Source organism: Nannospalax galili, unplaced genomic scaffold, assembly GCF_000622305.1.
Source record: "Nannospalax galili isolate Female #2095 unplaced genomic scaffold, S.galili_v1.0 scaffold160, whole genome shotgun sequence".
Classification (NCBI taxonomy): domain Eukaryota; kingdom Metazoa; phylum Chordata; class Mammalia; order Rodentia; family Spalacidae; genus Nannospalax; species Nannospalax galili.
The window spans coordinates 3337064-3476081 of record NW_008346900.1 but is presented as its reverse complement, the minus strand read 5'-3'; the positions used below and the strand labels follow the sequence as shown (position 1 = coordinate 3476081).

The following is a 139018-nucleotide window of genomic DNA, read 5'->3' as shown; positions in this document are numbered from 1 at the left end:
TTTTTGGAGACAGGGTCACTGGCCTGGAACTTACTATGTAAACCAGGGTAGCCTGGATCTCAGAGAGATCCACCTGCCTCTGCCTGCTAATTGCTTGGATTAAAGGCATGTGCCACCTTTCCCAGCTGAGTTGGATATTTTTACTAGATTATTTTACTGCTGAATACTTTCATTTAAAACTGTCTGGATAAAATTGGAAAGGAGAGAACCTGAGGCCTCTGACTTCGAGCTAAGACCAATCTTGAGCCTACAAAAGAAGACCCTTTAAATTTTTATTTATTTTTTTGGTTATATGTGTATGTGTGTACTTATATCTGTGTATGTGCATTTGAGTGCAGTGCCTATGGAGGCCAGAAGAGGGCATTGGGTTCCCTGGAGCTTGAGTTACAGGCACTTGTAAGCCACTTGATGTGAGTGCTAGAAACTGCTCGGGACCTCTATAAGAACAGTATGTGCTCTTAACTGCTAAGCCATCTCTCAAGCCCCAAAGAAGGCCCTTGAAGCCTCATATGTTTTGATTCCTTCACAGGCAGATTTTCAAGGTACAGGTTTAAATTGTGGAGATTATTTCTCCTGATAAAGAATCCTAGAGAAGGAAGGCAAAAGGTTACTGGTTCTCAAGTAAAAAATGTTCCAGACCAGGGGCTATGTCCATTTATTTAGCTTCAAAAGAGCTTCATATTTAGAACTTGTAAACCTTTGCTTTTCTACTTTTCATATCCCTATTTAGTTGTACTTTTTAATGTGTATGTTTTTGCCTGCGTGTATATAAGTGCACACGTATGCAGTGTCCAAAGAGACCAGAAGAGGGTGTCTGATCCTCTGGAACTGGGTTATAGGCGTTTGTGAGCCACCATGTGGGTTCTGAGAACAGAACCCAAGGTGCTCTGTAAGAGCAGCAAATGCTCTTAACTGATGAGCCATCTCTCTACATTAACAGGCTTTCCTTTGTTCTTTCAGTTTAGTGTTGTTGTTGTGTTATACCATAAGCAGTTCTTACCATGAATTAGTAGTATGAAATACTGAAAAATATTTTCTTTTTTTTACAGATGAGCATGGTGCTCTAGATTTCTGGCATGGGGTTGTATCTGTAGGTGTTACTGAAGAAGCAAACATGCAGTGTTTGTATCCTATTGGGATGCTGCTCCAGTTGTCAGTATACAAGAGTTCATAAGATGCACACTAGAGAATGGAAGTCATTGCCCAGGATAACATAAACAACTCTGAATAAATAATAGAAGAGATCCGTTCTTTAGAATGCTAATGAATGTTTAACACACTATTGGCAGTTACAAACCATAGGATACATATGCAGATTAAAGTTTATGTAAAACTGATGTCTTCTCAGGAGTAGATTAGAATATGCTTTTGATTTTATTTATTTGGGCTACTGATGTCACAGCAATGATGATATATCCTTTGTACAGTAACAACTGATAGTAACTTGTCCTGTTACAGCTGATTTTATGTCACTCACTTAAAGTGCTGCCTGTCAGGTTCTTCTCTATACATTGTTTTTCTCTTCATCATAACATGATTAAATACTCATGTTTGATACAGAAACCTGTTGCTTAAATTTCTCTTTGTTTACAATTTGCTTTGGAGAGTGAAGGATCTCACTTTTTGACTGGAGATACTGACTTTATTACTTGACTTCTGAAATAGGCAGACCATTACCACTGTAGATGCTCATTTTATTCTACCTCTGTATCACAAACACATATTTTATTACTTCCTTGCATTTTCCACAAAAAAACCAAGAAATATATTTCTGAGTGTGTTAAAATTAGACATTATGCTTTAAAACAAATGATAAATGAAAAGAAAAAATGGGAAAAATAGAAAACTACAGCCCTTAATTTTTGTCCTTAAATGTGTGTCAAAATAGTAGCATTATTTTTATTTTATTGTTTTTATTTTATATGTATGAGTGTATTGCCTGCATGTATGTAAGTATACTCATGTAGTACACTGCCCACAGAGGTCAGTAGAGAGTATAGGATTCCCCTGGAACTGGAATTATGGACAACTGTTAGCTGTCATATGGGTGCTGGGAATTGAACCCAGGTCCTCTGCCAGAGCAGCCAGTGTTCTTATTTTTAAATCCTCAACATCATCATTTCCAAATATATTCATCAGTTTTACACAATTGGACAGATTTCTTACTTTGATTAACATGGAAGATTTCTTCTTTTGTTGTTCTCTCTTTTTCTCCCTGTTTAGGCAAAATCCAGACTCTTGTATAGATTATACAAAAACCTGTACCCCTGAACTACATCCCCACCTAAGGTCTATTCTGAATATATAATTACCATTTATATGTATGTATAAAATACAAATGTTATTTGATCAATTTTGCTTTGCTACCTTCATATAAAAGCTGCTTTGAATGGTATTTTAGCATTCATACTTTATTTTGGCCCTTATGTTCCCATATGTGAATTCAAGGTCAGGTAGATTTGGATAGAACCTGGGTTCTACCATTTACGGGATATTTGACAACGTTTTGTAATGCAAAAGGAAAAATAATACTTCTCTGTAGTTTATTCAAGGATGTTATGCACTAACATGAAAGTGTCACAGTAGCATCTGGTACATTTTAAATCACCAAAAAAGATTGTTGTTGCTATTATAAGAAAATGTACAAGTTCCTTACAACAATTTCAGTTCAAGTTCATTGATGAATTCTTCCCTTGGTATTCTCCCTCATTGCTGTTCAAGAATATCCATCAGACATTGATAGTGAGCTTGCTACATACTCAGAAACCAAGTCCCCAGCTGAGAATTCCTGAACTAAAAACAGCACTTTAATCAGTCCTCCAAGTTGTGGCTCTACACAGGATTGTTTTGAGAGGAACCCTTCTAACTCACCATGACTTTCTCATCTGAGAAATATACACAGATAATCTTATGTGATGTACAAATAACACTGAAAATGCTTATTCTTGCATTAATTTTTAATTTTGTATTTTATCTCATAAAAGTGTAGTGTGTACATTAGTTTTGTGAATCTTATGTCATCTTTACTCAGATAATTCTTTAGCAAATGATAGCTATGTTTTAAAATATCTGAACTAAATAATTAAGTTCACTCACTTGTACCAGAACCTATTTTCCTAATTCTCATTTCATGTTGGGGTACACTAACAACTTTGTCAATAACTATATGGTCAATATGCTATTTATTTATTTATTACTTTTTTTTTTCAGGATATGTTGACATTTGGGGACGTAGCCATTGATTTCTCTCCAGAGGAGTGGGAATACCTGAACCCTGCTCAGCAGAATTTATATTGGGATGTGATGATAGAGAACTACAGAAACTTTGTCTCTTTGGGTGAGGATAACATCTCTACAGATCTTCTAATGCACTGCCAACATACAGTTTCTTTCCTTTGAAGAAAATCTCTTGGGAGCTTTGCATGAATGAGTATGATTTGTATGATTCCTACTTTAGAGGACCAAATTGGGGAATTGTTGGCATAGAGAAGAAAGTGTTCCTGTTTCTTCTTGTCTTTATCCCCCTCCTCTTTCTTTAGGTAATATACACCCTAAATTTAGATAAATGGTAATTATAGGAATCCCATGTCCTAAAATATTGTGGCCTACATCTTGAAGTCCAGTTTCTACCCCCTTAGCTATTTTTGTAGCTATTGTTGTTTTGTTTGATTAGTTTGGGAGGTTGTTTGTTGGTGTTGTTGCTTTTGGTTGTTTTGTGTGTTTGTTTGTTTGTGATAGGATCTTACTATGTAACTCTGGGTGGCCTAGAATTCACTATACCAGGCTGGCCTCTAACTTGCAGAGATCTGCCTACCTCTGCTTCCTTAGTACTAGGACTAAAGGTGTGTGCCACCATGTCCAGCCTTGTTTTGTTTTGTTGAATTTTGAGACAGGGTCCCAGGCTCTACCTCCAAAGTGCTGGGAATACAATGTACCATCATTCCAAGCTTCTGATTCAGTTTTGATTTTATACTAGAAGTGGAGCTCAGAATTTGTAAATTGAAAATGCATTCTCAGGGCTGGAGACATGACACAATGGTTAAGAGCACTGGCTGCTCTTGGAGAGGACCCAGGTTCAGTTCCTAGCACCCATATGGTATCTAACAACCATCTATAAGTTCAGTTTTGGGGATTCAATACCCTCTTCTGACCTCTGCAGACATTGAATGACACAGGTGCACTTACATACATGCAGGCAGGACACTCATACACATAAAATAAAAATAAAAAATAAAATATTTTGGAGGGTGGAGAGATGGCTTAGTGGTTAAGGGCACTGACTGCTCTTGCAGAGGGTCTAGGCTCTTCCCAGCCCCCACATGGCAGCTAACAACCATCCATAACTCCAGTTCCAGAGGATCTGACACCTCATCTGACCTCTGCAGGCACTGCACAACATGGGTGCACTTACACACAAACAGGCAATATACTCATACACATAAAAATATAAATAAATAAATAAATAAATAAATAAACAAACAAATAAAAAGCTGGGCATGGTGGCACACGCCTTTAGTCCTAGCACTCTGGAGGCAGAGGCAGGCGGATCTCTGGGTTCAAGGCCAACCTGGTCTACATAGTGAGTTCCAGGCCAGCTGGGGCTACAGGGAGACCCTGTCTCAAAAAGACCAAAAAAAATTTTTTTGCATTTTCTCTTGTTGAAGGTTTTCACTTAAACTGTACTTCATATCAAATGGTTGTTTTTGTCTTAAAGTATATTTTGCATAATTTAACTATGGCTACCTGCCATAAAACATTTTTAATTTTGTAACAGAATATGGAATTATTCCAGAATAGGGAATACATCAATTATATGTTATTTCTTGAAATATCTCCCAACAGACAGATGAGAATGCATTTTCTTTCTTTTTAAAAATATTTCATTTTTAAATTTTATTTTATGAGTGTATTGCCTGAATTTGAAAAAAATATAACAATCACCATTGTTAGATAAAAGCCGGGCAGGGAATAGCCACAGGAAACACAGGAGGACTCCGGCAAAGCAAAGTTTATTTCTTAGGATTGCTGGTGGCTGGCAGTTCAGTTGGGGAGAGAAAGCAACTAGCTGCCTGCTGACTGCTGAGGAAGTTCTTATAGGGGGTTGGGGACTGTGGAAGGTGGCAAAAATAATCTTTACAGTTTCAGGGGAAGCAGCTTTGTACTGAGACAGCTCTTACATCAGTGGGTCTGGGGTACAGGGGCCTGTTTATCTTCTAAAATTATCTGGGGAATAGCTTTGTGCTGAGACAGCTCTAAATGCAGCTGCCTGGCCAGTTCCTGTTTTGCAAGGGGGCCCTCATGACCTGTCTTGTGAGGCTTTATTGCACTGGGGATCATCTGCAGACCTGGACTCTAACAACCATAACCTTTTGTTAATGGTTATGTTAAATAAAATTGTTATGTCAATAACAACATTGAGGGGAGATGTGAAGAAAAAGGATTTTTATATGGTCTTGAAATTGTCAGTTTAATGTAAAAATTTTTCAATTATATGCTGTTTATGAGAGATTCTTTTTAACTTTTTGTTACATTTTTGTGCATGTGTGTGTGTGCACATGCACTTAGCAGTCAGTGGACAGCTCTTGGGAATTGGTATCTCCTGACACCTTGTGGGATCCAGGGATGGAACTCAGGTCATCAGGTCTGTGTGCAAACTACTTTATCCCCTTTGCCATCTTACTGGCCCAGGAAACAACATTTTCTATTGCTACTGTCAGGATTCTCTGTCTGTGACTTGCAAGGCTTTAGTTATAATATGTCTCATTTTGCCTGACTTTCACTTTGCTGTTGATAATTGGGTTTCTTGGATTTTAGTGTCTGTTTCCTTCATCATGTTTCTGGGTTTTCTGCCATTATTTCGTATTGAATTGATCACCTGTACAATTACTGCTTATTTTCACTTACAGTGTTTATTTTTGGTTTATATTATTTTCATTTCATTTCTCATTTCATTCAGGGTTTTTTTTTTTTGTATTTGCATTTAGCTCATTGAGCATCTTTTAAAATGGTTGTTTTTCATTATTTAGGCAATTCATAAATCTTGGTTTCCTGATGATCAGTCTCTAGTGCTCTTTGTTCTCTTATATAATGATTCCTTACCTCTTTGTATGCTGTTATCTTTCATTGAGATTTGTCCATTTGAAAACCAGTAGGCAGTAGCTTCCTATAAGGAAACTTAAGGATAATAGAATAGAAAAACCTCAAAGCATTGAAAATAGAATGGCTGGGGGCTGGAAAGATGGCTCAGCAGTTAAGAGCACCAACTGCTCTTGCAGAGGCCCTGTGTTTGGTTCCCAGCACCCACATGGCAGCTAACAACCGTCCATAACTCCAGTTCTAGGGGATCTGATGCCCTCTTCTGTCATGTAAGGGCATTACATGACAACAGGTGCACTAGCATACATGCAGGCAATACACTCATACACATAAAAATTTTTTAAATATTTTATCATTTTTATGTATATGCGTGTATTGCCTGCATGTAGGTGAGTGCACCCATGTTGTGCAATGCCTGCGGAGGACAGAAGAGGCTGTCAGATCCCCTGGAACTGGAATTACGGACAGTTGTTAGCTGCCATGTGGGTGCTGGGATTCGAACCCAGGTCTCCTGCAAGAACAGTGTTCTTAACTGCTGAGCCACCTCTCCAACCCCAAAATTTTTTGAAATAAAAAATATATATTTTTAAAAAATAGAATGGCTGTGTAGAGTCCAGCAGTCCCACTACTAAATATAGACAAAGGACATCAAATCAGTCTGTTGCAATCTCTGTTCATTTCAGCATTATTTGCAATAGCCAAGATATGGATGGAATCAATTTCAATGTCCATGAATGAATAAATGAATATTAGTCAAAGACTACAAACTTTTAGTAGCATAGGCACAAGAAGGTCAAGAGTTCTGTATAACAGTACATATATTTAATGTATTTTGAGATGTGCTAGTAGAATGGATACAGTATGTTTTAAGCACAAAAATATTCATTATATGAAATGATAAGTGTTAAGTAGCTAGATTTAGTTGTTTCACCATATATATGTGTATGTATGTGTGTGTATACACATACACTCTAAAACATGCTGCATATGGTAAAAAGATACAATTCATTTTTCAGTGAAATCAGTAAATGTTTTTAAACAATGTTTTAAACCTCAGAAACATTCATTTGTCCCCTATCTGTGGGTTACCTTCATCCAACTAAGACTGACATCCTTCAGCTAAATTGTTGGGAGTCTCTCAAATCTGTTCTCCAGTCATCCGAAATATACCTGTTATCTCCTGCTTTCTGTGTTGGGATAGTTTTAGCCAGCCCCTAAGAAAGCTAGAAATGTGTACATGTGCCTTTCTCTTTTGTTTTTCTCCTGAGGAAGAGAGAAGGTCAAGCTCTGGTTGTCAAAAGTAACAAACTTTCCTTCCTCTACTATAGAACTGTCCTTAACTTTGTGCTCACCTGGGACACTGTGAACTTTTCATTAGTCTTGGAAGTTCTCAAAGTCAATTTAGTCAGTATGTTGTTTTAAAGTTCATATACCACTCAAGTAATGAGGGCCTTGACTTTCGACTCTTCTGATGTTATTCCAGACTTGGTGTATTTTTATATATTATATTTATAAGCCATATTCATCAGAGTCTACTGAGTGGGATAATTTATGCTTTGGTTTCTTTCAGCCATGTCTCCTCACTATACCCAAGGCTTTTCACCAGAACAGAACATAAAATATTCATTCCAAAAAGTGATCAGTGGAAAACCTGGAAACTGTGGCCTTGACAGTTTACACTTAAGGGAAGAATGGGAAAGTGTGGGTGAAAATGAAAGTCAAAAAGCCTGTCATGATGGACATAACCAATGTGTGATCACTAATAATAATGAAAATGTCACTGCCAGTAGAGATCAAGAACAGAAAACATCTGAGAAAACTTATGTCAGGCCAGTTCAGTTTGATAGGCCGTATGTTTACAGAAGTCAATATCCACAGCAGTTTTTGAAACATACCTTCCCTATAAAAGGGAATTTGGGAAATCTGAAAACAGACCCAGTCCATGCTTCATTTAATAATTTGAACAATTTCAAATGTGCCACTGGGATAATCTTTCACTCAAACGTTTCTATAGACAAGAGATTTAAAAACAAAGAACAAAAGTCTACATGTGATCAATTAACAAGTTCTCTTAAGAAGAGCTTGTTAGTCTGCAGTCAATACACAGGTCTTTCCTGTGCCCAGATAAACAGCTGTAATAAATGTGGGATATTTGGTATGCATCCATTATTATTTGATCAAAATCCAGATATAAATACTTGGAAAATCCAATATGCATGTAAAGAAAGTAGGAATACCTTTATTAAAGGATCTACCTCAAATAATTTCAGGAATATTTATATTGGAGAAAATACTTATCAGTGTAACAAAACTCATAACAATCTTGACAATGATTCAAATCATAGTAAACATCAGTATACTAATTTTCCAAAGAACCTCTGCAAATATGAAATCTTTCATCAACAATTAAAAATTACTGCTCATCAATGGACCCATTCTCAGAATAAGCCTTGCAAGAATGTAGGTTGTGACACAGCCGTATTTACTCAAAACTCAAACCCTCTTAAACATAGAGTTCATCATGGAGAGAAACCCTACAAATGCAATGAATGTGGCAAAGTCTTTAACTACTGTTCAGCCTTTACCAGGCACCAGAGAATTCACACAGGAGAGAAACCCTACAGATGTAAAGAATGTGGCAAAGCCTTTAGCCGTGGATCAACCCTTATTGAACATCAGAGAATTCATGCTGGAGGGAAGCCATATAGATGTAAAGAATGTGCTAAGTCCTTTACCTACTGGACAAGCCTTAGACAACATCACAGAATTCACACAGGAGAGAAACCCTACAGATGTAAAGAATGTGACAAAGCCTTTGACTATTGTTCAACCTTTACTAGACACCAGAGAATTCATACAGGAGAGAAACCCTACAGATGCAAAGAATGTGACAAAGCCTTTAACCATTTTTCACACTTTACTCAACACCAGAGAGTTCATACTGGAGAAAAACCCTACAAATGTAAAGAATGTGACAAAGCCTTTACCCACTGGTCAGGCCTTAAACAACATCACAGAATTCATAGTGGCGAGAAGCCCTACAGATGTGAAGAATGTGGGAAGACCTTTAACCATTGTTCAAGCCTTAGAAAACACCAGAGAACTCACACAGGAGAAAAACCCTACAAATGTGAAGAATGTGGCAAGGCCTTTAAATATTGTTCATCCTTTAATAAGCACCAGAGAAGTCATACAGAAGTCAAACCCTACAAATGTAGAGAATGTTGCAAAGCCTTTAATGACAGTTCACAGCTTGCTCAACACTTGAAAGTTCATACTGGAGAAAAACCCTACAAATGTAATGAATGTGGCAAAGCCTTTAGACATTGCTCGACCTTTACAAGTCACCAGAGAATTCATACTGGAGAGAAACCCTACAAGTGTAACAAATGTGATAAAGCCTTTAAGTATTATTCATCCTTTACTAAACACCACAAAATTCACACAGGAGAAAAACCATACAAATGTGAACAATGTAGTAAAGCTTTTAGCCATTGCTCACTTCTTACTCAACACCAAAGAATTCATACTGGAGAGAAACCCTACAAATGTGAAAAATGTGGCAAAGCCTTTAGGCATTGTTCATCATTTACTAGACACCAGAGAATTCACACTGGAGAGAAACCCTACAAATGTAAAGAATGTGAAAAGTCCTTTAGCCAGTGTTCAATCCTTAGAAAACATTACAGAATTCACACTGGAGGAAAATCCTATAAATGTTAGGAATGTTGCAAAAGCTTTAACCAGTGCTCAAATTTTACAAAACATTACAAAATTTATACTGCAAAGAAACCCTGCAAATGTTAGGAATGTGCCAAAACCTTTTAATAAAAGTGAAAACCTTTTTGACATCAGGAAATTCATACTGGAGAGAAACATTGTAGATACAGTAACTGTTAAAAGACCTTTGTCTTAAATGTATGCATGAGAGAATAGCAAAATATAATTACAGGAGAAAAACTCTTTGCAGATGTAAGGAGTGTAGAAAGCCTTTCATGAGACTTTAAACCTAAAATATTTGCTCTTGGAATATAGAAAATAGGGAAATGAGGTTTTGGTTTTGTTGGGTTTTGTTTTTTGTTTTTTTTAACAGGACTAGCTATAGCCTCACCTGCTAGATAAGCACTCTACCTTTGACCTACATCCCTAGCCCAGCAAGACTCATTGCTTAAAATTTGCTAGATATCATTAGTTTATATAGAAATGAGTCCTCATGGACATCAGAGGATTGTGCAGACAGTTCCCTTCCAAAAATGGTATCATTTCATTACATATCTGAAGTTTCTCAATAGCCTTGGTTTTAGACACCAGAGAAAACACCACATTCACATAGATCATTATATCTAAGGAACAAAACTTACTCCCAAGAATTTGTAATCTGTATTATTACAGAAACCAAACAGAGGATTTTGAAATGCTTTATTCAGATTATGTACATTTTCATTAAGTAAAAGTGAATATTCCTAATGAGCTGTTGCTGTTGTGTTTTGAGTGAATTGTCACACTAAACCTTTCCATCATTACTCAAGGTTCTATGTAATAGATATTTGTGATACACATAGACAAGTAGTGGAATGTCCTGTCTAGTAACTGTTTTCCCAATGTTATACTTTTAAATATTTGGAGACAACTATTATTGTCAGTTATTATTCATTTCTTTTTATAGTTACTGGATCATGATGGTCATAGGAAAGATATTACAAGAGTATAATAAGAAGCCCTAGATTTCTGGATCTTGAATTACCATCTGTAAAGTTTTACTCTATAATTGTTTTCACAGATCATCCCATTGCCCACAAAATACACAAACTTTTGCTTTTATTTACATTAGCTGAAATACACACTCTACTGGTAAGCCTTAGGATCAAAAAGAGAATGATAGATGCATTATGTAGGTATATGCCTATCTTTACAAAAGGGATTATTAAAAGATAAATTTAAAATAATTGATAGCTTGTTAACAAACTGGAAATCTTACATATCTGAGAAATGTTTATTTTGTGAGCACTGAGCTCATTTATTCCAAAGAGCCTTGTCATTGTTTTAAAATCCCCCAATGCCAGTACAGGTGAGGCAGGGACTGAACTGGAGAGAGGCTCTAGTTCTCCCTACAGAGGAAGGTTCTGTTCTAATTAGACCATCATTCCACGGATGATCCTGTGAGCCAACAGATACCCTAGGCTCAGCAGTGTGAGCACTCACAGGGAACTAGTTCTGACCCCACACTGTTGCACTTCCTCATTCTTGCCTGCTCACCATGTGCACCAAGCAGTAATTTGGCCATCTTATAAAACAATGTTCTATCTTCAGAAATCATTCCCACACTGCCATAGTTCCCATAGCTACCCTTCAAAAATCTGCAAGAGGGTTCCTGTTGGATCACTGCTGTTGGATGAGCTTGTCCTCCAAGTGGCAACCAATGGACAGATCGATGCCTTCTTTTCTAGCTTCCCACCCACTTGCTTAATTCACCTCAAACTAATTGGACTATAACACCCTCTGTAGGAGGGGAGGGGCAGAGGGAGTCAGTCACCCCTCCCACCCAATCAGTCAGCCTTAACTGCATGAGGGGGAGGGACTAAGGGTAGGGACAGGGGAAGTCAGATAGTGGGGATGAGCTTCACCATCTTGGAATGCCAGCAGCAGGTCAGGAAGCTGCTGCCAGGATATAGGGAAAAAAGCCCAAGGGTGCCCGCACCTTTGTAAGTACCCCCTCACCACCACCCTGTGCTCTGTTAGCAAGTCCAATAAATCCTTTTGTTCCCTAAACGGTAGTTTGGAGGCAAATTGTCTTGGTTTGTCGTTAAGGACGGTGGGAGGAGGTGGCCACGCCAGGAGCCTGGAAGCTGAGCACATAATTCCCAGCAGTAAATTTAACTTAGAACTGCCTTAAGACTGAACTGCACAACCAGTACCAGTCTAAGCTTCTGACCACAGGATCATAATCTACACTTATATGCAGGAATATAAGCCAGATTCTAACCCTCCATTAAGTTAGTATTTTTTCCTAATCTGGAAGAAGTTGTACAAAAGGAAATTAAAATGAAGCAAGGTTTGAAACAAACCCTTCCCTCTAGAAGGAGCATAGCCTTGTTGACACCTCCATTCCAGACCCCTGAACCTCAGAGCAGAGAGATGAGAAACCTATGGTTCTAAACACCCAGTTTTTGGTACTTTGTTTGGGCAACTCTAGGAAGAGAGACACATTCTGGTCCACCCATCACTCCCTCAAGACCATCCCACAAGATAATGGAAATATTAGTATGCTTCACAGGCTACAGCTGCTGAAGCATGACCACCTCTAGCTCTTGATTGTCTTGACAGCTCTGGTTTCAGTTCTTTTCTTCCTAGGAACAGTGGAAAGATGAAGGCAGGGAGTAGCAAGAGGTAAGACTTCTTATAGTCTTTCAGTGAGCCTCCATCCTGATGATCCTGAAGCCAAAAAAGTTTGGAGGCAGACAAGCTACTTGCTAACAGTTCCACCACTCTCCCCACACCTGATCATTCAAAGTTTGGAAAGTCAAGACGCCCCTTTCAGTCTCAGTAGGGAAGGCACCTCAGGAAGGCACAGAAAAAAGACACTCTTCCTGATCATGATCACTTACCAGTGCTGGCCCTTTAAGGGCATGAGGATAGAGGGTAGACCAGGATGCCTGTCACACCCTTTTCTCCAGAAAGGGGCGAGAAAGGGGAGGCCTGTGTTAGGATCCTGATTGTGGAGGCCTCACCCTACAGGGCTAGAGCAGAGAGGGTAAGGAGCAGCCTGTTGGCTCCATCCATGTGGCTTATGACCAATGCATAATTGTCCCCCTGTTAGAAGTTTCATGCCCAGTCAAAAATCTGTCCCAGAGCCTTAGTTCATTTTCCCCTAAATAGACATGATGCATCTGGCTGATTCAGGGTTTAGGAACTGAGTCTGTTGCCTTCCCAGAATAAGAGAAAAGTAAACACATCCCTTGGTAGATATTGGGCCCTACTAGACACGGGAAAGGCCAAAGCTCTGTGGCTTAGGGCTCTGGGTATTTCCTGGGAGGGCTGAGGAGTGGCACTCCCTACAGAAGCACAAGATATAATCATCACTGCTGCACCTTCAGAGTCTGGAGGAGCTGGCTTGATGTAGCACACAGGAGCTCAGTCCTCCTGAGACAGGCAAGCAGATGGCTGTCTCCCCAACTCTATACACCCTTCTGGCATCATATGCTCTGAGCTTGGGACCCTGGAAAGCCAAGGCCTATGCCTACCTCCTTTAGGCTGGAGAATTGCCAGGAGCATGACAGGCTATAGGGTAGAGTGTTAACACCTTCCTGGATTGGTTGTGGTTTGGCTCTGTGGACCCCTATCTAGGTCTGCAGCAGAGCAGAAGGCAAATGGATGGCTCAGGCAACATGCCTAGGACTCCCTCTGGGAGCAGCAGTTTCCTGCATGACCCAGCCTTTTCATCCAGAAGGCTCTAATATCCACTCTTAGATCCAAGCAGTGCTTATGCCCATAGCATTTGATTTTGCTTCCACATATGAAGGTCCTGACTTCGGCACAAGACCTTGAGTCTCTCCAGGCCCCTCAGTGCCCCAGCCCAATCCAAGCCCACAGGCACACAGCAGCAAGAACCAGGTACCAAGGACAAAGTAACATATGAAAGATGGTGACAGGTGCCAAAGACAACAAAACCATGACAGCATTCTGCCCAGAGCCATCCATTAGTGATGGATGTAGGTAAACCACACCCCCACCCAAGCATTACTACACCCTAAACCAGAGGTACAGTCAGGACCCTCTGTGGGGCAACAGGAGGCCTGAACCTCTGAAAGGAGGCTGTCTCTCAGTGGGACTAGGAGCCTCCACCAAATGTCTCCTATATCCCACACCCTCAATCACTGCTGGGCCCTAGAGAGCTGGCCCCTAATACCAGCCCAGACCCAGCATCTGGGTAACCCATACATCATGGTTTAGGTGCATGCAACAGGGCTGACACAGCCCAGAATAACACATGACAACCCTTTCCTACTTAGCTTTGACCTCAGCAGCTTGGGCTCTTGACACTTACATCCATGTCCTTGAGACTAGAAGTAGACTTTCAAAAAACAAAGTGCCCAGTTTTAAGCTTCAAATCATATTTTTAGCAACCTTCAAAACCCAGCTCCCTTATCAAGAAAGACAGGATTAGGTGAGACACTGAGAAAGGGCATGCTGAGTTGGTCCTGACCCTAGAGAGCAGTCTAGTGCCAAAGCAGGGAAAGCCAAAGGCCACTCGGGAGCTCCACCACAACTACCAAGGGATCATAATCTGTGAGAGACTGCGTAGATGACAAATGTGACCCACTAGGTTACTCTTATCTGCAGGGCTCCACTCATGGCCATGACACCAGATAGCTACCCAGGGTACCAGAAGAGGCCTGAAACTCTACAGTGGCCACTAGAGAAGTAGCCCAGGACCCAAGGGCCAGAGACCTTTCCCCATAGCCACAACACTGTTTTGGAGAAGGAAGAGAGAGGAAAGTGTAAGGCAGATGGACAAACAGCCCCCAATTGGCATCTTGATGTGACCAGTTTCCTCAGCGACATATCAGAGCCAACTGAGTCAGAAGAATGTTTACAATTTTCCCGTCAAGAATGGACCAAGAGACCCAGGAACAAAAGAAATCAGCAACAGAAAATACAGCAAATGTTTGCCCATTAGAGATGCACAGTATAAATTTAACCCCACTATATATACAAAGGAGGCTTATAACATGGACAAAGGCTCCCATGCTTGTCATGCCCCAGACCCTGCACAAGGCAAACTTCTGGGCCATATCTGCTCCCTTCAGTGCCATACCTGCCCTCTACAGTGCCACACCTGCCCCTACCACTCTGAAGTTCCCCTATACACACCTGAAGTCCCCATTTTACACACTGTAGAGGAAATGGAAGAATGCTGTGGAAAGGGGCAGATTCTGGTAGAAGATTTTCTTCACCCTGAGGTCAAGAAGGGACAGTCAGGATCTGGAAGACCCAGGTAAGAGTTCCTCCCAATAACACTCCAGAAAGCCTGACGTCCTTTGAGCTCCCTTCTACCCAAAAGGTACCAGCCCACCTCATCCAGTTGCTGCCCTCCTCATTGCATCTAAACCTGCCTTCAAAGGGCTAGGCACAGAAACACATGCCTATCATTTAGATACTCAGGAGGCTGAGGCAGGAAGGTAACTTAAGCCCAACCTCATTAAAGATCAGATTGCAACACCCATCAAAAAAATAAAATCTCTGGGGGAGGAGGCCTAAATATAATCAAAACATATTGTCTGAAATTCCCAAAAATTCAATTAAAAATTTTTAATAAATAAAACCTCTTGGCCAGGCATGATGACACAGGCAGATCTCTGTGAGTTCAAGGCCAGTCTACCTAGCAAGTTCTAGGCCAGCCAGGGCCTATATACAGTGAAACTGTGAAACTCTGACTCTGTGTGTGCTGTACCCTACAAGATAAAGGTGCAGAAAATAATTTTCTTTTCTTTGTCTTTTTGAGACAGGGTCTTCTTGTAGCCCCAGCTGTCCTAGAACTCACTATGTAGACCAGGCTGGCCTTGAACTCACAAAGATCCGCCTGCCTCTGCCTCCCAAGTGCTGGGATTAAAGGTGTGCACCACCACGCCCAGCTAAAAAAGAACTTTCTAAATTGGACATTAGTTGCTCAGGAATTAAGGGCAGGGTCAGAGAGCAACAGAACCTGGAGGAAGATCACCACAGCCACCACTTTCCAGATAAGAACTGACACAGACCCTATGGACAACCCTGCCATGGATGGAGAGAACTTGTCCAGCTCAGACTCAGGCTGACCCATGAGAAGATGGCTTGAGAGCAGGAAGTAGAGTGGCTGCCAGCTCAGCACACCCCCTTTATGGCCAGAGACAGAAGGCAGGCCTACCAGAGTTAGAAATAACCAGTTGCAACATAGTCATTCTATGAAAGAAGATCCTTGCTTTTCCTCTGCACAGAATGCCTCTGTGTCTGCACTGGGGACGGTAGGATCACTACCCTCCTACTGATGAGAAAATTGAGAAAGGGACTTACCCAGCATATGACTCTTGGTACCTCTGTTCTGGGAAAACTCACACACCATCTGTGAGCTTATTGAAAGTAATGTGTAACTCCTAAAGATTCACTTCACAAATGAGGTGAATCCTTACACATTACAGGCATCTCTCTCCTGGAGTTCCATGAGCACAGTATGGGACATATCACTGAGAGGAGGTCTTCCTTCCTTAACAGACAGATCTTTAGTCAGTACCTAGGGCATATGTAGACAACTGAGTGCTCAGTGATCCTGGAAGAGGGGATGGGCTAGAACCAAGGAAGTCTGACTACAACCCAGACACACCAGGCTACAGGTATATGAGAACCAGGTTTTAGAAGGTACAGCCTTGCTGGAAGAAGCACATCACTGGGGGTGGTCTTTGAAGTTCTTAAGCCTTGCCAGATTTCCACCTCCTCTCTGCTACCTGTGCCTGCTTGAAGATATGATCGCTTGGCTTTCTGCTCTGCTGCTATGCCTCCCCCTCTAACTTTCTGAATCATAAGTCAAATAAACTCTTCCTTCCGTAAGTTGCCTTGGTCATGGTGTTTTATCACAGCAACAGAAAAGCAATTAATACAGGTGTCTGCCTCAATCACTCTCCACCTTTTTTTAAATTACATTTTCTGTGTTTTGTGTATGTACATAGCATACATGTGGATGTCAAAGGACAACTTGTGGCAGTCAGTTCTCTCTTCCCACCAAGTGGGTTCTGGGGACTAAACTCAAGTTGTCAGGCTTAATGGCAAATGCCTTTACCCACTGAGCCATCTTACCATACCTTCATATTTTGTTTTTGAGACAGGGTCTCTCATTGAACCTAGAGCTCATCAATTCTGCCCAGCTTGCTTGCCAATGAGCTCCAGAGATCCACCTGTGTATACCCATCCCTCCCCCCACAATACTAGGATTACCACTCCCCTGCCAGGCTTTTTATGTGGGTGCTAGACATCTGAATTTGGCTCTTCATGCTTAGATAGCAGATACTCTTCCAAGTGAGCCATCTCTCCATGCCTCCTCTCCTTTTTGTTTTTCTTTTTATATTTTATTATTTTTATTTTATGTGTATAAGTGTATTGCCTGCATGTAGGTAAGTTAAGTGCACCCATGTCGTGAGGAGTTCAGAAGAGGGTGTCAGATCTCCTGGAACTGGAGTTAGAATGATTGTTAGCTGCCATGTGGGTGCTGGGAATCGAACTGTTAACCCCTGAGCTATTTCTCCAGACCCATGCACTTTATTCTACAGACAGTTGTTAGCTGCCATGTGGGTGCTGGGATTCGAACCCAGGTCTTCTGTAAGAACAACCAGTGTTCTTAACTGCTGAGCCATCTCTCCAGCCCCTCCTTTCTGTTTTTAACACTGGAGATTTTACTTAGGGCCTCATACATGCTAGGAAAGTATTCTAATGCTGAATGGCAGTTCTGGCCCTTGAATAAAGAAAACACACTTTAAAGATTCAATGTCTAGGTTTTGTTTATAGGCATCATGGACCAATTCCAGTTTCACTTTGACCTAAATGGTGCCTTGGGAGAAATGCAAGACTCCAGCAGGCTTGGGAGTACAAAAACCTCCCACTACACAGAGAGAGATGATGTTAGATTATGGGCCTACTATATTAAGACACTGGTCACTCTACAAGACCACATCTACAGCCTAGAAAAATCAAGCCATGCCCTGCCACAGCTCTCTGAGACAGAGTTAAGAAGCCATGCTGTGCTGTCCTGTGACCTCACAGCCCCTCCCCCCACAAAGCTTCAAGAGATATTTATGGCTCTATCCAGGACCTGGTTCTTTGACATTTACATTGAACTAAATCATACACTGTAAAATTTCCCACCAGTCCCTAAAAACATAAAAACAGAGTATTCCTTTGTTTGGGGAATTTCTCTAAAAGCCTGGCTCACCACCACCACCATCATGCTACCCATGGTGGCTCTTTCACTTTAAGCTATCTTTTATAATCTTTCCATAATGTCTATAATGCTCTCTCACTTCACAGCCTAATCATGGCCCCCATGATCCTGAAGCGCTCTCTCTCTCTCTCTCTCTCTCTCTCTCTCTCTCTCTCGTCTCCCCTCTCCTAATAAAGTTCCTTTTAAAGGATAATCTCCTATTAGCTCCCTTCCTGGACCTGATGATCTCATTTCTAACAATGATAATGATGGAAGCATGCAGAAGGCAGTAAGGAGAGAAACAGTAATGCCATAAGTTCTCAGAGACAAGGCTGACCACACAACCAGAAGGACAAGACTAAACTTTGGATGATTATCTGCCTTGATTTGATTCTCTATAGAATGCATTAGTTGGAAATGGCTAGGGAAGGCATTGACTTAGTTACATCTGTCTTCCCAGATTGCCTGTTCTATGAATAAAATTCAGCTTAAATATTTCTGCCTGACTAGTGGCATCTATAGCAACAAGCAGAACTTACTATCATATCTGAGTTACATGATGATTAGGAGGCCTCAGAGTAAGACTAATGAGATAGATTTCAGGAACTGAACAAACATCAGGCTGGGTGTTACATTACATAAGAGAAAAGCCTGCTACACAAACAGCTACAGAACAATTATTGGGGAGGAGGTGGAATGAACCTTATGAAACAAATATAAAAAAAGAAAATGAGCCGGGCGTGGTGGCACACACCTTTAATCCCAGCACTTGGGAGGCAGAGGCAGGCAGATCTTTGTGAGTTCCAGACCAGCCTGGTCTACATAGGGAGTTCCAGGACAGCTGGGCTACAGGGAGACCCTGTCTCAAAAAAAAAAAAAAAAAAAAAAAAAGATGAATAGAAATTTATTTTATGATTGAGCCAAAGTCCTTCAAGTTAGTCCACAAACTTAAGTTTTCAAATAAAATCAGTGTAGCATTCTATCCTTCTGAGGCGTCTGACTAAAACATACACAGGGAAAATACCCTAAGACTGGAGCTCTGTGCACAAGCCAAAAACTGCAGGGGCAAGAGTGAGACTGGACACACCCTCTCTAGCCCCTCCAGGAGCCCTGCCAACAATTCCTTCCAGGCCTCTGGATGTCAGAGTCGTAAAACAACAGACCACTGTGGTTCTGGGCCACTTGATTTGGTTATCACTTCTAGCTGTCTGAGAATGCTGGCCCACTGAGAAAATGAGAACAAAGAAAGGCAAGAGGCTACTTCTCTGGAGTTGGTCACAGAGCCTCTACTTTGTTGATCTTGTATTGATATCAGGCTAAGTTACTCCGTATTATATAACACAATGGTTTTTCAGACTGTGCCTTGCCCTGAATGATTACATTTCACAAGCATTTTTACACTCCATTTTGAGGATGGTAGATAACTTAGAACCTGAGTGGACATATGAACAGCACCATCTGTCCAGCACCACCCATGCAGCACAGGCTGATAAATGACTTACTCTTGGATGTAGAAAGGGTGCCATCCTACAAATTTATCAGGGTAAATGGAGACTGTAGGGGCACATGGGTATATTCAGATTAGTTCAGGGAATTGAGGCTGAAGACCTTACAGAACACACCAAACAGAAAATGGCATAACCCTCACCTAGACCCCCAAAAGAGGTGGACAATCAAGCACTGCAATGGAGATGGCTCCACTGACCTGTCAGCTCACCACCAGTATGTTCATCAAGGGCCAATAGGCAGAGAACTCCCAAATGCTCAGGGCCTTCAGCTTGGCTAACTCCACTATTGCCACGACCTACTCAATTGCTGTTTGTTCATCATCCTACTCAACTGTCTGGACCTGCCATCCATCTGTTATACCTGTTCCTTCATCTAGACCTACTCCTGCCCTTTCACCTCTGCAGCTAGATTCAACTCTGCAGCTTTGCTCTTCAATCTGTGACCTACAGTGGCCTGACTCAAGACAGCAACAGTTTCTCCATATTCTTCCCTTCAACTTGATTTGGTTCATTATCTTATTAATACAAACGCTATCTACATCTCTATCAGCCTACTTCTGAAGCCTGTTGTGTCATCTTAACTCTTTACAGTCATTCTGTAACCTGCAGATACATATATATCTAGCATATATATCAGACACACATAATATCTAGAGATATTTGCTATTTGATGTGTAATGTGTGATCTGGGAGTTAATGTTTAATTACGATTGGAATAAAAGAAACTGTGTTCACTTAGCCAAGATTACTAAGGAAATTGAGAATACTTGGTAATTAATTGTTGCCACAGAAACCACCATACCTTGTGAATTTGTTACTATTCTATAAATTCTAACACCATGGAAAGAAACATAATTAATCTATGTTTCTGACATAGGGCACCCAGGAGCCCAGAAAGCCAGGGGCTAGACAAACCCTACTCTTCACATCACCTCCAACCTTGAACCCCAACCCCAACCCCTTGATCCTGATACTACTGGTTCTTGACCTATCTTAAGTGAGCAAAAAGACCTCTCTGCCCTACTGTAGTTGCTTTTGGGTTTTTTTAAAATATTATTTTTATATGTGTGTGTTGCCTGCATGTAGGTAAATGCACCCATGTCATGCAAAGCTCGTGAAGGACAGAAGAGGCTGTCAGATCACCTGGAACTGGATTTATGGACAGTTGTTAGCTGCCATGTGGGTGCTGGGATTCGAACCCGGGTCTTCTGCAAGAACAGCCAGTGTTCTTAACCGCTGAGCCATCTCTCCAGCCCTCTTTTGATTTTTTAAATCTCAGGCTGATTTACCCCAGGCTGATCTAGAACTCACAATCCATGTGTCTTTGCCACCTGAGTACTAAGACTATAGTTGTGTGCCACCTGCCCAGATGATGCTCCCTAGCTGTTCAGTTTTCATGACATCATTCATTATATTACAAGTTCATATTACAAGTTCAAACCCTTCGATTCATTTGGTTCACCAATTCCTTATGTTCCGTTTTCAATTAAATCTCTGAAATCAAATTTCATTTTCAATTCTGGCATACAGATTTAAGTATTTATACAAATATGACTTTATATAAGAACCATACTTATTGAATCAAATAAATACTATACATATTTTAAGACATTTGCTATCCTTTAGCATTCTTGAAATATGAAAAATGTGTCAAAATATCAAACATAGATGCTCTTCAAAGTTCTTTCCAATCTGTCTATTCCAATTCACATTTATTGGTTATGAACAGTAGGTGGCCTTTCCTCCATCTTCTGCAAGTATTACAGAATTAAACAATAAAAATATCTAGTGAAAAAAAATATATGTTAACAAGGAAAAAAATATATTGTTAAAAGTTTTAAAAAGAATGTAATCAAGAATCCCACACTGGACATAAAAACAATTATGAGAATAATGTCTTAACTACTTTTTTATTGATTGATTCATTTGTGTTCATCCATGTGACACATCTCATTAGAATCAATATTTCTAATTTCTTGGATTTCCACTTGTAAGTTCCACACTGGCAAATGTATTTTTGCGTACACCTTTGATCACTACAAGAGAACTTACGTTTAAAATGCCAACTACTCGAAACATAAACAGTTGCCAAGAATGTTGTTTACAATATAGATTCTGAAGACAAACATTTGACTATATTAAGATTTACTAGTATGAAAACAGAACATAGTATATTACAATGAATTCTGGCAGCAAAGTACTTACAGAAAATTTTCAATTTTCTATTGGTTTTATAATATAAAGACCAATCTATTTCTCACATATATTACAACTATATTTAACTGAATTCTGGTTTTAAAATCACAAAACAGATAGCATGTAAATACAAAATACTAAGAAAAGTTTAACATATAAAGAAAAAACATGTATGCATTGCAATCATTTTTTTTTATCCAGCATAAAGGTAAATGTGGCTGTTCCAAAACACGCCCATATTCAATAACAGGGAAAAATTCAGTAAAGCCATCTAATATACAGACTTCACAGATATCATTTATTTAATATTATATTCAAAATTTTCTGTGAAACATAGAAGTCTAGCTAACAGAGTTAATGTTGACAGGGATCTGCAAACTATAAAACATTAGCAAGTCAGGTTAGAGCATGCATTTCTCTCTGAAAGAAAAGAAGCCGGACTTTAAGTTAAAAGGCAGATTAAAAACAACTATGAACTTTCTTTAACACAGTTTATATTTACCAATGTAGGGCAATATATGTTCTCCCAGCTACACATGCAGACTACATTGTGTGGTTAAAAAAAAAAAATGATTCGCCTAATTTTTTTTTCAAAAGCAGAAAAGATCCAAAATAACCATTTAAGATGTAGAAATCATAGGCCTATCAAGCCCCTCCCTGCAAGTCACAAGAGGCTAAGGTTAAAGTAAATCATAAAAATCACAGCACTTAATCCAACATTAACACTTTAATTTGGGGTTATTACTAACAATTTACACTTTTCTTTGGGTAAAAAAAATATTTTTTAAAAGGGGCCAACTTTTGGAATCAGCAGTATAACTTCAAGTCCTGCCATCTGACAGCCAGAAAGGTTTTTTTGTTTGTTTTGCTTTTTGTTGTTTTTTTCATAAACCTACAACTTGATAGAACGTTCTCAACACCAAAGGCCTGGAGAAGATGGATTTCACAAATCACTGAGTTAAACTGTTTTAATGCAATGGAGCTAGTAAAATACATTTGCTCTTAAGAAAATTTACAAAACTAACAAATTTTTTTCTCCAGAATTATAAAAGATAAAAATCTATGAATCATTATTCTAATGTGATCACAGAAAGATAGCAAACTGAAGTCAAGAAGCACAGGCTGTTTGCAACATTCTCTAGTCTGATATGCCCTGCAGTCTCGCCACTACTCTGAGAACTCACATATCAACACCTAAGAAACCTATTCTGTCTTTGCAGTTGGTCATGAATGATTCATGAATCATCCCTAAGGTTAGAGAAAAGCTTATCACACATAGATTTAAAAAAAAAAAAAAAAAGGAAAGAAAACTCTTTTTTTTTCTAGAATATTTTGTAAGATTTTACTTGATGATGGTTCCTATAAAGTAACAGAAGATATGGGGTGGGGAACAAATTGCTTGGAAGTCTTTGGAAATTTCAGAAAGACATCTGGCAGTTTATCCTTTTATTCCTCCTCATTTTTTCCTTTTAAAAATTACAGTTGATAGTTCATGTAAGATGTGATTAGTTTGATTAAAATAAGGGCAGCTTTCCTCACCTAGAAAACTACAAATGTCAGTGGAACTCAGTGACAGCATGTAAAAGGTCCATACCATAAAATTCAAGCTCAGTGATGGTATGCCACATCTAGAGAGAAGATGTCACACCTTTACAGTCAGTCTTGCCCCTTGCTTCACAAAGGATCAGTTCAGTTCCAGCCCCTTGTGTAAATTTGCCTGGGAAAGGGAAGATGTCATGCTCCTCGCTCCTCCCACTGGATCATGTTTCAGCAGAGCCAACAAGACGCTCCCCACCTGAGGAAAACACTTCTATGCACTGTCTTGTTGGATTGTGCTTAAATAAATCACACCATTGCATCAAAGTTTTGGAGGATAGTCAGTAACCAAGAAAGGGAAAAGACGTGAGAAACCAGGCCAAGAGCTCCCTCTGGGCATCCTGGCACCCCTTTCCCACGGCTTACTTTTCCCTGTAATACAGCAGGTAGTACTTCAGCGGGTCCGGAAGAGGAAGGCGTAACACTCTCTGGCGAAGGAAATTTACGGGGGGCTCAGGCTTGACCTCCCGCGGGGTCCTCTCTGCCACTTGCCGCTCCTCCTCTCCATCCTCACAGCTGGTGTCATCAGAGGGGTTGGAAATTCGACTGGCGAAGACTTCCTTGTCCAAAAAGACAATGGTCTCCATTCGACGGCGGCGGACTCGTCTTCTTTTAAACATAGGCGTGCTCTTCAGGCCGCTTCCACCTCCGTCTCCTCCTCCTCCGCCTCCTCTGGCCACTTCCTGGCGCATGGCCCTCTTGATGCTGCCACGGATGGCAAGACGTGCCAGGTCCTGTAGGCTGCGCACGGCTGGCGGCGCTGCGGACAGGGGCAGAGCCTGTGGGCGTGGGTGGGGCCAACCCCCGCACCTAACTGACCGGAAGGACTTTAAGGAAGGGGAGCATTCTAGACAAATATAAACCAGTGGTCTACTCTGCACCATGTCACTGGCTAAATTTAAATTTTTAGGGTTTATTCTTGCAGCCTCTATTTAAAACTGTTCACTGATGGTAATAATATACACCCAACAATAATACAGTAAATATACATCTTTAACATCCTTTTACCTATTTTAATATTAACAGCAATTTATAAATTGAATATTTGTTCCCTTTTTTCTATAAAAGTCAAGTGCAAATCTAAAAACATTTTAAGAAAAACAAAAATTCCCAGGCACACCAAAGAAAAAGAATATTTGGAAACTAAATTAAAGCTCACAATTCAACGGAGACAATACAACAATCTATAAGAACTTTTCTTACTTTGTGCTTTGCTATGTGGCTTCTCACTTCTGTTCTCATCAACTTCATGAGTCTAGGAAAATCTGGCCTGGCAGGATAAAAACTACAAATACCCTATCTGACTGATCACCTTAGGAATGCTGACCAAATCTCATAAATATTTATCACCCAACCCTCAAAATGAACATGTCAAGAGGCAATACATGCTCAGGGTTTCTATACAGGCCTGACAAGCCCTCACACAGAAACACTAATTTTTAACCGGACACTCAAAAGGTCTTACAAATGCTCTCTCGAGTCCTTGTCTTCAAAATCCAACCATAGCTCCAGATAGTGTGTTCCCTTATCAAGGGCCACTTTGGGGGGGGGGGGGGGCAGGGCTTTTTGAAACAGGGTTTCCCTGTAGCCTCAGCTGGCCTGGCACTTGCTATATGTAGCCCAGGTTGATCTCAATCTCACAGAGACCTGTCTGCCTCTGCTTCCCAAGTGCTGGGATTAAAATCAAGAGTCACATTTGCTTAAAGAACAAAATTTCCCTACAGGGGTTTTCAGAGCAGGTATCTAACAAATTCACCCACCAAGGTTTTACATCGGATATTGATGTGCTGCATCTTCATTAACATCAGCAGCACCCCACAGTCACACAATGAATTTAAAACTCAATCTATATACCAGTTTCTCCCACTCTGACCACACCAGGGAATGTGTGTCCCTAACTTTGCTCTGGTTCTGCTAATACCTTTCTCCTCTTCTCTCTTAAGGGAATTCCTTCTTGCCCTGAAAACCAAGCATATCATCCCCTATCAAACAAACCTTCTCTGGTTCCTCTAACTCCTCTGTGTGTTTCACTGTTGCTTGTTACCAAATTTCAGGACCTTTGTCTATATCATATGACATGAACTAGGCAAAGTGGGTTAAATGACTATCCACAAACTGAAGAATATTTCTAGAAGGAATTCTTCAAAATGTATTTGCATTTCAGTGCTGGAACTATCTATAATAATTTCTTTCTCTCTTTCATTTACATTTTGCAAATGTTTTAAGTGACCAGAGAATATGATGAACAGTCTTCATTTAAATCACTCCATTGGAATCTCTATTTCTTCTATGTGAGTTACTTAAAATGTAAAACATCAGGATGAATGTCACCCCTGTGTGAACTCCATACTGGGTCTGTACCCTGAAGATGTAAACACAAACCCTCAGAATGTGTGAGGCCACACAGTTTCCAAGATACACAGTACAACAGGCTCTTCGCCCATATCTGCCCATACCAGCAGTAGCCAGGTGCTGAAAACAGATGAACAGACGCCCTGTGCTCAAATGCTCAAGTGCCCCTATACTCTCCCAGTAGGCAAGGCAAATTGCCAAAGATTCCCATGTGGCAAAATAAGCTCCCTTTTTTGTATGAATCTACATTCTCTCTCTCTCTCCTCTCTCTCTCTCTCTCTCTCTCTCTCTCTCTCTCTCTCTCTCTCTCTCTCTCTCCCTCTCCCCCCCCCCCCCCCCCCCCTTGAAACAGGGTCTTCCCTTAGCTCCCAGACAACCTGAAACCTGCTACGTAGACAAGGCTAGCCTCAACCTCAGATCTTCCTGCCTCTGCCTCCCAAGTGCTGGGATTAAATGTATGAATCTGATACTTTTCAAAAGCATGACTAGCAATAGCTCTTTGTAGATTTTAAAAGGCTAAAATAATCTAAGATGGGCAACATACAGATAATTTTTATTTTTCTATTTTTATTTTTTAAATAATTTATTATTTTTATTTTATGTGTATGAGTGTTATGCCTGCATGTATGTAAGTGCACCCATGTCATGCAATGCCCCCAGAGGACAGAAGAGGCTGTCGGATCCCCTGGAACTGGAGTTACAGACAGTTGTTAGCTACCATGTGGGTTCTGGGATTCAAACCTGGGTCTTCTGCAAGAACAGTCAGTGTTCTTAACTGCTAAGCCATCTCTCCAGCCCCCATACATCTCTCCAGCCCCCATACAGATAATTGTTAAATGTCTAAAATCTCATATAATCTCATATAATTTGAAGGCTGCAGTAGGGATTAAACACTCTTTTTTTTTTGGTCTTTTTTTTGAGACAGGGTCTCCCTGTAGCCCTAGCTGGCCTGGATTCTCTATGGAGAATTCACAGAGATCCGCCTGCCTCTGCCTCCTGAGTGCTGTGATTAAAGGCGTGGGCCACCACACCCAGCTTAAACACTCTTTAATATAAAAAGCTTTCTTGTACATTTTGTTTCCATTCACATTTTAATCAGAATAAAAGATCTAAAAAATAGATAAGACACTTGTACTCACGTAGCTGGACAAGTCTGGACTGTCCTGACTCTGAACGGCAGGGCTGGACCAGAGGGGCAAAGGAAACAGCCAGAATCTTTTTTGTTTCCCAAGCACAAGGGCCTGTGCGTGTTATCTTGGTCAACTATCTCAAAGACAAAAGGAAAATATCCAAAGGATTTGGCTATTAGCTTATAAGTATAAGATATAATCATTTTTATATATCAAACCTAAAAAAACCAGTTGCACTAAAATGAAATAGCCTGATAAAAAGTCACCTAAAGTGATGTGACATACTTATGAATATTCTTGCAAATGCTTAGAACATACCCAAGCTCCTACCTTCTGTTGACAAAAAATATAAATGATAAAGACACTAAGTACTACAAAGGCAACAATGAGATCTGAAAGAGAGGTATTCATACCAAACAACTTTTTGGGCCCTTCAAAACCAATCAGTGGTTGGGGGTAACCTGGGGGGACCTGTCCTCAGCAAAAATAACTGAAGATGCACAAGAGCCACATCATTGCAACCACATGGAAGCCTGAATTCAACATGCTCCGTCTAGGCGTATAGCTGCAGTAGTACCTGAGGCACATGACATCTGTACCTGCAACAGCCAGGGAACAGGAGAGGCCCAAATGCCAGACACTACTGCAGTATCACTATGATTTTCTTTAATGCAAATGTGTCACTCTGGATACCTAGGTAATTCTCCTTGCTCTCCCTGACAGCACTTCAGGAGTACAGTAGCATATGCTGGCTGATACACAACAGTGTAAGTCATCAAAGCACTTTATATTATAGGGTTAGCTCCAGAAAATCCAATTAGACAGCACAGCTCCATGTGTTCAAGTGACTAGGACAGTCTACAAACGGCCCAAATAGGTCATAGAACTGCTAAGATTATATGCTCGTCTTCTAAAATCATCTAAGCCAGAAAATCATCTAAAATTAAGACTCTAAAAGGATTAAGTAGCCCACTTACTAGGTAAATTTCAAAAAAGTAATCATCATGCTCCTAGATAACAGCAATTTTTTTTTTTTGAGTCTTTTTGAGACAGGGTCTCCCTGTAGCCCCAGCTGTCCGGGAACTCACTATGTAGACCAGGCTGGCCTTGAACTCACAGAGATCCACCTGCCTCTGCCTCTTCAGTATATCCCACCAGCATGCCCCACCGCAACCGGCAAGAATTTTTTTTTTTTTTAAATTATATGTGCATATGTGTGTCTGTATGTGGATATATGTATATGTAAGTACAGGTACCCCTAGAGTCCAGAAGAGACCATCGAATCACCTGGAGCTGGAGTTACAGGTAGTTGTGAGTCTCCTAACATAGGTGTTAGGAAAGGAAGTTTGGTCCTTTGCAAGAGCAGTACGTACTCTTAACCCCTGAGCCATCTCTCCAGAAATACTTTTTAAATGTAAGTTTCTAGCTATAATGAATATCAAATATTTAAATATAACCCACAAGTGATATATGAGACTTTAAATAAAAATATAAATCCCTATTTCGTTCTAGATAAGCAGATGGAAATAGCATGGGGATGTCTATGATCCTCAAATTAATCAGAATTAAATGATCCCAATCAAAAATCCAATGCAATATACAACACAGCAGATTTCTAATGCCATGTGTACAAATAAATATTTAAGGGGCTGGAGAGATGGCTCAGAAGTTAAGAGCACTGGCTGCTCTTGCAGAGGGCTCATGTTCAATTCCCAAAACCCATATGGTGCCTAATAACCGTCTCTAACTCCAGTTCCAGGGGATCTGAGCTGCTCTTCTGACTTCTGTGGACACTGCATGACACAAGTGCACTTACACACATGCAGGCAATACACTCATACACATAAAATAGAAATAATATTTTTTTAAAAAAAGAAATATTTAAAACCATGTCTAAGAGTGTAGAATGAAATGGAAGAATCCAAATTCATCACACACTGCAGTAAAAGAAAACAGCAGAACCATGGGAGTGGCAACGGAAGCACATGGACCAGCTTCTCTCAGGTTGCTGGTGGCATTGCTCTGAAAGGACAGTTTGAAAATTGTAGCCTTTGGCCAAATACTTTTACCTTTGAGAGTATCCTTGGAGGAGATTGTGAACATAAAGATTAAGAGAAAAAACAGTCACAAGAAGATACACACAGGCTCTTCCTAGAAGTTTATAGCAGGAGGAAAAAAAAGCTGAAAAGAACCAAAATATTCACACATTCTTAAAAACAGAAGATTTTTATAAATAGACAATATAAGGAGAAAAAGAACTTCCAGATATAGTGAAAATCACATGCTTAACAAAACTTACAAGAAAACTATAAACAGATGAAACATGTTTGTACACAGTCTAAAATATAAACTAAAAAAGCAAAACAAAACATGATCACCTATAGGTGAAGGAACAGAGTAGGCAGACATGCATACACAGGAATTCATAGTGTTTCATATTCTAGACTTGGGAGCTTTGTAAATATTTCAAAAAGTTAAAAACCTAGAATGGGGGCTAGAGAGATGGCTCGGCGGTTAAGAATGCTGGTTGTTCTTGCAGAAGACCCAGGTTTGAATCCCAGCACCCACATGGTAGCTAACAACTGTCCTAACTCCAGTTCCAGGGGATCCAACAGCCTCTTCTGTCCTCTGCGGGCATTGCACAACACGGGTACACTTACCTACATGTAGGCAAAACACGCATACACATAAAATAAAAATAATAAAATATAAAAAAAACCCTAAAATGACAATCCCTAGAAGCTGAAAAAAAAAAAAGTAAATGAATGTGATGAATGTGTATCAGGTTGGTGGCATAACTTTACTGCGATGTATTATTTCAAATTTTAAAATTGGATTATATGTGCCTAGTGAAAGAGAAGAGGGGGAAGGACAAAAAGAAGTAAAGTCTTGGGTGAGGGTATAAATCTGTGGTAGAGCATTTGTCTACAATGTGGAATGCTCTGGGTTCAAGCCCAAGCACCACAAACGGATACAAATTCTACAAAGAAGTAAAATTTTAACTAGTTTCAGAAATCAGACTGCCAGTGGTACCAGTGATGCTGTATGCTGCAAACAGTAAAAAGAGGAGAAACACTGCAACCAACACTACAGAAGTGAGAAAGCACTCTGATCCCAATTTGGGGTTTTTAAGTTGCTAGGCAGAAGTTAAGGTGAATTTTAGCTCAAAACAAAGCAAAACTGCCCCATGTATCTGTGTACATCCTTACTCTAAAAGTCCACTAAAAACATAAAACCAGGGTCAATAAGCACCCTGGGGCCCCAAGTGTGGTCTCCAGATACCAATTCACCCTAAAGTGAAATAGAGATCCTCAGAAAAATGGTTATTAACAAATAATAGGGGCAAAAACTTAGAAAGTTAAATCTGAAACACCTTTGTTTTTCAACTAGCAGCAAAGTGATCACAGACCACTGAAGCTGTATGAAAGCCCAAGAGCCAACCTGAAATAGTTCTGGCCAAAGATGGGACAACCCAAGCTTCCCTAACAATCATGCTATGATTAAAATATATTTTTTAAATCTTTGAATTCACAATTATACTTTTAAAAAAAAGTGATGCCTCATTCATCACCACCCTTTGGCAAAAAAACAAATTACTGAGAAAAAAAGCAAAGATTAAAAATCAAAATATATTCAACCCTCCTGTGTAATGTATACTTCAGGGGTACCTAATCAGTAGTAAGGAGTTTCCTCTTTTATAGACATTAACCAGCACCTAAACACAGAAGAAATGAAGGAATTCTAATTAATATTCTACTGTCACTAATGAAATGATGGATCAGGTCACAATCATTTCACAAAGATGAAGAAAGAGAAAACAAGTGTGGTATGCCTAGATGTGCACGTAGAGCTGGCTAAAGCTGGCCTTTGTATCCAAGGTTTCTATGTGCACAGTTCCAAACAACGGTATGCCAAAAATATTCAGAAAGTAAATTGTGGATTATTGAACATGTACATATTTTCTGTTTGTCATTATTCCTTAAGCAATAAAATAAACAATCTTTTACATAGCACTGAAACTGTATCATGTGTTATAAGTAATCTAGAGGTGATTTGAAGTACAAAAGAGGATACGTGTAGGTTATATGCAACTAGCATATTACATGAATTCACAAAAGGAATTGAAACATCTGCATATTCCATCTTGGGTAGAAGGAGTGGTCTTGGAACCAATCCCTGTATATATCAAGGGCAAATGTATAGTTTAACACATGTTAAGTACTCTTGTGTGTTCCTCCATCAAAATATATAAAACTTTATCAAGTCTCTAGATCTAATTATCAATAGGTAGAAAATACAGAGTACAGAAAAATATGTAATCTAATACCACAAAGAGATATAAACTACAAAAGTTAGACTGTAGGAAAGTTTATGAGACAAATGATGTAGTGCCTTGAGAAAAATCAGTCTAAGAGGGGCTGAGAAGATGGATCAGTGGGTTAAATGCTTGTCATACAAGCATGAGGAACAGAACTCCAATCCCCAGCACTCATTTAAATGGTAGGCAGGTAGGGTGGCCTACCTGTAATCCCAGCTCTTGGGAGAGAGACGGGATCCCCAAAGTAAGCTGGTTAGCTAAACTAGTCAAATCGGTGAGCTCTGGGTTCAAGAGACCCTGCCTTGATACACAAGGTAGAGAGCAATTGAGGACAACACCAGATATCAATCTTGCCTCCATGCACACTGGCATACATATGTGCACTCACACATGCAAACACATGTAAACACCCATATACACATGCACACACACACACACACAAAATACAAAACTAAGAGATATATCAACCTAAGGCAATAATGAGTCTTAAAAAGGACTCGCTTTCAAATAAACTATTAAAGAAATTTTTGAGACAGTAAGATAATATGAATATAAATTAAATAGTTGAAGATATTATTAGTATTCATTTTTAGGGTAATAATGATTTTGTAGTATATTTCAAACAAGACCTTTATCTTTTACAAATACCTACTGAAATACACACATGGATGAAAGTACTTTAAACTAGAGATGTTCACTAATACCTTATAGAATACTAACAGTAAAACACCACACCATACCCTAAAACTTGCTAATCCAGAGCCAGTTAATAAACTTGATCTATGCTTCACCAGGTTTCTTGTAAACTCCAAAATGAGGTAGATTAAAAATTAAATGACTTAAAATTATATTCATGAGCTCTTTTAAGTTGAAGCACTTAAGTTGTTAGTCTATACAAGAACCTTTTTGAAAAGAGAGGAATGTTAAGATAGTTCAGTGGGTAAAAGCACTTGCCATGCAAGCATGAGATCCTGAGTTCAGATCTCCAGAACCCACATAAAGCTGGACAGAATAGCATCTGTAATCTCATGGTTCCCATGGTTAGATGGGAGGGGGTGGTGGAGGGGTGAAGATAGGGGAATTTCCAGAAGCTTACAGGCCTGCATCAACGAACAAGAGACCCTGTCTCCAACAAGGTGAAAGATGAGGACAACAACACAGGAGGTTGCCCTCTGACACACCTGCCATGAAAAATGTGCAACCCCCCCCCACACACACACAGATTTTTTTTTAAGGGAGGAATGTGAATTAAAATCACTAGAAAAATCATATAATAATAATCTTTAAGTTAGGGAATAACAGTAGCTTTCCTATTTTTTTCTTTTTTTATATTTCTTATTAATTTCCATTTTATTCCTTTCTCAACCCACAATATAAGTTCTTAGTCAAATTTAATCCATTTTAATAGCTAAATTTCTTAGTCACCTATAACAGAACACAAAATGAATAAAAAGCTCAGTAAATGGTTACCAGATGAGTTGATTAATACATATTCCTCTTTATAGCAATTTCATGTTTGAAATGCCATTATAAATGACTGTTGCTCATAAAATAAGTGTCTACTTCTTCCTATAAGTTCCTTTTTCAGTATAGATTTTTCAATATATATTTTATGCATTTCATACAATACATCTTAGTTATATTAGACGCCCCCATCTGCACACCTCATAGCCCCCCACCAGATTTGATGCATTCTGTCATATATGTTAGACTATAGACTCAAGTTTGTGTCCTCAGATGTCCCTCAGTGTGAGTTTATCCACACTCAGTGAACAGTAGCTTTCTTAATGTTCACATTTTTTGCACAGTCTAAATTATATCTTAGTTTTTGAGCAAAATAAATACTAACATTTAAAAATTATACAAAACTGGGGCTGGAGAGATGGCTCAGTGGTTAAGAACACTGGTTGTTTTTGCAGAAGACCTGGATTCGAATCCCAGCATCCACATGGCAACAAAAATTGTCAGTAACTCTAGTCCCAGGGGATCCAACAGCCTCTTCTGACCAATGCGGGCATTGCATGACAAGGGTACACTTACCTACATGCAGGCAATACATGCATACACATAAAATAATAAATAAAACTTTAAAAAGTTCTATTAAAAAATTATACAAAACTTCAGAAAAAGCACAAGCTCCTCATTTTCATCATTTCAATTTTTCCTAGTTCTTCACTACGAACAGAAATTTTTCCTAGTAATCAATGCATGTCTGACTAATCTACTATTTTATTATGATCTATTTTCCCCAATGAAACACAATATATAAACCATACACAATTATGCATGAGCAAACAGTAAACTCGGACAAGATTCCCTCCAAGTAGGAATTCCTATAAAATACTTGCCATCAAGGTATTTAGCAAGTATACTAACAAGACAGAATTACTCTACTAATTTTGCATATAATAATTCTGACAGTAGAACAATTAGAATAACAATTAGAATTAAAAATAAGAGCTGGGATAAAGAGGAGGAAGAGAAGGGAAGGAACAAGGAAAAGGAGAAAAAAACGAGGAAAAGGAAAAAGGAGAAGAAAGCAAAACAGGTGTGAATGAGAAGAAAGTAAGAGAAGGGTTGCAGGTAGTACCTAGGGTCTGGGTGACCTGGGCAGTATACCTGTCCCCAGTTCATAAAATGGCAGAAGTATTGCAATAATAAACCTGTAAACTGCCTGGAACAAGCTGAGCATGGTGGTGCACGCCTTTAGTCCCAGCACTCGGGAAGCAGAGGCAAAAGGATCTCTGTGAGTTCAAGGCCAGCCTGGTCTACACAGTGAGTTCCAGGGCAGCTGGGGCTACAGGGAGACCCTGTCTCAAAAAGACAAAAAAAAAAAAAAAAAACTACCTGGAACAGACTCTGGTGGACAGGATATACAAACGTCAACTGTAAAGGGAACCTGACCTTCTCTTCCAGAGGCATGACAAGGATCCCTCCAACTTTGAGAAGATTCTTCATATATTCTTCATGTTCTTTCTGTACACCAGCCCCACAGTACACACGGTCATACTGACAACAATCTGGAGAAATCTCCAGGCAATTGCCAGTTACAAAGGAAGGTTCACAGAAATCAAACCTGCCAAAGTGAAAAAAAAAAAAAAGTATTTTCTGTAACTAGACTTATCATATTGCACCAGATACATAAAACAAATTTATCCTTAACCACAGGTTATGTTTATTTACAAAAATCTCAAAACAATGTAACACTTTACAGTCCGAGAAGCTGGAAGCTACACTTCCAAAAAAGAATTATACTATATAAATACAAGCTTAGAAATTACAAATAGAACAGAATGGAATCAAATGTTACAAGCATGATCCAAATATAAAGCAATGGCCAGCCTCAGTTCTCTCCACCATATAGGATCAAACTCAGGTCTGTCATGTTGGGTGGCAAGAGCCATCTCGCCAGCCCCAACATATTTTGAAAAGTACTTTTTTTTGTTGTTTTTGAGATAGGGTCTCATTATGACGATCAGGCTGGTCTGATCTGCCTGCCTCTGCCCACCAAACCAAAATGTGAAAATTACATTTTATTCTCTGAAATTTTCATTCCTTATAAGAATTTTAATGACTTCTTTTAAATGGCAAGAACTACTTATTTAAACTGTCTAGAGACAAACATAAAAATTTTATTTTAAAAACAATTAGGGGGCCAGAGAGATAGCTCAGCGGCTAAGAACACTGTTCTTGCAGAAGACCCGGGTTCAAATCCCAGCACCCACATGGCAGCTAATAACTGTCCATAACTCCAGTTCCAGGGGATCCGATAGCCTCTTCTGTCCTCTGCCAGCACTGCACGACACGGGTGCACTTACCTACATGCAGGCATAACACTCATACACATAAAATAAAAATAATAAAATATAAAAACAATTAGTTGATAAAAGTCTATATTGAGAGGCCATCACACTTTAAATCCCAGCACTCAGGAGGCAGAGGCAGGCAGATCTTTGTGAGATCCAGGCCAGCCTGGTCTACATGTGAGTTCCAGGTCAGTTGGAGCTGTGGGAGACCCTGTCTCAAAAAAAAAAAAAAGGTGTATATTAGAATGTGAAAATGTTTCAACATCAGGTATCTTCCTCTATCATTCTCTATCTTGCTTTTTGAGGCAGGGTCTTCCACTGAACCTAAAGATCAACAGATCAACAACTCAGCTGGATTGGCTGTCCAGGTAAGGATCCTCCTGTCTCTGTTTTCCAGCACTGACATCACAGGCAACACACTGATATGCCCAGGTTTTTACATGGGTTCTAGGGATTTGAACTCAAGTACCATAGTCATAAAATATAAAGCCCTTAAAACCACAGGATATTAAAACAGTAATTAGAGTAGGCACACATATAACCTGGCATCATCCAACCACAATTTAGCCATGTTTACTGGCATATACATACTAATAAATTGGTTTTTTTCTAAATTAGATTATAATCTACACCCTTTGTTTTGTCCATGAGTGGCATCTGCCCATACTTGTCAAAACTGTCACTCGTTCTGATAAAGACATCCAGCTTCTGCTTTGCATACTCGGTCACATCTGAGTGAAGTTCCACCCCATGGTTCACACCAAAAGGACCTAGACGGGTTGAGAATAACAAAGCTCTTAGAATGAAGGCAAGAACTCTTACCCATTTGTTTTCTGTACTTTATTAATTTACATTAGTATGTATAATTACAGAGACACAAAGTTTTGTGGTCTCAGCACATTCTCAGCTATAAACAACCCAAGAGAGTGTTTCAATGTGTAGTACAGTCTCCACTCATAACACAGTATTTGTTTTGATGCCTGAGCTTCTCAAGACACTCTCAAACATTAAAAGAATCATTTGAAATGGAAGGGGGGAAAAAAGCAAAAACTCTGGCTTTTACTGACAAATGTGAAACCTGTGTTTGAAAATGAAAATGGCATAGGCCTCACCTGTGTTCCACAGCCCTTTCTTTACCACTGGTGGTGGTATACAGAACCACAGATCTCTCTAGGCTTACTCAAGTCATCTTTTCCTAGGCATTAAGGCTCTTTCCTTCTTTTTCTTTCTTTCTTGTCTTCTTTCTTTCCGTGTGCATGTGTGTGTGTGTGTGTGTGTGTGTGTGTGTGTGTGTGTGTGTGCAGATGGGCACATCCATGCATATGCATGTAGAGGCCAGAGGTCAACATCAGGCATTTTCTTCTATCACTCGATCTTATTTTTTGAGACAACATCTCCCGCTGAACATGAAGATCACCAATTCAGCTAGACTGGCTGGGCAAGTGCTAAGGATCCTTCTGTCTCTGCTTACCAGCACTGACATTACAGGCACACACTGAAGTGTCCAGCTTTGTACATGGGTTCTGGGGGTTTGAACTCTGGTCCCCATGCTTGCGCAGCAAGCATTTACCCACTGAGCCATCACCCCAACCTCTTTGGGCTTTTTCAATAACATTACTAATCTAGGTAGTTTTATAATCTATTTCCAAAAAAAACAAAACAAAACAGAAACAAAAACAAAAACAAAAAACACTGCCTTAGCCAGGGCTCTTCCAGTTTTTCAGGTACAATCAAGGGAATCACAAGAAGGATAAGTAATCCAGGCCTGTGTTCTCATCTCAAAGCATGGAATTCCACAAGTCTCCATCAAAGACAAGAGTAAAAATCACTTTACTTGGGGCCAGAGAGATGACTCAGTGCTTAAAAGTACTGGTTGAAGAAGACCTGGGTTCAGTTCCCAGCACCCACAGAGCAGCTAACAACCATCTTTAACTCTGGTTCCAGGGGATCTAACAACCTCTTCTGGCGTCAACCACCATTGCATGCCAAAGGTACACTTACATACATGCAGGCAAAACACTCATACACATAAAAATAAATGAATCAAAAGTTTTTGGATTTTTTTTTTTTTTTGGTCTTTTTGAGACAGGGTCTCCCTGTAGCCCCAGCTATCCTAGAACTCACTATGTAGACCAGGATAGCCTTGAACTCACAGAGATCCTCCTGCCTCTGCCTCCCCAGTGCTGGGATTAAAGGCATGTGCCACCATGCCCGGAGAATCAAAAATTTTTAATTAAAAAAAAAAACTTTACTTGAAAAGAAAAGCAAGTGCATCTGAAAAGTTTTTGCCCCACTACAGCATTTTACACAAAGCAGGAATTCAATAACTCTCAGCTGTTTCATAACACTGATATTAATATTAAGAAATTATCAGAGTAATATATCCATTCTCACAACTTAGGAAAATGGCTTAAATGGCTCCAAATAATGTAACCTAGGAAACCTCTTCCATCCCTGAAAATGCCTTAAAAATGCATACTTACTACTAGCAAACAGCAAAACAAAAATCTCTACAAAGAACTTCAATTATTAAATGACTTTAATGACAGTGGAAATAAGGACAAGAATGATGAGATTAAATCAAGAAATCAAATGAGGGGGGCTGGAGAGATGGCCCAGTGGTTAAGAGCACCGACTGCTCTCACAGAGGACCTGGGTTTGATTCCCAGCACCCATATGGCAGCTAATAACTGTCCAAAACTCCAGGTCCAGGGGATCTAATACCTTCTGATCTACTCAGGCACTGCACGACATGGATGCACTTATACACATGCAGGCAATACACTCATATGTGTAAAAAATAAATATTTTTTTAAATCACGTGAGGTTAACATTCACTTCTGCTAGTCTCCCATGTCCACATGAGATTGTAGCAGTATTGGTGCGAAGGGACAGAGGAGACCCCCAACACCAATTCAGGGCCCAGATACATTATTATCCAGCTACCCACCCCCAGAAGCTAAGTTTCAGGCAACTGATAGGAGGCCCATGGTCTTTACTATATTTTCTGTCCAAGGAAATACCACATGTACTACAGCAGAGGAGCTTCAGGCTCTGCACCCACACTCACCTAGAATGAGGCCCACCATAGAGCTGAGATAGCCAGTACCACTGCCTAGGTTCAGAAATGAAAGCCCAGGCTGCAGATCCAATGCCTCCATCACCTCTGAGTAGATGCACGGGGCTGACAGATGAATGTTTCCATGCTTCCATGCCAAGTCTTTGTATGCATTTTCTTTAAATTCTTCAAGATAATAATCTGCTCGATCAATAGCTCGGAAAGCCTGTTCTACCAGGTCGGTCCGGATGTACTGGGCTTCCTTCAAATTATCAATCAGCTCATCGTTGTCCTCACCAGCACTCACAGCACCACCCATGATCAAGATTACAATCAAGAAAGACTATAATTAAAAATTTAAAAACGATTTACTTTAAAGGGAAGAGCAAAATAATGAAAGCTCTAAACACAAGCTATTCCCAAATTCTGAATTCTGAATATAATATAGATGGAGTATTTTTGTTAACAACTACTCCACCCTCCAAAGATGCCAAACTTTGAAAAAAAAAAATGCAGGGCCAGCAAGATGGCTCAGTTGGTAAAGAACATGTCACATAAGCCTGATGACCTGAGTTCAATCCCCAGAACCCATGTAAAGGTGAGAAGAGAACCAATGCCACAAGGTTGTTTTCTGACTTCAACATGTGTGCCTTGGCACGCAGGGGCCTACACATGTACCATAAGTTTTTGTTAATATTTTATTTATTGTTTTTATTTTATGTGTATGAGTGTATTGCCTGCATGCACGTAGGTTACACCTGTGTCCTGCAGTGCCCGTAGAGGTGAGAAAAGGGTGTCAGATTCCCTGGAACTGGAGTTACAGGCAGCTGTTAGCTGCCATGTGGGTGCTGGGATGTGAACCCAGGTCTTGCAGGTTTCCTGCAAGAACAGACAGTACTCTTCATCTCTCCAGTCCAATAATACATTTTTTTAATTAGGAAAAAAAAGTTCCACTAGAAATTCAAGCCAACAACGTTATTTGATGTTTCCTTGAAATCCAATTTTTAAAAATCTTTTACATTTATTGTCTTATCTGTGGAAGATGGAACATGAGTATGGGCATACATGTGCAACGGAATGCAAATGGAGATCAGAAGACAACTTGCAGAAGTGGTTCTCTCCTTTCACCATGAATTTAGATCTTCAGACTTGGTGGCAGGCACCTTTCTGAAACTCAAATTTAAATGGTATCCTAATTATCTGTGTAATAGCATAGGGTATGAATGTTGTCTGTGTGTATAAATTTCACTTCTCCTATTCAAGCCTTCAAGGTCTCCCTCCCTCCCCTAAAATTCCAGTCATTTTATATCCCCTCACAGTGTTTTTTAAAACACTAATGAAAATGTATACTGTTATCTTTAAGAGACACGAAAGCAGAAAGTATAAAAAGCTGTTTTTCTTTGTTCAGGGCCTTTTTTAATATTTTATTTTACTATTTTTAATTTATTTAATGAGTTTATTGCCTGCATGCATGTAAGTGTACCCACAGTCAGAAGACGTCACAAGAGGGTGTAAGATCCCCTCAAACTGGAGTTATGGAAGGTCGTTAGCCACCACTGTAGGTGCTGGGAATCAAACCCAGTTCCTCTACAAGAGCAGCTGGTGCTCTTAACTACTTAGCCATCTCTCCAGCCCCTTAGGACCTTTCTTTAGAGAAATATCTCTCACTGGATCACTGTACTGGTACAATAAATTGCTTCCTGTTTTAGCCTTTGGGATCTCATTCTCTAGGCCTACAATACCTGGAGTTCCACTTCTCAACATACACACAAATTAGCCCACACCAAGCAACCCATCTACCTGCTGACTTGGGTACTCTGATATTTAAAATTTAGGTAAAAATACCAACAAAACTCTCTTCCCAAATAGAACACAATGTGATAAACTCCTCATGGTAACAAACACAAATCAATTTCAAAGCTAAAGTTTAGCAGTAGGACGGGTTATACCAGTACTTTGCAGGCCTACTTCCCTACCACAGCTTCCCCAGGTCCCTCAAAAATGTACTTACCTTCTCCAAAACTGTCTTAGAGAAAAAAGCAGCCCTTTTGATCCCAACTTCTAAAATATAATATGTACCTAATCTGGTGCACAGGTAACATTCTTTCCCCTAGAGAGGTCTTGGTCTTCTTGAAACCAGAAAAATATTCCTCCCAATTTTATACTGACCTCAAGTAACTTCTCCAAACTAACAGCTTTATTTCACATAAGATGGTGATGCTGATATAAACTGTTAGGGAAAAGACCACTGAACCACAGGAAGACTAGTAGACTTTCTGAATCAAGAAGTCTCAGGATTTCAAGGTCATCTTCAGTAAGTTGAAGCCAACCAGGTCTATATGAGATCCTGTCTCAAACAACAACAAAAAAGCTGTTACAGTAGCTCTTCCCTCACAGTCTTCTTCCTGGCACACTAGGGACAGATCCTATATAGCCCATGTACATAAGTAGTAACAGCAATGGGAAAAAGTTTCCAGGAATGAAAATCAACCACTACTTCTGCATCTTAAGAGGTAAATAAAACTATATATTGATAAGCATTATTTCCCATTTTATGATTTTAGCATTCAATCTTCATAATCAAGTCAATATTAGATTCTTTCAAGTCATGGTTCAATTATTACAAATTTACTTCCTTTTGAAATAGATGCAGAGTCCTTGTTATGATGACAGTCCCCACCTGTAACTAGCTCTTAGTACTAATAAAGTTGCTTTTAATCTTGGATAAGCTACTTAAATCTAAGGCTACTCTCCTGGTCTAGCATAGTCATCTTAAAATTTGGGTCAAAGGTTGAAAAAGGTCATGTATTTGGATGCTTACAGATCAATACAGGAAAAGACCTTAAAAATCATACATCCTACTGAATCAAGAAAGCCATCTTCTTCACCCTGAATATAATGCTCCATCATTCTATCTCAATTCCATTTAAAGGTCTTTAGCTTTTAAATATACCACATATCATATACTGGATGTTTCATATCACATTAGGTTTTGAATTATCAAATACTGATTTTTTTCTCATTTGAAAGCTTATTTCATATTAAAAGAACAACTTTTTAGTAAACCTTTCTTATAGTTGCCACCTGCCAGTCACAACTATACTGAACATCAAGAGGTGAGGCAAGTTAGCCTGAGTTGCTAAACTACTCTAGTCACAGCTAGCAAGAGGAAGGTCTGCGGTGAAACCCTGTACTTTTTGGGCAAAGGCTTGTTTTTTGTATACTGCATGGATAGAGCTTTTAAAAACTCACAAGGGGGCAACAGTATTTGTTAATTTCTCATTACTCTTTTGATAACCAAGTATACTGTACATTATAGTGGTAAATTATTATGTGCTGTATAAGTTTGTTGAAAGTGGACTCTGGGAGCAAGGAGGACCTCCTGTCCCAGATTCCAGCATGTTTGTTTCAAGTGTTCTCCAAAATACCTTTTCCTAGGCAAGGTGGGCCCCCACCTTTGTGACAGGGAGGGAAGAGAACAGCAAAACAGCCAAAGAACAAAACATTGTGTCACTGAAAACAACTAGATGGTAAAACATTTCCATCAGACTATAGTTCACCCGATGGGTATAAAAATGCCTGCCACTGCCAGAGGTTCAGTCATGGGAAGCTCATCCATAGACAGAGAAAGATCACTCAGGAACTCCAGATGACTGCCTCAACTTCTTCAGTCGATTTCTACTAGATAATTTTAAGTGCCAATTTGATAACGGCATCTATCTGCTACTTGCTATTTGTTCTTTTACTTGGAAGCCTTATCTGGGGCTCTCAAATCAGGAACTCCAATGGCTACCTCAAACGGGTCTTTCCTATCGATTTCTGCTGATGTTACCTTTTGTTTGCTCTCTCAGTTAGGCTATTCCTCTCGTCTCTGCCAGATGCTCTGGGTGCTCAATTTGATGATGTTTTGTTACCTATCACTACTCACTAGTTCTTTTACTTTTGCTTACTATATATTTAATAAATTCACTCATTCAAAAATGAACGTATGGCTATCATAAATCATCCTGCACACCATAAAGACCACCAAGGTAACCCTATCTACTACTGGTGGGGTATAGGTAAATACAGGTGGGGTCTAGTACTTGATATTAGCATTGTTTAGCAATCTAATGTTCCCTTACATGAAAAAAATCACCTCTTCTGCTGGCATGGACATGATTAGTCACCATGTCATAAAAAGCCCTACAAAACACTTGAAAACACACTCACCAAACAAAATCCCACTGTTGTACCAGAATACAATAGAGTTGACTTCAACTTCTCAAAGTGAAGAAGTACTTTTAGGAGGCTGTCCTTTACTACATTACTACTTGCTGTAATACTTTAACTACAGTCCCTACTCAGAAGTAACCAGCACAGCTAACAGCACAAGAGGGCACAGGAAGACACATTGAGCAGAAGTAGCATAGAAGGCCTCAAAGTGGACAGTGTCAACACAAACCAAGCTGGACGAATGGGGCCTTGGTTCTGCTATGCTATGTTTGGAAGACTACACAAGAAGGCCCACAGTCAAATATGAATATCACTTCTTTGAGGATATCTTGCTGGGGAAAGAGATCTCAAACCATCATCCTGCCAGAAGAATGATGGAAACAACTGAGGCTTCTCACCTCGAGAAGCAGACTCTTAAAAAGGCTGTCACAGAATGAAAGCCTGGCTAGTAGAATATGTTGACTGGAGACAATTCCTACAGAAAAGCTTTGTGACTACCAGAACGGCAAAAAATTAACCAGGTTTTTCCTCACAACACTCCCAGGCAGGTCTCAGTGGAGGATAAAGGCATGGGCCAATGCAAATGCCAAACCCTACCACCGCAGAGGGCTCTTCAATTTCCCCTACATGCCAACAGTGCTGAGCCTCTCAACTCCCTCCTAGAAAGACAATCTACCAAGCGCTCCCTCACTGAGAACAGAGACTGCCAGTGCAGAGGGGCAGATACTCAGATGACATATTTGAGGGGAGAGACAGAGTCCTAAGAACAAAACAAAGGAAGGAGGCCCAGGCAAGTCTTCCCAGATACTTTCCCCAGCCCTCTGGAAAATTTTCTCCTCTGCCGAACACTGCCTTTTTCCAAACACCGCCAAGGTAGAATTTGTTTCAAAACTTGTGTTTGACTTGCCCTTGGGGTTACTGCAAACGTTTGCTACTTAATCTGAAACAGGTTATAGATCTAGAGTTAGCAGATCCCAGAGTGACCAACAGGCAGCCGCGGAGTAGGAATGGAGGTGGGAGAGGGGGCTGGATGGGAGGTACTAGAGGAAAATGTGGAGGGCGCAGGGGAGGGAGGTGGGGAAGATGTGGTGGACAGGCACCGGGGAATGGGGGGTAAAGCACTAGGGCACGGGAACTCTCGGGGAAAACCTGAGGAACAGGGACGCTGGGGGAAGGGTGACCAGAGATGAAGGGCTACGGAGGGGAGGGCGGCGGGGCGGCGGCGGCTCTACCTCCGCGCTCAGCGGCCCTCCGGCTTGGGCCACGACAGCAGTTCCTCGGACGCCTATGTCGCGTCGCGCGGACCCCGGCGCCGTAAACATCCGCTGATTCCTCTGAGCCTGCGCGCGCTACATCCGAACTGAGCATGTGCAGCTGGGGGAGCTCTTAAAGGGGCGATGACGTTTCCAGTGAGCGGTCCCGGTCCACAACACTGGCTTGTGTCCTTTGGTGGGTTCCTGCGTTGGTGGCCACGCCGTATACTCGGGGGTGCCCCCTGCCTCGTGATACTAGGGGGTGCGGGTGTGTCGGTGGGAGAACGGTCCCCTGTTTGCGGGGGGGCCTCGGCTTCTGGCCATAGCTAGACAGCGCCGCCGACCAAGTGCAGCTCTGGGATGGCAGACCGAACAGGACTGAGGAAGCAGGGTTAGGGTTGGGTGCCCACCTCTACCGGACAGCCGCACTAATGGCTGCAGATCCTGTGGCTGTCGGAGCACCAGGCCCAGGGGACGGCCATCTGCACGCTTGCTCCGGGCAGTCCTTACTCTCTTCTGGCCTCTGCAGAGGAAACAGACCGAATGGACTACTGTCTCAACATCCATCCGAGCTACCTGTCAAGATTGGTCTGAGATTTGCTCTTCAGATTTTGTATTATCTTGATTGCGCACTCCTCCACACACCTTGAAGAAAGTAGCGTCAACATGGAAGGAGCCTGAGTCTCTGAGTCAGCGTCTGTAAGAGAGTCACTCACCCTGCAGTGGAAAATGATTATACTATTTTTAAAATTTACGTAGAAAGGCAAAAGACCCAGAATGGACATAGTAGTGATGGAAAAGAATAAAATCAGAAGACTGTCAGCAGCAACTGGCTTCCTGTCTTACTAATAAAATTATGGTAATAAGTATGAGAAAAAATAAGATAAATTAATAGAAAAGAGAACAAAGTCAAGAGGAGACCCAATAGAGCCAAAGGATAGTCCTTTCAACAAAAGATTTTGGAATAATTACATATTCGCATGCAAAAATAATAGAGACACATCTCATATTTTATACAAAAACCTTCTAGAGGTTAACATAAAAGAGAATCTAGCCCACCCAGGGTTTAGTGATAATGTTTTAGATAAATCCCATGAAAGAAAAAATGGGTACATTAGATTTCGGTTTGTTTTGTTGTTGTTGTTTTGTTTTGTTTTTAAATAGCTCAGTGGTTAAAAGCACTACCACTCTCACAGAGGATCTGAGTTGGGTTCTCAGCACCCCACATCAGGGGCTCACAGCTGCCTGTACCTCCAGTCCTTCCAGGGGAATCTGATGCCTCTGGTTTCCACAAGCACCTGCACTCACATGCACATACCCATACATACATATATATATATGTATGTACTTGATTAAAATAAATCTTTGAAATAGGACACCATTTCTTTGTGAAAGATACTGGTATGAAAAAAAGGATACTGTTATGAGGGAAAAAGAAACTACAGATATTGATATTGATACAGAATATTAATAAAGACAATATTCTCAAAACACATCTAATAAAGAATTTTTAAAGAATCCTTAAAACTCTATAAGAAGACACAACTAAAATGGGCAAAAGCTCTAAACAAATATCTCAGCAAAGGAAATATACAGGTGGCAAATGAGCTCAACATCATGTATCATTAGGGAACTGCAGATTTTAAAAACAGAGATACCAATACACATCTGGTAGAATAGCCAAAATTTATAATGCTAGCAACACCAAATACTGGTGAGGATGTAGAACAACAGCACATCTCTTTCATTGTCAGTGGGAATGAAAAATGATAAAACTACTTTCGAAGATAATTTGACAGTTTGTTACTGAGCTAAACAGTTTTATCATAAGAACCAGCATTTGAACCCAGATGTGATGGCACACACCTATAATTTTAGCACTTGGAAGGTTGAGGTCTTCCTTGGCTACATAGCAAGTTCTAGACTACAAGGGATAAGGCTCTGTCAAAAAAAAAAAAAACAAAAAAACCTCAGCATTCAAGCTCATAAATATTTACCACTAGCACAAAAACCAGCACATAAGTATTATAACAACTTCATTCATAATTATAAAAATGGGAAGCAACCAAGAGAGTCAACAGATGAATAACTGGTGTATCCACATAACTGGTGTATCCACATAATCAGTGCTTGTTTAAGTGAGCTACTGAGCCATGAAAAGACACGGAGGAACCTTAAATGCTTATTGCTATTTTTTATTTTTTAACTTGGTATGGAGGTATGGGACTGTGGTATGTGCATGTGCTTGCATATATGCACATGTATGTGAACATGTGTGTACATGCATGTGGAAGCCAGAGGTCACTGTTGAGTGTCTTTTATCACACTCTGCCTTGTGGGGTTTTTTGTTGTTGTTGTTGTTGTTGTTGTTGTTGTTTTTTGAAATAGCATCTCTCTTTGAACCCAGAACTTACCCACCAAGTCCCCAGGATCCTCCTGTCTTCACCTCCCAGCACTGTACCATGGCCAAAGTTTTATGTGGGTGCTGAGAATTCAAATTCAGATCCTCTTCCTTGCATAGCAGTCACTTTACCAACCTGAGCTCTCGCTCCAGTCCCTAAACATTTATTGCTAAATGAAAGAAACCAGTATGAAAAGGCTACATGTTGTATAATTCCAATGACATGACATTGTAGAAAAGTAAAAATTGTAGAAACAGTAAAAATCTCAGTGATTGCCAGGGACAAGGTAGAGCATGAAAGATTTTTAGGTCATTGAATGATTATGTACGATACTGTAAGAGTGGAAACATGTCATTAACATTTGTCAAAAACCAAAAGTTGGGTATGTAGCTCAATGGTAGGGCAAGGGCCTAGCAACTTAAGCAAGGCCCTAGCATCACAAAAACAAACAAACAAAATCACAGAATATTTAGCACCAAGCGGGAACCCTAAGATAAACTATAGACCTTAATTCATAGTAATGTATCAATGTTGATACACCAGTTTTAACAGTGTATACTAATGTAAGCCATTAAGAACAAGAGAAGCAGCAGTTGTAACAGCATGCACAAAACCTGCATAAGCTCAAGCCAGACAAACTCCCAGCATGAAGAGCTCAGAAGGTGGGCACAATGTCCCAACCCTGACTGAAGAGCTACTGTCAATTAGTAGCTGCTGGGAGAGGGGGATTCTGTTTTCTTTCAGAGTATGGCCCCTGGTAGGTCAACCACACTGTAGTGGATGGCCAGGCACCCAAGGGTATGTGGACAGTACAAATTGCACTGCATAGAATTTAAAAAAAAAAAAAAAGGATACAATGTTGGGTGAATAGGGAAGCAGGGCTGTGGGACCTGAGAAAAATTAGGAGATAAGAACAGGAGGTCTGTGCAGGAGGTGAGGGTCCATTGGACTCTACTCTCTGCTGAAATTATAAACATAAAACTCTTGAAATTAAAGTTTATTGCATTTAAAATTTTATTTTGGGGGGGTGCTCTTTTTGAAACAGGGCCTCCCTATAGGTCCAGCTGGCCTGGAACTTGCTATGTAGACCAGGCTGGCCTTGAACTCACATAGATCTGACTGCCTCTGCCTCCCAAGTTCTGGGATTAAAGGCCTGTACCATCACACCTGGCTTATTGCATTTTTTTAAATTAATTTTTTCCCAGATATTTAAAAGCTAAAAGAACTCAGTGGCAAACGTATACAATGTAAAATAATGAAGACTTTTTCAGATGGAAAGCCAATGATATTAGATGGAAATACAGATCTACACAAATGAATCACAGGCACAGGAACTGCAGGGTTAAATGATCTTGCATCTCTGCCCTAGCAAAGACACCACTTCTTGCTTTATTTATCGCTGTGTTATAGTTGTTTTTATAATGGTCAAGTGTTGCTTTAGCAATTACAATAATGGTAAATGATTTTGATCTTACAGAAGTCTCACAGCCAACAACCCTGCTCTTGAGGTGCTCTCTGTCTAAACACCAGAGAGTAGCTATGTGGCTTTGCCTGCTCAGTACTTGGTGATAGTTGGGGAGGCTGTTTAAATGCTGGCTGTAGGAAACCCAATAGGTGATGTGCTTCACACTACCCAAAGTCTCCCTCCTCCCTTTTGCAGAACAAGTTCTTCCATGGAAGACACCCTACACTCAGCCCCTTCCATCATCCTGCAGTGGAGGTAGGCAGCAGAAACCTAAGGAACGATCTTACACTTGAGCGCGCTGGGGGTGGGGGGTGGGGCGGCAGTGCTAGGCAGCTGGATCCAAATGACAAGATGCAAAATCTGCCACAAGGTGTCACCTACTACATACCTGAATTGGGAAAAGGAATCAAAATGGGACATTTTAAAGGAAGACATTTTTCCTCATTTTAGGCCTTTTACAATGAAATTAAGAGTCTTCAGACAAGTATCAAGGCCTCTCTTCTATTCATACTACATTCCCACACCATGAAGACGCTAATCCAGAAATACATGTATGGAATGGTTGGGAAAGGAGGTCCTCAAAATATTTTCTCATCTTAAACCTCTTTTTAAAAAATTAGTCTTACATGGGCCCTTCTTACATAGTTTGCAAGAATTATTTTTGTATCACCTTAACTGGGCCTTTATAAGAAGAATATGTCCTTATCTGAAACCCTGCTGATACAGGGTCCTTACAGAGGTCATCTACAAAGACTCCTGGGATAGAACTACTCTGAGGAGGGACACCTTTAGGAGGTGGGACCCAGGGTCTCAGTGACACTGCTGCCAATGTCAGGAGCTCAGAATCCCTTACCCCTGAACCAGCCCTTCGGCCACTGTCCACTCTTCACTGTTTCTTATAAACTATGAGAAGGAAACTAAAGAAGAGGTCTTGGAAGTAAAAGCTGTGCTGGAAACTGCTACCTCTGGCTTGGGTAGCAGCCTGCCTAAAGCTGAGGAGGCAGCAGTAACAGATGAGTCCACACACTGGATGACTATGGGTATCAACCAAACCTGTGAGTACAAACAGGAGTACTTTTTGTTCCCATATGGCAGCTAGGGTCACAGCTATTAGGAGGCCACAAACAACAGGATGGACTCCATGTGAACATGGTAGCTAGCACAGATGAGAAATACTGAAAAAAGAGAGACAAGTTTGGGGCTACCCTTAGAGTGACAGAGGTGGTAAGTGACTAGGGGTCACTAAATTTATGTAGTAGGCAGGGGTGCCAGGCACAGAGAAAAATATCCAGCTGTGGGTCTCAAGAAGTCAGCTCCAAACTGACTCTACAGGCAGCTCAGTGCTAGAATCTGCATGATGAATCACTATATGTGGACTCCCTACACTGTTTCAGCACCCACCCAGACATGCCCAATGACTCAAAGCTGTCAATGAAGCCCACTAACATCCATTTCCCTCCATTTACTCAGTACTATGTGCTGTTTGCCAACAAGGGCAGATCTGTTCTAGACCCAGGAGACAATGGCATCAGCCTGGCTACTCCTTTAGCATCTAAAGGATGTTTAGATGGTGGACAGTTCTCCTGAGGCTGGAGAAAGCCAGTTCCTCCACTAACCTGGGCACCATGGCAACCCCTTCCCCTCTGACCCTTTCTGCACCCACTGGGTCATATTACTATGTAGATATTCAGTTGATTCACATCTCTCCTTCTCCTGGGGAAATGCTTGGCAGGGACCACCATCACATGGTGTCTAAAGCACCAGGCCTGGAGTGAAGGGGCTACAGGCAAACCCTGTCAACACAACAAGCCTCTATACAACCCAGAAAAGTTTCCTGTGCCTCAGTTCCCCCATCTCTAGATGGAGTAATCCTATTGCCTATATCACAGATAGTTAAGAGGTAGAAAGAGCCTGTGTGGGTAAAATAACTCAGATCAGACCATCATCCATATTTCTTTACATCCTCTTCAGAGCTGAGGTTTGGTGCCTAAGGGGGTCAAGGATTCCCAAGTAGTAAACCTGGGGATCATAAGTGGAAATCTGCAGCATTTCTTCTTGATCTTTACAACTCTCCTCCCCATCTTCAGTCCTAGACATTATCATATTTGTCTTCTGCTATTTGGACTTCCATAAAAAGTACTATGACAGGGGCTGGAGAGATGGCTCAGCAGTTAACACTGGCTGTTCTTGCAGAAGACCCAAGTTCGAATCCCAGCACCCACATGGCAGCTAACAACTTTCCTTAACTCCAGTTCCAGGGGATCCAACAGCCTCTTCTGTCCTCCACGGGCATTGCACAACATGGGTGCACTTACCTACATGTAGGCAATGCGCACATACACATGAAATAAAAATAATAAATAAAATATTTTTTAAAAGGTACTATGACAGAGTTAAAGATAAGGAAAGTATGAAAGAAATAGGCAAGAGTATGTCTGACTCCCAGCACTCAGGAGGCAGAGGCAGGCGGATCACTGGGAGAATAAGGTCAGTCTGGTCCACATAGTGAGTTCCAGGCCAGCTGTGGCTACAGGGAGACCCTGTCTCAAAAAGACAAAAAAAAAAGTGTATCTGATTTGTCAGAAGGTGCTCCTGAATCAGAGATGAGTGGGTCCCATGAGTGACAGACACTAAATTGGTAGGTGCTGGGGTTGTAGTGGCATTGTCCTGCTCAAACTTTTCTCCCTGGACTCCCATTAGGAAAGCAAAGCCACTCAAGCCCCACTTCTACTGACACTACAAGGCCTCTCATCTTGGCAGTAGTGTGAGTGTTCTGGGGTGAGTTCACAGTGAGTGAAGCTGTACTACCTGCTCAAGCTTCATGGATTTCAGGTGTATCCTTTGAGATTTGTACTGGCTGGTGAGGCTACCAGGCTACCACTGGCATAGCCAACCCTCAGAAGCCCAAACCAGCCCAAATAGACACCTTAACCAACTGTCACACCAGTTATAGATAGGGGTTGCCTGGGAGTTCAGGAGACTTTGTGTTCCATGAGGTGGGCAGGGTATAGCACATGCCCTTGTACACATATTCATGCATTGCCTTCCAAATGACCCGAGTAACCATCCATTCTTCCTCCACTCTGCACACTTGCCCTCTTTAGGGCTGCTCCACAGTTGGTGCATCCAGATGGCAACATCATCAGGTAGGTGTTTCAAGGAGGCACAGTGGTAGTCCATTTTGGCAGCTCTTGTATCACCATGGAATCTTTAGCTTAGCGATGAGGACTGATACCTTGCTGAATCCAGGGAGGTCCAGGCTGGGAGCAGCCATTGAGATGCTCGCTATTTGTCTTACGCATATGGAGTATCCAAATGGAGCCCTAGAAGGTGCCAGAGCTAAGAAAGGTAGACTTGGGAGATGGAGTTCTCCACTCAGTGCAGACATCAGCCTCAGAGATGAGGAGGAGGCCCCAAATGTGGTCTAGGAAAGGCCCCAAGGAGCACCAAAGGGCAACTAGTGTTTTGGGGGTAGAGCAGAAACCAGAAAGAAAAGCAATCAGGCTTCAGATAAGTCAGCATTAACACAGGTCTAAATCCTGCAGGCACTGAGAGGAAATCAATTGAGGCAGGGACTACAGGAGTAGCCAAGAAGGGCAGCCTGGAGTATAGTTGTCAAATCAGCAGCCCCTGGTTGGCCCAAGGCACCCACAGTCATGGATCAGGAACTCTGTGGGCTCTGATTTCTTAACCTGACTTACTCTGAAACTCTATTAATGAAATCCACACTCCACCTCCTTTTGGGCATAGCAAAGGGAACAGGACAGAAATTGAAACTCTTTAGGGTTGTCCTTTGTCTTCATTACAAAGCCCGCAACAGCTGACATTTAGGAGCCCCTCCACACCTAACCTGTAGCAGCCTCCAGTGGGCCACTCCTAACTAATTAAAGGGTAAGTCCCACCTGAGCTTGAGACGCCACTCAGTTGTGCCGATGCTGACTAGGTACTGAGATGCTTCCTCCCTGAATAGGGAGGCAGTCTCTCCTGGTGACTTTGAACTCAAGCATTAGGTTAAAAAAAAAAAAAAAACAGATGTTTATATGTACCTGCCTTCACTCTCTCTCAAAATTCATCTAAAAAGACAGGTTTTAAGGCATAAATTTTCAGGAATGGGGAGATGAAAGAAGAGACAACAACGTAATTCAGAGGCCAGAAAACTCGTAAAGTAGGAAACAAATGGTTCAGGAAACCCAAAATGCTGAATTCTCAGAACCAACACAATCTATCATTCAAAATCCCCAAGAACTGGCAGCACCAGGTTTTTCTGGGAATGGGCAAGAATTCATACAAAGATGAAGGTGGAAAATATTTTCAGAAGCTGCAGACCCCCAGGTCCCTGACAGGAGAAAGCTCCCAGCCCTCTGGAAAAACTAGAGCTTTGTTTTCCTGAAAAAAAATCAGAGGAGGTTTGTAAGCTGGGACAGAAGGCCTTGCTGTGGGAAGAGGTCCTATACCAAAATAAATTCTGGAAGGCATCTGCTGTGACTTCAAGACAATTCCACTCCCAGTACCTAATAGGCTGGCAGTCTGGCCAGTCCCAAGAGACAGCATCTTCTTAGATGTGAGATCCTCTCATGCCACTGTCAACTGTGGGGTTGTACAATTTTCTAACACCCTGGAAACAGTCATGGTCCATCCTTCCTGAGCCTGGAAGAATTACTGTGCTCTGCTCTGTAGAGCCATGTACAGGTCCAGGACTGCTGCGTTCGGTTAATTTACCCTCAGGATACTATGATAACCAAAGCCTGAATGCATTGATCTGAAAGACTCTGAGAATTTGGGACCCAAATTCTGGGTTTCCAGTACCTCCCAGAATCCTGGAACTGAAAGAAGAAAGGATGGAAAACTTCAAAAGGTACTATAGGATCAAAGCAGTCGCTAAACACTTGAGACTCTTTAAAGAGCAAGGGCCCTCTTTCCCAGGATTTCCCTTTCCAGGAGTTCCCAACTCTCCACATGATACCAGGAGCCAGATCCCAAACATGGCCTCTCTTTGAAGTCTTAGGAAACCATTTTAAAGAGGGCCAAAGGGAGATTTGATTACACTGTCAGAGCCCCCACCTGCTGATGTCATGGCTAGCCCGGGGCTAGGGCAAGCTGCTGAGGGTTAGGGGTACACTTGAAGCCTGTCTGAGGCTGGATTCTTTCTTCAGTACCCACCAGTCCCCTCCTTCCAAAGTCTTCTATACCCCATATCCACACACTCCCTGCAGCTGTGACAGTGACTTCCAGGACCCTCCTCCCACCTACATCATGTTCTCAGTTCTGTGGACCACCTGGAAGCTCCACAAAAAACAGAGGCAAATAGATGTGTCATCAGACCACAGCAAAGCTCAATAAGGATGAGCTCCTGCCCTTCACAAACTGCATTCACACGCTTTGGTGATTCTTGGCATCACAGTTTTTTGGAATTATCTAGAAGCTCTTTGAATAAGTCCCATGCCATGCTGTATATGATTAGGAAGAGGCTCTGGTTTAGGGGCCTGGTGAGCAGTTACTCCAGCATGCAGTAACTGGCGAGCAGTTATTCCAGCATGCAGTTTTTCAAAGTCAGAATGGACCAGAGGCTTAACAACTATTCAAAAACAAAAAGAGAAAAAGACTGTGAGCAGAGGTGGGCCAGGACTAAAGAGCTGAGCCCCAGGCTACCAGCATCATGTGATGACAGATGTGTTCCTTTTTCCCAGTGGCATCTCATTCCTCCACAGTCCTGGCCTTAGCTACTTACCTCTGCAAGCAACAATAGTGGGGCTGTAGCAGCACCCTCCCCTCCTTGCCACCATCAAGGGCCATCACAGCCCTCACCTCTTTGACCAGCTCTCATGGTCTGCATTATTAAGATGTTTTCATCAGGGACTCCCTTGCCCACACCCTGTCCCATGCCTCAGCACCTATGCCAATGTGAAGGATTACTAGCCCCGACCACTAAGCCACTATTCTCAGTAGGGCCTTAGCAATGAAAACCCCAGAGCTCTTCCTCACAGTTATGCGGATTCTGCCTGGCCTGCTAATATATGCCCCCAGTGTCCTGGACCTTGTCTTGGAACAGAGGCTGGAAACATAATCCAGAGTTTCTAAAGATCTGTCAGGGAACATGGGTTCTATCTGCATATAAGAGGCTTCAATCTGCCTCCAGGCAACAGTCTTAGGAAGGTCAGGTTGAATGTGACTTGCCTTATTGCAAATCTGAATTTGAGAAGGCTAGAACTCTACCTGACACAAAAGTGTGATGATGGAAATGTGCTTCTGAAGGGCAAAAAAGCCAATGCACATGAGCTAAGACAAATAAAAGGAATCCATTGCCTCATAGACTGGGAAGTTCAAGAATAGACTGCCTTCAGGCATGGCTGGAACCAATAGCTCTGAGGTCATCAGTGAGTTCCCTCTTTCTCCCTCTTCTACCTTCTCAGCTCTGCCTCCCTCCAGAATGTCTGAGCTTTCATCCATTCATGACTAGGAAAGATGGTACCGTAGCACAGATCCACTGTATATCTCCAGTCTAACAAACAGTCTAGCAGGAAAACTGTTTCTCCCTGAACCTAGGAGAAAACTCCTAGGAAGAACCCTGATTTGGACATGCCCAGTTCATGGAAAAAGGCAGGGTGCAGTGACATGGACCTTAAAGAACCATACTTAAGGGAAGGCAGTTCCAGCAGAAGTATGGGCTGAGCCAACTTGAGGGACCCACATTGGTACCAGGGTAAGACTAGAATGGAAGATCACCTCTTGCCCTGACCACACAGCACTCTCAGGAGCATAAGGAGCAAAGAAGCCTCCCCACAGAACATAGCACCTACTCACAGTCAGACTTTTATTAAGAAATCATCCTCCAAACACACCATGAAGTGCTGTAGGTCCAACGTGTTTCCTGAGGAAGGAGGGTCACAGTATTGGGGTATCAAGGTCCTGGGCAGCTCAGCCAGTGAATCCAAGCAGCCGCTCAGAACTGACCATGGCCAGCACTCCCTCACAGCAACATGACTCAGCCATAAGAACCTCCACAAACGCAACACAAGAAACACACCAGAGCACACACATCTGCTCTACACTTAAATAATAATAAATACAGAATTTCATTTGCTGTTATCGGCCTGAGAAAAGGAACCCAAAAGGAAAAAAGAAAACCAGAATACCTTTCTCTCTGCTGGACCAATGAGGGGGAACCCAAATTATCAAAATTCCTCAGTTACAAAATACTTTTTTTAAAAAAATTCCATTATTAAAATAATAAATAACAAAATATATAAAAAATAACTCAGTTGCATCAAAATTATAACTAGAAGTTATATCAAGATTTTCTGGCCTATCTTATAGTCAAATACTTGTTTTTGCTTTGATTTCACTTATTTCACTCTTATGGTGCCCTAGTGTGTGGTCTACTTGCAAAAGTATAAAATCAATAAATAAAAATAAATAGCAAGCATTAACATAAAAGGGTGTGAATATAAATACTTACATCCTGACAAAATTAAATAATTTACAGAATATTTAAACTAGCTACTTTCAGTGTCTTCCAGGAAGTGCAATTTCTCTACTTTTAAATACTAATTTGGAATTGCAGTCACAATGGACTTAGACTCTATTTACACAGTAGGAACATCGTGTTTTTAACACATTAAATTAAAATTTACCTTCTTCACATCTTGAATGGATTTAAAAAGAAGTGAAAACTTGGTGGTCTCCCATTAGGAATTTACCCCTTATCTCACTGTCCCCACCTTGGTCACCTTGGATACAGAGGTAAAACCCACCCAGGGAAAGGTAACAATGATGGGTTAGGGACCTGGGTGGAGGTGCAGGAATGAAAGGCCTGGCCCCGTGGTCCTAGGCTTAGAGCCAAGACCAGGAGTCTAAAAACTATAGCCTGGAAGGAGCAAGTCTGCAATGGCCTCTGAATGCCTGCTGCACAGGCTATGGGCTGATTTTTCAGGGCCTCCAGGTTTACAAAAAAAATTTTAATTCCTTCAGCTGACTGGCTATGATGCTTGTCAACTGTGTAGACTGCCATCTGGAAGGTCTATTCCTAGATTCACCTTTGGAGCAGAATGTTGTGCACCTTTAACACAAAGCTGAATTAAATGAAAACAGAAAATGTACTTGCCACATGGGCTTCAGTGAGCAGAGTCAGAAGCCCAGGTGTGCTTCCAACTGAGACTAAAACCCACCCAGCCCACGGCTGCCTTGCCAGCCTTGACAGACAATGGAATACTGTGGCTGCAAACTCCAAAACTTCCCTGAGAACCTTGTCCATGAGCTTCAACTGGAGACTTTGAGCTGCTCTTCAGATTTCTTTCAAAAAAAATAATAAATCACTTTGTAATACTTCAGTATCCCCAGGCACTCACATGGGGAAGTCTTTGCACCTGGGCCTGATGGGGACATCATAGGAGACACTGATTTCCAGGCTCCCCTTTGGGTAAGCTGCCTGAGGCTGTACCCAGGCTGCCAACTAGAAGTAGCTATGAGTCAGAGGATCCCCACTGTGAGGAGCAGAGCAGGGGAACCTCTGCCCAGTGCAGCCTAGACCTGAATGCCCCTCACAGCTTGCTTGATGGTTTCCAGAAGTCCCTTGTTCTCCGGATTCTGGTAGCAGTCCTGATTGGAGTACATGTCAGTGAGGGTGCTCACATAGGCGTCAAAATTCTGTTCACATATTGGCTCCTAGAGGACAAAACCAGGTTAGCAGGCCCTGTCCACAGTAGGCCCCGTGTACCAGAAACCTGTGGGGAAGCCTCAATCCCAGGCCAACAGGGCATCAATGGCAGCCATCCCTGCTAAAAACCCATAAGTGTTTCTATCTATAAAAATCCCAGCGACAGGCTTACCATTACTGGGACCCCATTCTACTCCAGCTCATAAGCTCCCCAGGAGTATTAGAGTCATGGCCAATAGCTGTTCTGCCAGAGCACAGAGAACCCCACCAAGGGTATAGGACCATTCCTATAGGACCTTTTCATTAGGACTCATGAGCAGAGTAGTGAGGGACCCCCACCCTCCCTGCCGTCTGAAGAGTTACTAGGGCAGCTGCCAGCTCAGCTGTGGTACCCACTGGGCCACTGATGCCTACCATGTGTGGAAGGCGGATGTTGGCAAGACTTTGGATGAGGGCCTGGCTCAGCCCAGACAATTCCAGAAACAGGGCTTCATTCTGTTCCTCAATAAGCTTGTTCTCCTCCTCGATGTTCTTCAGGTTCTTCTCCATGGAAGAAATCTGTGTCAGAGACATGGAAAATGCTGCCTGCCCTTGTCCTGTCCTGCTGGTCGAGCACTGGCCATACCTCACAACATTGTGGGACAGGACAGAGACCATAGGTGGGGAAGAAGGCTGGTAGAGCCCTAGTTCTTGACAGAGGTAAGGACCTTTGGAAGTAGCCTGTACCCAGGGGAACTAGGAGCTGGTGTTCCAAGTACCCAATGCTATGTGTGACTATGGTTGTCTGTGCCTTGTCCACCCTAGAGATGGAGCAAAGGGATAGACTCTAAGGCTGGGTTCAATCTCTGTTCACACCTGCTATATTATTATTTCTCTAAGTTTCCTGTTCCTTTCTGTAGGATGGGAATGACTGCACTCATTTTGTGGGTGTCAGACTTCCTCTGCTTCTGAGTTTTTTCCCTCCCACAAAAGATCAACAAGCTGCCTGCCTAGGTTCCAGGCCATTTTCCCCAAACCAAGCACAGGCAAGCCTCTTCATCTTCCACACCCTAGCAATGAACCTGCACAGGGTTATGCTGTTCCAGAGGTTCCTGGTGTTAAAGGACAGTCCCATACCCAGCTGTATCCCTCCAAGAAGCCCGAGTAAAAGGCTGAACTCATGAGAGGATAATGTATAACAAGAGGTAAAAACCAGTAGTGACAAACGTAGCTTTAAAGGACTACATGGGAGTAGAAATCTGAATTCCTTTTCCTTCAGCCCTTCCACAGCTAGCGTGGAACTCACTCAGAGAGATAGCAAGGTCTTCCAAAGCAATACTAGTAAAAGGAAGCAATCAATGTTTTAAGATGGACTTAGTTTTGCATTTTAGAGATAGTGTCATTTCTCTGTGTTCTCCAGACTACTCTTAAATGTTGTCCTTCTGTCTCAGCCTCCTTGGTGGCTAAGTAACTGAGTACCACCATATCTGGCTCTTAAATGATGGGTTAAGAGTGTACTGCTCTTGTAGAGGACCTGAATTCGATTTCCAGCACCCATGTCAGAGGGCTCACAGGCACTTGCACTCACATGCACACAGCCACATACACACACACACACACATAATAAAAAATAATAAACCTAAAGGACTGTAAAAGTGAATCAGTAGCTCTTGCAGAGGGCCCAAGTTCGATTTCTAGTGCCCATATGAGACGGCTCACAACCTCCTGTAACTCCCATGACACCACCTCTTCTCTGAACCCCATTGAGCAGCCAGAGGATGAGAGAGCACTCCTGTTGGCAAACAACAGCCATGCTCACTGGCATTCACACTAAAGACTTTCCTCCAAGAGTCCTGAACAAGGGAGTGGAAAGAGACTGATCTAACCCACATTCTACTGAGGGATGGGCAAGGCCCCCACTGGTCTGTGGCTGTGCTGGTCCAAGCAGGCAGAAGGAAGATGAACTGCCCATGCAAAGAAGACTAGAAACACAAATTGGACAACCAGTACTAACAGGGTCAGAACACTGGCAGACTGCTCTCAGCAATGGGACTAATCCAAGAGGATGACTAATACTACCTAGACCATGATCCTAAGAGTAAGACTCTTAGGCAGTGCAGCAGGTAAACAGCTAAACAGCATACTGTGTGCTGTGTGCTGTGTACTGAGCTCTCCATTAGCTCAGCACCAATAGTGTTGATGGAAGCAGCAGTCCGAAGGCTAGCTCTGGGTGGAAGGGAAGAGCCAGGCAGAGCAGTGCCACCCACCTGGGACTGCAGCTGCACCATGGCAGCCTCCATCTCCGAATTGGACTCGTTCAGGTCTCGTATCTCCTGATTCAGCTGCTTGATCTCCTCGTCATTCTCCAGCACTGCCAGAAAGAAAACAGTTGTGGCTCTGACAGCCTATGTTGGAGGCAGAAGGGGAGAACCTTGTGTGGTAGAGACCCTCTTGCCAAGCCCTGAGCTCCTTTGGACATGGATGCTAGGAAATCTTGGAAACTGTGAGAATAAGATTGTGCTTGTCTCCTGGCCTTGGCCCTTGTGGGAGGAATAGGTCTCTTCAGAGGCATTAACTGCTATGACCAAAGGGAGGTATGTTCAAGATGGGAGGGGGCCACATTATCCACAAACCCATGGAAATGCCTTCTGGTGTTTCCATCAGGCTCTGATGCATATGGTCACCAAGTCTCAGGTCAGAGTCAGCATGACCATCAAGAGAAGCCAGGCCGAAGCATTAAGAGCTTCAGTGGTAAGGTTAGTGGGTCAGTTGGCTCAGGAAAAAAAAGTTGTTACTACTATGGCTCATGCCCAGAGGGGCTCAGCTTCCCCATCCTCTTCCAATAGCACAGAAAAGATGACAAGAAGGGACATCCCAGAAGGGTAGCCTCACCATCACTTGTCTTGAACTTTGGACTGAGAACCTCATCCCCTGAGAGTTTTCCCTTCTTCCCAGCAAAGGTTGCTCTAGGACAGCCAGACAAACTGGAAGTAGAAGTTACACATCACTGACCAGTTCAGAGACACAGTCCATGGACAGGTCCAGGATTTCACACCAGGACCAAACCAAGCACATTCCATCTTACCCAGAAGACCCTGCAGTCCTCCCTATGGTGGAACTGCTCCCCTTCAGCTGCCTGTCTTGCATTGGGGAGCAAGGCTGCGGTCCAGGCAAAGGGCTGAAGAAGGTACCCCCTCAAAATTCACCCTGTTTGGCACAGCTGTGACTGGTCACAGGTCCTGGAGGGACCAGGGCATTGTTGCTCCCAGGTGGTGTTCCTCTGGGGGTCTGAGTCCTGCATGCCCCACCTGCTGGCACTTTGTAGTACTGATCTCCCAGAGGGGTCCTCAGAGCCAATCCCACCTGAGAGATCCTTCAGGATATGGTTGTGCCAGCAGTCACAGGTGATTTCTTGGATATAGCTATTCAAGCAGAAAAATTGCATAAAAACAATGTGGATTATTACACAATACTTCAAGTTTGTGCAGTAACTTCATCCACATTATAAATAATCAAGATGGAGGCAAAGTGAGATGTACTTCAGAAGCTCAGAGTTTGGCCACCTGGCCCAGGCCCCTGCAGCCTCCTCTCTGGACTTTTTGGCCTCTCCCTTATCTGCATCCTGTGGCCATCCCAGAGGCCCCATTTTTTCTGTGTTCTAAGCCAGCCTTCGCTCTCAGAGGCAATTGGCCAGATCCTGGCTCACAACTTTCTGCCTTCTCTCCTTTGTATCTCTGCGACCTTACTTAATGGTAAGTCAGGCTCTCCCTAGCTCCTGCTATGAAAGGGCTCATCTTCCAGACAGCTCAGGATGAGCTTCTAGCTTTTTCTCAAGCCCTCTTTGCCCTCTACTCCGCTGTTTTCCCCTAAGCCCAGATCACCACCATTCACCATATTTAGTCACTCTTTTTTTTTGCACAGTATGTATCCCCACCTTCTCTGTCCAAAACACACCCAAAAGAGCAAAGACTGGTTGTCCTTTTGTTTTCTGCTCTATCTCTAGCCTTTGATGCTAAGTGGACTCTCAATAAATGTTTTTGTTAAATGGATGTATTAATTCATCTTGTAGGTGTAAGAAGAAGAAAGGTGGGAAGACAGAAAAGAGAGGAGAGAGGAGAGGGGAGGAAGAGAGGAGAAGGGGGTAGACATTGACTTTAGATCCAGACAAAGGATACTGGACAAGATCAGGCAATTTCCTTATGCCCCTTGACCATAGTTGTGGGCTGCCCAGAACAAAGAGGAAGTGGAGCTGATGAAGCAAGGCTCCCTCAGCCCTGGGGAAGGTATTGGAGACAGGTGACAGCATGAGCTCTGCTCAGGCAGGAAGGGATCTAGTTACCAGATTCCTTGCAAAGCAGGCAAGAGCCTCTCCCCAGAATTCAAAAACAATCCCAATGGGAGAGGCAGGGCATGAAGTATGGGAAACAAACTTTTCCAGAGAGGTCAGCAGCCTAAAAGAAAATGTGAGCATAGACAGGGTCTGCTCACGTATGGCCTCCGTGTCCAGCATAGCACTGCTCATAGGGACAGTGAATACCAGAGCATGGAGAAGTACTTATGAGAGCAAATACATACTGCAAACAAACAGACACCATCTGGCACCAACAGCCTCCATAGCTTCTCCCATTCTGCTGCCTACTTGGGCCTTGCTTTTCCTTGTAGAACTGCTAGTCCCACTGAATACTAGATTTTCCCCTACCCCCAGGGGTTATATCCCAGCCCAAAGCCAGATCCCTGCATGCTGACATGCGGATCAGGTACCTCCGGTGGGTGAGGAAGCTGCCGTTGGCATGGCCAGAGCCGTCGCAGCCCGGGGTCGGGCAAGTAGGGCCCTCATTCTTCAGTGACTTCCAGGAGAAAGATGAACCATTGAGAGCACCCTCTTTCTGCCTCCGGGCGGCCAGCGGGCAGCCAGAAGCACTCCTGTGAGAGGCGTATTTGCCGCTGATGTGGCCGAGCCCCACGCAGCCTGGAACTGGACACCTGGACACAGAAAGGCTGAGGTGACCACAGGGGCCCTGGGTGGGAGGATCTGGGAATCCTGCCAAGCCAGGTTCTAGAGACCTAGTTTCATGCATAAAGCGCTCTCGAGTAAGGCAAGAAGCCAGCCAAGTCTCATACCTAGCCTTCTAGATGGGGCTGCTGTCGCTCTCCCTTCTGGCCCTCTAGCCCTGCATAGCAGGGCCTACAAATCAGATGCATGGCAAGAGTACCTTGAGCCATGCAGCTCAGGGGCAGCAGGGCCTGTCAACCTACCGCTTCAAAGATGAAGCCTATCATGGGATGGTACCCAGGGATCTCTAGAGAACATAGTGCTCAAACAAGAAAGTCTTGTGCTAATATCCCATAATCATTCTGCCAGAGGCTGGCCAAGAGCAGTGCTTCCTTTGTTCTAGGCATTTGAGGACAGGAATAAAAGCCCCTATGGAATAACATAGATGAGGACTGACAGGTGTCCCAGGCACAGTGTGTGAAGGATGTGCCTGAGTCAGTGAAATCTGGGGGAACCCACACCTGACCCAGATCAAGATCCTCAACTGGTAAATTTCCAGTCCGTCGTCTCTCCAATAAATGAAACTCAACCAAGTTAGCATATCTCACATTTTCACTGTCTGCTAAGCACGTGGAAAACGCATAGAACCCAAGGACATCACTGCCCCACTTTTAGAGGCTTGTGGGGGTACAGAGGTGCCAGGGCAAGACATACTCAAAAGGACAGCGCCAACAGCAGAGTCTCCTGCTGCAGGACAGGATGAGGGCACAGGACACACTACCAACAGGAGGGCAACAAGGTGACACCCCATCTCATTCCAGGTAGCCCTTCGAGATACCTTCCCAGTCACCTCTGCCAGAGCCCCGCTTCCTCAACTGAACAACACCTCTCCCACCTCTCCTTCCATTCTTGTCCCTCCAACCCATGTAGGCCTCAAACAGCATAGACTATCCACAGGGCTAACACAAGGTATTCTTGGCCTGTAGTCCAGAGCAAGGGAACATCAAAAGCCTCCCATGGAAGCATTGGATAGCTCACATTCAGTGTCTGGCCCCTCAAATCTCGATGTCTACTACTCTAAGACCCAGTAACTTGGGCCAAACAGTCAACCTAAGATGAGGAGCTGGTCTTAGAAGAGGTCTCTGCTGAGTGTCCAGCATCACAAGTTCAAATGGCTAGCTAAGAGGGGCTCTTCAGTCACTATAGACAGCAAGTCTGAATTCTTCTTACCCACTTACAAAGCTCCAAACCTCCTTGCAAGGAAGAACTGATGCTGTTCACTAGAATCTCATCTGTGAGTAGTATTTAAGAATGATTCCTTTCTCTTAACACTGGTGTCAAATATTCAAAATCATCAAAATATCACATTAAGACATGCATATGGCATGAGCTGGCAGGCTTCCATGCTCCTTGGGTGAGCCTGTGTTTCCTAGAGAACATGGTGGGCACAGCAGCCATGTGTGTAGTAACATGAGAAATGAGGCCAGGACAGAAGGGAACAGAGGTATATTTCACACATCAGATGCAGGATGGCTGGGGCAACATGGACCTCGAGGAGTGATAAGTAGACAGGGGAAGCATCAGCACCTGGCTTCTACAATGGAACTTCTGTTGACTCCTATGACCACAAAGTATTGACATGACTTTGTTTCAAACAGTGCTTAGATGAGACTTCAAAAATGGGAATTCTTAGCCGGGCAGGGTGGCACATGCCTTTAATCCCAACACTCAGGAGGCAGAAGCAGGCAGATCTCTGTCAGATTGAGGCAACCTAGTCTGCATATTGAGTTCCAGGTCAGCTGGGGCTACAGGAACATGCCATCTCAAAAAAAAAGCGGGGGGGGGGAATTCTTCTACCACAACCCTTGCAAAAACAGCTTACATCTGATAAAAAACCTTATACCTCAGCAGGACCTGGTCTACATTTGTTTGAAGATGATAGTCAATTATAAATATGATTAAGTTTATTGCTGACAGGAGGTCCTATAAAATAAAAATACTAGGACCAAGTGTGGTGGCACACACATTTAATCCTAGCACTCAGGAGGCAGAGGCAAGCAGATTTCTGTGAATTTGAGATTAGTCTGTTCTTATAGCAAGTTTTAAACCAGTCAGGAGTATATAGTAAGACCCTATCTCAAAAAAATATTTTTAATTAAAAAAAATAGAAATACAAGCAGGCACTCCTCCTCTTGCCATGAAGCCCTTAGGATCTCTGTCCATCCTGCAAGTGCTAGATATTTTCTAAAGGTTACAGTCTCCTCCTGGTTGCAGAACTTCAGGGTTTTTTTTTTAAAGGAAAAGTTGATGGCACATTAGAAAGAGAAAAACCATTTTCCTTGTTAATTTGAAAAATAATAATCTTGATCTTAACCATTGGAAAATATAGCACAATTCACTTCTAATATCACAGATAGCAGGATCCTTGCTGTTGTTCTAGATGAAGGAATCACATCTTTATGATCCCAGGCAAATTCCTGGATCCTCAGAAAGAAAAATGCTTTTTGTTCACACCAAGATTTAACCACCACATATTTTACATGGTCAATTTAAAGCTCATTACAGTCTTCGTTATAAAAATTAAATAAATTTCAGGCTGGAGAGATGTCTCAGTGGTTAAGAGCACTGGTTGTTCTTGCAAAGGATCCAAGTTAGGTTCATAGCACCCACATGGCAGTTAAGAATTGCCTATAATTCCAGTTCCAGGGTTCTGATGTTCTCTTCTGGCCTTACATACATGCAGGAACTTATATACATGCAGGTAAAACACTAATACACAAAAAATAAATAAAATCCTAAAAATTTTTTAAATTAAATAAATTTTATTAGACAAAGCAACAGGTGAGGCCAAGTCCTTCTGAAGGCTGTGATGCTGGTTAGGCCCCTCTTCTGTAGCTAAGGAGATGTTGGGCACAGTTGGAGCAAACTCTGAGGAAAAGCAGGAATCTCGGGCAAAGTTATCGCTCTACCAGGTGAGTGTCTGACTACTGACTGTCCAGCAAGTAACACAGTCAGGGAAGGCCTGCTTCTGGAGGACCCAACAAGCAGCCTAAATTCTGATCAACAACAAGGCCAGAGCCATTATTTCCATTGCTCACCTGTTGGGGACCTGCTCCATTTTGCCAGGAGTTAGCCCTGAAACTCCCAGATCCTGGGTAAATTGGCCAGTGGGTCACCCCTATTTGAGCCTGTGACACAATATAGCTTCCACCTGCAAGTGAGTGTGCAGACTAGCTCTCTGCAGGAAGAATAACCTTCTTGAATTTCCCACTGAGTATGTTACGCATGGTCAAAATTTGCCTATAAGCTCCTAGAAGACACATCAGCCCCCACCTTGCCCCAGGAGAATGGAGGTAGTAAGCAGCCTTTTTGCTTCAGGGATTTGGGTCACTTAAGACCCACCAAGGATGTGGGAACTTTCCAGAACCCTTGGCAAGATAGAGGAATGGTGTGTTTCTATGAGCTCTTTTTCATTTCCCATGAAGCTCTAGGCCACTCACTGGTTGTAGAAAAGGGTAAAAGAAATCACTTTCTATGATGTTTGGTAGTCAAACCCAATTTTCCCAAGAAGAACTGAAAAGGATTTATAGGAAACTAGCCTTGAAGTACAACCATGATAGGAATACAAATGGAGAAGAAAAGTTTAAACAGATTTATGAAGCTTAAAAGATTCTCTGATTCCTAATTGAGAAAATTCTGACAAAGGAGTAGAACAGGCAATCAAAGTAGGTGAAGCAGGTGGTGGTCTTGGCCTCCCCCCATAGACATCTTCAATATATTTTGAGGAAGAAAAGGAAAGATACAGAGAGAGAGGAGAGGCACAAATGTTATGTCTCTTCTCTCAGTAGCTTTAGAAGATATATAATGGTGCAACAAGAAAGTGGTTCTACATTTGTGGATTTGTGACAAAGATGAAGTCCAAGGTGGTAAAAAGGAGCAGCAGAGTGCTATTTCAACAACTGCTGAGATACTGAAATGCAAATAAAGATTCATCAGATAGGACAGGGAGTGGTTCAATAACCTGTCTGTGTACATAGAGCGCCAGTGCTGTAGAGAACAGATAAATCCTAAAAATAGATGTAAAAGCTACAATGGGAGTAAGATAGTTTGAGAAAAGATTTTAGAAGTCCATATTGACATAGGCATGAAAGATAGAAAATAGCATTCTGCGGTTAAAAAAAAAGAGCAAAAACCAAAGCTGAGTATTATCATTGTCTTAAATTGGAAGAGTCAAGCTGTTTTTACTTAAGAAGAAGACTTCTTCATGTGTATGGACATACAGCTACTTGAAGTATTGCGTGGTTTCCAAAAGTTGGTATCTCCTCTTGACAACCAAACCAGTCACCCAGGTTCACCTCTCACCAACCAGGTTTACCTCTCACCCAGGTCCAGTTGTCAAGCACAGAGGTATCAAATGTGTGCTATATCAAAGGCATGCCAATGTATTGTCAGTCATAAGAAAAGATTGACTAATCTTCAAGTTTAAGGTAAACATTCCTGAAAATGGCTTTATCTCTCCTGATAAACTCTCTTTGTTGGAAAAACGCCTTCCTGAGCGGAAGGAAGTAGAAAAGACTGATGAAATGGATCAGGCACAACCGGTGAACTTTGAACTAAAATAGGAAAGATGGCACCATTACAATAGAGAAGCATATTAGGATGATGAACTACTTGCTATTGTTTTTAGCATTCAATTATAATAGTGCTTTAAAAGTTTTGTGAAGAATAAACCCAAATATAAAAGCCCTGAGTTTGACCTGTATGTGTGATTTCAGCATACAAGGTGAAGTTTAATACCTATAAAAATTACTTTTAAGAAAAAGTCCCCCTAGAATCTGTTAGGCCATACCTTGGAATTGATTCAGCTGTGTACATGGACAAACTTAGACTGAAATACTAAGTATATGTGTTGGCTTCACTGTATGATCCTTCATTACTAAGCTATGGAATTTATACTTAACTGGTAATCAGAAAAAGAAAACAATTTGTAGAGGAGAGAAAAAGAAAATCAGAGATACCCTCTTTTCTCTCCACAGAAGATCCAGTTCCCAGCTTTAGCTCTTCTGGGCTTTCCTAATCCATTGTCTCTAGACAGATATGCTGGTGGTTGGACAAACAATATTCAAAGGTACATCTTCCTAATGAACCCACCTTCCAGATGCCACACCTGAACCTTCCCTCTGACAAAATGCAGACTGCCTAGGCTATGGGTGTCTTGAAGCCACCTCAGGACAATAGGGCACTTAGTTTTCAAAGCCTCCACCGAATTATCTCTGACCTGAATGCAGAGGATGGTTGGCACACATGCCCTGGTTTCAATACCCAGGTATCAATGTGCGCAGTTCCATCACATCTATAAAAATGAATATTGTCATTGATTAGTTTAGATGACCAGTTGTGAGGAAAAGTCTAGAATGAGCTGTTTTAGTTTGGTTTGGTTTTAGTTTTGAAGCAGATTCCCAGTATATAGTCCAAGCAGGCCTCAAACTCAATGATCCTTCTGCCTCCAACCTCCCAACTTCTAGGATCAAGGGTTTATTCTCACAAGGCAGTCTTGTTTGTTTGTTCATTTAGTTATAACATACAAAAAAAATCTCAATTTTGCAAAAATAAAGGAGCCAGCATGGCCCAACATACTTCATCAGCTCAGGGTCTTCCTTGTCATCCTTGGTGGGCGCCACCTTGAGTCCACTCTTCTTAGCACGTGGGCAGCCTGATAAACTGATTTTAAAAGAGAAAAACATGCCGCCTCAGTCCCAAAACAGTGATTTTGCTCACTAGCTGCCTCATGCTACTCCCTCAAGTTCTCCGGTCCCCTACAGGGTTGAGATGTAGGGAAGAAAGATCAATCAGTCATCTGATTCAATTAAACTTTCATATGGAGCAGAATTGGCTGACACAGAGCCTTCAAACAGGCAACAGAAGAGTCAGGAGTGGGAAGCATCCCTAGGAGCCTCCAATCTGACCCTCTGTTTTTTGCTCTGACTGTAGAGTCATCTAGTCTGGAAGTACCAACAATTCAGAAGAGATGGAAATGAGCTCTGCTTGTTTGCAACATTAATGTCTTATTCAGGACTTTAGAACTTTGACTAAGACAGAGACCCTCACAGCTACCCCGGCCCCTCCTTACCTCCGGTGGGAAGCATAGTTCCCTGTTATGTGGCCAGAGCCATCACAGCCAGGTGTGGGGCACCTGCAGAAAAACACAGAATGAGGCCAGAGCCCATGAAGACATTTGCCCCTCTGGACTCAGCCCTCAAGTGAGCCTACCACCGTCCTAAGCCTGAGATCCCTCAGACAACCACATACCTTAAACACCTCTTTGCAAAGGAGCATCACATACCCTAGCCTACCACTGCCAGCAACAGATGTTCAATAGAATAATATCAGGAACTCAGTACTGATCCCAGTCACCCCCAAGGAGTCCAGGAAGCTAAGATGAGAGCAGCCACTCATTTCAGTGCAATCCTGTGGAAAGCAGCAAGAACTTGGTATTGGCACTGAGGAGCTGGTTATTCAGAGTACTGCTCCATGGTACCCTGGCCCTGGGAGGACTCTGACTTCCTGGGAGAGCTGACCTTTGGGATACAGTACTTCTTATATGAAGGACAAAATCTGAGATTCTGGCACCCAGGGGGCTCTCAAGGGATGGCACAGCTCTTTATTACATACATTCTTTCTGGCCTCTCAGATCTTTCTTTGGGTGTTTTCCTAGGCTCTTTGGGTCCTTCACAGTGTCATACACTGGATGCTTCTCTGGCTATCAGTCAGTTGGCCCACCAAACCCTTCTCCAGTCTTCATGAAGCCATGTAGTATGCATGGGTACTACATCACTGCCAGGGTGGCCCTGTTGTCCAGAAGTCCAAGTACAGGGAACTGAAGACGATAGCTCATCTCTTCTCTCAGTGGACAGAAGCTTTGTAGTAGATTCAGGACACCTGCTCCTTGTCTTCATGTCAGAGAAGCATCCAACAGAGCTCAGGTTCAGTGCAGAGGGTGGTGGTCACTCAGTGTCAGAGTAAAAGTCCCCTAGCAACCCTAAGCTTCTGAGCTGTGAGTAGCACCAGGGTGAGGTAAACACACACCCAACAGCACAACTGAGTTTGGGGAGGGTCTGTGGCTTCCATAAAACCATCAGGTGCCTGGCACACAGGGGGACTGTCCTTCATCCTTTGGCTTGATTTGATGGCTTTCCTGAGAGTTATGCTGAAGAGAGGACTGTACTCCTTATGGAGGTAGCCACAGGATTAGAGCTGCCACTACCCTTCTATCATCTGCTTTTAGGTACCTTGTCTGGATAGGATGAAGAAGTTATGCCTAAGGAATGTCCCTGCCTTGGTGGCACCTCAGTTCTCTTCTGTGACCCATCTCTGTGCTGCAAGGGCACTTCCCACTTTGTGTATAGCCTATAATGCCTCCAAAGTATGGTGCAGCATCCATACTTCCATGATAGTTAGATGAGAAACTCAAGGTAGCCCTCGACCACACATAGAAAGGAGGGAAAATAACCTGTGGGAGTCACATAAAAACAGAGAACATGTCTGAGCATGTCTGCATTTGGCATTTATAGGGAGGCCCCAAAAAGAACCCCATCTGCCACGCTTTGGTCAGCCTGATGCCCACTCAGACATAACAAGGATCCAAGGAACACTGGTGCATCAGAGAATGTGGAAAAGAGGCCATGGTCATCCCATACTCACACTGGAATCTGAAGGGACAAGGAGATGGGCCCAGAAAGAGCTCTGGGCCAAGAAGAGCTTTGGAGGCAGTAGGACACCTCAGCCACCTCCATGCAGGGAGACTTTCTTCTGCTGTACCTATAGAACTTCTGTGTTAAAGTTTTTCACAGGCTTAGAGGACTGACCTTCCCAGGAGCTGTCTCCTGACTGGCTTGACCAAATTTCTTCCCCCTGGTTCTGAACATCTGTTTTTGGGCCACAGAGTGGTCACATTCTAAATTCTAGAGTTATTTAGGCCCTTGATCTAGAAAACCATGGAAGCAGAATTGGGTAAGAAAATGGGGGCGGGGAGGGGGGCAAGAAAGATGGAAGAAAAGAAAGGAGGGTCCCTGAGGCCATAGGACTGAGTGTTTCACTTTGGGTTTGGGGACTAGACCACAGTGGTGGTGAGTGATAAGTGAGTGTGTGAACCCGCAAGGTATGCACCTGATATTCACTACCAAAAGGAAATGGAGTTGGTTAGAGTGGAGCACAGACACAGCTGTCAGAGTGGGTACTGGAAACCAATGGATTTCTGTCCTGGCTTAAACTATCTTATGTTCCTTTTATTGTCAGCATTCCAGCTCCTTGTCCTAGATTCACCAGTACCCAGCACCTTTCTGGCCCCCAAATAGATCCAGAGGCCTTGGACTGGATTTAGGGTCTTTGCTACAAAGGACCATGGGAGGACCAGCCCTGCTGTAAGGAACTGAGAGACAAGGGTGGCATGTCCCTCTTCCAAGGTCTCCACTCAGCCCTAGTTCCCTGAACAAGGTACCCTTGGCTCCAGGTCATAGAGGCTATAATATGACAGGTCAACAGAAAGTATGATAGCCAAAGACAACAGTGGCCCCAACTCCAGCTCCAAGAGGACAGATGCCTAGAAACCTCTGGGTGCTTGCTCCTCACCTCTGCAGGACTGTCAGCAAGCTGACAGTTTCAAGTGCCCACAGGGCCTGCCCTGCCCATGTGTTAAGGCAGAGAGTCACAGAAGCAGAAGAGGGACCAGCAAAAAGAAGGAAAGAGCATTGATTCAGACTGGGAGGACACCAGGAAGAGGCAGAACAGCCAAGGTGCAGGAAGAGGAAAGCAAGGAGCTTTCTCTTGCATGACCAGTGACAGTTCACTCAGCAAGAATCCCACAGCCTACAGCTGCTAAGCCACAGCCAATTTCAGGCTTTCCCCAATATCTAGAGGCGTGGGCAAAGCAGGTCCAGGCAATCCTGTCAGAGTCCTTGGGAATGGCTAGGGAAAGCACTGGGGCAGTGCAGAAGCTCTGGTCCACCAAAGGGAGACAGACAGTGCTCAGAGGTCAGATTGTTCAAAGCAGGAGTCACAGGTGCAAGGGCAACAGCCTAGCCAAGCAGAGTCAGCCCTTCATCAGCCCTGTACCTCTGCCCCATCCCAGGAAAGCAAAGCCAGCCTGGAATGGTGCCTTGGAGAAGGCTGACTTGGTAGGAGCTTCAAAAGGGAGGAAAGCAAAGCGAGGGAGCTGCCCAAGAGACAGGCAGTCAGGGAGCGCAAACATACTTGAGGTCAGCAGAGTGGGCAGCCATGAGGTTTCTGAGGCTCTTGTCAGCAAGAGGGCAACCAGAGAGGCTGAAAGAGAAGAGATGGGATATGGGGTGAGCCATAGAGGGGGAGCAGAGGAGATGAGGAGGAAGACCCACACACACACACAAAGCACTGGAGCCAGGCCAGAGGAGCAGGGCACGAACCTGCGATGGGAGGCATAGTTCCCGGTGATATGGCCACTGCCGTCACAGCCAGGAGTGGGACAGCTGGACAAAGGAAAAAGAGTGTCAGAACAGAGAGCCATGAACACCTGCAGGTCTTCCCCCAGGACAAGTTGGCTGAGGGTAGGTGACCATCCTCAGATCACAACCCTCACCTCTCAGACTGGAAATTTCTCCCATACAACTTAACTCAAAAAGGAAAAGGAGCTTGAAGTTAGGATGCCTCTGAAGCATGAGTTCTATGTGAAATGGGGCATTCCTCTCTCTAGCTCCAAAGCAGCACAGCCTTCTCTGAGAATGAGAACACAGACCCAGTCACGTCGGGAAGGCCAAAGTAGGAGGATACTAGTGGGTGCAGTGTAGGAAGAAGAGAGGCCCTCTCCCTTTCCTAGAATGAGCTCTGAGCACAGGTAATGATTGGCTCACCAGTAGAGAGGGTGCTAGGCTCAGCTGTTCATAGTCCTTTAGGGGACAGGTTGGCAGTAGAGGTTGATGGAAGACTATCTTGTCTGTTCCAGCCCCATAAGGAACAGTTCATGGAGCAACCTGGGATCCAGTAGCTGCCAGAGTTGAGGGCTGGTCTCTGTAACCCTCTCTGCCCATGGCTGTTAGTTCTTATCCTGCTCTGTCCTAGATTGTGGGCTGGGCCATAGGAACTTCCAAGTGCTTAATGGCTTTTAGAGTATCATATTCACATTCATCTCACTGTAGAGTTAACAGAAAACCTGTCACTATGGGCTGCATGGCTCTAAATGGTTGCCAAGGTTTGGGACCAGGCCTGCTTTCCCCAGATTCCTGGGAGGCTGGCCTGCCAAGGCAGCACTTACGTGAGTAGCTCCTTCTTTATGTCCTTGGAGAGAAACTTCAGCTTAAAGTTGGTCAGGGTGACTTCTCCCGGGTACTTCCGTTCCTCAAAGTTCTCTTCTGACACCTCCTGGTCATCTGCTTCAGAGGAAGCAAAAGAATGTGCTGCTGGCTCTGACTGCAAAAAACCAGCAGGGATATGTTTTAACAACTGGCAAGGAAGCCAGATGCCCAACCTAGTGGGCGAGAGAAAAGGACCCCTCAGCAGTATCCACAAGGTGTTTCCTGGAGTCTCTTGTCTTAATGAGAATGAAAGAAGGCCTAGCTACTCCAAGACAGAAGACCACACCATGAAGGCCAGGACCAAGTTCCTGATACTCTCCACGGCCTTAGCCCACCTTCACCAAGTTGCCACAGAATGGACACCTGAGAGCTGTGCTCTCTGGGGTGCAGTTGTTAGCAGGCAGTAACTAATGTTGCTAAGGTACCTCAAAACTGAGCTGGAAAGCATACTAATAGCTTATCATAACCATTATATGCTTGAGACTTCCCTGACCCACCATACGATGCTTGACCATGTCAGACACTTCACAAACACCAATAATTAAGCCCTGGGCCTGGAGGTGTTTGCTCACTACCCTTAGCTTCAGGATCAGCACAGCTCTTCCACTGAAGGCCAGGAGTCCTGCAAAGTTAGAATAACAACATCCAGCAGGACAAGTACACCAGAATTCACATTCCAGAGATATACCAATTTGTCATGGGTCTCAACAAACTGTTCAGATTCTGAACCTAAAAGGATATAACTCTGAGACAAGAGCCTGTGAGGCTGCAGCCCACAGAACAGCATGCAGAGGCTATTGATTCCTGTCACTAAACAAGGCTCTAAGATAGTGATTTGTTTGCCTGAGCAATTGGGCAAAGATCTTCAAACAACACACTTAGCCAAATCTCCAGTCAGTGAAGCTCTAGGATAGAGGTCCAAAACATGAAGGGCTCAGAGTACCCACAATGTCAGAAAGAGTTACTGTCAGAATTAGTGAACCATTTGGCAGAGGTGGTAAGAGGGTTTGAGTCTGGAGTCCAGGACAGAGAGAATGATGGGAAAGACCTGACCTAAGGAAAGATTTTGGAGATAAAATGTGCCTAAAAGGGTTTGGGAGAAGAGTTTGGGGACAACTGGCAATGGCCGCAGGTGGTGCATGTGGCAGGCCTCAGTGGGAGGATCTCAGGATCTCTGAAATAGATCTCCCTACAAACAGCAGCTCATTCCTGGAGAGACAAGGATGCTCCAAAGTGATATGTTGGAGGAAATGAGCAAAGCAACCTGGGGAGATCAGAGATAAACTAGAGCAGAGAAAAGAGCAGGGAAGGGACCCCAGATACCAACCTACCCCTGGACCAAGAAAGCAGCTGAGAAGTCACAGCTTGCAAACCAGGGAATGACTTGACCCTGGGAGTAAAGCGTGAATCTTAGACAGTTCTGAGCCCGAGTATGAGAGATGATAGTGGAGACATTTGCACAGAGGGCACATGCCTCTACCAAGGCTCTTACCCAGTGTAGGAAGGAATCAGCCTACACAGACTCAGACAAATGTGGCTCCATGTGGACTTCCCTACCATGAGGCCTCAGCCCAGGGCTCCTCTTCTGAGTCCCAATACCCAAGGTTGCCAGTAACTCTGCTATGTGACCTAAACCAGGAGCCTAGTCTATCTCTCTAAAAATGGGGCAATTCTGAGTTCCACCCAAATATTGCATAATGGTCTGAAGAGGGGCCTAGCTTACAGGCAAGTAGACTGTGGAGGAGGACCTGGTCTACCTCCTCAACCTCCTAGGGGTATCTGGCCCTGCTCCCTCCAGAAATTCCCTCTGGAAGGTAAAGATTGCAGGTATCACACAGGCTACTCAAACGGTTTCTCAGTGGAGCAACACACATCTGAGACTCCCATATCTTATACTCAGGTAGGGAAAGGAAGGCTCCATAGCTTACCCTCCAATGCCAAACTATTTCCTCTTTCTCCAGTTAGTCCTGGTCTCAGGGACTCAGGTCATTGCCCACTACAAGGATTTCAAGCTCAAGGCCCCTGTTAGCAGGAGTTTCCTCAGTGTCCTGGTCTAAGGAACCAAGCATTGAATCCCTACAGCTGTACTCCACATATTGATGGAAGGCTCATAAAACAAAGGAAACAAGATTTTCCCAAATCATCCCCAGGAGATATGAAATGCTCCTCTCCTCCTTGGAACACCCACATTGATGCTAGTCACTGTGTTCTGCAGAGGTGAGGAAACCAGCCTTCTTATGGAACAAGGATGAGCATGGCTTTGCAGGTAAAACCCTTTCTGGAGGGCTGGGCCCTGAATCCCAGACACCCTGAGGATGAAAAATCTTGTGTGAAAAGAGACAGACCCCAGAGGCTCTTTATGAAGCTCTCAAGAAACAGCTACCTAAGAAGTAAGCAGAATTCTTCGTAGCCTTTCAAGCAGCTGCCAGTCTGCCCACTCAGCCTAAGGTCCTGGCACCTACCTCCTCATGCTCCTCTTCTCGCAGCCTGCTAGGTTTGGTATAGTCCAAGGGTCGGTCCCACTCATCCTGGCGGGAGGTCTGGCTGGATTGGGGCGAGGTTATGGAGCTGCTGGGAGCACTGGTGCTGCTCTGGCGCTGGGAGACATCTGGAGATTTGACACCAGGGCTGCTGCTACAGCTGCTACTGCTGGGGAAAGCATTTTCCCGCTTTCGGTTTTTGTGCATGCTCAAGTCTAGAGTTCCATTTTCATCTACTTCAATGTCCACAGTCTGCAAATGCAAAGGTGAAAAATATGGGTTGGAAGCCGGGCGTGGTGGTGCACGTCTTTAATCCCAGCACTCCGGAGGTAGAGGCAGGCAGATCCCTGTGAGTTCAAGGCCAGACTAGTCTACATAGTGACTTCTAGGACAGCTGGGGCTGCAGGGAGACCCTGTCTCAAAAAGACCAATATATATATATATATATATGTATGTATGTATGTATATATATATGTATGTATGTATATATGCGTGCATGGGTTGGAGAACCAGCCCCTTCCTGGAAGTGCCTTCTGGTACATTTTATCCGAGTTTCAGAAAGGCAAACAGTGACCAGAATGAACAGCAGCTGAAAAGAAAGAGCCAGTACCATATCCTGACCACATGTGAAGGAGCCTTCCAGTTCCTCTCATCTCTATAGATCAGTAATCCCCTTGAGACACACTGCAAACAAGTGAGAACAGGTCTCTGGCCCCAGGACATGTCGGCCACTACCAACTTCCACAGGAGCACATAGAAAGGTGGCGTGAGCCTGACACTGAGTTACATAATATACTGGCTCTCTCATGGCCACCCATCTACTCTCTTTGGTCATCTGAACTATGACCAGAGGGGCAAAGGCTAGGAATAAAAAACATCAATCGAGGGCTGGAGAGATGGCTTAGTGGTTAAGAACACATCTCTTGCAGAGGACCTGGATTCAGTTCCCAGTACCATATCAGGTGGCTCACAACAGCCTATAACTCTAGTTCCAGGGTATCCAATGCCCTCTAGCCTCTGCAAGCACATTTATGGTGCACAAAAATCATGCAGCTACACATACATACATATAAATAAAAAATAAAGATTTAAAGACGCAAAACAGCTGGGCGTGGTAGCACACACCTTTAATCCCAGCACTCAGGAGACAGAGGTAGGTGGATCTCTATGAGATGGAAGCCAGCCTGGTCTACATAGTGAGCTGCAGGGCAGCTGAGGCTACAGGGAGACCCTGTCTCATAAAACAAACAAACAAACAAAAATAAAACATTAATGAGGCCCCAGTGTTTCTGGTACCAGCCACACCTCACTGCAAATTTCTCACTGCAAACTCTACCCACTATCTTCTCCCCAGTGGTCTCCAGGGGATATACTCACCTTGGTGGGGAGGTCCTGTGGCTTTGTGCTGAGGTTCTCTGGCATCTCCCAGCATCGAGTGGAGAGGTTCAGGATTGCAGTGGCAGCCATGTGTGCAGCCTCGGCATCATGAGAGTAGTCGAAGCCTACAGAAGAAGGTGAAGTGCTCTCACATAACCACTGGGAGGTGGGACTGCACCTGGAGGAGATGTCTTGGGGGAGGGTTGGCTGCTAAAAGGGAACAACAACCCAGGCTGACACAGACTTGGACAGAGGCATCAGACTAGTAAGGAGAGAGCTGGGGGTCAGGGTATAGTTACAACAATGTGGATTTCAGATGGGTCATTGCCCACTTCCATGTTCTCACAAATCCCTCCCACTATTTTCTTCTCTGATATTGAAGAGGCATTTCATTTCTGACCTGACCATTTAGGGAAAAATAATAAAACTCTGCAAAAATATCCATCATACATGATCATTTCAAACAAACAAACAACTTGCCATCAGCAAATACTAAGAGGCTAAAAATTCGGTAAATATGGTGAATGTTTAGAATACACATATATGGAAAATTTTGTCCCATCATATCAGGAGATGTTACTGTACCTCTGCTGACTTTGTGTCCCCAATAGTAGTTGCTACCTTAATAAAGCAACACAAGTGTGAGTAGGATACCATAAATTAAGGTATAGTTATTTTTCCTAGTCACTATGCTTCAGCTTTAAAATCGCTCACAAGTGATGTTCTGAGTAACCAGAAAACCACTGGTATTGCCAGAGAGATCCAGACATGTGGAAAATTCATTTTGATCCAGCACCCCTGGCCTGCCACCAGCAATGCCATCACAGTCACTTTCTAAGCAGGTGTGGGTACCTGGAAACACCTGGGCCTGGCCAGCAGAGTCTGCTGGAGTCAGGAAGAGACTTATCCCAAAGGCCACTAACCCTAAGAACTATAATTCTAACAGGTAGGAAATTTGTCCTTAATATCTACGGCGCTGACAACATCCACTGGGAAATGCCCATTTAGATTCTCCAGTGCACTAGGTACTTTTCTATCTCACATACATTTCCAAGGTTAATATGCTTACAATCCACAAAGAAGTACAGTAAATTTTAAGAAAAAGGAAGACTGTTTTAAAAGATTTCCAGGAATGACTTTTATCAATATAATTGCCCCTAAAATGTGTTGCTAATGTCACAGACAATACCATTTCCAGTAAGATGGTCCCCACTCAGGAAACTAAGAGGCTTCCTGCCATTGATGGTACTGCCCTGCCCTACCCTACAGATAGGCCTTCCTCAGAGGCAGTGCTGGGAGCAGACACCCTACTCAGCACACTCCAGAGTGGACCACATCAGTGAATCCTCCCTCTTCTGGACATACACAACCATCATGGACCCTTGATTTGCTTTACAAATAATTAGGAGACACATAAAGGCTCAATGAATATGGGTGAGATGCAAGACCCAGGGAAGTCACAACTATGCCCACTGGAGTAGCTGAAGAGAAGGTGAGGCCTCAGGGCCATACCATGTCCCTTCCAGCTCCCCAGAGGACCCCTCCCCACTGTCCCTATGAGGAGCAATGTGAAAGGAGAGACATAAACAATTCTCCCCAACTTACATTGGAAGGCTTTGGGTGAGGTTTCGCTGGTCTGAATCTTTGGGGCAAGCATACGTTTGCCAAAAACCTGAGCATCAAAACTTGCGTAGTCAAAGTTGACCTTGGAGAACTTTTCCAGCTCCTTGGCCAAGTTGGCCCTGGGCGTGGTGGAAGCCACATTGGGTCGGTAGCTCCCATAAGGAGGAACCTCAAGCTGCTTCACAAAGCACATGGGCCTGGGGTATGAGACAAAGATGCAGAACCTGTGAGGGTGGGACTCAGAGACCCCATGCTACCTTTCATCTACCCCCTCCAATGGCCCCAAGCTGAGACCTCATGCAGCCAGGTGATAAGACTCAGGGAGACCCATTCCCCAATACCCTGCCCATAAAGGCTAGTCAGAATTCCACCTCCCAGAATGAAGGGTCCCTGGATAGATCTGAAATCAGTATGAGGAAAAACTGCCTGTGAGGAGGAAACAACAGGAATCTGAAGGAAATAATAGCATGTCCTCATGTTAGTAACATTCCAGAAGAACAAGCCTGAGACCTCCTCTAGAACTTAGGAGAGTGGTTTCTAAGAGTTCAGCTACACGATCAGCAAGAGTTTCTGAAGGAGCAGTTCAGAAAGGAGGGAAGAGGGGATAGGGAAGAAAGCCCCAGCAAGCACCCCAGCTCCTTCTGTTCCTGTCTGGAATAAGCAATGACTTCAGTCAGTCATCAGTGGAATCTGAAAGTGTTGGTGAGGACCTCTGAAACTGGGTTATATAAGAACTTAAAATGTGGTCTGGCCAGGCGTGGTGGCACGTGCCTTTAATCCCAGCACTTGGGAGGCAGAGGCAGGCGGATCTCTGTGAGTTCAAGGCCAGCCTGGTCTACATAGTGAGTTCTAGGACGGCTACAAGGAAACCCTGTCTCAAAAAGACCCCCCAAAAAAATGTGGTCTGAAGAGAGAATGAACAGGCTGACCCTGTAATACTAAGGCCACTTTGATGGACCTGAGAAGATCACATAGCAGAGAGTAGAATGGGAAGGGTGGGTCCCCAGGCTGGACACTGGCTCAGGAACTCCTGATAAATCTTCCAGAGCAAGACTATCTGATATCAGCAAGGAGACAAATGTCTCCTTGACCTCTACATTGGTGCCACACTTTTGTGGCTCCCTTGGCAAGACTATACCCAGAATCTGTAGACTTGAGGTCAGAAGACTCCAGCAAAGCTTTGTAAAGCCTATCCTCATACCCTAGGCTAGGAATTCAGAAATGTGGGCCAAATAAAATTAACAGCCAATGAGAGGCCTCCTGTGTCCATCTGCTGTTACTAATGATGAGCAAGTGCTTGCTGTGGCCTAGGAAAGCAGAATGTTTCTTAAGCTCCTGGATAAATTTTGTTTGTTGTCTGACTTTTCTATGTGAACCAACAGGTCAAAGACTCATGGGCACAGCTTCTATGATGAGGCCTGCCCACTCCCCTGACCTCACCAGACCTCATATCTAGGCCTGTTTGGATGTTTTATCAGTGATTTAGATCAAAGTAGAGAAAGCATCAAATAGCAACTGAAAGGAAGCTGGAAGGAAGAACAAATATGATAAAGGACTATCCCACCTGTGATCACAAGGTCAAAGGTGTCCATGGATGGGACACAAGTGCTCCACAGAGCAAAGGCAAGTCCCTGTCCCCAACCTGAGCTGTGGTGTGTGGGACCACAATTTTTGAGGGTCCCTCTGAAGTAAATTATCGTATGGCATAGCCAAAGAAGGCATCAGAGAACGAGGACTGTGGTCAGGAGTCCTACAAGGAAGAAACAGTGCCAGATCGACCGAGAACTGGCTTTGCTGAGCATATGGTCCTGTATCCCATGCTATATCTGACATGGAACAGGATTCCAGGAACCTGAGGGAAGGAGTTATGAGTTCTAGATCCTCAGAGAAATGGGGAACAAGGTATCTTCTGAGAGAGGACTTTACCTGGCAGTGTCTTCTCAGTGAGGGACACCTCAAGGCCCAGGGACTCATTCTCCCCACCCCACTCCCAAGGTAGAGGACTATAGTTGACTTTAGAGAAGTTTCTGTAGACAGGCCAGCTAGAACATGTCCCTGAGCCTCTGACCTTATTTGTGACACCTACTTTTCAGGGTCACCTGAAAGAAGCACTAGGCAAATGTGTTCTGTTTTCTCTGTCAGAAGACCCTTCAATGATAGCATATCTACGCATGCACACATGCATGCATTTAAGCACATGTGTAAACATAATCATATTGGTACATATACATAAAAAACATGCAGGCATACACACGCCTACATGTCTGTTGCTGTCTCAGATGCTTAGTACCACACAGAAGGCAGCACTCAGAGGAGCAAGTCCTGTGTCCTCCCCTACCTTACCCTGGTATAGGGTCTGTCCTGAGGTGAAACAACAGATGAAGACAACTGGGTACTCCTTGTATGGTGAAGCCCTTGGCTGGTACAGTCTACTCTCTCCATACACTGACCCTGAATAATTCCACTGACCTTATCAGATGCCTTAGGAGAGAGCAAGGCAGAGAAGCCTGTGGCTAAGGCCAGACAGCTGTTTACACCTTAGATGAGGCTTTGGTGAATGTGGCCGATATGTCCTGTGTGCCAAGAGACATGCACACCACCCAGCCCTTGACATTGAGGCCTCTGAAGGCATCTGGGAGGTGATTCCTTCAATTCTGTGGTTCATTTTACCCACCTGAGAATCCGATCTGAATTGGAGCTATTCTTTGAAGGATCTCCTGTCTGCGGCTGCTGCTTCTCATGAGATTTGGCTAACTTTTCAGCAGCAGCAATAGGACACCCAGACAAACTAAAGGAAGAAAAAGAAGAGACATCTGAGCCTTCTCCTCCAAGACAGGTCTGTCCCAGGTTGCCAGACATGTGATTCTTGACAAGCACCATTCAGGCATGAGAGTTTCACGTACATGAGGCCCAGAGCCAACAACACACCTGCCATTCCTACAGGACAGGTTTTCCCTCCAGTTTTGTCCTGAACCCCCAGAGGACAAGCCGCTTAGGTCATTTCTGTTTGGAATAATCTTAAGTCAGTGACAAAAAAATGAAATACACCATGAAAGTCAGCAAATTATGGGCAAAGGATTCTTCCACACAGTCAGGTACCAGGCTCAGCTCTCATCTCCCTCCTCTCCTCTTTCCAATGCTGAGGGATAGATTCTAGAACCATCTCTACATCATATTCTGTAGGCTGACTCAGGGAAACCAAAGGCTACACTCAGACCACAACCTGGGCACTACCTTTGGAGTATACTGGCCCTCCTCATGACCTACTGTTGAGCTTAGGCACCAGCTCCTGGACCATGGGTATAGCACCATCACACCTCTAAGGAACCCATCCTCTTTTCCAACAAAGTAGCCTCTAAAGCCCAGGTGTTCCTCCCAGGTAAATATGTGCCCACTAGGGTCCAGAAGGACCCTGTCAAGATGGACCTGCAGTGCTCTAGATGAGGCTAGGGTATAGTGCCCTATTATGTAGGAAGATGAGCCAATAACTAAATCTGGACATTGGCTTGGGAGCCTCATGTCTACCTAGTCTCAGCATTCCCCCTTGCAGTAACCCTGGCCACTGACATTCTTGTTCATGTCCAAGTTTTTACTCCTACTAGGGGCAAGAGCTAGTGTGCAGAAATTTTCTGAAAATGGGCAAGACATACAGTCTCCACCTGTTCTCATCATAGCAGCATCAGACTTCTCACATGCTCACCTCAGCTCACAGGGAACATGCAGCAACACCAAGGATTGTAGCAACAACAACCCTCCAGCTGCCACCTGCCCAGGCAGTGAGCTACATGTCTGTATAGAACCCATACCAGGTAAGGACTCAAGTTTCAGGCAAGGGACACACACTACAGGCCCAGCCCTGATTCCCCACCACGGCCCAGTTCAGCTCACTACCTTCTGTGTGTGTTGCGATTGCTGTTCACATGGCCTTGGCCTGTGCAGCCAGGAGTGGGGCACTTCAGCACATTCTCATGCATGGCCAAGACTGTAAGAGAACCAGGGAGAGCAAATGGTGAGAGTGGATGGATGGCTGTGGTGGAGGATAGACCAAGGAACCTGTTCAAAGGCGGCAGCTATGTAAACATCGGTGCCCTGGAACGCTGAACCTCACCCAGCCCAGTCAAGCATGTCCTTCCTACCTTGACCCCACCTCCCAGCAAAGAAACTACACTCCATTGTTTTTCTTTTTCAAAATTCTGAATTTAATTTTCACAATTTCTGTTTCCAGCCTAAAAGTAAAATCAGACATTTACTTCCTGAGCACAGAGGCAATTGTGTGAAGGCCTCCACCTGCCCAGCTCAGTGGACACAGCCATCCCTTCTCACAATCTGTATCTATGCAGTCTTCTGACTCTGGGCCTCTGACTCAGGCTGGTAGCTATAGATGGACACCTGAGTAGGCTGTCCCTTATAAGCTCAGATTTGTTTCTAGGCAGCTTGAGAGCCTAAGGATGAATATTTGGAAGCTCAAAGGGTCAAGGTCCTGAGTAGGCTTCCCATTCCCATAAACATCTCCGAATACCACAGGAGCCTGAGCTTCAGGCTTTGGGCTAACCCTGCATGCAGCTACTCACTTTCTGGAGGGATCCTATCCTTGTGGGGGCAACCAGATAGGCTGCGGTGATGAGGGTACAGCCCAGTAACATGGCCAGTGCCATCACAGCCAGGTGTCGGACACTTGATCTCACGCTTCTCAGCTCTGGAAGGATCTAAAACACACAGAACATATGATGTAAAGCAAGGAGACTATAAAGGGAACAGTTAAGGATAACTTCTGTCTAGAAGTAAGACATGGAGTAAGACTGCCCAAGAGCCCAAGAGAGACAGAGGCTGGACGATGAAGCAGCTCTGGAAAAGCTGCTCCAAAGCCCAAGTAATATCCCTCCCACCCAAAATAGCAGAATGGGCACCCCAGTTGGTAGCTGGAGTGTAGGCAATGTGGAGACCTTGCTAAAAGGTATCCTTGGGACTTGACAAAATGAAGAAGACACAAGTTATATGACATCCAAAACTATGTGACTAATGAATGCCTGGGCAGAAAATTTAAACTCCAAATCTCAGTTTTCAACCTCAATTCTGCAGATCCATGTAGCTCATTTATCAAGTGTGAAGACCAGGAGGAAATGGAGGATCTTCAGAGCACATCTGATATCTCAGAGAAACTCCTTTTGCGATAGGCCACCAGAGAGTCAAGCTTGGAAACCCAGCAAAGCACACCAGGGGAAAGGATGTCTGTTCTGTCCCTCCAAATTCAAATGTGCAGGAAATGATAACTTCTACCCAGTTAAGCAGGCAGGAATGTCCTGAAAGACTCAAATCCTGTGCCCATGACCTGCCTCTACCCCCTAACATCAGTCCCACCATTTGTTCCTCCACATGTCAATATGCATATGTTCCTACAGTCCAAATGTGCTACCCAGTGTTCCCCTGGGTCATGCCCTATGAATCCCTGAGTGAAAGGCACTTTGCCCCTGGTCCCTAATATTTAGCCACAGGTCAAAGTTCTTCAAACTCCTAGGCTTGTTAATGTCTGTCATTCAGTGTCCCACCAAAGCCTTTCCTTTTTAGGAACCCAAAGTCTGACAAACTCAGGCTCCTGTACCTATCCTGAAACTGTCTCACTTCAACCTGTACACCTTGGTGCCAGTTTCCCCTAAGTCTGAGCCCGGAAATACTGGCTTAAATCTCCCCCTCCCCAAAATTTCAACCCCAGTCTGCATCATCCTGAAGGGTATCAACTCAAGAGCCACCCTCCATGTCTACCTCACCCACAAAATTTGTCCCCAATTACATCTCCTCAGTATCTGTCCTCTGAGTTTATCTCATAGGAATGGGCATTCCAAGAAAGTATGTCCCAATGTCTCTACCAAGTTCCTAGCTGAGATCTTAAATCTGAATTTTTCTTACTACAGTCTGTCTCTCCCATGACCCAAGTGTGCCTCCCAGAGGCGCCACACATGCATGTCTCCTACCTTCTTGGTTTCTGGCTCTAGTGTCTGAGTCACCCCACCCCTGATCTCTCTCCTCAGCTGCCCCCTCCCTAGTGTCAGCTAACCCTTCCTGGAAGCAGGATGTAGAAGAGCACAGAGTCCAGAGAAGAGAGTTTGGCCTGGAAAAAGGAAATGGGACTGAGGTCAGGACCGCTCCATGACCTTAGAATAAAGGCCCAGGGAGACCCAAAGTCACAACTGGCCCATGCAAGGCCTGGCCTCAGGCATGGTAAGGCTGAATCCCTTAGGGAGAAGCTCCAGGCACCTGTCCTGGGCCCAGGAGGTACTTGAGATGGGCAGACAGCAACATATGACCAACCTGTCCTACAGGCCTTGGTACCCATGTCATACCTGTGGCTATACCATTTGCTCAAGGTCTGTCCTCAGATCTGATTTCCAGTCTCCTGCCTCTCCCCGATATTGGCCCATACTCACACCCCTTCCACTAGCCCAGTATGACCGTCCTCCACTGGACATCATCACTCAACAAGGTCAGGAAGTACTGTGCCTAAACCCTGGACTTTAGTGCATTTAGTACATTTAAGTCCAAATGCAAAGCTAGCGGCAGTCTGTACCTTTTGGAGAACAGAAGAGAGACATCCTTCAAGTCTTCTTTAAGGTCCAACTCCATGGGGAGTGTTCAGGATGACCAAAAATGGTCTCAGAAAACAGCTTTCAGGGATTGAAGGCATCAAGTGCCAGGCTCTGTGACTGCATAATCCCTGCTACAGGTTTAGGCCAGTGGCAGAAATAAACTGAGTGGCACAGTAACTGGGTCATCAATCTGCCTTCCTTTCTCTCTCCTGCCTAGCTCCTCACACATCTCAGTTCCATGTCTCGCTTCAGATCATCTTACATGAAACAGCATGAGTCCATTTCCTCAATATTTGACCCCAGTTCTGTGTTTATTTGTCCCCATCTGCTCTTCCATTCTCCTCCTACTCCAGCATATGACAGCCTCTGATTAGGTCTCTCTCCAGCCTCCATCTGCACCCTCAGTAAAGCTGATGCCCCTGGCAATGGGATGACAAGGTGGGTAAGCAGGGAAAGTCACGTTAGCCTACCTTTGCTGTAGCAGCTCTTCCTCACCATGTCCAAGGGCTTTGCCATCTTCCCTGGCTCTCCTGGGCCCAACTGGCCCTGTTCAGCAGGCGAACAGCCTGGCTCACAGACAGCACGCACCTGCTCAGCCTTCAGAGCAATGGCCTGTTCCAGAAGACCCAGGTTCCCACGGGTCATCATGTCATACATCTCTGATTCATCTGTGACTGTTGACTTCTGAGAGTGTGTGTCCTCATCCTTGTCATCATCAGAACGAACCTCTACAATGACAGAGTACTCAGACTTGGGACTGGGTAGTTCTGGGCGCCGGGACTCAGGAGCAGCCTTCTGAGCAGAGGTATGGGAAGTGTCTTCCCCAAAGATTATATTAGGAGCTGTCTCCTCCCCCTCTTCCTCCTCTTCTTCCTCCTCTTCCTCCTCTTCTTCCTCCTCCTCGTCTTCCTCTTCTTCTAGTTCCTCTCCTTCCTCCTCTTCCTCCTCCTCCTCTTCCTCTTCTTCCTCCTCCTCATCCTCCTCCTCCTCATCTTCTTCCTCCTCATGACCCAGGACACCTTTCTGCTTATTTGACTCCTCACTGGCCACATCCTCCAGAGACTGGGTACGTGGCTCCTGGGAACGCTCACTGGTGACTTCAACGACTTCCTCCACATCCTCTGGCTGTATAAAGAGGTCTTTTTCACCCTCATCACTGTTAGCTCCGACTGCAGTCTCATCCTGAAGTTGTTGGACAACAGTGGGGCCTGACTTGTTCATGGGGACTGAATCCTCCCCAACAAGGGTCTCTTCAGCAATTTGGCCTAGGTTTAGGAGGGAAGTTGCAATGATTCCTTGGTAGCTGCTGTAGCTGCCCTTTGAAAGAGTAGAGGGGCTGCTGGTGGGGTTGGATCCAAAATGGGGCTTGATGGGGTTCTTTCCTGCATGAAATCAGAAATACCATGGGGTTGGAGGAGAACATTGGGGAATGCCTCCAGGTTTCTGCTCCCAACAGTGGCTAGCCCCTATTGAGTATTTTATATTTCATCATGTTCATTCTCAAATGAGGTAGACCTGCATTTTATACAGTGGAACTTAAAGAGGAAAATCAGATGAAAAGCTGTCTCATAATTGAAAAGCATCTATACCTTTAAAGGACTCAAATTTAGATCTTTTAAGCATGGTAACTAAAGCATGCTCACTATGTACTGGCTTTGTGGGACTCATGAGCCACTGTTTTCAGCCACAGTTGGAGCCAGCTGTGCTGGGTGGTACTCCAAGAAGCCAGTGGGCTGAGGGATTTTCTACCTGAAATATAAACTAGCTTGGTTCCATGGGCTGTGCACTTACTCCAGAGTCACAAGTAGGGAAGCCAGAGTGAGCTCAACATGGATTGCTTCAGAAATAGGACAAAAATCCATCTCAATTGTTCATAGTCAGATGATCCCAGGTTCAGAAGGCAAGGGTCCCTCAGCAGCCCTCTTTCTTCTCTTAAATTCTACAGGGAATCTACCTTTAGAGACCTGACTGGGGCCTGATTCAGCCTAAACTGAGAAACTTTCTCAGTATCTGCCCTTAGTGTCTCAGGACGAAGCAGATCCAGCCTAGTCAACTATCTCATGACCCAGGCAGGGTAGGCTCTGTCTAAGAGCCCTTACACAACAGAGACATAGCACACATCATATATCTCTTACACACACAGACATGCCTTGGAAACACATTCACTTCTGTGAGTACATGGGAATATGAGATTCATGTCCAGGTCCACCTTACCATCTCTCTACTGCACACAGTAGTCAACTCATACACTATACCCTCCCCCATGTCCTGGGTAGGCCCCTCTTCCAGGAAGCTGCACACATCAGAACAAGACATGCCTTGTTCTCAAGACAGCTTTTCCCACTGAGCTGAGCCCCCCTCTAGCCCCCTCACAGGCTGCAATTCTCCAGGGCCACACTAAGCATCCTTTATTCAGAAGAGAAAGAGCAACATAGCACCTTCAGCTGGCTCAGAGTGATGAATCTCCTCCTGTCCTGACATCTCAGCCTCAGCCTCCTCCAGAGGTTCTTCCGATTCATCCGAAACAGAGGCGTCCTTCACCTCAGTGTCTTCACTGCCATCACTGTCCATACGGTAGCCCTCATCCAGAGCCAATCTCAGGGGGTGCAACTTCCTCTTGGATACCAGGTGCTCAGCCTCAGTACCCTCCAGCTTCCTCTTCTTGGCCAGAGGGCAGCTCTGTAAACTAGAATGGAGGATGAGTGATGGCCAAGAGCCAGATCAGCCCCATATGCACCCAGGAGGCTATTTCCAAGGGTTCCTCTTTTGTAGTTGCTCTTAGATGGAGCCCCAAACTCTGGTGTATTTGAATTTTTATATCTAATTACAAACATTTAAAATCTCCCAATTGTGTTTTAAATTGCATTACAGTGAGCCAAGCCAACAAATGGAGTAAAGACTCAGGCCCCACAGGGCTCCTCTACCCCAGACTACTACTCTCCAAGCCATCCTTCAGACCCAGCTACTATCCTTTATGTACCCCAAGCTGATCTCAACTGATTTCCTCCCAACCTAGGCCTTTCCTCTCTGCCTTTAGATCTCTACACCTATACCCATCCAGGAAAATGGCACTATAGTCCCCAGGGAAACCTAGCTGACTGCAGGAATGACTACACTGACAGCCATAGCTCACACTTGTCTCCCCCATGTGTACCAGGCCTGCTTTAAGCTATGCCATACAGGCACAGCCAGGATCTGCAGTAGTCCCTGCTGGGAAAACCAGGGTGCCAAACAGGCAAACTACCATGCCTAGTTGCACCCTCATGGCCAGGATCACGTCAGCAAAGGCACCAAAGGAACATAGGCCAGTGGGAAGACACTAGGACTTAAAAGGGTCAGATCAGCCTGGCCTCAACAGCCACAGACAAAATGGAAAGTTTTTAATCCACAAAAGATACCAAATCAGGGGAAGGGATAGTTCCCAAACCTCCTTCCAGTAGCCTCTGAGACTACTGACAGGCTTCTTACCTTCGGTGCCTGGAGTACTTGCCCCGGACATGTCCTGAGCCTGTGCATCCTGGAGTGGGACAGCTGGAGGAAAAAGCAGAAGTCACCTTGGGCAACAGGACTTAGGTCTCAGGGAAAATTTAACTCCACCCTGAAGAGCAAGAGAGGGTTTCTAAATAGCTCATTTCAAGATGGACACTGGCAATTTGCTTAAAAATAGTGAAATAATTCAATCCATTTAAACAAGCAAATGACTAGTTATAGTGTTATGTCTGTGTTTAATTAAAGATCTATATATACAAGAGCAAGGCTTCTAACACCCACATCTGTTGGATGGCTTCTTTTTCCCACAGCAGACATTCCACCAGCTGCTACCAGGCTTCCAGAGGCTTTGGAATGCAAGTATCCCTCTCTAAAGAGGACTCATTGCTTGTTTGGCCCAAGTCCAGAGCACAGAGATTGGATTTCTCCATGTACATCACTGGTGTTGTGATGCTTCAGCATCCAAGGCGATAGTCTGTACTCCTTTCCCACCAAATTGGACATGGACTGTCAGGCAAGAAGGGCTCTGTGTGACCCAAGCCAGAGCCATCTGGTAAAGACTCTAATCCAGCACCCACAACCAGCTGTTGGTCTCAGCTTCCACTTAAGAAGGGAAGCCAGGAAGGCTGATCCGTTAAAAGACATCCATTCTGCCTAGTAGAAAACTTAGCTATACTGAGAAGGTCAGAGCCCCCAACAGAGGTTGACAAATATAAGAGCATGAAAGATAGATATTCAGGAGTTCCTTACTTTCAGCCATAAACATGACCAAACCAGGGGGAAATCTCTGAAAATGTCCAATTATAGGCACTAACACCAACATACTGCCCAGCCTACAGGTGCCCTCAGGTTAGAGCAGCTACAGGGAGGCTTGTGTGGCATGAGAATCCAGTGTACACCATGGCTCAATTCCTGTGGGTTGCAAGAAGCTGCCACTAACCCATGTGCTGTGGATCAGCAAGATGGAAACTGTGAGGCCATCTGAGGGAGGGAGATGTTAGACCTCAGTCCCTTGTCAGGGAACTGAGCCTCCCAGTGGCAACAGAGAACCCACTTCTAACAAAATTGCTATTGTGGGTCTGAACTCTTGCCTGGGATCAGTCTGGGTTCTCCCAAAATCTTTTCAGAACCTGCAAAAGGAGGCATATGGGGCGTGGCTGCTGGGACTTAGGGCAGGAACCATCCCACCTCAGTCTAGACACCCCTTGATGGTCTCCAGTGGGTTGGCCATGGCCTGACTGCAGATGCTGGAGGTCCAACTAGCCATGCCAGTCACATTTGCCTTCCCACTGAATGCATATTCATTTCCCCAACAAGGGGCTGAGATCTGGTATTCTCCCTCCCTCACAGTTTTCATCTTGCTGGCCCACAGTGCCATAGGTTAGTGGAGGCTTCTCCCATGGGCTACCATGGATGCTATGCATAGCAGTAATCTTTGATGTGTTAAAAGATGAAGGGAGAAGACTGGAGAGATGGCTCAACAGTTAAGAGCCCCGGCTGCTCTTGCAGAAGACCCAGGTTCAGTTCCCAGCACTCACTTTATAACTGCAGTTCCAAAGGATCCAATGCCCTCTTCTGGCCTCTGCAGGCTTTACACACACAGATGCACTTACAGACATTCAGGCAAAACACTCATACACATAAAATAAATCACTTAATCAAAAAAAAAATGAAGAGAGGCAGAGAAGAGAGAGGAGATTAAATCAGGGCAGAAGGAACAAAGGAAGGAAAAGCACAGGAGTATTTTATCAAATTTCCTTCCCAGGCGGGGGGATTCCTGCTGCCCTTGGTTGAGTCTACTATAAAATCCAAGTTCACACTTGCTTTCACTCTCTCAAGAAGTAACTTTGAGAATTAGTCGACTAATCACTGAGTTAATCAGGCAATTAGGCAACAGCTGTTGGAGGCCTGTGGGGCACTGGCACTGCCCCCATGTCACATGCTCCAAGCAACTCTTCTACCCCACTCAGAAGAATCCTTGTTTTCAGCCAAGTGAACCTATACCTTCTCACCAAGTTCTGAGAAGGAGAGAACTAGCTCTGAGCTCGGTGAAGCTGACAAGGCCACTCTGGGACAGGAAGCTCAAACACAGAAGCAGAAGAAACATCAAACAGAGTGACATCATACCCAAAAACTACAATGGTAGCAGGCATTAATCGGCTCATAGGGTCACCTGTGAACACACATGAACACCTAGGAGTACATATGTGCACCTATGCCCACACATGAGCACCAATGAGTACAGTGAACATACAAGTGCTCTTATATGCATATATTAGCAGCTGTGGCCATCTATGAACACATGTAAGTACTTGGAGCACACTGAACATTTGTGAGCACACATGAGCACAGTCATCTACTAATGCCTCCATACTCCTAGGGCCAGACATAGAGTGAGCAGGTGGCAAGGGCTCCAGGCCTCCTGAGTTTCCCCCACCCACTGAAAGAAAAGACAAACCAAAGTGATCCCTCCCCTGCCACTTGGTGGGCATGTGTGTTCACAGACAGTCACAGGTGCTCATGTGTGCTCTTAGGATGTCATGGGCGCTCATAGACAGACATAGATAATTATGTGTGCTCATAAGCATACAACAACAAATCCCCTAAATCTCCCTGTTTGGGCTCCAGTGTGACTAAGGTCAGGATGAGAGTCAGAAGGAGACAGAGAAGTGAGGAGCCAAGGGCCTGACTGATGACCACCTCACAATAAGACACAGATATCTAGGAACCCAAGTTGGAAGAGAGGTCAAATCCCAGGTTGGAGCACCATGCTCTGACTACCACCCCTTGAAGGGATTGGCTCCTCCCCAACCATGGGAGGAAAATCTTATACTCACCTGTCCTCTAGCTCAAGGAAGAAGGACCCCTCAAGATGAAGAAGAGTGAGCTGCAGGGTACATTTGGGGACAGCTCTAACCAGCCCACTAATATGTCTCAAAGACACTGATCCCAACCCTCCCCAATTCCTGCCTCAGCAGGGCCTCCCTGAAGTTGTGTAATGGCTGCTAGATACCACCAAAATAAAAACTGGGGTATATGTCAGTTCTTCCAAGGATATTGAGGGATAGCCATTAAATTCATTTCTTTTCTTGGGTACGTGTGTTTCAGGGAACAGGTGGGCTGAGAGACCTCATTTGGGTCTTATTTGTTCCAGTCTGAGTCCCTCAGTTATGTTGTTAACAGCCACTTTACAGCCTCCCAGAAAAATGTGTCCTTCTAAGAGCTCTGACTGAGCCAGGGAGGAACCCAGGGGTGGGGTACTACAAGCTGTGGAGTTCTAAATCAAAGGGGAATAAATCCCTCATCCACGAAGAGACCTGAAAAACAGGGCTGCACGCAAATGAGTTTACTTAATATCACAATTAGCACACACAACATCAACATGACATTCTCCTTTCAGACCATAACAACAAGCCCTCTATGGGTCACACTCCCTATTCTGGCACCTATAGTGTGAACCCTACCTAAACTGAGGTCTCCTCTGCTTGTGTGATCAGAGTCATGGTGTCCTAGTAAACAGGCCCTTGGAGAGGGAAAAGAGCATGTGCCCATGAGACATAAATGCTCCCACCACAGCCAGTGTGCAGTCAGCCAGTGTGAGCATACATACTGCAGATCATTTGTATATGGTACTGTAGACAACAAACCCACAGACACAGAAGTGAGTGACACTGTCTGCAAAAATCACCAAGAGGAACTTGTCACTGGTTTTTGAGGATCATGGTAGTAGTTCAGGTTCCAGTGGAGACAGGTGCCTGGGTCACCTCAGGGTGGGGTCAGTTAAGAGCTAAGGAAGAGCACAGTCGGGTACAGATAGCAAGATTCGGCACAGAAAGAAGCAATATCCTCAAAGAAAACGGGCTTGCATGGGGACATTTATTTAGAATATCTCCAAGGTCACAGGCAAGCAAGTGGTAGGTGATGTTCATGCAAATAGGAAGACTCCCTTACCTGAGGTCTGCACCTGTGGTCTCAGGGGGTCCTGGGTAAGAGAAAGAGAGAAATAGGGAAATATACATACATAGGACTTGGACTTTTAAAAGCATGTTTCCTGGGGCTGGAGAGATGGCTCAGCGGTTAAGAACACTGGTTGTTCTTACAGAAGACCTGGGTTCGAATCCCAGCACCCATATGGCAGCTAACAACTGTCCATAACTCCAGTTCCAGGGGATCCGATGGCCCTTTCTGTCCTCCGCCGGCATTGCACGACACAGGTGAACTTACCTACATGCAGGCAATACACTCATACACATAAAATAAAAATAATAAATAAAATATTTTTTTAAAAAGCATGTTTCCCTAAAAATATAAACCGAATGAAATAGTTGCCAAGGACAAAGGAGCAAGCCTAGTAAACTCTGAACAGCTCCTCTGGTGCCTACCCTTTGCTGACCTGCTGAACTACCTCCTCAACAAAGTGCTTTCCCTAGACTCCCCTCCCCTCCAGGTTTGAGAGCGGACCTAATCTTCTCACCACCCTCAGGCCCAGGGTGTTTTCTCTTTCTCTAATTGCAGGTAAATGTCAGCTTTTGGCAGGAGATATTACCCACCAGATCAAGCTGAACAAAGACCAGAACCAACAAGCGTGTGGCTAGCCACAGTGATGGGCACCGGTTGCAAGATATGCAAGGATCCAACGAAGGACAAGCAGCCCTCAGATATTCAAAGTTCCTGGATACTTACTGTAGAGCACAATAAGAAGCTCCAGGTACAAGAGAAGGGAGATAGCCAAGCAGGTAAGGCTCAATCCTAGTAAAATGAGGAGTGCCTCAGCCCCTCCTCTCCATCCACTGCAAGATCTACCCAACAGTTTCCAAGTCCCCACCAGCACCAGGACTTATCTCTTCCCAAGAGCAGCCTTTCCTTTCCAAGTTAAGCAGGTTCCTGACTGAATTCTGCTATCCCCACTCCATGGAACTGCACCTGCCCCCACATCTTAGTGCATGGCAAGTCTGTATGGACTGAAGGATCTCAGGAGACCCTCAGATACAACATTGAGGAGCGCCTGCTAAAAGCCTAAGGTCTTATGCACCTGTTGTGGGTCAAAGGCTGCTGGGAAACTGGGCATTTATGGTGTGGAACTTGTACTCCCGAGAAGAAATGTTGTGTAGAGTGATGTCAACAGTTCCAGAGAGGGCAGCTGCCAAGGATGGGGACCCACCTAGGTGAGTTGGCACTCACCTCGGAGGGCCTTGGACCGTGTGCGGGCTCGCTTGTCATCATTTTCTAAGCTCATCTGCAAGCAAAAAACAAGGGCAATGTTAAGAAGTAGCCCTGGCCAGTACTTGCCTTGTTTTGAACCATCAAGGACATCTGGCTTTATGGTGACAGGATCTCTATGACCTAGACTGACAAGAATGGGACCAGGAACAGAAAGTTGGGAAAGTATGAGGAGGTGCTGCTAGCTGGAGAACACCAGGAAGGCTCTGTGGTAATTTACCCATACTGCCTAGAAACTCACAGTGCTCCCCCAATTGTTCCATGTTTATATCTGCCCTCAAAAGTCACAGCCTTGTGTGCAAAGGCATTTTATAAAACAAGGGGCTCCTGGCACAAGGAGCAACCCACTGCTCACCTGGCCAGGCAAGTACTAAGGTACAGGGCACATTGCTAAGCAATTGGTTTTCATGGATACTTCCTTCCTACTCAGCACAGGTATTAATGTCCCTAAGACAGTATGATTAGGGTTATGGTTAAGGTTCTAAGTGGAAACTGGTGCCTTGAGCAACCCCAGCCCACATGTCCTTTGGTCTACTAAGGACTGCCAAACCCATCATAATCCTCACCCACCTAGGGAAGCCTTGATGGGGCTTGCTGCCCACAACATGGCCACCAGGAGCATAACAGTCATAGAAAGGACATGCCTAAGGATGAGGGCTCCCCAGGTGAATTCTTATCCTGTGTCACCATGACCAATCTAGAAAAACAGGTAAAATCCTAGCAAGTTCTGTATGTGGAAAACAACCTCTCCCAGGTAGCAGGGCTGGGAGGGGCGGGTGTGCACCCATGTAGGAGAGTGGCTGACCCAGGCTTCACTACCTGTCCCCAGGCTCAGGAAAGAAAGAGAACAATAGCCCAGTATAATGGCACATGCCTTTAATTCCAGCAGTGGGAAGGCAGAGGCAGGTGGATCTCTGAATTCCAGGCTAGCCTGGTCTATGTAGTGAGTTCCAGGACAGCTGGAACTATAGGGAGACACTGTCTCAAAAAGTAAACAAAAGAAAAGAAGGAGGAGGAAGAGGAGGAAGAAGGGGGGGCAGAAAATCTACATCTGCCCCAGACCACAGATACCACCAGGACAAGGCTCTTTGTGTAAGATTTGACAAAGAGGGAAGTGAGAGAGTGGAAGATGTTGCCCAAGGAATGCAATGAGACCAGAAGTCCATGCCACCCATTCATCAAAATGTAGATATATTTCCTAAAAGCTAGCAAAAGGCAAACCTCCATCGTACCACCTAAGAAGAAAACAGAATTCCCTAGCTAGCAAGTGAAATTCACAAGTTAACCTCCCAATGAAGCAGCCTAGCATACAGTGATTTATGTGATTTTTTTAAGGAAGAAAACTCAAAATCAGGATAATGTATGCAACCTGTGGGCTCCAGGTTGTGGAGCATATTATAAGCCATGTGTTTATTATAGCCGTCCCATAGAACTGAAGACAATTACTATAATTTCTATTTTTAAAGCAGAGGTTCCCCATGGACCAATGGCTTACATTTAAAGTGATGAGAGAAGCAGGTGTCAAAGAGACTTCATTACATTTATGAGCCTTCAAATGTTGACTGCACTAAGCCTGTGCACAAAGTCTTCTGAGGCAAGCCACACAATGGGGCTGATACATCTGATTGCCCCATGCCTGTGTTCAGCTGAAATGTAATCTATAGCTTTTTTTGTCAGTTTTCCCAAGGAAATTGGCAGGCATTTTGCTAGGTTAAAGCATGTCTTGGCAATTTGGATTTCCTGTGGATAAATTATCTAAAAAGCAGAGAATAGAGTTATAGGGATATGTGATGAGCACTGCTTGCAAACTGTGAGCTCCTATTGAGGAAGCTAACAGCTGTGGCATTCATTGTCCTGAACACCTTCTAATTGCAATTTATCAGCATCAAATGGTCAATGCACAAGAAATTCTCTTCAGTGTGTATAGCTTTGATTTTAGGAGGAAAATCCTGAACTGTGAGAGAGAAAGCTGGGTTCTTTAATATGGTGAGAATGTGTTTGTAGGAGCTGAACAACTTGTGACTCCAACACTAAGAAGGGGTCATTTTCCTCTCATTGCTTGAAACTGGCAGTGATAGCTGCTGTAGAGGTATCTGCTAGTGTGGGAGCCAGCCCCAGTCAATCCACATGCTTTCCTTTACAGAAGGACTCAAAGAACTGAAGATCTCTTGCCTTGAGGTAGTGCCCCACAAGGCAGTCCTGTGCCTAGAACTGCCCAGGCTTATCCACTAATTGGCCTGGCAGCATACCCCAAGACCTTCTGTCCACTCCACACAGGAATGATCCCAGCCCATAGGGAGTTGTTCACTGATAAAAAGACTTCTCAATTTCCTGTTGATTTATTTTTTAAAACCCTTACTTGTTCTAAACACAAACCAACTAGGACCTGTTTTTTATACAGCCTACACATAACTCAATGTCCTCTTGCCATGAGGATGAAAGACCCCCTTTGTTGAGACAAACCAATCTCACTCCCCACTCACTGTGAAGCCAGGAATCCTGCCCAAGAGCAGCATCTGCTGTTTCTATAACACCAACTTCATACTGCTGACTGAACACATCTTACAGCTCAAACATTTCATCAGTTTTGCTTTATATAGAAAAACTGGAAAGAATAATTTATAAATGCAAACACATTGTGTTTTGCCACATATATTAGCCAGAGAAAAGTGTGCCTCCATCCAGCTGCTAAACTTGATTTCTTGGTACTACACTTAAAAGCACTCTAACTGGAGGGTGTTTTTGCTTTGTTCTGTTCTGTATCGCTTTAGTAAAGGCAAGACCAGTCATGCTGGCTCTTTTTGAAACCCAATGACTAGCCCCTTTTCAGATTTATCTGCATAGTACCCTTGCCAAACTGAACACCCTGTGTTTAACCTTTACAGACTCAAGTACCAAAATAGCAAATGCACCAACCTCAAAGCCTAAAGATGCCTCTTGGCTCTGTGCTGATTGTCTAAGGAATAAACTCGGAACTTAACACAGCCAAAAACCAATGACAAATGTCTGGTCTTTCAGAAGAAATCGTGGATTCAACTTTCCATAGGACCAAGTATTCCCTAAGCCAGTCAGCTTGTATTGACTTTCACCTTAACCTCAGAGGCCAACTGCTCACCCCTTCCAGTGGAAGGCCCCCTCCCCACATCTTGCCTTTCTGTATTAATGGCCAAAGACCATACAAGAGCAGAATCTGTGCTGAATCCTTGCCCCAACAGGAAGTGTCTTGGCCCTAGGAGGTTTGCACATCACTCCAAAAAGGTGATGGAGGCTAATCATGCATGAGCACAAATATAAAGGAGCTGCTGAGGTCTGAGCGCCTGGATAAGAATAGGGATGATGATCTGATCAGTACAGATCTGAGGATATCCAAAAGAGACATCTCAGGACTGGGGTGCTTTTAACTCCAGACTCTGAGAGCACCTATGGGTGGCCAGCACCAATTCAATGATTAGCCCTCTGCTTTCTTCTAACCACTCACATTCCTCTGGTTTTCTACCCTTCGCCTGTTCATCTCCTGCAGGGTCCTCATCTCGTGCTGAGGAGAGCTCCTTCCTCCACAGATGTGAGGCTATTCACTGTCTCCTGCAAAGAGCTTCCAAGGACACATCATGCACAAAGGGCAGATGGGGAAAAGTAAGTATGTGAAGCAGTCAGAAGATGCTGATGCTGGAGGTGGAGGGGCACGTCAGAGGGACTGATCAGATAGTTGCTGAGCCTCCTGACACCATGGGCTATCCATTCTAGCTCTGGACTGGAGGGAGACACTTTAATGTTTTATTTTACTTAAACTGTGTCTAAAAACCAACAAAACTGAGCAACTAAAATAGGTTTAGGACAAATTTTAAATCCATGGGATCGTGTGGATTATAGTGTACTAGTAGAGGGTTGAGCCCTCTTGTACAATACTCTTCCTCCAAAGATCTGGAGGAGGATGTTTTCTGACTCCTGGGAACCATGGTAACCCTGCCCAGAGAAAGGAGCTGAGGAAGACATGGGGTGAAAACACCTCAGAGAACAGGCCATCCCCTGTCCTGCTTGTCTTAGCAGTGTCTATTCCCTCCATTGAGGGGAAAATGGAATGCAATTACTTGTCTTGTTTTGACCTCCCCTTGTGGGTAGCCAAGAGGGACACCAGCTCTCTTGTCCCCTGACAGCAATAAGCATTAACTTGTGCCAATCTAGGTCCAGGCCACCACAGGAGGTGGGGGGTATTTTATTTAGGGTTTATGGGCAGTCTCCACAAGCACTCTAGTGGGGTAGTTCAGAGCCCGCATCCTTTTGAATATGAGTTCTAAACCAGGTCAGCTCATAACCACAAAACAATGCAGAAGTTACTCAGAAACCCAGTATATATCCTATTTCCCTTTACCTGTGGCCAAACCATGTGCCCACACCTCATCATAGCATCTCCTGGTTCCTTGAAGTGACAGTTCCCACCATGCATTTGACATTCCCCTCACAGTTCTTCCACCCTTTGTACAACTTGCTTGCAAGTAGACCAGTCACCTCTTTGGGTATAGAAAAGTCACCACCCATGGGGCATTATTCAGTACGTGCTTTAGGAGAGGAGCTCTGGACAGTTCTAAACATGAGATCTTGGCTCACTCCAACCCAAAAATTAAAATTTATGGGCACAGAATAGATACTTTGATAAACCAGTCATAATTGTTTCAAATTGTGCATAAAAATAATTAACTGCTTTCTTTCTTCTTTGAGACAGGGTCTCACTATATAGCCCAAACTAGTCTTGAACTCTTTGTCCTCTTACTTTAGCTTTCCAAGTGCTGGGATTCCAATTGTGTCAACATATAGATATTATTTGTATTTCTCCAGGATATACTCCAAACAGCATCAAGTGAAACAACCAGAAAGGTCACATGCAGAGTCACCTACCTCCCTGGCCTACTCCTCACCTTAGTTTTAACTCAGAACAACATCTCAGGTCACATGCCCCAAAATAAAGGAGAGTGGCTTATTGATGGGACAGTTGTGGAGCCCTAGTGCTGCAAAGAGGGTCTGAGTGTGGGCCCCAAGTTCATTCCCAGCACCTGTATTTTGAACAGTCACATGTAGTTCATGACAGGCTCAAATCATCTGAGCTTGTGCTTCAGCTGTGGGATGGCCAAAATCTTCTTACCCCCACCTTGACAGGGTGCCAAGCAACCACAGAAAATACTTCACCCAGAGCCTAGGTCAGGTTACTTTTACAATCATGTGATTTGGCACCAGTGTCACTTAAGAAATCCTCTGGGCTACAGTAGAGTGAAATGAGGGAGGTCAAAAACTCAGTGATGGAGAGATATAATACTTTACTATGATATTTTAGGACATCAACAATAATGTAAAAATTCTAAAATAGATAAAATGCCACAATTCAGTATAGATACAAGATCAATATTCCTCATGCCAAAGGTTTCAATGTGGTCCTCAACACATCCATAACCCAATAGAACCAAAATGAGTGAAAGCGCAAGGTAGCCATAACAGACCAATTATAATAAACGTACACGCTCACCTTTAGATACAAAAGAAAAATATTATACTCTAGCAGTAAAATGCAAGCACCCTAAGATGTAGGCCTGCCTTGCCTAGGTGCTGACTGAGATATCCAATACAAAGTCTCACCATGCCAGATGAGAGCTTGACAATTGACCTCAAGGAAGGCTCCATGCTGCTTTCCACCTTGACTCCCAGCTCTGTAGTCACATTCTCTGGGGAGCTGGTCTCACACAGTGAAGGCGACTCCCTAAGCTTAGGAGTATCCCTGGGTGCAAGGAGCCTGGGTCACCCATCATGCATTCTGGGCAGGCATGAGAAAGAGTGTACCATTACCATATTAAGAAGATATGCAGACCTCATGGGTCCCTACAGCAGAATTCACTATCAGACCCTAAGGACTATGAGCTTACTCATAGGTAAAGGAAGAACAGGTACCAAGGCACATGACTAAGCCTAAGTGTGAACACACAAGGTAAGGAACTGGCTGAAAAGCCACATGTACTTTTATCTATTCAGTCATTCTTCTTCTAACTTTAAAGTGACTAGGTGATCCTGATCCCTGTCCAGTCTCTGAGGGCAGCCATCCACTCTGTGCTCATGTCCAAGAGTGGGAAGAGGTCAACACAGGAATTCCAAGGGCAAACCCTCACCTTGTTGTATCTGCACAGGAAACTTTTCTTGGTCCTGCAGCTGCTGGCCTTGTCTCCCTGTGTCCACCTCTGGGTCAGCAGCTTGCCCCGGAACTCATTTTCTGAAGGTTTAAAAAATACAGGATCAGAAAAGGAAAATCTAATACCAGCCAAGAAGACCCAAGAAGAGAAAGGAAAAAAATGTTGGGACGCTTTTATATAGCCTTTATACAATCTAGAATCTATCAGAAAAACAGACAAATCCATGTCCCATAGCTGTTCTATGAAAAAGAAAAAGGCCTTCTGTTTTAGGAGAGAGACTCTATACCATTGTTCCACTTCTGATGGCTACTTAGCACATGTCACAGGGTATAGATATCCATGAACATGGCTATTTGAATCAAGGGTATTAATGTGAATCATGTGAGACCCACCTTGAAAAATCCTGGCACTGAGGCTCCCCAGCTTTGAAAATTAGCTGCCCAATGAGCTAATCGCTCAGTTATAACTACATCCCTTGTTGTCCCAAAAGACTGTACAGCCCAGATCCATTTGCCAAAAAAAAGGCACATTGTGTCATTCAACTTCTCTACAGCCCATAGACTGAGGAAAGTAAAGTTCATCCTATTCAGCTCTGATATGTTCAGCTCTGATAACACTGCCTTCCACAAGGAGCCCTGGGCCCCACCATCACTCAGTGCCTGTTTTCAGTGTCTTTTCTCTCCTTAGTTTCTGTTCCTCTTCAGGGCAATGCCTCCTGTTAATATTTAATTCTTCACATAAATTCACATATCTAAGCAGAGGCTGAATGCATCAGCTGGACATGACAAAGAAATGCATTGTGTACCTATTCCCTGCACGTCACTCCCTGTCTCCATGACAACCTGCTTTCTGCACTGCGGAGTTTCAAAGGAAGGTCATTAGTAACCAACAATAAAAACAGGAAATGAATATTCCTTCATTTTGCTCTCTTCTCTTTGGAAGTGAGTTTAGATTTGGCTTAAGGAAGATCAGGCACATGTTGTCATAAGCATTATCTGCCCCTACCCTATATTTTTGGTGTGCATTCCCAAAGCTGTTTTCATCCAGAATTCTACCATTCCTGGCCACAATCCTGTATCTTGACCTCACCATCTTCTTGTTACTTGGAAATACCTCCATCCCCTTAAAGGGCTAAGATTCTCTTTAGGAAAAGGCACAGATGGAATAGATGTAGGAGTCTTTACTAAACTTTCAACATTGTGAAAGGTCTTCAAAGGAACAGTGAGCCTACAGGACTTGGCACCTACTGTGTGTACCTACTATATGCCTTCCCCTTGAGCTATGAGCCCACTACATGGCAATGTTGAGGATGGGCTTCACCTTCTTGCTTAACCAATAAGGAGTGAGCTGCAGGGCCTTTCCTGCAGCCAAAGATCTCTGTTTCCCATCTAGAGTGGGATTCATGGTTATCAGCACTGAGCAGGTATCAGGTACCTTTTGGTGCAGATGTATCTGCCCTATAGCTGAAAAAAATCCTCAAGCCTTGGGGAAGAAACTGAAGTCTAACACTTGGGGCACCTGAGGCACCAATAGGCAGCTGCCACCAACAGCATGAGGTATCCAAAAACAAGACCTTACTTACAAGAGGCTAGGCAGCCTTATGCCATTGGGAAGGGAAGGAAGCACATCTATCCCAGGAAAGATGCTATAGAAGCCTGTTCACTGGCTGGTTTATGAGAGTCGATCAAATTACTTATTATGTGGGGCTGGAGAGGTGGCTCAGCAGTTAGGAACACTGGCTACCCTGGAAAAGGACCAGGTTCGATTCCCAGCACCCACATGGTAGGTGACAACCATCTATAACTCTAGTTCCAGGGAATCCATCACCCTCTTCTGACCTCCTTGAGCTTTGCCCTGACACAGGTGTACTTACATACATGCGAGCAAAACACACATAAAATAAAAACAAACAAATAAATAAGGACTGGAGAGATGGCTCAGTGGTTATAAGGACTGGCTTTTCTTAGAGAAGACCTGGGTTTGAATTCCAGCACCCACATAGTGGCTAACAACCACCTTTAACTCCAGTTCCAGGAAATCTGACGGCCTCTTCTGTCCTCAAGGGCACTGCACAACACAAGTACACTAACATACATGCAGGCAATATAGTCATACACATAAAATAAAAAATAAATAAATAAATAAATAAAAGAAGCATTGTAGACATGACCTATACACGACTCTGGAAAAAGACCTCCAATATTCTGTGTGATGGGAGATAAGCAGCACACTGCTACTTCTCCATCCTCACCATTCCTAAGGGTTTAGAAATCAACCCTCTAGGATTCTCCACCATTCTTGTCCTTTGTGCTCCTGTATGTAAGTCAGCCTGAGGCAGGATGTCTACACAGCAAAGCACCAAGACCTTAAGACATCCATTCCCTGAAGGGTGGTTCTTATCTCTCAGTGCAACAAAGCCAATGAGCATCTCAGGACAAGAGCGTAACAAAGGCCATTCCTCACACCTCTTAAAGCAGAGCATACAGTTCATCAAACCGTTGACCCTGAGTTTAGAACTTTGTATACAAGGACCTAGAGCCACCATGACACAATTTTGTTCCCCCATCCAAGAAGTTTCTTTGAACAATAAGAGTCACTACTAGGAGTCAGCAGTGTATGGTACTCCTATGGTCTTTTGTTCCACACTGGGACCAACATATGGCCAGGTATTGCCCTATGGACTCTGCATGGTGCACCTTAAACAAGTGCCTCCTGTCTAGAGTCTACAAAACCCATATCCCTAGCCACACACTAAGCAAAATGGCATGCAGGTCCTGCCAACCAAAGAAGAGCCCTGTTCAGGCATGTGGACACCTGCAGTCATACTCTCCACAGATATACAATGATGCCACCAAGTGGCCTGTAGCACATGTAGATCTGCACCAGGGGTCATCTTGCCCTCTAACATTTAATGCCTTCATGTACAAAATAAGAAGGAGCAGATACTGGGAGATTGAGAAGCATGTCTGGAAGAGCTCTTGGTGATGCTTAAAGGTATTATTATTGGCATTATCACCACCTTTCTCATCAGGATTTGGCTGAGGGAGAGGTTTCAGTCAAGCAAGCCCATTTTGGGGAGTCTCAGAACTCTAATGAGTTTGTCTGAATCTGTTCCTCCATGTAAACAGAACAGCCCCACATCCTGAGCACATATCAGGTATCAAGCTGCTCAGGAGCAGTACCCAGTGACCAGGGTGGAGTGTTAGTTGTAACCTCCCTTGGAGAACTTGAGCCTTCCCTGCTGATCATGGCCTTAGTGTCTGTCCCCACAGCAGCCCCAGATCCACAGTTCTAGGACTCCGGTGGTCAAACTTAGCAAAACAACCAGGACCTCTTGATCCTGGGTCACAGGGAAGATAGTCATCCTTCACAGGGCCAAGACCTCCAACACAAGCTGAGAGAGTATCAGAACCCAGACATAGTTGTCCTCCTACTGATGGGGACCACATCCACATACTCAGCCATCCTGTAGATTCAGGCCTTGTGAGCAGCATTCCCAGGAAGAGCACAGAGACTGACTGAAGGGACACTGACCTACTGGGTTCCATCTCAGGTCTAGGACTCTGACACCCTGATCACAGACAGAGCCTTCCTGGTACTTCCTGGATCACCTTGACACAGGCCAAACCAGTCTACTTGGTATGTATGTTGTGCCCTCTGGGAACCTAAAAAGTCTCTGGGGAAACCTACAGAAGAATTCTCTCTCTGAGGAAACCCCTCTGACCCTTCCATCCCCCACTGGGGGGCTTGGCTCCCAGATGAGTCCACCTGTCCATCTGGCTGTTGATTAAGGATCCCAGGAATATCCGTACCATCCATTCCTCTAAAGCATTGAACCTTCTTTTTCAACTCTTCAACAAACTAAAGCAGGAAAATATGTAAAGTATAGTTGGTGTGATCCTCACTCCTCTCCCTTCCCAAACAGAGACCATGTGCCCCCAAAGGCATGTTATACCCCTGCCTGATCACCTCTCCTGGTCTCCTGGACAGGCTGTCCTGCTCCACCTGACCACCAGACTTCAGAAGCTCTCTTCTCTTACCCTCCTTTTCTGCCCACAGAATCTACTTTTGATCATTTGACTTGTCTCCCCAAGTCCCCCAGCAGAGACCCACCAAAGCTTTCTGAATCTCACTGGGTCTGCTTCTGACCTCTCCAGATTTTTTTTTTTTTTGAGGAGAGGGGTCTTTTTGAGACAGGGTCTCCCAGCTGGCCTCATTATATAGACCAGGCTGGCCTTGAACTCACCGAGGTCCATCCACCTCTTCCTCCGAAGTGCTAGGATTAAAGGCATGTGCCACCATGCCCAATTCAGATGTATTTTTATATATGTTTTTGTTTGCAAAAATTGAAAAACTGAATCTATAATTCATATGATAATTCAAGGAATATGGAATAGCCAAAACAATGCTTTTAAAGATTTATTTATGTTTATTTTTATGTGTATAAGTGTCTGCCTATATGGATATATGTATACTACATGTGTGCCTGGTACCAGAGGGCATCAGATATCCTAGAACTGGAGTTACAGTTTGTAAGCTACCATGTGGGTGCTGGGGACTAAACCCAGGTACTCTGCAAGAACAGGAATTGCTCTTAACCACTGAGCCATCTCTCTAGCCCCCAAAAACAATTAAAAAAAAAAAAAACAAATTGAAGAGCTCACATTTCCTAGTTTCAAAACTTACCACAAGATTAGAGTAACCAATATAATATAGTATCCCAAAAGAATGGACATGTAGAAATATGAGATAGACTCAAAGATCCAAAAATAACTTAGTATTTATATCAGTAGATATTCAGCAATGACACTCAGATAATTTAATGAAAAGAATAATCTTTTCAACAAGTGTGTTGAGACAACAGATATCCAAAAGAATGGAGCTGGACCTCATGCCATATACAAAATGGAACTCAAAATACATCACAGATTTAGCTGTAAGTCTAAAATTTTTAGAAACCCTAGAAAACCCATCTGACTTTGGATTAGACAGTGGTTTCTCTGATATAACGGCAAAAGTGCTAACCATGAGTGGCGGGTGGTGCACACTTATATCCTAGCACTCTGAAGGCTGATATAGGAGGATCACAAGTTGAAGGCCAGTCTGAGCTGCATAGCAAAATCCAGTCTCAAAAAAATATATTAGGCTTCATCGAAGTTTAAAACTTTTGTCTTCAAATAATGCTATCAAAAAATTTTTCCCAAACTGTGAAATGTTTGCATATCACTGAAAATGACTTTTACTACTTCCTGCATATAGGTAAGTGCACCCATGTTGTGCAATGCCCATAGAAGACAGAGGAGGCTGTCAGATCCCCTGGAACTGAAGTTACTAACAGTTGTTAGCTGCCATGTGGGTGCTGGGATTTGAACCCAGGTCTGCTGCAAGAACAATCAGTGCTCTTAACTGCTGAGCCATCTCTCCAGCCCCTTTGACAACTCTTTAGTGAGACAAATGAGCCATTTAAAAATTGAAAGACTTTGAATTCACATTTTCCCAAAGACAACATATAAATGATCAATAAACACATGAAAAGACCTCAACATCTAGTCATTAGTTAAATGTAAACCAAAACCATAAGGATATCACTTCACTCCCACCAAAATGGTCATAACAAATTTAAAACCAGAGAAGTGTGGATGAGGATCTGGAGAAACAGGAAACTTTATTACTACTGATATAAAATAGCAGTCGCTTTAAAAAATATTCTGGCAGTTCTCAAGACATTAAGCATAGTCTATAAACTGACCCAACAATTCTACTCCTAGATATCTAGCCAAGAGACATGGACAGTACAAAATAGAGCTACATGGCATTTGTCAGTAAAACTGAATGAGGAACTCATACATTCACAGCATGGGCAAACCTCAAAAACATGGTCAGTAAATGAAGGAAGACATAAAGAGTATATGTCTAGAACAGGCAAGCCCATAGGTTCAGAAAGCAGATTCATGGTTGCCTGGAACTGAGAGGAGGGGTGCAAATGAGGAATGACTACTCATAGTGAAAGGTTTCTCTGTAGGCTATTAAAAATGTTCTAAAATTAGATTGTGGTGATGGATGCACAACTCTATAAATATGCTATAATCACTGACTTTTATAGGTTGGATAAGTGAACTATAATGATGTGAAAATTATAACCCAATATAGCAATTTTTAAAAAGAAATTGATAGTGCACACCCATATACAATCTCAGAGGCAGACCCACAGCAAGAGACAAACTCAGGCTGGGCATGGTGGCCCACGCCTTTAATCCCAGCAGTTTGGAAGCAGAAGCAGGCAGATCTCTGTGAGAGTTCCAGGCCAGCTGGGGCTACAAGGAAACCCTGTCTCAAAAAAAAAAAAAAAAAAAAAAAAAAGATAAACGCACAAACACTGGCTCTCTTCCTGGTCAGAAGAGGACAACACTCTTTACAGGGCCCTGTGTGCTCCCCCGCCTCCCCCAACAATAGAAACCCTGGGAATAAGAGAGAATGGAATCCATGCCAGCACCTTACAAAGTGAACTAAAGAGCAGGTGAGTCTTCAAATTTCAGTATGGGACTGCCTAGGAAGAAAATTCTAGTTTAACTTTAAGAGAATTATCAAGTGGATATATACATCAAAAATCTAACAATAGGAACTGTCCAATAGAAATAAACCTCCTCCCATAGGTGTGTGAGCCCTAGCTCTGGGGACTATTGTACAGTGCAAAAGTCCCAGCATGCTACCTGTGATTCTCTATCCCAGGCATGGGGATCTCATGTCCAGATCCATCCTAGCCCATTAAGACCCAGGAAATGCTGAACTAGGGATGCAGCAGGGAGACTAGATCATAGAAGTATTGTGAGGTAAGCCACAGAGATCAGGTGAAGCCTGTCCTGGCCAGGGACAGTTGCAGCTTCATGTAGTCAACCAGGGCCAAGCTACTTCTGTAAGCCAGGAGGCCACATAACCCAGACAGGTACATATGTTCTCCATCTCTGCCAGAGCAGTGTCAGAGTACATCAGCAGCTAATCTGCAGCTGAGCAGAAGATTGAGTAATCCTGCCCGATGGACCAACCAAACATACAGCATACATCCTTGTACCTGCCTATGCAATCCCCTGCCTGGAGGCCAACCTGCCAGGCCATCCTTGGTCCTCTTGCAGAGCATAGCTAGGCAGCTAAGCCCTGGAGCTAGGTATAAACTAACACCTTGCTATTCAAAAGGCAAAAAGCTTCCTACCTTTCCTCTTAATCTTTCATCTTCCTCTCTTTGTTTCTGTCCAAGTTTAAAGCAAAGTCCAGCAAGGCGAGAAGGAAAGGTTAGAGTAAAATAGAAAATAACATAAAGGCCACAAAGCCAGCTATACCACACTGTAAACTTTGGAGGACCACTCTCTGAGATTCTAGAAGGACAAGATCCTAGAGGCAATTACCTAACCTTAACCTTGTGCTAATGTGCTTACTGAGAGGCATGTAGTACTGGTCCAAACACTAGCTTCTGATCTCCAGTATAATACTGTGGGCATAGGACAGGAAGAAAGAACAGAGAAAGCTGTGGGAAAATGAGGAGCATGCAGCTTCCCCTGGCCAATCAGGGACAATCTGAGCATCAAAGTAAGACTGATGACTCACTGGTCAGAATGAAAGATCACAAGTCTATACAAGTATCCTTAAAAATGAACCAACTAAGGATGCCTCCACAGTGTTTAAATGCTTCCTCCCACATGTTTATTATTTGAAAAAAGAAAAGAGTAATTCTGGGGACACACTGGGATAGCCATCTGAATGAATGAAAAGCTGACATGTCTCAACAGGGACCACTGATATCAGACAAAAGAGGAGGAATGTCACTTTAGTGTTCCTATGTGACCCAAGTTCAATCATTAGCAATGTCAGACAAACCCAAATTAAAGGCATTCTGCAAAAAATTGATCAGTGACCTTCATAAGGTTTACCATCACGAAAGACAGATCATGGAAGCCATTCTTATTTCAAACTGACCAAGGCAAGACAGCAGGATCCAGTACACCCTTTGCAGGGTTTCATGACTGGGCCAGCAAAGGCAAGAGGAGTCCTTTCTTCAGGACTCACCCACCTCAGCAACATGCTCTCAAGAGGTTCAGGAGAAACCGTTTTGTTCTGCACTTTAAATTTTTCTGTGGATTTGAGATTGTTTAAAAAACAAAAAATACTGAAATAATACAGATAAGAAAAATAATTCACCAGCAGTGAGTAGAGTCCTCTGTGAAGAGTTAGATTAAAGCAGAACAGGGCGGATTCACAGGTTGCATACTCTATTTTCCCTCCAAAGGACCCCTCTTCACCACCACCACCACCCCCCCGAGTACATTGGCCTCTAATTCACAAGTCTTCTGCACAGCCTCAACCTTCTAGGTTCTCTGAGACTTCAGACTCTGCCTCTAGCATACTACAAAGCCACAAATCATCCCTACCCCAGACAGTCTGGCAGCCTAAATGTAACTGTGAGGAAGATGGGATCCTAGAAGCTGTTCTATGGAGGTTGCAGGGCTGCCTCGACCACACAGAATTCTTTTGGAGCCTTGCTTCCCTGTCACCCCTGCAAGGGTCCCCAGAGCACCAAAAAAAATGCAAACTTTTCCTCCATGAGCCTTTCCAATCCTGGACAAATACAGTTGTGATAGTGATTTCTGGATAGTGAATGGACAGATTCAGGAGCAAAACAGCTTTTGGCAGGAAATGCAACTAGAAATGAAGGCAAGTTTTGCTCTTTTTCTTTGGTTTGGTTTGGTTTTGATTTTGGTTTTGTTTTTTGTTTTGTTTTGTTTTGTTTTTAAGCTGAAATCCAGAGGTTAGAATGAAGATTTGCTGAGTGGAACAGACAGACCTGCTTTTGCTGAATTTAGGTGAAAATGAGGGAAGAGAGGGGCAGGAAAGTTGGCAATTCTACAGCTTTGCACATTTCTCTAATCATTTTGGTTCTAAATCAGCCTCACTAGTACTTTTGCTATTCAATAAAAGCTAAATGCAAGCCATGTCCCCTAATCTTTTCAACAGCAGCTACTGCTGAGAAAATAATACAGATGTAACTTCTAGCATCACACACTTTCTTTTTCATTTATATGCAAATAGTGACCTTTCACCCAAGCAGTCTCAAAGAAGTGCTTCCTTAAAAATGCAAATAGCATGTTGCCTGCAGTTACTGCGGCTGAGTCGTTCTTATATTATTATCATTATTTCTTTTAACCTTACCAATGCTGCAAAAACAACAGCTAAACTGCTCTGCAGTAATAATGACTTTCCAAACCAAATCACAGGACTGGCTCTTCAGCAGGCCTGTCATTGGAGGCTGCCAGCAGGGGAGAAGGATGTCCAGCCGAGGGGGCAGTGGCCTAAGTGACAGTGTCCACTGCTTCTATCCAGCAGTGGCTGTGAAAGTGACACTGCCATATGACCAGGTCTCAGCCCCAACAAAGTTTCCAGACACTAGGTGGACCACTTAGACCTACTCAGTCCCAAGTGGCTCTCAACACTCACCCCTGACCTACCCTGGGCTAGAGAGAACTTAGTATGCTCTTCAAGCCCCGCGCGCGCGCGCGCACACGCACGCGCACACACACACACACACACACACACACACACACACACAGGACAGTAAGGGGGTTAATCCAGAAAAAGATGGCTCCCAAGAGCCACTTAGGGCAGCAGGAAAAGTGCCAAAGAAGAGGCTAGAGGCTAAGAGAAAGAATCAGACACAATCAGCCTGTTCAGTGGTATTATAGAGCTCCTTCTCTGAGCAGGCCAGGCCACAGGCTATGGAAAAGCCAAGGGGAAGTGTTTGACACTCACTTGTGCTGCCCCCAAGGCAGCTCAAAGAGGTGGTTAGGAAAGTGAGTAGTGGATGGCCAGTCCCATAGCTGGCTTTACAGGGCCATGACCAGAAACACCTTTTCAAGATCAAGCACAACTGGACTTGCCATATGAATCCTGAAGCCAAACATAGGCCCTGCTCTTCTCTGAAAGACAGAAAAGGCAGGTTTGGTTCTGAGCTATACATGCTTGGCTGGGAACTACATATGCTGTGCTATAAACAACTCAGAGGATACCCTGGCTCTAAAACCAAATGAGCAACTGTATCTGGACTCTGGTATTCTTACCCATGAGTATCAGAAACTCTTCCGGTCAAGCAGTTCAGCTCAGAAAGGAGCTACCCTAATTTCTCCCACCTCTGGCCTCCTCAGAAGACCCAGGGGGTGATTCCATTCCTTTTCCTCTAATTCCAGGACCACTACTCAAATTCAGATTTGGGTAAAAAAGTGAAAGCTCAGGCAGGTGCTTCCTGCCTGCAGCCCTAGCACCAAACTCCAAGGTGGCAGCGCTACTCAGCAACAGCCCACTACAGCTTCTCAGACTTAGAACTAGGGATAACAAGTACTAATTTTCCAACCTGGATGTATGGTGCATAGTACAGAGCAAGTTTTAGAGAAAACACACTTTATACCTGCCAAAAGCCTTATCTCTGGTGATTGGCCAGAAGAGGGGTGTCCATTATGAAGGGCCAACAGGAAAAGAGTCTACCAGGTCCCAAGGTCATGGCCCCCTAAACTAACTCACAACTCCCAAAACCTTCAGAGTTCTATAAAAAGAGTTGAATTCTAGTTTCTGATCAACGCCAATTTGGGTTCAGAAATAGGAGACAAAGGGGCTCCACCTCCAGCAGCAGGTTCCCAGGAGTTGTGTTCTTACCACTTGCTCCCTCCCTCCAGAGAGTTATCTAAGGAGAGAGGATGACTTTAAAGTCATGCTAAATAGAATTCAAATAACAAATCTGCACTTTTCCTCCCCTGTTCAGAGAATACACCCAGGAAATAGACTTCTAACAGCAAGGCATAAGAAAAGGCAGTAAGCTCAAAGCTCTTCACATTGTTTTGTTTTTGTTTTTGTTTTGTTTTTGTTTTTGTTTTGAGACAGGGTCTCCCTGTAGTCCCAGCTGGGACTCCTTATGTAGACTAGACTGGCCTCGATCTCACAGAGATCCACCTCCCTCTACCTCCTGAGTATAGGGATTAAAGGCTTGTGTGACCATGTCTGGCTGTTTTTTACTTTTTTTTATATTTTTATTCATTATTTTTATTTCTTATATGTATGAGAGTATTGCCTACATGTATGTAAGTGCACCTGTGTCATGCAATGTCCACAGAGGTCAGAAGAGGGCATCAAATTCCCTGGAACTGGAGTTACAGACAATTGTTAGCCACCATGTGGGTGCTAGGATTCGAACCCAGGTCATCTGCAAGAACAGCCAGTGCTCTTAACCTCTGAGTCATCTCTCCAGCTCCGTTTTTGACTTCTTAAGACATTTCCTCTAATCCAAACCAGTCTTCAATTTGAAGTATACCTGAGGCTAGCCATGAACTCTTGATCCATCTCCATACTGAGACTGCAAGCATGTACCACCATGCCCAGCTTCACATTTCTCAAAAACTGGAAAAATTGCTTGTTGGTATATGTTGTAGAAAGGGAAAACCTGGCAGCATAGCAATGAATTCCTGAAGCCACTGTAGGAGGACTATGACTCACCAAAGCCCGGGGTAGGTAAGGCCTGAGTGGAAATAAAATGGGATAATATAAAAATCTAGATAATTGGGCCTGGTATGGTGGCACATTCCCTTAATCCCAGCCCTTGGGAGGCAGAGGCAGTGAGATCAAGGCCTAGTTCACATGACAACATCCAGACCAGCTGGGGCTATAGGGAGACACTGACTAAAAGAAAAAATTTTTAGCCTAGATAATGGGACTGGAGAGATGGCTCAGTGTTTAAGAGCACTGGCTGCTCTTGCAGAGGACCTGGGTTCTATTCCCAGCACCCATGTGGTGGCTAGCAACTGTCCATGACTCCAGTTCCAGGAGAATACAATGCCCTCTTCTGACCTCCATGGGCATTGCATGACATGGGTGCACTTGCATACAGGCAAAATAAAAATAATAGGGGCTGGAGAGATGGCGCAGTGGTTAAGAGCACTGGCTGTTCTTGCAGAAGACAGGGTTTGAATTCCAGTACCCACATGAGGGCCAACAACCAATGGTAACTCCAGCTCCAGGGGATCCGACACCCTCTTCTAACTCCATAACACAGGTGCACTTACATACATGTAGGCAATACACTCATACATATAAAATAAAAATAATAAATAAGGACTTCAAAAGACCGGGGTTTAGCTCCTAGCACCCACACAGAGGCTAACAACCATACTTAGCTCCAGTTTCAGGGGATCCAACATCCTCTTCTGACCTCCCAGAGCAGTGCTCAGCATAGATGCACTTATGTACATGCAGGCAGTACACTTTCATACACATAAAATAAAAATAATAAAAGTAATAAATAAAACATTAAAAATAAAATAAAAATAATAAATAAAATAATTTAAAAATAAAATAAAAATCTAGATAATCTAGCCAAAAACTCAGGCTGTTTTTTTTAAAAAAGTCAGTCAGAGTGCTTCCTTTAGTTTGGGTTCATAGTCTGTTGTCTGGGTAGATGCGGTCTACAGGAGCCAGAGGGCAAGGCCCAACCTTGAGAAGCAAATCATGACATACTCAGAACTGAAAACTCCACAGCAAAGTCTACAAACTTTTCTTCCAACCCAAGTCTCCTTAAAGCCAAAAGACAAACTGAATTCCTTGCTGCCTATATCCAGCCCTGCTTTAAAAACTCCAGCACTGGGGCTGGAGAGATGGCTCAGTGGTTAAGAGTACTGACTGCTCTTACAGAGAACCCAGGTTCAATTCCCAGCACCTACATGACGGCTACAAACCATCCTTAGCTCCAGTTCCAGGGGAATCCAACACCCTCGTCTGACCTCCGAGGCATTGCACGACACGGGTGACTCACGTACATGCAGGCAATACACTCATACACATAAAATAAAAATAATAAATTAAATTAATTTTTTTTTAAAAACTGCACTGCTGGGTATGGTAGCCCACATATTTAATACGTACACTCAGGAGGCAGAGGAAGCCTCTCTATGAGTTCGAGGCCAGCCTGGTCTGCACACTGAGCTCCAAGCCAGCCAGGGCTAAATAGTGAGATCCTGTTTCAAAAAAAAAATTCCAGCACTGTGTTGACAGGGGTACCCAAGCAAGCCCTGAGCAGTGACTAGCAGGCTCTTCTGGAAGCAAACCTGTCTGCACACAATGGCAATATTGCTGGAGGAGTTATTCCACAATGAGATGTAAGAAACAGGTCAGGAACTAAGGAACTGGGGTGACATCTGTGCTAAATCTTAAAGCGAAGCAGAATAGCAGCAAATGATGGAGACTAGGGCATATCTAGGAATGCTGGGGATAACCTGGTTTGGTATAAAGTACAACGTTGAACTGCAGCTGCAAAATGTGTCTCCTAGTCTATGGGAAAGAGCCAAGGAGAGTATAAGGGCTGGGCAGCAATGGTCTAAGTCAGCTGGGGATGACTGAAAGGGTACAAGAAGAAAGGTTGAGCAGAGCTGAGTCTTTCCTTTCCAAGGTTTTATGAAAGTGTCCTTAAGCCCAGCTATAGCACTTACTAGGACCTCAGGGTTTTCACTGTGGCATGGTGATTAACAACAAACATGCTTCTTTGTCCACTGACAATCTAAGCCATAATTTTTATCCTATAGATAATGGCCCCATTTCAATGAAAATAATGTTGAATATCTAAAGTCCTCTCCATAGCCCATGTCTCTGTTTTTTCCCCAAACAAAACTTGCATCAGGGTACAATGTGTGAGACGTTGCACAATTCGATATACAAAGAAATGAGTCATAAATCAATTGGTAAGTTTGCACTTTGGGAGCAGAGAAGGTAGTTATTAACTATCCAAACTGGGATCCCTAGGAGAATGGCTGCCCTAGGAAATCTAGAGCCAAGAAAGCCTTTGTCTGCCAGCACTTTATTTATGTTACAGTAAAGGTCTAAACCTAACAAAAAAACAGAAGTTACCTCCAGTTAGGAACTACATGGCTCCTCAAAGAAAACAATGGCTGAAACTGTTACTTTCAGAATTCAACAAATAAGTGAACTCAACAGGAGCCAAAGATACTCCTAGAACTTCAGATCTGGGGATCACTCACTCACTACAAGGCTACCAGAGACAATCTGACAAACTTTTGGTTTGAGATCTATGGGCCTTGGGGACCTTCTAAGAATGTCTAAAGCAGGCCCTAGGGCATAATGGGGCACCCAAGCTCCTGCCCCAGCACAAAGACCTTAGGACCCACCCCCACAGAGGCAGGTCAGCCCCTGCTGCTGGGCTGCAGGCCCTAGGGATATAGGTTCTGCCCTGGTCCCACCCCCTGTTCTTCCACTATGTGTTTTAGGAAACACAGAGCATGGAAAACCCAAGAGGGGTGGAGGGTTCTGCCTGAGCCTTCAAACCCATTCTACACAGCATTAAATAGCTACCAGGCTGAAGCCAGGTGCACAACAAGCAATCTGCCAGCAAATCAGAACCACATGGAACCCCCATTCTGCCTCTGCACACCTGGGTCACATGACCATTCCGACCTTGTCTAGCTACTTTGGTTAATGGGAACTCAGGGCATCTCTGCATATTCACACTAGCCCTCCAAAAAGAGCCTGTCTACCTGCACTCTCCTAGCACAGGCAATGGTTCCAGGCCAAAGCCCAACATGAACCCAATGTTCCTTGGACACATCTGGACAAACCCAAACGCAACCCATCATGGCCTGTGCATAAAACCACACTCCCAAAGGTGAGGCAGGCTACTGGGCAGAGGCTCTCAGAGGACCAAGGGTGCCATAGGCCCTAAAACCCACACTATGTCTGACAACCTCTCCTCTTCCTAAGGATGGACCTAATCCAGGCCTAGGCAGATGTTCTGGTTGGGCAGAATAAAATGTCTTTGGAGTGAATTACTTTCATGCCTTATTATTATAATAGCATGGAATATTTCTGATTTATGTTTTTGTTGCTGTTAATTTGTTTTGTTTAATTTTTTTAATTTATTCTTATTTTTAGGTATATGAGTATTTTGCCTGCCTGTATTTAAGTGCACCACATGTGTGCAATGCCTGTGGAGATCAGAAGAGGATATCAGAGCCTCTGGAACTGAAGTTATGGATGATTGTTAGCCACTATGTGGATGCTGCGAACAGAACGCAGGTCCGCTGCAAGAGTGGCCAGTGTTCTTAACCACTGAGTCATCTCTCTAGCCCCTGTGATTGTTTTTGAGACAGGGTCTCATGCATAGACTTGGCTGGCCTGGAATTCACTGTGCAAACCAGGTTGGCCAGGAACTCACAAGAGATCAGCGTGTGCCTCTGCTTGCCAGTGCTGTGATTAATGGTATGTGCCCATGTGACACTACAGTGGGCCTAGCTTTGAATTTTTAAAGAGCAAATTTTACTTTATTTTATTTCATTCTATTTTTATTTTACGTGTATGCATGTATTGCCTGCATGTAGGTAAGTGTAGCCGTGTAGTGCAATGCCCACGGAGGTCAGAAGAGGCTGTTGGATCCCCTGAGACTGGAGTTACAGACAGTTGTTAGCTGCCATGGGGTGCTGGGTTTCAAACCTGGATCTTCTGCAAGAACAAGCAGTGTTCTTAACCACTGAGCCATCTCTCCAACCCCTAAAGAGCAAATTTTAAAATGAAAAAAGGGTGAAGCAATGGGTGATGCTGATCTACTCATAAGAAAAGTACACTCACTCCTAAAGGCATTAACCAAAGGAGAGAGGAATCAAAACTGCATTGGGAAGGCTCCAGCAACACTGATGTGAAAAGGATGCTGTCTCCCACCCATAAGCATTTATTAATCTATTTGCTCTGAAGTGGATTCAACAGAGGCCTGAGATCAAACATTTTAATTCAGATGAAAATGCTTCGCACTCAGTTTTGTTTGGGGCATTTGGGGAAATTTAACATCTATGGAGGACACAAAATATGCAAGAATCTGAAGGACTATGAAAGTGCCCCCTACCCGGAATCCCAGCATATGCTCTCAGTTGATCAATGGCAAGCCTGTGGAATCTTCAAAAAGCAGAAAGTCCAAGGAGGTAGCAACAGCAGCTACTCTCTTGCATTTTTCTTCTTTTCACTTTTTCTTTTCTTTTTTTTGATTTTATTTTTTTTCTGTATGTATGACTGTTTGCCTGCATGTATGTGTGCACCACATGTGTGCCTGGTGCCTGCAGAGGCTAGAAGAGGGCGCCAGATCTCCTGGAATCTGGAGTTACAGTCAATTGTGAGTCACCATGTGGGTCTGGGAATAGAATACTGATCCTCTGCAAGAGCAACAAGAGCTCTTAACCATTGAGCCATCTTCCCAGCCTTCTTTTTCCTGTTTTGAAACAGGGTCTCATGTATCCCATGCTGGCCACAAACTCACTATGTAGTCAAGGATGATCATGAACATCTTACCTTCCTGCCTCTACCTCCCAAGTGCTAGAATTACAGATGGACACTACCACAACCTGGTTCATGCAGTGCTGGAGAGCAAACCTAGAGCTTCACTTATGCTTGGCAAGTACTCACCAGCTGAACTACACCCCCAGCCCTTCAATCTCACAAAACTTTCCTCCCATCCCCCAGGAGTTAGGGACCAAACCCAGGGTCTTTTGCTTGCTAAGCAAATGCTCTACCACTGAGCTAATCCCCAACCCCCTCACTAACCTTCCAATGTTGGTGTCCAGAAACCATTTTCCTATAAAATCAAACCAAAAATCTCCAGTTATAACTATATCTGTGCTGGGCGTGGTGGCATACATCTGTAGTCCCAGCACTTGGGAGGCAGAGGCAGGCAGATCTCTGTGAGTTCAAGGCCAGCATGGTCTATATAGTAAGTTCTAGGTCAGCTGGGACTATAGGACACCCTGCTTCAAAAAAAAAAATTACATCTGTGCCAGGCATGGTGGTACACACCTTTAGTCCCAGCACTCAGAGGTAAAGGCAGACATAGCTCTGTGAGTTCAAGGTCAACTGGTCTATATAGTGAATTCCAGGCCAGCTGGAGCTACAGGGAGACCTTGTCTCAAAAAGACCAAAAAAAAAACCTACATCTATAAGCTGGGCATGATAGTGCACACCTTTAATCCCAGCACTTGGGAGGCAGAGGCAGGTAGATCTCTGTGAGTTCAAGGCCAGTCTGGTCTACATACTACATAATGAGTTCCAGGCCAACTGGGGCTACAGGGAGACCCTGTCTGAATAAGACAAACAAACAAATAGATAAAGCTATATGTGTAACCAACAAACTTATGGTTTATTCATAAATAAGTTCATGGAAGAAAATGGAGGGGGCAGGTCTAAGACAAAGAAGCTCCCAGAGCTAGGGAAAAGAGCAGGATCCATCCAGCTCTCCACAGAGAAAAGTCAACAAACAAGGCTCTGGACTGATTTTACAGGGTTAGGATAGCAGAGCATTTCCAAGAGACCCAAGTAATGGCCATTACCCAGAATACCCATGGGCCAAGACCACCAGCAGCAGCTGCCCATCTCACTGCTACCTTTCTGCTCCTGGCTTCATGCCACTCTAGGTCCAATGACAGTTGTTCCTAGACCCACCCCACCTCCAACCCAGGCAGTAGATTGCTCTACCCTTAAACCCCTATTTTCCAAAGCAGAGGTTCCTCTCTTTTATTCTTTTTTTTTTTTTTTTTTCAATTTTATGTGTATGGGTGTTTTGCCTCGGTGTATATAAATGTAACTGTGTCATGTTTTGGCCCACAGAGAGCATCAGATCCCATGGAACTGGAGTTACAAACAGTTGTTAGCTGTCATGTGGGTACTGGGAACCAAACATGAGTCCTCTGCAAGGCAATCAGTGTTCTTAACCACTGAGCCATCTCTCCAGGCCCGGGAGGTATCTTTTGTATGAGTGCATCCAGAACGGATTCAATCTCCACCAGTTTTTTTGCATCCATTGAGCAGCTACTGAAGACCCAATAGGTTTCTGGCACTTTGTCAGCCTTATAGGCACCTTGCCTGTTACATTCACCCAGTGCTGGGTCATGCAAACCAGCATTCCAAGCCATCCAGTCATGGCCACACCAGAAGGTGGCCTGCTGGGTTCTGAGCCTAGTCTTTCCATGTGGTTGGCACTGGCCTCCTCATCCCACGCTATGTACTCACATACAGCATCAACCATATCATTATCTCCACATTCAGTGATGAGGACCAATGGAGGATCAGGGGCCCAGATGGAGATTGTAGGAGGTCCAAGCAGCACCAGGCTGACCTTGGAATCAGTATGGTACAAGTCAGCAGCCCGTAGCATTCCAGCCTGTACCTCCATGCCTGCATATCCTGACCGACCCTCCTGACATCTCTGAGTATTCACAGGCTTTCAAGAAGAAGCCACCCCAATGTTAGCACAAGAGCAATTTTGCAGTTCCAAAAATGAGCAAGGTCTTCTCAGAGCAAGCTTTTAAGAAGTTTGGGACAAAAGCACTGGATCCACACATGTGGAGCTATCCCAGGCCTGGAGGCAATACCAAGTTGCTCTTTAAACAGAAGCAGGCCCCTGACTTGAAGGAACTCCCAGGACTACTGGGCTCTATACTCCAAAGGGTATGGAAAGCAGATTGATCCAGTATGGAAAAGTTTTTATATTCAACTCTTGGAGTCTTTTGCTGGGTCCCCTGGATCAACAAACTCCCCAAGTCCCACATCAACCAAGAAATGAGAGTCACAGACCCTAACTACATGAGCCCCTAAAGAGCTCATGAAGTTTGCCTCTTCCTCTTTGAAAGCAAACTATCTTAAGTCTAAAACTGTTGTCCTCTGCACAAGGGACACAACTTGAAGATGAGGCTGGGCCCTACCTCAGTTGGCAGCAGCATCCCTCTGGGCTCCTAAGACTGAAATCCTTGCTTTCCTCTCTTGTTTACAGTTAATTAACAGGGCCATATGGATGGAGGTGATAATCACAGCCAAAGACTAATGGGGGGTGGGGGGGTTCCTGGTGGCAAGGATCCTGGGGGTGAGGGGAGCTCTTCCTACCAGTTTACCAGGTAAGAGCCTAGCACCCCACACTGTTGGTACCTCAGAGGATCTTGGACATCCCCTCAGCACCAGCTGGGTGCTCCCCTTCTAGGTTTGCCTCAACACCTTCCTACCTTTCATTCCCTTGGCCACTAGACTTAGAGATAGCCTCAGAAATGATTCTTTTTCTAAGTCGTTAGAATAAAATTCCTCACCTCCCTTTCCCAAAAGGACAATAAAAATCATTACTGTCATTATCATAATTACATTCACACAGTCTGATGCCCCAAGACTAAAGGCATGCAATCCTTCAGCTACTTATCTGATGTTTTGTTTCAGAAATTAAACCAACTTTATCAGCCAGTGATGTCCACTGATTCAAAAGTGATCCTAAGAAAGCCTCCGTGACTCAAAAAGCAAGCAATGAGCAACCATAACACTGAGACACAAACCTCACTATACTAGTTTATTTTCTTGATTTGTAAAGAATGTGAATCTCCTAGCACTTGGGAGGCAGAGGCAGGTGGATCTCTGTATAGTGAGTTCCAGGACAGCTGGGGCTACAAGGAGACCCTGTCTCAAAAAGACCAAAAAAATAAAAAGAATGTGAATCTCATAGACAGAACCCAGTACATACCTCTAGAGTGATCCTGTGGGTAACTACATCACTATGTTCAAAGCTCAAACTGACTTCCTGGTTTTAAATATGCAAATCCAGTTACACTGGCATTACAAACAACCACAAACCCCAACCCCAGAACCATGCACAAGGAGATTCTGAGAACAGCAATGCCTGAGTTCTCTGCCCATGGATCCATCTCCTCTCTCTCTCTCTCTCTCTCTCCACACACACACACACACACACACACACACACACACACACACACTCACACCCTAGGTATTTCTCCTGAAGTTTGGAAGTATGTGACACGAAGACAAAATGCTCCCAGGAGCATCTCTGCAGATACCTGGGGTGGGTGTCCCACAAGAGACAGCCGAGCTCCAAGTCCCTGCTTCAGACAGATCTGCTTATGAGGCCAGCATCCTCCCTAGAGCTTCTGGGTCCCATGGCCCAGGCACATCTGTGTTCCTCTTCCAGAAATTCGCATAAAGTTTCTTGTCTTGATCCACAGCATCCTGCTCCCTAATGCCTCTTCTATCTGACATACAACATACCCATGAGAATCTCAGAAATGCAGAGAAAGAGGAAGAACATTGAGTCCAGTCAGAAAGGGAGGAAAAGAGGCTCCTCCTTCAGAACAGTTTAAAAAGCCATCCCCCAAACTGCTTTTCCTGCAAAGAGAGCCTCTTAGAAATCCTGTCTGCTCTAGCCCTCCCCATCTCTATCCAAGGGGAAAAGCCAAGCCCTGGGTATCTGCCTTTGTCAGCGAAAGAACATAACATTGACTTACCTTTCCCCACAGCTATTGTCTGTCCTCTTTCAAAATGACATCACGGAAAGCAATCATGAAATTTACATGGGGGGGGTAGGGAGGACGGGGGAGGGGAAGGCAGCTGCCTCCCTCACCGCGGTCACGTGTGGGGAAGCCTGTGTGCGGGTTTCAATTAAATATCTTCTCCCCTTAGTGTGCGAACTCCTAAGCCAGCTAAAGGCGATGTCTCATTTACTTAATGACCGCTCTCATTAGCAGCGGTGGCACGGGCTGGCGGAGGAGGCTCCTTTGTAAATACGCTACCCATGAACCCTTGGGGCGCCAATATATCTGTTTACTCTCTGAGGTGAAATAAATTTACAGTATAGCATCAGAAAGATGGAGCTGCCAAATTGAAGGTGAGAGGTGATTCAGGTTAGTAGATATCCTGTTTAAAGTTCTGAGCTTCACTAATATAAGGTGCCCATATCTGCCTAAACAGATCTGCAAATAATAGGCAGCATGATTGGTTTTTTTCAGATGCAAAACACACAAAAGGGCAAGGAGCATTATGACAGCTATACTCACTCCCCTCTGCTTTCTATGCCAGTGGTTCAGTCCAATAATTCCTAATAGCAGCAACCAGAATGACAGATGCCCTGGGTTAGCATGGCTCTGGCGAAAGTGCTTTACAATATTTATTGGTGGTTAGGAATACGACCTCCCATCATAAAAAACGAACTGCAGAATTTATTACTTAAATGAACTAGGAGTATTACATATGGACTCATCTACATATTCAAGTACCAGAAATTTAGGTAGATGTTTTTGAGTTCATGAAAGATGCCTAAGGCCAAACACTAAAATGGTAAACTATACTCAGAAGGAACAGAACAGAAAAAGTTATTTTTCCTACTCTTACATTTATCTTTTTGTTTTAGTTTTTAAATAATAAAGCTCTCCCAAAGAATACTAAGAAATCCTTGAGCACCGATATCTTAACCCTAAAAACATAAATTTACTGTTTGCAAGGAGCTATCCCATGAACACTAAGAGAAAAAGCCTCTGGAACATGAACACACACACACACACACACACACACACACACACCTGCCTGTCAACTTCCTTATCTGCCAGTTCTCTATTTTCCTTACATTCCAGACTGAACACAGGAACATCCTCAAAAGACACCCAGGGTGCTCTTGTTTCTTTCCCAAATCCATTCCTCACACTGACAAATGAGAATCACAGTATCGGAAACTGCACTGGGGAACACAAGAATGAAAACTGAATTGAGACCCTGAGAAGACACCACCACTGCCACAGCCAAAAAGCAAAGCCCTCAGAGTTCAGAAGTTATCACAGTCTCTAATAGACAGCAAATATTGTTTCCTGGCAAGTCATGCACAGTGCCCTGCTTGATTAGCACCTACAGGCTTGGGCCGCCAAAAGCATGAATAAGAGGAAGAGTGTTAGCTTTTGCAAGGAAAGTAACTGGTGAGGAGCTTAGTGAATATCAACTGAAGCCCCTCTTTATGAGCAATTATTTCTACCATATAGCTCATGCTCTATACATTACACATAAAGCAAGGAGCCTCATCCCAAAAAGCAAGTATGTTATGTTCTTATATATACAAACACTGTCAACAAATAAAGTACAAAATGCATGCAGAGCATTTGTGTAGATCAAGCGAAAGGAGTCGGGGCGAGGGGGAGGGGAGAAGCAAGCCTTCAGTGGTCAAACAGGATGAAATACTAATTATCCCAGTGAGAGCATTCGAGGCTCCTACAGTGATTGCCTAGCATTTTCCTAGTCTTTCATGAATTTATATCCATTAGCATAAAAGGATACATTCGCTGATAGCACTCCTGAAAAGCCACCTCTATCTCCTCTGGACAAGCTGTCAATGCTGGATATTTTACATCCAAACCTTTGGCATTCAGAAATTCTATTAAAGTCTTATCAGCAGGATGCAGGCTCAGGATAGTACTGTGTACCGTTGTTCCAAGGAGAAGGTGGGATCAAAGGGAGGGCCCATGCTGAGTCAGCCTTACGGCCCAGCAGTACTGAAGGATCCAAGAAAACCATTTAATTCAGATACATAATAGTCAAACTTAAGGAATAACACAAAACAGAAGATAAAAGGAGAAACCAGTATGTGCAACAAAAAGTCCTCATGGAGCATCATTATTTTTTTGAGGGGATGGAAATTTTATTTGCACAAACTCCAGTCTGTCAGCATTGTGTATCTCTTTGAGTAACCATAAACTTCCAGAGGTTTAGCTCAAGGAGATCTAGAATATACTCCAGACCTTATCTGGGACTGCACTTAGAACATACAGGGAAACTTCAAATCAGGAGCCAGTCAGAACACAGGGCTGGCAGCCCAACTGGGAAGTTAGGCTTGTAGAGGGTTCTCAGGTTGGTTTGAGGAGTAAAGGTTGAAGCTCTTCAGCTGACAATGTCAAGAGAACAAAGAGGGAGTCCCTGAAAAGGAGGAAAACAGAAGATTTTGCCAGTAAGTCTTGGATTTGGTCACCTCTGTTCAGCACTGAAAGGAGCTGAGAGAGGGTGGAGGCGTGTTGTAGGCTGATCAGCACTCTGGACAGCGCTCTCACCCACGGAGCTGGCCTTTGTTTCCGAGAAGCCTGGAGTTTGCACTAGGTCCCCAGTTACCGATAAAGAGAGGCTATTCCAAACGCACACTCGCAACACAAACAGCTCCTGCTTGTGACAACAGCAAGGTATAATCTAAAACTTTTTATTCCCTTAAACAGGGTGAAAATTTTTCAGAATTTTTTAAAAGTCAAAAGAAAAAAAAATGATTGCACACAGTTGCTTTAAGCTTTGTTTCATAAAAATCTGTAGGGAAGTTATACGTGACTTTTTAGGTTTAGGAAGATACACAAACAACTTGTGTTGGGTTGGTGGGTCCACAGACTTCAAACGGGAGAGAGGGGAGATTTGCAAAGCCAAACTATGGCTGCTGCCTCAATCAGAAAGTGCTTTGTGTGTGCTAGGGGAGCAGACTTAATGGTTGCTTAACTGATAGGATCATTTCAAATAAGGTGTAATTACTTGTGCAAATCTGCACACAGACATTCCAAGTGTCAGTTCATTTGCTTCATAAAAACTCTTTCAAGTAATTTTGGTCTAAACTTTCTGCATCTGTAATTGGCACCACCTTCTCCAGTGACCAGCTGGGGGTGAGGTTTTCTTGTTTCTTTCTGAAAGCTTCCCCGCAGATGGGCGCCTGTCTTAATGCTGCCGGCGACAATTAGGGCGTTGTGTGCGCAGCCGAGATGGTCAGCATTAATATTGTATAGAACAGCTGAGGGCTGGGGGGCTCTGCCCCAGGCAGGCCCTGGCAGATGGAGCAAACAAAACTGGGAGCCACTTTACCGGGCTGACTTTGTGTGTTTATCTCACACTCACAACATTTGGCATCCAGCTTATGAGACTCTCACACTCACGCACTGCAACTGTGAGTGTGATGAGGACATGCCTGGCAGTCCCTTTGACACAAGAAGACAGGGTGGATGTCTCCACCCACATAAAGACAAAAGAAGCATCCATCCCTCACTTTCCCAGCCTCCTGGGTGAGGGCTGCTAACAACTGTCCTCATTTGGCCAGCCAGCAGACCTGAAGAGCAACTAATGTACCAAGAGGTTCACTGCCCACTACCCACCCCATCTCCAACCTTGGGTAGGCTGGGTGGCCTTCACAGGGATCTGTGCTGTCAGCCCCAGGCTGTCCCTGGGATCCCTGGCTGGCATTCAGGAGGAGTGCATGTCTGTCACTTCCTCGGCTGCCCAGAAAATAGCACTGAGCACTGACAGGGCATCCTGGCAGAACTGTGAACAGCCTGGGGAGGGGTGTGAGGGACTGGGGATAATACGCACCCAGGAAGCTCCCGCAGAGCGTCATCCTGGCCAGGTGGGTGAGCCTCCTCTCTGGAGCCTGGATACAAGTCACTTCATGCTGGAAAAAGTTGCTCCACAAACTTCTGTGTTCCAGGACCCTAAGAGTGCAGACCACAGTCAGCCAATCAAAAGAGGGAGTACATAATCACAAATTGATGCCGGCTGCCTGCCAATGAGGCACCCTTCCCCACACAATGGGCCTGAGGCCCAAACAATGAGCCCCGCCTGCAGGGCCAGAGCAGCAGAGTAAGGGAGGCAAAGACAGCCCCCCCTCCTTATACTGATAGACCAACAGTGAGGGAGGGAATGTGGCTGTGGTTGGACTGTCAAACCAGATCGAGCCTGCATCCTGGTAGGAACCAGTCACCTATGGGGGGGGCGATTTTCTGGGATGTCCTTCACCTTGCCCCATATATGGGCTAGCTCACTGCCCACTGAGGTCCTTTGGAACAATGAACTTGGACATGACAGGTATTCTCTTGCCTCCCCAGTACTGAGAAAACAACAATCTAGGTAGACACTAGAGTGATATCCAGACACTCCTTTCTCCCAGTTCATGGTTAACACCATTCTGGTCACTTCCAGTTCTGGGCAATGTCTGTTATGAGGGTGAGGCAAGAGGACAATCAGAATTCTGGAGGAAGCAAATACAGATCAAGCCTGCCTTTCATATCCCTGGGACCGCAAGCAAACTTTTAATGCCTGCATCCAAAGTGAAGGCAAATGGCATGCAGTGGACAATCAGGAGCAGTCCAGGGAGGTAAGAGATAATGATTCCTCCCAAATTGTCAGATGTCCTGGGGGAAGGACCAGGCTGCTGGTCATCTGTGGTGATAAAACTAAGAGAAGGCCATGTTGGAGCCTGGAGTTTCTGAGCTGTTGTGTGGTTTGGGCTGGGCTTTTAGGAATGTCTGGGTATTTGTTAGTCGCAAAGGAATGAGGATAAACCTGGGCTTTGGCAGCTGATCTGAAGCTGGGGTTGGAGGTGGGCTGGAAACAAAGGTGAGTCATGTTGCTCAAAGAAGAGAGTAGGAAAGAGTGTTGAAGCTTGTTAAAGTGCCAGAAAGAAGACAAAGAGAGGTGGGGGCAGGGGACAGAAAAGGGTAGGGAGGAAATGAGGGCAGTGAGGAAATTGGAGGAGGGGAGGAAATGGTGGTGGGAAAAGCAGAGGGAGAAGGGAGAAAATTGGGGTCATGAGGGTATGAAGACAAGAGGGAACTTGAGGGCTGGGGGAGGTGAGGACACGAAAGAAATTGGGAACACAGGGAGGGGAATGGAGCAAAAGGGAGAATATTAAGAGCCTAGGGGAAATGGAGAGGGGGCCAGGAGGAAGTGGGAACAGGAGGGGAAATAGTGTTAGGGATATGGGAAGCAGGAAAGGGTGAGGAGCAAAGGGAAGAGGAGGTACAATCAGAAACAGGGAGCATGAGCAGTGGCAATTGGGACAGGAGAACTGTGGAGATGGGAGAAAGTGGTAGAGAGACAGGTCCTCACCATTCTCTCTGTCCCTAGTGGTGGTTGTAGATCTTCTCACCAACCTCTTTGTGACTCAATTTCCTTAGGAATCAAAGGAAGGCCCAGGGTCGCCATACAGGTCCAAAACATAGTGCTTTGTTACAAATAGCCACTGTCCCTAGCCCTCTTCCCACCTCGGTGACCTCCCAGTCCAGCAGCCCCTCCTATACCATATTCACCCATGCCTGGGGCTAGCAAGTCCAATTTGTTCCACCTGATTAGAACACCCCACCCTGAGGAACAGTGATAGAAATCCAGGAGACTGTTTCCATAATGATTCTTTCTTTTATTAGAACAAGTTGGCCTTGAATCTATCCCAGGCTGAAAAATTGGACATACTTGGAACCAACCCTACCTCTGAAAGCTGGATGACTCAGGAGGCTTTTGAGACTCAACAGCTGGGCACTAAAGGTGGACATTACCTGTCAACACCATGTCAGATCCCACCAGATAGCCTGTGTGCTGAAGAGAGTTTGAGAGCATTTGTTTGTTCAGATCACAGCCTTATATTTAGAACACAACTCTGCTGTCCACAGCACCTGTCACCCTAGTCTCACTCGAGGCTCTGCGCAGTCACCACATCTGCCTGCCTGTGACCGTCTACCACAAGTAGGAGCTGCAACTGACCAAAGGAAAGAGCTTTGACATCACCTGTCACAGCCATGTCTGCCCAACATACAGCATGGCACCCTGAAGTGGGCAATGGAAGGCCTGTCCTAAGCTCCAAAGAGTGCCTTGTTTTAATGGTAAGGGCTAGCACTGGTGGCCAGGAATTTCTAATAAGGTACCCATAGCACAAACCCCAGAGTGTCTCTGCTCTGCCTGCTTGTCTCCTCCACAGTTCTATCATGATCCAGAACCTCATAGCCCCAGAGCCTCTACATAGCCAGAGCACAAGAGCCAAGGTGCCTATCATGTCTAGGCTTCAGCTTGACCTTCCTAAGACCTCAAGCTTCCAGAGTCAGAACTCCAGCCACAAGTAGACCAGGCTACTGCTCTGACACAACAGGCAGGACAAGGCCTGAAAAAAGCCATACTGTCAGATTGACGGAGATAAGAAAACTCAGCTGAATGACTGCCAGCCAGGACTCAGAGCAGATTGATTTACAGTGCAGAAGCCACTGGAAGGCCCCCCCATCAGTAGCCCTCAGTACTCTGAGGGACCCAGATCCAGAGTTCTGGGTCTATAAGCAGCTAACAACAGATTTTATAGCAGCCCAGGCCTAGGGCCAGCCAGGAGAAGGCACCACTGGGAGGTTAAAAAAGAAACCAAAAAACACTCTTGATGCCACAGCAGGGAGGAGGCATCTCCTTGTAGCATGAGTCATCTAGGTCAGACCTCAGAAAGAACTGGAAACAGTTCCAAAGAGAGATTTCCTTCCTGACTGTCTCCTGTGTGCCAAACTAATATAGGCTGCTGTGGAGCTCAGAGTGACCTGCAGGGAGAAGCAGTTCAACCAGGTGGCCAGGTCAGCTGAGCTCAGGTACCTAGATGGGTGAGAAGAAGCCTGCTGGTTTAAGACACTGCCTATCCATGGTCTCCTAAGAGAAGGAAGGGGTAACAGGTGAACACATAGTATGAGGGAAGGCTATATGACTGGAAGGAAAAGCACATTTGATGGGTAATAAGTACGGGTTCAAGGCAAGGGGCCTAGGTATGAGCTGAAGGGACTTCACCCTAGATATGAGCAGACCTAAGGAAGACAAAAGCAGTGACCATGAGTCCCTGCTTAGGCTGAGGAGGAAGGGAAAAGATAAATATACTCAGAGATCAAACTAAGGAGCATGAAAGATAGGCCCCTCACTCCCTGTCCTACAAGCAGTCCCTGAAGGCCTACCTTACCAGGACATAAAGAGAGTAGAAAGCAAAGAGCGAATGACCCATCTGGAAAGATGAGAGGCTGACAGAGACAAGGACCAGACTCATAGTCATGACCACAAGCAAGATGAATAAACAGACAACATGGACCAAGGCAGGAAGAGCAGCAAAGGAACTTGGACAAAGGCAGGAACCAGATAGACTCATGGACAAAAAAGGGTGTAAGGACAGAGAAAAGGGGTGAGGCTGCGAAGCAGACAGGCATGCAGAATCACACAGCTCACAGGCCATAAGGACTTCCCAGAAACCTGCTCAAGAACAGCAAGATATTGAGCAGCTGCTGGGAGCCCTACTGTTAGTCCCTGTCATTAACTTCTACTCTGAAGAGGAAACTGCATCTATGTGCATGTGCATGTGAATGCACACTCGTGTGAGCTCAGGGTTGCCCTGCTCCAGGCTCTGTTTAAGTGGCTTTGGAATTGTGTTCCCAGAACAGATGGCCTAAAAGATAAAGCGACTAGGCACCCGGACAGAGAGCAAGCTGCAGGCGGTTGCCATGGTAAGCTAGACAGACTGAGTCTGCTTATTAGCAGAGAGAGGGTACCATAGAAGTCAAGACCAATGGATTCATAGGGCAGGAGAGCACCTGAATGACCCCTGAAGTCTGAGTGTGGACCTTGGCAGCTGCAGGCTAAAATGCAAAAGCAACAGGAATGTTGACCTGGCCATGTCAAAAGATAAGCTTAGATGTAGCTCAGTTGAGAGTACTTACCTAGCATGCAGAAAGCCTTGGATTTGATCCCCAACACCCCATAAAACTGGGTGTTGTTGCTGGGTGTGGTGGTACACACCTTTAATCCCAGCACTCAGGAAGCAGAGTCAGGTGCATCTCTGTAAGGTCAAGGCCAGCTTAGTCTACATATCAAGTTCCAGACTAACTGGAACTATAGGGAGACCCTGTCTCAAAAAGACAAAAAATAAATAAATAAATAAAACCTTGGGTATGGTAGTGCATGTCTACAATCCAAGAACTCGAGCAGGGTAGAGGCAGGAGGATCAGTTCAAATTCATCCTCAGCTACAGAGTGAATTTGAGGCCAGCTGGGGCTACAAGAGACCTTGTCTAAAACAAAAACAAAATAAAAGGAGAAATATCCCTTCCAAGTATCTGTCTTATGGTGCCAGGAGCTGATCCTGGGGTGAGTCCAGCCATGCCCATCATTAGAGCCCCAGAGCCAGCATAAGGCCTTGGTTCCAGAAACTATGGATATGCATGAAGGAGTAGGGGTACCCTCTCATAGCAGCTGGGGATGATGGGCCCCATAAAAGGCAAGTGGTAGCTAAAATCCTGAAAGGTTGGAAAACTGGTGTCAGGTCTGTGAGACCTGCAAAGCCACATCCCATCAAAGGAGCCAGGTGGAACACCCCAGTAGTCATACCACCCATAAGTCCTAGTTAGAGAAGCTTGGAACCTCAAGATTTGGAATCCCCATACAACCCTCTACCTCCTCCAAACTCTCTCTCTCTCTCTCTCTCTCTCTCTCTCTCTCTCTCTCTCTCTCTCTCTCTCTCCCTCTCCCTCTCCCTCTCCCTCTCCACATATACCTGCTGTGATAGCTAATTTTCATTATTAACTTGACTAAATTTAGAATCATCTCAGAAGCTGAGGCACACCTTTTTGGTAAGTCTGTGAGAGCATTTCCAGAGGATTACCAGCGGGTGGGGGGAGAGACCTTTGATGAATGTGAATGACTGCTAGAAGAAGGCCTGTAATTGGCTGGGAGGGGTCGCCAGTAGGTATGCCGAAGGCCTAATAGAATAGTCAGAATGGGGCCTTTCTGATCCATGAGACAGTAGTGGAAATCTGCTTCACAAAGATTGTGAGCAACAAATACTTCACTTAATATTCATTAGACAGCTACCAGGTTAATAAAAACACAGTGGAAGTCATCGTCTATTGATGAACATTAGTGTAGTCATATGGTACACCACTGAGCTTCACATGCTGCCTGGACCTGGAACTTGAAGGTAGCTCACAGTTCTTCAAAAGAGGCCTTTATATAATCTACACCAAGGGGTTTTCTATCAGCTGCTTCAACCTCCTCTGATGTGCAGTCCCACACCAAAGACTCTTCCAGGTTGTCCACCCTATCTGCTGGCATATGCAGGGTCTTGGTTCAAAGACCCAAACAGAGAGTAAGCTGAGACTTGAGGGGAGCTGATGGCAGAACAGGGGAGAGGCCCCAACTCCACAACTCACCTCTTGCCACTGGTGCAAAAGCAAAGCAGAAGCCCCACAGAGGCAGCAAGAAGTAAAGCCCACATTCAGACTAGCCATTGTTCTGCCACCTGCGCCTCCTAAACTAACCACTAGCCATCCTAGATATGGGCAGCTGGCCCCACCAGCACCTGTATGCAAATCCCACCAGTGTGGGGCTGAGCAGACCAGAGCAGAGCAAGATACTAGGGGAAAGGGCAGGGAAGACTTCAGGAGGACAACAGAGGGATATATAGGACCATGGGAGAAAGGGTATGTGAGCTCCCACACTTGACTATGACCCCTACTCTAAGGAAGGAGCTGCTTGCTGCTCTCAGGAACAGAAGGCCCAGAGTGTGGGCCTGAAGCGGGCCTAGATATACCATCATAGAGCTCATGGTCAACCCTGCATCCATATAGAAGCCATGTCTCCTCAGAAACATAGGATTGGACCTACAGGTTTGCAGATACAGTCATGGCAGGAGGAAGAGCTTTGGATATTTCCTGGCACCTGAAAATATCAGTGTCCCAACAAGTCATCAGTATGTTTCAAGTAGTGATGACCTATTTTATGGGGTCAGGAAGTTAATGGACTTTTCTGAGACCCCTGGAAATATGACTTAGTCATCATAAGAATCAGGCCATAGTGGAGACCTGTCATTGGTACATAAAATCCCAAGGCCTGTTCTAGATCAACCAAGACATATTTGCAGGCTCAAAGACATCAAATGTCCTGCATAAATGATCCAAGCCACTAGTGGAGCCTATTCACAGACTTACAGGATGGTATGGCACACCAGGTCTTCACACACATATCCCTGAGGCAACACAGCATCTGGGTCAGACAATAGTAGCTGAAATCTGATGTGTACCCTCCTACAGCCACACTCCTGCCTTGGGCTCCCTCCAGCTTACCTGACTCTGAGGGATCCAGAAACTCTGGGAGTTATCCTGCCTTGCTTCTAAATCACAAGTCATATCAGACACTCCATTAACCTCCAAATTAAGAGAACAACCTACAAACTCCCATCACTACCATCTCCATCTCCCCTTAGTGATCTGAACACCTATCATCCCTGTTTATAAAAGAAAAAAAACTGATCTCTTCCATCACCACCCAGAAACAGATACAAAAATATTGAGAGAAGTAGGGCTGGTCTGTGATCTGTACTTTCAAGTTGATATTTCAGTGCTGGGGCTGGAGAGATGGCTCAGAAGTTAAGAGCACTGACTGCTCTTACAGAGAACTCAGGTTCGAATCCCAGCACCCACATGGCAGCTAGCAACCATCTGTAATTCCACTTCCAGGGAATCCGACGCCCTCTTCTGACCTCCAGGGGCATTGCATGACACAGGTACACTTACATACATGTAGGCAATACACTAATACATATAAAATAAAGTTTATTTGGTTTATTTGGTCTTTTTGAGACAGGGTCTCCCTGTAGCCCAAGCTGATCTGGAACTCACTATGTAGACCAGGCTGGCCTTGAACTCACAGAGATCCGCCTGCCTCTGCCTCCCAAGTGCTGGGACTACAGGTGTGCACCACCATGCCCAACTAAATAAAGTATTTTTTAAAAAAGAAATTTCAGGAGCTAGAGAGATGGCTCAGCAGTTAAGAGCACTGACTGTTCTTGCAGAGGACCCAGGTTCGATTCTCAGCACCCACATGGCAGCTACGAACCATCCTTAACTCCAGTTCCAGGGGAATCCGAAGCCCTCTTCTGACCTCCATGGCATTGCACAACATGGGTGCACTCGCACACATGCAGGCAATACACTCATACACATAAAATAAAAATAATAAATAAGATATTTTTTAAAAAAGAAATTTTGGTACCTCAGGCCTGGGTTGGAAGGATTAAGGGCAGGATGAAACCCTCTTCTCCACCCCTACTCCCACCCCCCACATCTCATTCAGACAGGTGAAAACCTCTACATCTCTGAGTAAAGCCCTTCTCCCCAACAACTACCCTGATCTTCAGGGACCTTACCACCCTCCACACCCTCTTCCAGCTGGTGTCAGCCACATCAGCTCAGACACTTCACACCCCACAAGATAGGTTCTCACTGACCTGTTCCAAGTTCCACTGCTCCTGGGCCATCATATGCAGCCCTATTTCCACAGCACGCACCACTCTCAGTCAAGGAGTACCACTTGGAGTTGTTGTTTAATTCTCTTCTACTGACACAAGTTCCCAAGCGCTCTGAAAATATTGACCTTGTTCCTAAAATACCTGCTGGATGAATGTAGAGTGGCCTGCTCTCTCTTAACACCAAGTCTCAAGCTCAGGTCATTCCATGCCTGCCCTCTGGGCCCTTATTTCACATTCTCTGAAACCTGACATCCATTCTGCTTTCTTTGGTATGTACAAGAGCATGGCTCTAATATTACATCTTCCATAAATCCAGGTCAAGCTTCAAGAGATTTGGTGCTCAGCCTTTGCCCTCCCACAGCAAGGCATTTATCTTTGGCTCTCCCCTGAAATGTCCCTGACACATGTCCATCCATCTGGTCTGGGGAGAACAGGACTACTGTGCCAATCACTTTTGTTACTAGCCACCGCCTAAGGGTTCCATGAGGAGCAGAGAAGCACCCTACCAGGAGTAGGGCCTGTCCCCAGCACCCCATATATTGCTCATCAGTGCTCCCCTTGGGGCTCTTGGCACTTATGAAATGTCAGGATATGGACCTGCCTGACAATAAAATACAGAGTCCCCTCCCTTGGTAGAGTTCTCAGCACATTTGCTGTGTGAGCCATTCAGTACCATCACAAAGGACATACACGGCCAGATACAGGGTCCCCTATTCACTTCCTATCCCTTATTCCCAAGGTCCTTGGATCCCATTCTAAGAGTCACCTTATTTAAGCCAGACTCTGTGTGCTTAAAATGGCAAAAGCAGGGCCTAGAGAGATGGCTCAGCGGTTAAGAGCACTGGCTGCTCTTGCAGAGGACCCAGGTGGCTCAGCAGTTAAGAGCACTGACTGCTCTTGCAGAGGACCCAGGTTCGATTCCCAGCATCCATATGGCGGCTATGAACCGTCCTTAACTCCAGTTCCAGGGAAATCTGAAGCCCTCGTCTGACCTCCGTGGCATTGCACAACACGGGTGCACTCACATACATGCAGGCAACACACTCATACACATAAAATAATAAATAAAACATTTTTTTTGAAAAATGGCAAAAGCATTGCCTCATGTCCTTGTCTTCACAAACAAGAGCTGGCTCAGCATGTCCCCATCCCAGCAGCTCTTGCATATGTGTCACCTAGCCCTCTCTAAGCCTCCAGGCCATAAGGCAAGGACAGCCTTGCTCATCTGTGTGTGAAATGATATACCTGGTGGCTGGGAGTCCTGAGATGAACACACAGATGTGAGCAAGAACCACAATATAACCATCAGACGCCCTTTCTGGAGATCCCAGCCGACCATGTAAGCAGGGGCAAGAAGACAGAACTGCCCCTGTCAGGAACCAGCTACCTCAGTGGCTCTATGGGCAACATCCAGGGTCTAGCCAAGTGGGGTGGGGCCTCACGACCCACCATAGGTCAGCAGTGAACATTCTGGGTTCATCTGGACCTGCCTGGTTCTCTACAACCACCCTGATCCTACCCAGCACAGTAACCTGACTTCATGACAAACAGCCTCATAGAAGCCCCCTGGATACTGCCAGATCCACATACTTAGTCCACTAGGGGCCTGGCTCTGGGGAGGGCAGAGATAGTGAGCTTAGAAGGATACCAAAGTCAAGCCTTCATGAGTCTGAATCCAACACTACCAACCTCAAGGAATCACCTACCATGCCCACTGTTGGAGCTAGCATATGAAGTGAGCCCCCTAAATATTCATATACTGAAGACTGGGTCCTCAATACAAGCAGTGATCATAGGGGTAGGGCCTTGGGGGAAATGATAGGAATCATGAAGGCTATTCCTTCATCAATGAATTAATCCATTAATGAATTCAAAATCTGAACAGATTATGGGGAATCAGTGGAACTGTGGAACGTGGGGCCTAATTGGGAGAAAAAGATCACTGGAGGCATGCCTGTAAAAATATACTTTATTCCTGGCCCCTTTTTATTTGCTTCCCAGCTGCCATGACATGAGCTGCCCTGATCCACCAAAAGTTCTTCCCACCTGTGATAATCAGGCTCAATCTCAGGCCCACAGCAACAGAACCAGCCAACCAGAGACTGAAATCTCTAAAATTATGATTCAAAATAAACTTTTCTCCTTTAAGTTGTTTTTATTGGTATTTTGTCATAGTAACAAAAAGTTCACTACACTACACTACACACACACACACACACACACACACACACACACACACAGAGCCCTTCTCCCCCATTTTCAAGCTCCACAGTATCCACACTCCCTACCAGATCTTGTAAGAATAATACCACATGGTAACTGGACTAGACAGAGCCTAGGGTCACCTGAAAAGAGTCTCAATTGAGTAATTGTACTTACCAGGTTTCTCTGTGAGGAATTGTCTTGGTTGTTAATTATGTAGGAAGGCCCAGTCCACTGTAGATGGCACCATTCCATTGGAAGTAGTCCTGGGCTACGTACAAAAGCTAACTAACCATGAGCCCACAAATGAGTCAGCAAGCAACATCCCTCCATGGTTTCTGCTTTAAGCTCCTTCTTGAGTCCTTGTCCTGACTTCTGTCAATGATGGACTGTGGCTTTAAAATGTAAGCTAAATAAGACCTTTCCTTCCCTAAGTTGCTTTTGGTCAGAGTTTTTTTGGTCTTTTTGAGACAGGATCTCCCTGTAGCCCCAGCTGTCCTGGAACTCACTATGTGGACCAGGCTGGCCTTGAACTCACAGAGATCCGCCTGCCTCTGCCTCTGAGTGCTGGGATTAAAGGCGTGCACCACCACGCCTGGCTTTGGTCAGAGTATTTTATCATAGCAACAGAAAGGAAACTAGAACAGTCACCATGCAGCAGCTCCCACCCTGTATACCTGCCCCTACTCAGAGTGTTCCTCATTACTCCAGCAAACTGAAGCAAACAAATGTACCCAGGTCATTAACCAGATAGCTGAGGCCCAGAGGAGACTAAGGATTGGAACTCAGGCCTTCTGCCTCCAGAGAGTGTGCCCTTATCCACAGAATTCCACATCTTCAAGACAGGTGCCCACAGATTAGGAGAAAGATAGTAGTTACCAAACTAGCCCCAAACCATTCCCAGAGGCAGAGGCAGAGAGCTGCCCAGTGGAACTGTTGATAGTCATGTGTCTGTTCTCATTTCTGTGTGCAAATGTGCAGCACATATGTACTGCTTGTATGTGCCCACACCCTCCCTTCCTCCATGAAGGAGATAGTATGAAGAAGCTTGGGAGCTTCAAGTCTAGCACCCTTCATGCACAAGAGAGCCCCCTAGGCCAATCTCAACCAGGATCTCTCTATTGAGACCAGGGTACCAGCAACCACAGGGGAGCCCATCAACTGGCTTTTTACCTTCTTCTCAGCCCTGGGCCTATCAACCTACCCTAAGCCTCCCTCCTCCAACCATAAGGGCTTCCTTAAAGTAAACAAGCACTGCCCCAAGACCAGGGTTTCTGGGGTTCCTGCTTCCACAGGCCTCTGTAGGTATCACTCTACTGTCTCAAGGGAGGGGGGTCTCAACTCCAGCATCCTTTTTGCAAGAACCCTTCTAGGCCACCCCTAGGTATGGTGTGTGCCCTTTGTGCCTCATAGTGTCTCTCCACTCCAGGTTCTGCCACTGTTTTGCAAATGATGATCCAAAGATGCTGCCTCTATGTGGTGGCTTTCTACATTTATCTTGCAGCATGAGGGCACAGTGTTAGAACAGGTGTGCAGAAGACCTCAGCAGAGCCAGCATGGGGCAAAAGAATGAGGAGCCTCCAGTGAGGCTGAGCAAGCCTCCAGCCCCAGGAACAGGGCCAGGAAGAGGGCTTGACTAGATGGCCCCAAAATGCAGATCTGCAGATCCCTGTGGATAAGGGAATCTGGCACACCATACTTTGAACCAAACTGTGTGGCCCTCTGAATCAAGAGCCCACTGCCTGCTCTCCCCAGCACCCCATTAATGGAGTCCCCCTGAGTATGATTCATGCTGCTCCACAGGGATATGGGCACAGACACTGTTAAGGCTCCCTGAAGAGCAGTTAGATCCCAGACCCATCCCCACGATATTCACGCCTCCCCAACCCTACCCTACAGTGCCCACTGTTCCATCCTCTGCTCCCATCAGGCCACTGCACTTAAGAACAAAAGGCTAAAGACCTGCCCCTCTGCTCCCTGGCCTCCACTATACTCAGAGGACCCCACCCCCATCCTTTCCCACCATCTCCTCCCCAGTGGTGTCTTGTTAAGCTACTCCCTGAGAAGCTCTTTTTGGCACTTCTGGTTGCCTTTGTCACAGCTAGAATTGTATAAGTCACAGCATCACCGTCTGCCCAGTAGTTAAGTAGAAGCTGTTCCAGTACTTCTTTCAGGGCCTTAGAGAATTGTGGACAAGGCCGGAAGGAAGGATGTTAGAAGGGCTGCTAACTCGCATCTGAGGGAGGTTGCGCTAGTGGGGGTGTTGCTGAGGAGGCTCAGAAAACAGACCTTCTTTGAGCGTCTGGGGGAATGAGGAGGGGCAGGCCGGAAGACAGGGTCTCTCACAAAGAGCTCCTCTGCAGAGTCAGCTGTGCACCTGCCCTGGTGCCCATGTGAAAAAATACCAGGAACTCTCCCTATAGAAGAGTCTGAGGGGTACTCAGGGAGGGCCCCCAGGGGTCTCCAGCCCTGAAGGGGCCATGCCTCACCCTCAGGCAGGAGTGGTACAATTCTAGAGCTGGCTGGAAGCCTGAGGGTATACAATAGAGGCTGGGTCTCATCATACTTTCTCAGGCAAGCTCAGAGGAGCAGCTCCTCTCACTACTAGGCATGCCAGCGCAAGGCTGCCTTCAGGTCACAGAGCACTCCATGCCACTATTCAGCACTCTAAGTTTGTACCTGCTACCCTCACTAAGGGCTTATAGCCAGCATCCACCCCTTGCTTCCTTCGCAGAACTGGCCCAGGTCCAAGACTCAGGGGGAAGCTGACTTACATCTCTGGGCCTTCCCAACTTTCCTAGTCTCAAGGCTCTGTCACTGGTGCACCCCCACCCCCACTACCCCATGAAACCCTTAAGAGATGAGGCCTGGGGAATATCTCTAGAAAAAAAGAACAGAGTAGGCAGAGTAGAGTGGACAAGCAGTAAGTTCCTCACAGAAGTTGCTACACATCCTCCAACCCAGTGGACAAGTCTTCAAACCCTCTCTCAGTAGAGAGCCTATGGTGTCTGGAAGTTCTCTTCTCCACCTGTCAATTGTTCAAAACACTGGACTTAGTCCAAAAAAGGGCCAACCCTGCTTCCACAACCCAAAAGAGCCTTTTCCTGAGCAGCTACCATCACACAGGGTTCCTGTTGAACAATGGTTTTATACAGTCCTGTGATGGGCATCTTTGCTACCAGGCCCTTTATGTTGCCATAGGGTCTCAGGGAGTAAAACTGATTAGCTCCAGCATGGCACAGATCCAAATCCTCGGGGGCTTCTGGGCATCCCATAGTGCCCACCCATGGGCTCCCAGGTCTGGTGTGGGACACTCCAATTGGAAAGGATCTAACAATGCCTGATTTCAAAGGTGAGGGGGCCAATGGAGTAAATACGGTCTTCCTCCTTGTGCTCCTGAGAGGCCTAACACTAAAGTATCCTCTGCCCAAATTCACACAGCAGTATGGCTGGATTCTCAGTCTCCAAGGAACATTTTGAGGGACTTTGCCCATAGCAAATGACCAGCAATTTATGTGTGCTTAGGGTGCCTGGAGAGGATTCTAGAAGAGTATATAGTCACTCAGAGAGTTCAGAACCAAAACCTGGGACTTTTCCCATTCTTAATGGACCTAAGAGACAGAGGAAGGTTTTTACCCTCCCATCTATATGAATAAAAAAGTAGGCAAAAGTGTATCTGAGTTCAGACTCCTGGGAACCTGCTTTGTTACTCTACTTCAATGCCCCAGTGTGTACTCTGGCACCCCAATACACCCCTAAATCACTACCCACAATCACCACAGAGCAGGCCATACATGCTCAACACATGCACATGCATGTGTTCACATACACATGTATGAGCATATACTGCCAACTGCAACCCAATGTCTCCCCAAACCAGGTATCCAGGTATGTGATCAGAGCTCACACCAGGCCCACATATTCACCCAGAAGGAAACCTCAGCCCTGCCAGCAGGCTCCTAGCACCCTTTCTACCACAGCTAGCAGAAAGCCCCATCAGACTCAAACTTTGCTAACCTGTTGTCCACACATACTCACCACTCACACACACATAACATACACAAGCACAGCATATGCATCATGTGCATATTTATTCCACTAACACATTACACACATGTACAAGCAAGCATATATTTGGACATATGTATATACGGGTATACAGATTACCACTCCCATACACACACACACACATGCAAAGAGACATCTAAGCATTTGTGGGCACATGTGTATATTTATACATATGCATGCATATACATATCACACATGTAAATGAGCATGTGCACAACACATACATGGTAATGTATCATACACACACAATTGCACACACCACTCATGCATATATGTGCATAATTAATGTACAAATATACAGTACTAGTCTACACAAACATTCATGTATACATGTGTGTGCTACTCACCTACATGCTTGCACATGTGCACATGAATGTGCATTCATACAAATGAATACAACACTGCAATTCATACACACGTAGGTACACATGAATAAACATACATATATACCATGTACAACCTGTTCATACGTTCGTGTACTATTTATGTGCATACAAGCATGTATGTACTGCTAATGTACATGCATGCACCTATACACTAACCTAAACTCATGCATGCACATACATGTGTGCTCACCCACAAATGGCCACTAAAGATCATGTTGTTTCAGAAGGGCATGTGTAAGGTCGGGCAAGAAGGAAAAACAAGCAACTCAATGGCAACATAGGCTTTATTAGGGAAAGACTTTCAGAGGGAGGGGTCACTAGAGTAAGAACCAGAGAGCCTCCCTCTGCTTACAGGCTGGAGAAGTTATTCTGCAGAAAGGAGGAAGAAAAAGGAGGATGGAAAAGTTTCCCTTTTTGGCCAGCGGTTGACTGTTGCTAGGGGCAGCTAGGGAAATAAGGTGACTGGTGGGTAAAAAAATGTCAGGTGATCTTTCTTGGTCAGCTGTTTACTAGGGTAGAGCAGGGAAGACAAGAATCCAGAAAAACAAGTTACTTTAGTTCTGAGAAACAAATTACTTTAGTTTCAGGAATTGTCATTGTTTAACCCAAATGGGAGAGATTTACAAAATGATGTGGCCATGGCTAACAGCAAGCATCCCCCAAACTGGGTCTAATGCAACTTCCTTCCACCAGAGAATCTTCCAGCCCAGGCTTGCCCTGAAGCTGAAGTCTGCTGCATGGACATTGAAAGGAAGTAAACAGTGAATCAAGGTGTGAATAGGTATAGCCCTGAGGATATAGGTTTGCTTCCTGAAATAGTGGATGGGAAGACAGCGTGCAAGCTAAGGGATAGGGCTAAGGCGTGTGCAAGGAAAGGGAGGCAAGGATACTCTGGGCTATGAGGATTGAGAGCCATGGTCAGGAGAGCCCAGCATGGCATCTTCGGCTAAGCCTGGAGGACAGCTGCAGGGGAATCGAAATAGCAGGGAAGCAGGAACGAGAGAGGTGGCTGGATAATGAGTTGATTGGCAAACTGGTAAACAGCAATTGCTTGATGAAAAATGTTTACAGTGCAATTAGCAACTGTACCATAAATAAAAGTTTAACTGTGTTTATTGTGAACTGGTTGAGCCACAGGAAAAGCTCTCTCCATGACTGTGCAGCCTCTGATGCTGCTTACTTAGGAAACATCTCCCATGCATGATTCAGCATCTTTTCTGTATCAGCTGTCTTTAGATCACTAGGATTGCCCTGACTCATTATCCAAGCCTTGAAGCCCAGAGAGAGACTTTGACTGCTCCCTGGGCCACATATAGCTTCCTCTGCTGCCTCACCCAGACAGATGTGCCTATGATGTTGCCCTTTTGATTCGATTGGATCCTCTTGGTGGTCCCAGGTCAGACTGCATTGCCTCACTCAGGAGCTGGAGCCAGAAGCCACCATCCCCCTCCTACAAAACCTCCGCTGGAGCCCTCAGGTCCTCCCTTTACCAGTCCACCAGTTAGGCTCCCTTTGGCTCCACCTGGAGGTAATGCCCTATCATATACACTGCCTTCTCATTCTGTACCCCAAATCTATTATTTAATTTTTTAAATTTTTATTTATTATTTTTTATCTTTTGTGTATGCATGTAGTGCCTGCATGTAGGTAAGTGCACCCGTGTCACGCCATGCCCGCGGAGGTTAGAAGAGGCTGTCGGATCCCCTGGACTGGAGTTACGGACAGTTGTTAGCTGCCATGTAGGTGCTGGGATTCAAACCTGGGTCTTCTGTAAGAACAACCAGTGTTCTTAACCATTGAGCCATCTCTCCAGCCCCTGTTATTTACTTTTTATGTATGAAAATGTTCAGTCATGTAGAAGCAGTATTCCTGAAATCTATTTGTAAAGTCTCTCAGGATGCTTTCACAGTTTTAGCACCTATGTACATGTCCATGAACAACATAACATTTTTCAGCATACATTAATGTGATCACATAGAACAAAACTCTTTGCAAGTTGCATCTATTGCATAACATAAATTTTTTAATATTTTATTTATTTTTATTTTATGTGTATGTGTGTATTGTCTGCATGTATGTGAATGTACCCGTGTCATGCAATGCTGCAGAAGTCAGAAGAGGGCTTCAGATTCCCCTGGAATCTGGAGTTAAGGATGGTTCATAGCTGTGATGTGGGTGCTGGGAATCGAACCCAGGTCCTCTGCAAGAGCAGTCAGTGCTCT

General features: G+C 44.3%; 3 protein-coding genes and 1 pseudogene across 17 annotated transcripts in view; 2 read left to right on the top strand and 2 right to left on the bottom strand.

Annotated features, from left to right (window-relative positions):
• Positions 1–10726, top strand: part of LOC103742289 (zinc finger protein 345) — a 16291-nt gene extending 5565 nt beyond the window's left edge. For 2 of the 3 annotated variants that reach the window (XM_017800676.2, XM_029568451.1), the window contains exons 2-3: positions 3211–3337; positions 7667–10726. In XM_017800676.2, coding sequence (XP_017656165.1) covers positions 3211–3337; positions 7667–9819 — 2280 coding nt within the window. In that variant the 3' untranslated portion in view covers positions 9820–10726. The remainder of the gene's footprint in view (positions 1–3210; positions 3338–7666) is intronic. The other variant, XM_029568452.1, reaches the window with a different exon arrangement.
• A 10710-nt stretch (positions 10727–21436) lies between these two features.
• Pcmtd2 (protein-L-isoaspartate (D-aspartate) O-methyltransferase domain containing 2) lies at positions 21437–44005 on the bottom strand. 8 transcript variants are annotated; one of them, XM_008843341.3, is made up of 7 exons: positions 43449–43591; positions 40171–40348; positions 38014–38344; positions 35611–35713; positions 33985–34213; positions 26829–26952; positions 21437–24097 (listed from the first exon to the last, which is right to left on the bottom strand). In XM_008843341.3, exons 3-7 carry the CDS (start codon positions 38318–38320, stop codon positions 23700–23702), a joined length of 1161 nt encoding a protein of 386 aa, XP_008841563.1. In that variant the 5' UTR covers positions 38321–38344; positions 40171–40348; positions 43449–43591; the 3' UTR covers positions 21437–23699. The 8 variants fall into 8 exon arrangements, with proteins under 8 accessions (XP_008841563.1, XP_008841565.1, XP_029424278.1 ...); XM_008843343.3 differs by having other exon boundaries at positions 34042–34213; positions 43449–43590; XM_029568418.1 differs by lacking the exon at positions 43449–43591 and adding an exon at positions 42214–43419.
• A 10125-nt stretch (positions 44006–54130) lies between these two features.
• On the bottom strand, positions 54131–122513 carry Myt1 (myelin transcription factor 1). 6 transcript variants are annotated; one of them, XM_008843333.1, is made up of 23 exons: positions 122431–122513; positions 98203–98303; positions 92015–92069; positions 90785–90815; positions 86813–86875; positions 85783–86030; positions 83815–84726; positions 81335–81469; positions 80655–80745; positions 79438–79551; positions 76746–76960; positions 75141–75265; positions 73746–74015; positions 71244–71398; positions 70399–70461; positions 70211–70279; positions 67092–67154; positions 66599–66682; positions 60730–60951; positions 58861–58952; positions 58236–58339; positions 56404–56547; positions 54131–55997 (listed from the first exon to the last, which is right to left on the bottom strand). In XM_008843333.1, exons 1-23 carry the CDS (start codon positions 122453–122455, stop codon positions 55857–55859), a joined length of 3522 nt encoding a protein of 1173 aa, XP_008841555.1. In that variant the 5' UTR covers positions 122456–122513; the 3' UTR covers positions 54131–55856. The 6 variants fall into 6 exon arrangements, with proteins under 6 accessions (XP_008841555.1, XP_008841556.1, XP_008841557.1 ...); XM_008843334.1 differs by lacking the exon at positions 122431–122513 and adding an exon at positions 118566–118872; XM_008843335.2 differs by lacking the exon at positions 122431–122513 and adding an exon at positions 118122–118321.
• LOC115072071 lies at positions 64894–65661 on the top strand (annotated as a pseudogene).
• Positions 122514–139018: the final 16505 nt, after the last annotated feature.

Coding starts and splice junctions, on each gene's coding strand:
- Pcmtd2 (XM_008843339.3), bottom strand. CDS start 43,538: ATGTTTACGGCGCCGGGGTCCGCGCGACGCGACATAGGCGTCCGAGGA. Junction 35,714..38,013: donor TATGGTGGGCCTCATTCTAG/GTGAGTGTGGGT, acceptor CAACCCGTCTAG/GTCCTTTTGGTGTGAACCAT. Junction 24,098..26,828: donor GTCCAGACTTGTCCAGCTAC/GTGAGTACAAGT, acceptor CCCTGTCCGCAG/CGCCGCCAGCCGTGCGCAGC.
- Myt1 (XM_008843333.1), bottom strand. CDS start 122,455: ATGACGCTCTGCGGGAGCTTCCTGG. Junction 76,961..79,437: donor AATTCAGATCGGATTCTCAG/GTGGGTAAAATG, acceptor CTCATACCCCAG/GCCCATGTGCTTTGTGAAGC. Junction 75,266..76,745: donor CTCACCCAAAGCCTTCCAAT/GTAAGTTGGGGA, acceptor CTTCTTCTGTAG/GCTTCGACTACTCTCATGAT.